The following is a 119,951-nucleotide window of genomic DNA, read 5'->3' on the forward strand; positions in this document are numbered from 1 at the left end:
TAGAGTAATGCTACAGTAACCATCCTCTAATCGCGCGGTCAAAAGCCTTATTAGATTCTTCAGGGTCACTAGTGCGGAGGTTCTGAAGTTAGTCTTGTAAACTGGTTTTATTTGACACTGTAATTAACAGTCAAAGTATCGCTATTAACACGCTACAAAACTAGCGCCAACAAATAGCCCTCGCTCTTCCAAACCCTAGCGCTAGCGACCGGCGGCAGTTTCGGGGCTGTGGTGTAGTGGCAACGGAGTCCGGTCAAGCGTCAAGCGATCCGGCCGCGCCGACCCGTGGCCAAACCGCCTTCGCCACGGCCGCCTCCTCCTCCCCCTCCGCTGCAGCAGATGCCGAGGCCGTCCTCGTCGTCTTCTGCCTCCTCCTCCCGCCGTCCTTCTCCGACGCCGACACCATGCGACACCACGCTGGAGGCTCTCTTCGCCGTGATTGATGCCGAGGAGAAGGAGGGGCACCGCGGCGGGAAGGGCGGCCCGTCTGGGTTCGGTGCGTGCCTGCTCCTCGTCGACACCGAGCGGCTCGAGGCGGCGACCGCCGGCGAGGGCATCCTATGGAGGATCGCCCTGGAGGCCGGCGCCTACGTGCGCATCATGCTGTGCGAGGAGGCCGCGCCACAGCCGCAGGGGCAGGGGCCCGAGGAGGTCGTTGTCACACCCGGTTTTTGGGACAAAACCGAATGCATAGCTATATGTATGCCAGGATCAAGTTTCATACATATAGAGACATTATAAGTGCATAATCAACAATAGTATCACAAAAAAAAGAACTAAAACAAATAAAAGACTATCAGAGTTCACAGCTTATCCTGGAAACGAAGGCTCCAAACATCACAGGCAATCGACTGGAGGTTGCGTACACCTAGAACTCAGCAACATCTTCAAAAGACTTCACAGGAACTTTCCTTCTGAGCAGCAGTAAGCAAGGGTGAGTACACTTATGGTTGGTACTCAGCAAGGCCACAAGAAATAACCAGAAAGTGATTTAAATCCATCTTTAAGTTTATTAATCATGTGAGGGTCCAAGCCGCTCTTGACCGTGAGCACGGCTAACCGGTTAGTTTTAACTCTGCAGAGGTTGTACACTTTCACCACAATTCGCGTAAAAGTTCCGAAGAACTTTGAACCCAACCACGCATATGTGCTGATCAGGCACAAATACCACACTTCCGAGGTGTGATTGCATAGGGACGCTACGAGGCCTTTACAAAGAATCCCTATATGTATGTGTTGGTCCCTGCCGTGCGGTCCCTCAGAAGACACAGCTTCCTTCACCCGCTCCACAACACAAACTCATAACCACCAAGCGGAACAACCCCAACACAACATATAGTTCATCTAATTACTCAGCCAAGACCAGAGCCCATTAGTATTGTGGTTGTACGGTTTTCTTGGGTGGTTCTCTATGTTCCAATTAAATCATAGTACTCTTGTAAATAAAGCATAGATAGAAGTATGGTTAGGGTCACTTGCCTTTCTCCAACGAAAAGCTACTCTTACTGCTCTTCAGCTTTTGCTCACTTGGAATTCTTGATCTTCAATCTTCAAACAGCGATCCTTCTACTCGGAGCAAACATCGAGCAAACATACAAAGCAAACAACAAGTACATCTAAGAACAGTACACCAGAACAAAAGAAAGGCTTTAAAAGAACATACTAAAGGATAGAGCTCGCTGCTACGGTTACGAGAGCGCAAGAAACACAGAAAACGGAACTAAAACGGTGATTCTATGGGATAAACGATGCTTCAGGGATCTAGTCGTGATTAACTAAAAGGTTAAGGACTAAAAGAAAAGATTTGCAAGACACAGAAAATTGTGCTCACAGAGGATAACAAGGTCATAAACTATCGCACACGTTGCAAGGATCACATGAGCGTGAGAATCGATGAAAACGGAGTTAAAACGTGGAAGATATGGCTAAAACAAGGCACCAGGGACTTGTTTGTGAGAGTTTTGAACTTCCAGGGGCTAGATCTAAAGAAACCAGGGGCTAAAACCTAATTAACCATAGACTTCAAGGGCTAGCATGTAAAAACACCTAAGCAGGACTGCGGATTCTATTTTGGAAAAGCAGAAGGGTTAAACCATAAAATAAAGGGCTACCGCGGGTTGATTTTTGAAGAACCGAGGGTTTCTTTTGCAAGAATGCCATGGTTGACCGGTATTGGTTGGGTTGACCTCGGGTCAGATCCGATCTGGATCGTCGAATTCAGATCCGACGGCTCTGAGCGGATCGGGGGGGGGTGCGGCGGCGGCGCTGGCGACGGCTGGCGGCGGCGCACGGTGGTGAGCGGCGGCGGGGTCGCTGGCGGAGGCCAAAAACGGCCGTCCGGGCAGGGTTTCGGCTCGAGCTAATGTTGGGGAGCACGCGCGCGATACGGCGAAGCCATCTAGGGCACCTGCGCAGGACCTAGGCGAGCGGAGCAAGGCGCGCGGCGACGAGCAGACGCGGCGGAGCTCCGACGAGCGGTTCCGGGCGGAAAAGAGCGAGAGAGAGGGAGAGAACGGGTCGAAGAGAATCCCCACCTCAACGCGAAACTACGGGGCGGTGAACTTGTCGAGGAGGAGCGGCGGAGTGGCGGCGCAGCGTGAACCCGAGCTCCGAGCTCATCAATGGCGGCGGCTAGGGTTTGCGCAAACTGGGTGGCGGCTGCGGCTCGGGTTGCACGAGAAAAGACGGCGGCACGAGTAGGGGGTTCAAGGGGGAGCGGGCGGCTTCTATTTATAGGGCGCTAGGTCCCCTCGGCGTGCGCGCCACGGCGCGGGCGAGACGGGGCGCAGCCGGACTCTACGAGAGTCCGAGCTCGGGAAGGAGAAGACTCCTGACGGTGGGGCCCGCGTGGCAGTGAGAGGGAGAGAGGGGGAGCGCGGGCTGGGCTGGCACACGAAACGGGCGGGCGGGGGGGGGGAGTTTGGGCCGCGGGAGAAGAAAAAAAAAGAAAGGGAGAGAGAGGTGGGCTGGGCCGGCTGGGCTGAAAACAAGGGGAGGAAAAAGAAAAGACTTTGCATTTTTGAAACTAAATCAAACAATTCAATTCAAACTCAAATTCAGAGAATTCAAATTTGAACCGAACAACAAACAATAAAGCAATGCTTTGCAGCATGAATGCAACACAAAAAAAACAACCTTATTTAATTTGGAAAACAACCAATGTTTATTTTCTTTTACACTAAATTCTCTGTAAAGAAAATAAATGTTGAATTTTTTTAAAATTATGAGAAAAACATTGTTTTATTTTTAATTTTAATCACATCCTGAAATTTTTAAATTTTAGGGTGTGACAGAACTACCCCCCTTAAAAGGAATCTCGTCCCGAGATTCACAAGGCTAGCAAGAGACAAAGGTTTAGGTGGTTAGCATCCATCACATATTATCTTCCTTCTCGATCATTTCCTCTTACAATGTATACTTCTTAATTTCTGATAACTCATACAAAATGCTTCACGGGTATTCAGTCTAATTCCTCCTTTAACTTCCATTCTTTCCACAGCTTCGTTGGCACATCTTTCGAAGAACATCCTTCGTACCTTGATAAAGTGATTTGAATAGAGCTTGATTGTTTCTTTCTGGCTTGGAGTCTTGTATCACCTCTCAAGTCTTCATGTACTTCCGTCATTAATTATCATTTTCTTTTTCACATCAACTAGCAAGATGTCCATCTTCTCCACACTTGAGACAGTATAATCTCGCATCACGGGATCTTGTTCTCTTCTGCTTTGTTGGACAGCTATCGGCATAATGCCCTTCTTTACCACATCCAAAATACACTCTTTTAGCATACCCATTTCGACTTTCTCATTTTGTGGGACATCTATTGGCATAGTGGCCTTTTTCACCACACTTATAGCACATTACTCTTTTAATACGTCCATCCCGACTACTTTTTTGCTCCTCCACAACTCTTGGTGGAATGGCTTGTACATCAGGATCCTTTTTGGCAGAGGGGTCACATGGAGGTTGAACAACTTTTAGCTATGGTTGATTGAAACAAAGTTGAGTACCTTTATCTGCCAATGGTTGTGGTAACTTCATCTTCTCTTGGCTTGCTTTACCAATTTGTTTCTTGGACTGCTTACTTCTTTTAGGCTGAAACTCTTTGAAAGTGATAGTCCAATCCTCAAGGTTTATAGTCAGATTTCTATCTTCAGCTTGAGTAACTCCTTCTAGGTTTGGAACGTACATAGATAATTTTCTATTGATATCTGAATGATAACGTTGCCTTGAACTTCCTTCTTGACATCCTCGAAAGGATTAGGTAGAAAGACGGAGGATAACAAGGAGGTGGGTGGTATTTGTTTTATTTGTTTTATTTATGCACAACCAAAATTAGATATTTGTTTTATTTATGCAAAGTTCCAGAAAGAAATTCTTAGATTTAGTTGACAGTATAAGAGCACATGGAGAAAGAAAGAGGATGATTATGTGCCTGGCAACGGAGGACTACTCTTAAAACGCTCCACATCCTCCTTCAAAAAAAAACAAAAATTGTATCAGAATCATACTAAGGTAAAGTATTCGATTACCACAAATTGACAACTCTTATCAGTACCTGCTTCGGAGGATCCGCAGCAGAAAAGGTATCAGGGATAACAGGTACTTTCTTCACATCTCTTAGTAGTTGTTGAGCTCGATTAAACACTTCTTCATCCGAGATCTCTTCCTCCGAGTATCTTGATGAATCAGCTGTTCCCGGATACTGGAAACCAAATGTATCCCAAGCCTGCAGCGGCTAGATTCTCCTTTTCATCCAGTCAAACATAATAGCCTCCCCAGTCAAATTCTTTTGCCTAAGTTCGGCAATCCTTGTGAGTAGCTTGGGGACTTGGCTGTTGTCGACTAGTTTTTTGTTCCACTCAGGCCGTTGAGTTGGAGGGCCTAGGGTAATCGTTGGTACACTCTCCCACTGGTTCTCTATGTAGAACCATTTGGGTTTCCAGTCGATTACTTTATTACTAAGCCTATGGGGGATATACACTTTCTCCTTTCTCTGCCTAAGCTGAAGACCCTCACCACCTACTACATCTAAATCGTAGGAATCCGGTTGTGGTTTGAGGTGGAAAAGAAATTGAAAGAGCTCAAAATGGGGCTCGATGCCCAGAAAAGCTTCGCACATGCACAAAGATAGAAATATGAACAAAGGAATTGGGGGTCCAGTGGTGAAGCTGGATCCTGTAATAATGCAGGAGCCCAGAGAAGAAAGCCGAACAAGGGAGTCCCAATCCTCATTCAAAATAAGGGGCAAAAGCTATGATTTCGACCGTATTTTCATACGGACGATCTTCACCCAAGGCAGGACGCCATTGGATGATGGATTTCTCAGGCAAAAGACCATCCGAAACTAGGGTTTCCAAATCAGAGTTGGAACACTTACTTGGCACCCATCCCTCCTCGCGGGTTGGCTCCGCAGCCGTGCCCTTACCCTTGCTCGACTTCTTCGGGGCCATGCTGAAATCTACAGAGCGCTTCACACGCATACAATGGATAAACCCTAATGGATTTGGGAGCAAGGGAGAACAAGGAGATTTAGATCTGGAAGCTTGAGGTGAAGAGCAAAAACAGATCTAAACAGTAGGACAAGGAGAATTGCGGCCGGTGGGGTAAAAACCTAGTTTACCGTTTCTATTTTCTAGTGGCGGTGGCAACATGGTAAATACCTAGAAGGGTAACAGTCATTTACCAATTATAGAAATAACGGGATTTTCGGAGACATTTTTTTCTAAAGATTACATTCTGGAAAAAGAAAACACTCACATCCCTTGACAACTACTCGACTTATCTTCCTTTTACTGGGATTACATTCCAGAATAAAGGAAAAGTACTCGACACAGTACAACTACTCGATATTACAACTCGAGTACTTTCTTCTAAAAAGCTTTACAATGACTCGGACCTGCATGCACACCTCCTGGGCGAGGTCTGCTGCAGCTAGATTGGCCCAAGGCCGTGACAAAGTACAAACTTGTTATTCTCACTAAGGGAATAATGATACTCATATTCTGGGAGAAAAGTTTCAAGAGTAAGGAAGCAGATTACAGTAATCGCCTCGCAAGATCTCTTGTAGCATCTTGCAAAGGAATTTCTCCTTCTTCCTGATTATTTGTGACAAGATTAAGTCTCCCCACCAGAGATGGCTGTTCTTGGGCAACCAGAAATAGGGAATCCCAAGAGTATGACATAATTAAATACCACTCATCCCCTGAAACCCTACCTCATTGGAATATGCAAGGATATGATGTCCAGCATGGATCTGCAGAGAGAAGCAGGGTTGTAGGATGAGGTAGCAGAGACTTCTATTGTCACTCGTAAGTTCTCTTCTAGCATCTTTTGCTGGAAAGCACTACACAAATTTCAGGAGGACGAGAGCAAGAACACCAAAGGAAGGCCATGACCACAGACTGTCGGTGCTTCTGGCAAATGCCTCTCACCCACCTTTTATAGCCACATGGGGTCTTGCTAGAGGACAACCCGTGAAGCTACAGTGGCATCTCTCACGGGTGCAATAATATAGATTCTCCGCACAGTGAAGTCCCATGTGAGCACACAATAAAGAGATATACATCCCGAGTTTTATTTCTGAGGATATTTCGGGTGCAATCAGTATGGGGTGTCCAATCGAATCATTTTTCTGGGATTTTACCCGAAAAAGGGGTCTTTTCGGATACCGGATCTGATTAAACCTGCAGATATTCTGAAGAATAAAATCTGATGCCACGTCTTAGATCCTTAATTCTAAATCTTTGCTCGGGGGCTACCCGCAGAATAAGGGATTTTGATTTAAGGCTCGGGGGCTGCAGAATATATGTGCATCAGAGATTTATTTTTCAATTTTTTTGGAAAATAAAGCAAGAAAAAGACTGAAGTGGCCCTCAGCCTGATTCTACGATTCAACCTAAGGCTCGGGGGCTACTCCATATGGAGCGCGAGTACTTCGCGCACCATATATGATCAAGATTTCGGGGCTTGAGCACCTCACAGCCTCGGAACAATCGGAAGTACTTGGATGACTACTCGACATATGCGAAGGAAGGCCCAGAAGCAACCAGAAGGACACTCTGATTACTTGAAGTACTCGAAGACACTGCGCCAAGTACTCGACGCCTGCAGGACTCGGCTACGAAGAGCTCGGGGGCTTGTCAGACCCAGGGCAGCGGGACTACTTATAGGCATAGAATGTTCTAGAGTAAGGGATAGCTCATGGATGTACCTTACCTCTCTTGTAACTACCCGAATAGGTGTAGAACTAGCTGCAGTACAAAAGAAACTATCCGATTGTGTTGTAGTAGGACTCCAACTGTACTCGGCTAGGACTTTCCATGTAACCCTATCCCCCCGGATATATAAGGGCGGGCAGGGACTCCCTCGAAACACATCAACATCTAAGGCAATACAAACAACCACACAGGACGTAGGGTATTACGCAACTCGCGGCCCGAACCTGTCTAAATCTTTGTGTTCCTTGTACCATCGAGTTCCAGAGCAGTCGATCCCTACCTACAAACCTTACTGCTAAGGGTATCCCTGAGCAGACTTGGCGGTAAACACCGACAGTGTGCACCCCAAAGATCTCCTAGGCTAGGTGTCTGATCCAACAACCTCCCAACCATCCGCGTCACGGCGGATGAACTTGGCGCAGCATGAACAGAAGTCTATATAGGAGGATCCTGCAATAAAAATTGCAACAAAGCCCTGAGCAACTAATACTCAGCAAGACTTACCCAACTATTGGAATATACTTATTCGACTCCTAATATGCAAGGTTTTTGGCTGATAGGTTTGTTTTGCTGAAAAACAACTAAAAGTAGATCCTTATTTTCAATATTTTAGCTCCAGATTATCTCTATAGATTAGCTATTATCTATGGTTTGCATATCTACAACAATCAGTGTGGAAAAACAACTGATTAGATAACATCAACAACCATTTCATCTCGCTCATTTCATTTCATTTCATTTCATTTCTTTACTGCGATGTGACTATGAGATTAAGGCTCTCATATCCGCGAGACACGGCGAATCGATCCAATTTAACCTTGCAAGGTGGACCTAACAAACATGGCACGTAATTGCCCCGTCGGGCTATACATGGCAACCATTCCCCTCCCCGCCTTGAATTACAGAGCCGTCCCACCAGCGTATAGTCAGCCGAGCCCTACGAGAGACCACCAAAAGTAAATACATGCATCACTAATTCTCCACGGCCACTCGACTACCCTAAGGGGTGGGAAGGAGTTATGTACTTTCGAAGTGAGGCAGTACTAGGCTTACTGGTTTCGACTACCTCCTACTCCCGGCATGTGATTGGTACTGTTCAATCTCCGATCAGCACAGCCAACAACGGTATGGTCCTTAATCGATGTAGACGGGGCTACACATCCCCCGTCCGGTCTCCCATTCCATTCCTTTCACCTTGAATTCAATACTCATGTACTGAAATATAAATACTTCCTATATCTCGTGAGTAACAGAAAATTGCTCGATTTCTACCGAGTCCTATTTAGCATGGCAGTGCTATCGATCTACACATATTAGTATAAGACCCAAGGGAATCTAGGGATCATGCAACTAAGGTTCCAAACAATTCCTGAAAACGTAATGCACAAGTAATAGATATATAATATTTCATAATTTAAATTATTGGGTTATGCACCGGGGCTTGCCTTCGGGCTGTTGTTTTGTGCTAGGCTCAATTGGGCCTTGGGTCGGGTTCTCGCGAATCTCCGGCTCGGCTTGGACTGCTCCTGCGGCTCCGCGATCACCTCGTACACGACCTCCTCAGCTGCGGTTTCTACACGCATGCATATGATATAGGTCAATGCAGATATGATTTGCAACTTTAAAATAGTCATTGACCGAGTATAACTACTGATGATCTACACAAATTGCTCTCATTTACCAAAAATACCCAAAACCCGGAGTATCTGGACAGATACCCGGAGTATCCGAACCACAACAAACCCGGAGTATCCGGACGTATGGCCGGAGTCTCCTACCGGTCAGATCGGTCCATAAAACTGGTCAGACGGTAATAACCGATCTCTAGCCATACTACCGGTCAGACCGGTTTATCCAACTAGTCAGACCGGTCCAAACCGAGGGCCGTGGCCGGCGCGCAGCGCGCCGGAAAGAAAGGAGGAAGGGGTTGGGGAGGTCGAGAAGGGTGCGGTGAAACGTACAACGTGCTCAGTTTGTGCGGAGGAAGGTCAGAGGATGGAGCTCGACGCGTGAGGAGGAGCTTCAAGCGGCCAACATTGGTAGCGGCCGTGGGGGAGCCGATTTTGGCCGGAGAACGGCACAAGCGGGCTCGCGGAGGGGTGGAGGACGAGGTTTGGCAGGTGCTCTTGGGAGGAATCGACGAACGGCGGCCGGAGATGGCCGGGCACGGCGCCGACGGCGGCTCTGCTCGAGCTCGGGCACGAGCAGGAGGAAGAAGAAGAAGGAAGCAGGAAAATCGTGGATGGCACCGAGAGGAGATAAGGAAGGCGGGAATAGGACACACATGGCATATCCCGGCGCAACTCGCCGGCGCCGACACGGGGCACGCCGTGATGTGTGCTCCACTTGCCGGAGCAGAGACACCGGTCTGACCGGTCATTGAAACTGGTCGGATTAGTCTGGCTGAGTTGACCCGTTTTAACTTTCAAATTCGAATTTTTGAACCCCGGGGTGTTACACTAGTCCTCCTATATATCTTGCAGTTACTGCAGGGAACACTCGCCCACTGAGAAGGTAGCACGCTCAAATGGAGAAGGAGAAAAGGCAAAGGCGGGGGAAGCGAAAGCAAAAGCAAAGAACTGACACCCACACACCCAGAGCACAGCAGATATGGAGCGGATCGAGGCAACGTTAACATGCAAGCAAGCAAGGAACCCTTTCTTTCTTTTCTTTTGAAAGGAGCAAGCAAGGAATCCTATTCCTAGCTAGCTAGCTATCAAGTGCCTGCCTGCTGCTGCTTTAACTTTTTTTGGAGAAGAAATTAAAGACGGCAAAACAGATACATATACGTGTTGGCGCCAATCTAGCGCCAACACACGAACGCGTTTGATCACGCAGTGAGCGACGGCACAATTTGCAGCGCCGATGCTCAGACCGGTCGGGGTAACCGGTCAAACCGGTTCGCCGGTGCAGAACGGCGAGATCCGACGAACGCTCGCCCGGGAGGGACCCCGTCAAGGCAAACGCGCGTATGGTTGTTCTAGGATCGGCAGGCCACCTAGAACGCCTTCAGACGTCGCGGAGACGAAGGAAGAACAACAGAAAAGGGTTGGAAAGAGCTAGGGTTTAGAGACAAAAGCAAAGGCAATAAACATAAAGAAAAGTAATGTATTGATGTATTTTGATCGATTGGATGTCTCAATCGGCCGTGGCCCTTTATATTTATAGGGTGGGTAGACTTGTCCCGCAAGAAATCCTATTACAAGATCTAGATCTATGAAAAAACCCTAGTTGTACTCGGACTCTACCTGGACCGGTCAGACCGGTCGGACCTACCGGTTAGACCGGTCGGTCCCTGCCGGACAGGCCACAGTGCCTCGACCGGTCAGACCGCTCGGTCAGACCGGTTGGTGCCAATTTTGACTGTCAACAATACGTCGCCATCTAGCTAAGCTAGCTGCCCTGTGATACCAATATGCATGCATGTAGTTGATCATTACCACACCATCATCCACTCCATCCCATGCATCCCCCGTCTCGCCTCGCTCGGATTCGTTTGCGATTGAATTGATCAGCTCTGGATTGAAGCAATCTCATCAGAGCAGTAGATATATCGGACGGACTCGATCTGCCTCCGATCCCGGCCTTCCTTTCGTTGGTCTAGCTTGGACCCATCGAAGAATATAATTAATTGTTACCAGTAGCTCATCTCTCGCCGAGGAAATTGGACTTCTCGTTGCAAAGGTGTGTACATGTGGCTCCTCCGATCCGATCCTCTTCTGCGTCGATCTGCTTCCATTTCTTGACGATAACGACGATCCTGCAGCAAATAAATACTCAGCACTGATGCTAGCGGTAGGTTAATTGCTTGTATGTATGTACTAACAATCTTGTGCACGCATGGGTGACAGGGAGTTCATGATGACGAGAGATATATCCCTGATTAATTAGAGGATTGATCGACCGATCATGGGTTAGCTTGACAGCCAGTTGCGCGCCTTACTTCTCTGTTAACTGTTGTCAGTGTTCTACAGCGTTGGAATTATTTCATCATGCTGATTGAAGGAGTGGTATGGCTGCTCTACTTCATCATTCCACTCTCCATTTAAAATTAGTAGGTGTATTTTGTTTGGTTAGGCAAGTTTTGGATCAACAATTTCTTATTCATATACGATATTTTAATATAAAATTGATGTCATTGGATTCCTGTTAGTTGAAAAATACTCCTGCTTATGATCATCATTTTGCATAAATGGCATATTGATAGAGTAATCTCGGTCAAAGTCTTGTCCTACCGAAACGAATTTTGGCTAGTAATTTATAATGGAGGGAGTATATTTGCTGTATTTTTTTTTTCCTTCGCCGAGCATATACACTCTAGTTAGTCTGTTTTCTTTTAGTCTTTTTTTTAATAAACCGAGAGAGCTGAGGGTCCTACCTAGATCACATCCACAAATCTCCTGCATTTTCAGGCTTTGCATGCTAGAGACATTGATGGCGTCATAGAGGAGGTACTTAATGCTGTTCAAAGGAAGACCAACGAGTACATCTTCTATTTTATTGGTTGAGTAGGTTACGGCACGACTGCATTCCTTGGCTACATGGCACGAGTGCTTCCATCCATGAAAGATCCTCCTCCAGGACGTCGCTTTGGCAGAATAATTTATCTAGATTGCTCAATGTGGGAAAGTAAAAGGGCGATGCAGAGAAAACTTGCTGAGGAGCTAAAACTGGACCGTAAGACCATGGCCATGTTTGAGGAGCAGGACGAGGAGGATGACTTTTATGGAGCGGACCGTGCCTCTAGGGGTGTGATACGAAATGTGGCAGCAGTGATTGACCAAACCCTGAGAGGGAGTAGATTTATGGTCATCTTTATTAACGGGAGTGATGATGAGATCGTCCTAGGTCCATTTGGGGTTTCAGACTATCATGACCACGTAGTAATATGGACTTTCACATCTAGAACTTATGCAGAGAAGATAAGACACACGAAAATTAGGCTTGATTCCTGGTGGAGTTTATCACATTTAACAAGTCCAGAGCTTAGTGCTCTGTTGCATGAAGAGGCTGCTACCTTAGCATGTTTGCGGGGCATCGATCCAACAATGGCCTTAGATTGTTTATTCTACAGGTCATTCCTGAAGGAGAGTCGTGATATCACCTATCAATTTATTGTGAGAGAACATGATCCCTCAAGCATCTGGATATGTGACGGGTTCATTCAGGGGGACAGAGCAAGGGAGATTAGTAAGGCATTAGAAATTGATGATGATAGGTATCTGCAGGCTGAGTATATTATTAATGATTTGTCTGAAAACATAAGGACCCCTTACCTAATTGTCCAAGATGCTGATGAGTTACTTGATGCATATGAAAAGAGACCTTACCGTTGGATTGCTATCAAATTGAAGAATAATATCACCTCAAAGAATAAGAAGGTACAAGAAGATCTGCAGACGACACTGGCAGGGGCATCATCAATCATCCTAGGATCTGGATGCTCTGATGAAAGCCCACATGTTTTATTACCAAATGACTTGTTTAAACAGTGCAATAACCTTTGCATGTTGATCCTATCCCGTTGCTCCTTGAGCTTTGTATCACCCCCTTTCTCCCAATGCCACACATTGAGATACCTTGGGTTGGACCACTGCACAGACGATGGTACTAGTAGTCAACTTGAAGGAGAAGAGGACCATATCACCAAATGGGCATGTTTGTATAGCCTGTTGGTGCTTGACCTATATTACACAGAATGGGGTGAGATCTTATCCGAGGAGAAGATAGAGCTTATGGCTAACCTCGCAGAGCTAAATATAGAGGGAGTTTGGTGCTGGCAGTGGATATGTCAACTAGAGAAGAGATTACCTTACCTTCAAAGGCTCCGAATAATCAAGCCACCGGTGCGTCTGGCACAGACATCACCAACAGACATCATCAGCAACTCACTGATAGACAAGACAGAGCTGGAAGTACTTGACTTGTCTAGTAACATTGACATGGAAAATCTACCGACAAGCCTATCAAAAGCAAGCAAGCTACAGGAGCTTATTCTTGATGGTTGTGTTGGGCTAGAAAAAGTTGTGCTTGCTAACCCCTCTCTCAAGTCATTCAGTTTTGACTGCTCCAAACATCATGTAGATGATGCGGATAAGAAATATGTGAAAATCTCCAAGATATCCCTAGAAGGTTGCACACAGTTGGAGAAATTGATCTTGTGTGGGCTGCCCAATCTCGTGGAGCTATACCTTTCGAGGTGTCCAATCAAGATACTTGATTTGAAACCATGGTGAAGGATGTCCCAAGGCTCAAGCGGCTTTTTCTCCTAGGTTGCGAGCACCCTCGTGCAATAAGGAACTGCTCCTGGTTTCGGGGGTTGCTTTGTATAGACACACGACCTACGAGGATGCTTGGATGCACTCGTCCGTCATCCTCATCCATTGCCCAACTTGAAGGCTTCGGATTACAGGTGCATGCCATTGTTACGGATGCTAGGCTCGTTCGGGTCTCGCTAATTTACGGTTGACCGTAGGGAGCCCCTCCCTACGGTCGATCTCCCGACCGTTTTTTTTCATTTTTAGTAATTTTTTTGTCGTTTTCCGATTTTGAAAGTTTTTTTGTAAGAGAAATTTTGGAGAGAGAAAATTTTTTAATGAAAAAATTTGGAGACCAAAAAAAATTTCAAGCAAAAAAAGGAGAGCAGAAAAAAAATTCAAGAAAAAAATTTGGAGAGCAGAAAAAATTCAAGAATTTTTTTTGTATCATTAAAAAAATATTCATCCGAAAAAATCAAAGGAATTCAAAAAAAATTGTTGAAATTTTTTTGCAAAAAAAACTAGATCTGGCGCGGCGGCGGGCGGCGGCGCCTCCTCCCCACCCGCCGCCTCGCCTCCACGCCACTGGCCCGGCACCGCGCCTCCCGTCCCTGCCGCCACCACGCCACGCCACCCCTCCCCTCCTTGCTGCCGGACCGCCGCGCCTCCCCTCCCCGCCGCCGGCCATGGAGCAAAGAGAGGCCCGCTTTGCCTCCCCCTCCCCGCCGTTGCCATGGAGCAGAGGGGGCCCGCCGCGCCTCCCCTCCCCCGCCGCCGGCCATGGAGCAGAGAGAGACCCGCCGCGCCTCCCCTCCCCTGTCGCCGGCCACGGAGCAGAGGGGCCCCGCCCGCCTCTCCTCCCCCGCTGCCGGCCATGGAGCAGAGAAAAAGGGGAGGGGGAGGAGGACGGCTGGCCATGGAGCAGAGGAAGGGAGGGAGAGAGAGGAAGGGGGAGGAAGAGGGAAGGGATGGGGAGGAGGACGGCCGGCCATGGAGGAGAGGAAGGGATGGGGAGGAGGACGGACGGCCAGCGCCGGGCGGCTAGATCTGGGAAGAGAGGGAAGAGAGAGGAAAAAGAGAAGAGGAAGGAAGAAAGGAACAGGAAAGGGAGAGCGTGAGTGAAAATCGACCGTGAATTCGCCAAGTTACGGTCAACCGCAAATTCATCATTGCGGGCTCGTTCGGTCCTTGAGCAGACAGATACATGCCATTGTTGATGATCGGAGATGGGTGTTGAAATTTGTCTATTTTAACATCAACATCACCTCTTCGACTGCATGTAGTGGGGCTGTTAGACTAGAAGCAACGACAAGCAAAGAGATGATTGAATCCAGTGATGAACAGCACCATGGTGTGCCAGCAGCTGGCCTCTATGGTGATGTCTTGAGCAAGGTCGGTGACTCCCCAATCCCCGCCGCCTCCGACTCAACAGTCGGATCGCCATATCGAGATCGGTGATGGGAGCCAGAACGTGCAAAGTGAAGTTGAGGCATATAATATTAATAATCTTGATGGCAAGAATTTAGGTGCAATCCTAGTGGTATGCACCGAATCCCTGCATGTACATGATGCCTTGGCCAGAACTATCATGCCTGCATCGTTATTGCATCGCCTCAGGTGGTGCCGGGTGGAGAGGTGCCCCAACTTGGAAGCTGTCTTTCCTTCAGATGCAGTGGAAAATTGTACGTTGAAGACCATCTGGGCATCAGATCTCTTGAAGGCCCACTGCATCTGGAGCAAGGGTCTTGATCTTTCTTTACTCCCAGCTTGGGGAGGATCTGGTCGTTACTTCGAAAGCCTACAACACCAGCACCTGCGCTCCTGCCCAAGCCTCCAGTACGCGCTTCCGATGTGGGTTGCCTCCCTCCCCAGCTTGGAGACCCTGCACATCATCCACTGCGGCAGCCTCAGGCACGTATTCGAGCAAGACGAAGGAATGGAGCACCGGCCGAGCAGCGTTGAGTTCCCGAAGCTGGCCACCATCCACCTGCACCGCTAAGATGCCGGCGCCGCAGCAGATATGCGAGGCCGCTAAGATGCCGGCGCCGGCGCTCGAGACCATCAGGATCAGGGGATGCTGGAGCCTGCGCCGGCTGCCGGCCTTGAAGGGCCGCAGAAAGCCCGGCATGAGGAGGCCGGCCGTGGAGGTGGAGAAGGACTGAAGGAGGGGTGGGACGGGGTGGACGCCGGCCACCACCCTTCCCTCTACGCAACCCCCGTGCACGCGCGCTACTACAAGAAGAGGGGCCTGCTCAGGGGCACCGTCCTCAGGTATACTACTTAATTGTTACCTACTGATATGCCGATATGCTGATCACTGCTTCTTCTGTTAATCCAAATACTACAAATTTGTTAATCCAACTCAAGTCATTATGGCATGCAGCTTACTCACGATCCGTGCATGTCTGCTTCTCACTCATCCCTGCACAGGTGAAATAATTCCGGGCTCTGCATCTGCTGACTCAGCGGCTTGTTCGTGTGTGCATCATGGCTAGTCGGCAACTGGATCGCCGGCTACGGCATTACCTTGTTTGTTTGGTTTGATGATCAATTTGACGTACAATTTGTTTGATGTCAGCGAGCCAAGGCCATTATTGGCTCTTTCTTCATCAGGTTGCCTAGCTCCTGCCTGCCCTGACGTGCTGGATCTAGCTGTGTGTTTGTTTGGTCAATAATAAGAAAGGCGGCCGCCTGGTTCTGCCTGCATGGTGCCGCAAACAGGCCAACGTCTGTGTGTGTGCTTGCTTCGATTTGTTTAATTTGGCTTGATCGAGATTGGTGGTGAGTGTGCTTGTGTTTGTTTAATAAGCAGCGTCGCTGCTCGTGTCGTGTGCTTGCTGATACCCATGTATGTGATGACCAACCAACCATTGTGCTACATACTGATTATGATAAAAGTTTGTGTGGTGTGCAATTGTTTTATTATGTACGTGTATGATGCACTCTACTTCTGGCTGTTCTTGTTTTTGCTCAAATCATGCATGTTGCTGGCTGTTGTACTGGTTTGTTGTTATGGTATTACACTCAAGACTCCATTGCCTCTGGCTAAAATGGACCGATGACAACAGGCCATGGTCAGGTTTTCCAGTCAAGGCTTCACAGATATATTGACATGACCTATTACTATTCGGAACCTGCATGCACCTCCATCAAGGTTATTAACAGCATGCTGCACAACATTTGGATAAGAGGGGGCTTAAGCGCACGCATCACTACTAGTGAAGAACTTCACCAATCTGTTGATCTCTGGCATCAGCTGCAGTCTGTACACCTCCCAGCCTGATCAGACCAAGTGGCGTTTCACAGCAGGCTACTCCTCCAATAGGCCTATTTAATTTGTGACTATGAGGCATAGTTCAGAGAGGTTCCCACCCGGATTATATATTACCAGTGGGACAAGATCTGAAAGCTGAAGGTGGACAGGACAAGAACTGAATCCATGCCACACCATCATCACGTCGTCGTGGATGTCCATGTCTCCCATCCTGTGCCTCACACGGCCATGTCTCTCTCTTAGCTTGCAGGAAAAAAAAAAGGAAACATCTAATTCTCAAGCTCCGTGACACTATCACACTATTAGCTGCTGTTGCAAGATCGGGACCATATCCTATGGAAATCAAATCTCTTGTGCAAACTTTGGAAACCCCAATCAAGACCACAGGATCCTCATCCAGGATACTGTGGTCTTGATTAGAGTTTCCAAAGTTTGCACAAAAAACTTGGTTTCCATAGGATATGATGCCGTATATCTAATTCGAATATGTAATTATATATCGCTGAACCAAGAGGGACCCATGGCCCCACGTGTCTCTTTTTTTTAGAAACTCCCCACATGTCTCTTGCCTGCCCGGCTTGCATGTCCCCCATCGTGAGGTCGCGTGCTCATCGCCGCATTCTTGATTTTAATTCTTCTCTTTGGGCCTTTTCTTTTCCCGTGGGCCGGTCCGTGCGTCGGCCGTGCCTGTGCATTGTTTTGCTCCATCCCCGTTGCTGCTGCTGGGCCAACACCTGCACACCTGCTCCATCACCACGCGTCGGCAGTCGGTCGGATGCGTCGGCTCTACGCGGTGCGGAGCGGAGCGGAGATCTACATGTCGTCCTTGACTGCGGAAAGAATCCATCCGCCCCGCCTGGTCTGCCTCCCCTCGCAGTCGTCGCCCCTCACGCTCGCCTTCTGCGTCATCGTCAGCGAGTCCTCGAGCCGACGCTGCCGCCAAGCCTCACGGCCGTCCTCCTTCGCCATGTACTGAACGAGACCACGCCGAGCAGCCCGAGCTCCTGGTGCGTCCTTCAAGCCCATCTGGCTATCCTGCTTCATCTTCTTCCAGCACCTGACGTGAGAGAAAGGGGCCTCACGATGAGAGCTCCGCTGCAGCACCGCCGTCTCCGGTTATCACACGTTATGTTCCGGCCGACGTTCACTGCCTTCTTGGTCTCTCGGCTCGGAGAGCTCCGCCTACAGTTCCACAAGCGCCAGCTCCAAATCCGGCTGCCCCCATCATTTCTGTTGCTTTGGTTATTCTGTGACTGGTGGCTGCCTGCGTCAACCATGCAGAGCCCTGTCGTGGTTGTATTTGCCATCATCACCACAGAGTGGGGCGAAGCTAGAGCTGAATGGAGGGGGGTGCACTGTCCATGGATTTGCTGCTTGTCCTATTATTTCTATGGTGAAAATTTGTTGATTAACACTGAACTTGTATTTTGGTGTGGGTGCATGGGCACCCACGGAGCTCAACATAGCTCCGCCCCTTGCCACAGACGATGTCAGCTCGCTTTCTCCTTTTGCAGATCTGCTCAGCTTTCATTCTCCACGGCGTTTGCATCCTGCTAGCAAAGGTAGGAGAGGTAAGGACTGTCCTTGATTCATTTGTTTCTTTCTTTTGTTTATTTTCTCATCATGGAATGCTACCAAAGTTAATTGGTAAAGATTGCTGCACACCAGAATTGTTACGTATGTTGAGTTTTTTTTTTCATCCCATACCATCTCCTTAACAACTACCTTTACTTTATGTTATTATGATATAATATAATGTGATACATGATTAAGCCATTCACAATATAGTTTCACTTCTAAAGATTATCTTCTCAAGTGTCCTGTTATACATTGTCTTATAAAAATAAAGTACTTTCTGATTATAATTATCACACACCTTCCAAAGGTTAGTGGCATGGTGGGCTCATGAACTTTTTCCTTTTATCCTCGGGTATCCAAGAAGAGGCGGAGTAGTGTGTTTTGACTTTTGAGCCTGGATGTTAATAAGGTTCAGCGCTAGATAATGGACAAATATTTGGTGCACAATCCATCCATATACGATTCAGAAGGTTCAGACGTTTTATGTGTTTAGACCAAATCACTCATGACGTCTCCATGCTGATATTTGGTACCTACGTATTATGGCTGTTCCTAAGCCCTCAGCCACTGTATATATATTCAAAATTATATATGCACGCATAATGTGTACTTAAGCTACATGCTTCTACAGGCTTAGGACACATTAGCCTTTGACAATCTGAATAACTGACTATTCACTCTGTTTTTATTGAAATATCGTATTAGGTTTGTCCTAAATTAAACATGGAAAGCTTTGATCAAACTTAGAATAAAAATAATAACATTTTTAATGCCAAATTTGTTTTATTTGATCTATCATGAAGTATAGTTGTTGCTATATTTTTCTATAGACCTGTGTCTCCTGCCTACCCAGTCTTTCTTCGTTTTTTCAAGCAAAGCCCGCTATCGCTTCGTTGCTCCTGCTATCATGCTCATTGCCGACCAGCGCGGTGTTTTTGTGGTTCTCTTTATCCCTTTTGGCCCTCTTCTCTTTCGTGGGCCGCTCGTTGGGTCGTTCGCGCCTATTCATTATTTCAGCCCGTTTTTGTTGCAGCTGCTGGGACTGTAGAGAACCGATGTGGCGTAGAAGGTATGCAGTCCCGAATCAGGGTATTGTTGTTGAGCAGTGACCTTTTTTTATTTTCATTCTACTTTGCCTTTAAATTATTCCTACTTTTAACCTCACCTCACCAATAGTCCTGGCTTGCTAAATTGCTTGAGTGTTATTTCTTCAGCTGTGATATGATAGAGCATATAACGGACAGTCGTGATATGATGAGCATATAACACCAAGGCTTCAACGTGTCGTTACCAGTACAAAATCTTCTCATTGCCATGCTCCACTGCTCACGATCAACATCATCTTTGCCATGCCCAGTTCCTTCTCTGCTGCAAAAACCGAACCCCTGCAGGCCATGCGACCGTATACGTGCATCACCTACAGGTGCGGCGTTAGAGCGCCAATATACCTAGTCCTATACATACCACACAGAAAGCTGAAGATGCGTGGCGAACAAATGCAAATTCTCCCTTTGGCTACTCCTGGACAGGACAAGAACTGAATCCATGCCACATCATCACGACACGAGCAGTGCCACGACGTCGTCGTGGATGTCCATGTCTCTCTCTTAGCTTGCAGGAAAAAAGGAAACATCTAATTATCAAGCTCCGTGACACTATCACACTACTAGCTGCTGTTGCAAGATAGGAGCTATCTAATCCGAATCCTATACATACCACACAGAGGGAGCTTCTGCCTTGCTCACCACTCGCTATGCGTCCATCGGATCACCCATCCTCCGGCAGCAAAAGATTTTTTTTTTCAACACTGCATCCACACGGCGGTACACGTGGCGCTCCGCGCAGCCGGCAACCGCGGCCATCACGCGGCGGCGCCGGCACTCACGGCCTCCATGAACTCCTCGTCGGCGACGAGCCTGGCCAGCGCCCTGGCCGACAGGCACACCTCCAGCGCCAAGCTTCCCGCGCCGCCGCGCCCCTCGAACACCGTCACCTTCCCGTCCATCTTGTTCCCGGCGCCGCTGCGGACGGCCACCGGCCGGCCCCACCCGAAGTCGTTACCGTACACGTCGAACCGCGGCGAGCTCCCCGTCACGACGCCCGCGGCGCCGTCCTCCCTGGGCAGCTCCATGTACACCAACCTGGGGTCCTGGGGCCACCGCTCGAGCTCACCCCTCACCGTCCCCTCGTCGAACGACGCCACGGCGCGGTTAAGGAGCCAGGCCGCCCAGCCCAGCCCCCTGCCCGCGACGTCGCCGGCCGTGGACTTGGCGACGGCGAGCGTCACGGCGTTGCCCATGTAGCCCTGCGGTACACCGCGCACGCGCCCCCGGCAACCGACGAGGAGGGAGTACGTCGTCTCCCGCTCCGGCACGAGCTCCCTGGCCCGGCACGCCGCTCGCCACACGTGCGCGAGAAGGGACTGCAGCGACGAGATGGTGGCCGTCGCCGTGCCGGCCATCTCGGCGTTCGCCTTCGCCTTCAGCGCCTTCACGCTCTCCGACGAGAAAACGAAGAAGCGCTCCCGCACCGGCAGGTACACGGGCCGCCGGATGATGTCCTCCAGCTTGCCGAAGGGTAGACGGATGGGCACGGGGCACCTGTCCGGGAACCACCTGTCGAGTACCGGCGGTGGCGTGGAAAGCTCGCAGCCGGCGTCGCCGCCGCTCCGGCTCATCTCCGACCAGGTGTTGAACAAGTGCCAGAACGTGGTCCCGTCGGCGACGCCATGGTTCAGCGACATGGCGACGAAGACGCCGTCGGCGAGCTCCGTAACCTGCGCCGCCAGAACCGGGCGGGACACTTCGGCGCCAAGCACCCCGCTCAGCGGGAAGAGCGCCCACACCACCGGCGGGATGTACACCGGTGTCGTGATGTCGCTGACGGTGACCTCAGGCGCCACCGCGTGGACGAACTCGGCGCCCTCGCCGTTGCAGCACAGCGAGACGACGATGCCCGGAGCGGGCTCGCCGTCGGTGGCCTCGTCGGCGACGGCGAGACGGCCGGCCAGCGGGTAGAAGCGGCCGAGGGCGCGCTCGAACGACGAAGCGAGGCCGTCCACGAGCTGCGCTGCTTCCGCTCCTGTCTGGGGCTTGGGAAGGAGGACTCCCTTCTGGATGTAGTCCACCGTCATCAAGCGGAGATCCCACGGCGTCAGGTGTATGGTCTCCGGCTCCGACGGCACGCCGTCTGGCGAGGTCGCCGCATCTGGCCGGACGACACGCGTGGACACGATCTGGACATGCCCGGCGGTGGAGCCTTCCATGGCTCGGCCCGTGCTTGAAGCACTGAATGAATGGTGCCTGCCTCTGGTCTGGTAGGCAAATATATCTGACGCTGCTGCTTCAATTGTCCAAGCAAATTTGGACTGATATGATAGAATGGCTAGAAGCATTTGTGTGAATTGTGATCATTCAGATTTTTTCCTTTCATTCTTTGTTTCCTAAGCTGCTACTGTAATAACTGTAAACTGTATTTTTTTCTTTTTAATATATATAACCAGTATGGGGGATCCCTCTCCTGTTTCATCAAAAAAATTGTGTGGCCCTTAGAGACAGAACACTACTCCCGGGAGCAACAATTTTAATGCACGCATATAAAAGTAAGTGTCTATTATCATAGTACAAGAGAACACTAAGTGTCTATTATCATAGTACAAGAGAACACTACTACTTTTCCTTTTAGATTCAGGAAAATATCCGGCCTCCCTCGCATAAAAGAGAGGAAAATATCCGGCCTCAGCACTCACTGGGTGAGAGCTCATGACAGCCAATAGTTTACACACACGGCAGCTAAGCTGCCAAACGGACTTAAACAAGTACACAGTTCAGAAATTCAAAACCAAGATCCTTACTCAATTCTGCTTCTGAACTTCGAGCCAAACTTATTGAAGATCTCAACCTCTTACAATTTTGTGGATGCATTCTTACAAGTTACATTGACCACACATAAAAGGAAGTGTAGTACACTTTCAGATTGTGCAACAGGGAGGGAGACCACAAGGCTCAGTAGTGACACGCAATGTCTGAAGAATACTGCTATATAACTGTTTCCAGGAAGAAAAGATGACTTAATATGAACTGTAGGCGTCAAGTAATTGCACAAGTCACGGTTGAGATGGGATCCTACAATACCTAATCACTGTTTTCTGCACTGAATGCAACCAAAAGAATTTGTTCGATTTGCAGGGGAAGAAGCACTAGGGACGGATATTTCAGTAGATTTATCGGTTTCATAGGAAAAAGTAGATTTATCGGCAGGGTAAGCATTCAGTGCAGGTGCAGCACCGGTACCTTGAGTTTGAAGAACATGAATGCATTGCCGCAGTAGGGCCTAAAAAGAGTTTGTAGTCACCTACTTATAAGTTGAAAAGTGAAAAAAGTGACTTATTTTGCCAAACAGCAAGAACTTATTTAAGTCATGGCACTTATAAGCTATGAGTTGGTACACCCCTGCTTAAAGTTTATAAGTTACCCCTTTTCCCCTTTAATGAGTTTATAAGTCATCTACGACCAAACAACCTGATTTATTGAAACCAAACATAGCCTTAAGAGGAAGCATGGGGATCTAGTGCCGATTTGGTGTGCAGGGAGGAGATTGACATTGATTGAGCACCTAGCTAGTCTAGATTAGTGGTGGATCGGAGGCACCCAGATCTCAGGTCTGCGCCCAGTACCGCTTGCCGGCACTATGGTGGATTGGTGGTACACCGTTGCTTCGTTGGATGAGGTTTAGATGGCCTCGGGTGAGAAAGCCATGCTCCATCTTGTGCTTTTTGCTGATGATGACTGTGGGACACTCACCTCCTTGGAGGCATCGTTGCAAAAGCCTGTCCTCCTCTCTCTCTCTCTCTCTCTCTCTCTCTCTCTCTCTCTCTGTGTGTGTGGGTTCGAGGTCACCATGTAATTATGCTTCACACTGTGTTCATGAGTGAATTGTTGGAGTTATGGTTAGTGTTTATTTGTACTAGCCAATCAACCGTGCGGGAGCACGGGCTAATGAGAATTAATACAAAAATAAAACTTATAGCTAATAATTATAATTATTTATCTCATGCCCTCTTTCATCTATTAATATTTTAACACCTACTCTAAAACATATATTTATAATTATTTAGTTTCAAATATTTTATTTTTGCATCAACGTCTCCATATGTATTTGATATATATTTAAGTGAATAATTTATTTGTGAATTGGTATTATGCATCATACATGAACATATGGTAACACATACCGTGGGTAGTATCTTTATATAAGCAATAACATAAATAATATATTAATAATAATAGGAATAGTAATTTATTTTTTTTATATTATTACACTTTAATATATTTTCATAATTATATAGTTTAGATTTATATATAGAGGTTACTTTAACTTTTAATAATGGCATGATTAGATAATTTATATGTAAATTTAGGGGTTATTAATATTATTTTTATAATGGCATATGTCGGTAATGTACACAAAGATAGGTTACATTAGATTTCTTTTATAATGGCAGATGTGGATAATTTAGATACATATTTTGGGGTTACTTTAGTCTATTTTTATAATGACATAGGTGGGTAATTTATTAGGAAAGATAATAGATCCAATGAGTATTATAATTAGAGTAGTCCAATTGATGGCCGGATATTTATAATTTTTGTGAGAATTTTTAGGATTTCTCTTATTTTTTAGATTATCTATCTAGGATCCTAGGTGACTTCACGTAAAGGCTTGAAAGAAGTCTTCAGTTAGTAATAGTAAGATATGATGGTTTTTGAACTCGGTTTTTATTTTAAGCTTGGTTACTGGTTAGGCTCACCAGCGGGGCATACCGTAATGGAAGGAATAGCAGTTTTGCAAGGTTATATTATTTATAAGTGTATATATAACTTCTTAATCTGGCCATGTGAGCAATTGGACCATGGGATAGATTATGGGTTTTTGAGCACACACCCAAAATCTAGTGCAGCAAATTGCAGTGAATCCCACGCATGGCCCATACAGGTTCGTTTTTGTAATCTCTTGTACATACCTTGCTTCCTACTACAATGCAAAAGCAGAGCACTTGCTATATTTCTCAAAAAATGTAATATGATGACACTTAGGCTCCGTTTGCTCTGGCTAAAATGGACTAGCTTCACAGATTGATTGAGCATGACATATGCAGAACCTGCACATCCATCACCATGGGATATGAAGCTGACGAGTAGAGCCCATCTAGCAGTGAGAGGAGCAGCAGGACTCAGCTATCGGAGAGGGAGAGTGAGGAGCATATCAGAGGTAGGGAGGACATTTCGCACCCCCAAGCTAACTGGGCGCAAGTGTGCTATGCCTGCGTGGCTTGCCACATGCGCAAATATGGTAAAAATGTAAGTTAAATTTTTCTAAGTTAGTATAGTTGTAGGTGTCATTCTAAAAATGGTAATTTGACAAGTGATATTCGTAATAATAGTAAAAATATAAAATACCTGCGACGATGCAGTTGATGGGTTTCTATGCCGTGTCGTGCCGTGCGATATCAAACGTTTGCAATGCCCATCTATGCCCTGTGTCCTTTCAGCCTGCTCCCCAATTGCAAAGCTGCAAAACACCTGTAAGTAGGTTTGGTAGGTGATCGCTACCTACAGCGCCAAGCGCCCAAGCAGCTTCTCAAATCTTTTCCTCTCTCGCCCCTCTTCCATATCTGTTTGGCCACTGGCGAGACGCCCATTATTGTCGCGCACCCGGTCCCACTCCTTGTGGTCCACGAAATAAATATGGGCATGTTTGGCAGGACTCCAAAACCTGCTCTAGCTCCTGTCAAATGGTTCTGTCGGTGTCCTGACCCGGCGGTCGGGACCCCAACTAATAATGCTGTGTGTTTCCTCGTCCTAGATGTTGATGCAAGAGGCAACACAGTAACGCACGAGTTTATCCTGGTTCCGGCCGCGGGGCCGCACGTCCAGCAAGGGGGTGTGCGAGGGCACTGTATTATCTTGCACCGGAGGTGCCTGTAGTAGGGGGTACAGGCGTGACGAGAGAGGGAGGGAAACTCCCAAGTCTCTGCTAGAGGAGAAGTTGATTGAGCCGAGTGCCAATATCGGGTGCTCAGTGGTGCTGAGTGTTGCGTTCTATCGAGTGGGCTGATTGCGCAATGTTGCCGACGTCCCCCTTAAAGGAAGCCCGCCTCCTCCTTTTATAGTCACAAGGAGGGACGGTGTACATGCGCAGGGGATCGTGGAAGTCGTCGGCTTCCCCCGAATCGCGGGTGTACAGTGGCCGAACACTGTAGGAAGTACACTGTGGGGCATGGCGTCGAGCGTGGCAGTCATCCTGGGTATCGTCCTTGACCTTGCGGAGATCGCGCCGGCATCCTGCCAGCCCCAGCAGGCGGCGTGGTCGTCGCTGTAGGGTGTACAGTCTTCCAAACGTGGCGTGGTGGCGTTCCGTGGGCCCTGTAGGCCAGGGTCTTGCAGATACACGTGCGCCAGCGGTAGCGGGGCACGCGGCGGTCCTGGACCCCTCTGGGCGGAGTGATAGCGCGTGCACAAAGGAGGTCCAGGGGTCACGTGGAGGTCCCGGACCCCTCGAGGGGGGAGGTCCGGGCCTCCGGCTGCTGTATCCGAACATCCCTCCTTGGGGACACGCGGCGACACCGGACCCCTTCTCGAGCAGGGGACGGGTCCGGGGCCGTAGGTGTGGTGAGGTGGAGTCCGGACAGCAGGAGTTGGCAGAATAGTAACGGGAGCTGTGCCTGGGCACATCTCGTCCCGTGTCGTAGGTTCCCACAGTGCTGTAACAGTGTCCGGGATGGCGTAGCAGTGACCGGAGTTGGCGGACGGGACTCCGGTCACAGCCACTGTGGGGGATGGCGGTCTGACGCCGTCTGTCCTGGGCGCTGTGAGGAGTAGTTGGCATTTAATGCCTCCGTAGACGGGCGGGTGAGCGGCAGGACCGTTTGTCTTCTTCGTCGAGGGGTGGCCTTGAGCGAGACGGAGACGATTCGCCCTACTCGAGGGTAGGTTCGCTACCCTCGAGCGAGGCGGAGATCATTTGCCTCCTCGAGGGTAGGTTCGCTACCCTCAAGCGAGGCGGAGACGCGGGGCACGGTCAAGGGTCTCGATGGGAGCCCTCGAGCGAGGCGGAGATCACCCCGCGAGTCCGAGGGGGGTGCGGATGGGCCGCATGCTGGGCTTCTTTGAGTCCTTTCCTTTCTTCCAGATTGGAAGGAGGCTGTAGGCCTTCGTGGGCTCAGTTGCCTGAAATGTGTTAGCGTGCCGAGCAGGCCAGGGCCACGATAGCGCCTGCTGCTCTGCAGCCGGTGTGTTTTGTCATGCTGTCCCGCGCTCAGGGTCTCGGCCCCACTTCCCCTGGTCGCCTTGCGGCGCGCCATTCGAGGGCAGTCGGCCAGCGCCGATGCTGCGCCGCTCAGCGTCCATGGGCTTAGCTTTGCTTTGTCCTGTCATGTCTCAGCATGGTAACCGAGGGTATCTCTCGTTCGTGGAGAGCCGTGCCGTCACGGGCGATCCAAGCTTTCACCCTTCGACAGGCTTAAAGCTTGGCGCCCGACGCAGCTATAAATAGGGGTCGTGGGACTCTCTTTCCTCTCCAACTTCCCTGCTTTTTCTTCTAGCATTGCCTAAGTCTCGTAATGTTTTTCTTTGCCTTTCACGACCGGCCCCCAGATGGGGTGGCCTGGCTTTTTTAGGCTTTGATGCTAGAAGAATGCTTGCGAGCGGCGGGGGAAAGCCGGAGAGGGCGTGCGCACCATCCCTTAGCTTCAGTGGGATCAGCAGAAGGGCATTGGGCCCGTGGGGTTCTGCTTCTGCGATGTCCCTCAGCCTGAAGGGGGATGGAGACGCCTGACCATGTCGTTGGTGCCAGGTTTGGTGGCTGTTCTTCGCATCGCCCCCCTGGGCGACAACGTCGCTCTCGGGGAGATGGTGTGGAGAGTGTTGTCCGCCAGCTTGACCCCCTGCATGGTCTTCGGTGGAGGAGATGCTAGAAGAAGGCTTGCGAGGAGGTCATTTCGCTGGACCCGTGCGGTCTGGGGGCCGTTCATCGCAATCCCTAGCAGCCTGGCCGTCGCGCCGGCCAAGGGCTCGGTGCTCTTCATCGTCGCACACTCCTCCCCAAGACAGGGAAAATTTCCACGCAAGTGGCAATGCATATGTACTTTTTGACGGCTTTAAGCTGGTTGCCCTTTGTAATCTTTGTTTGTAAAGAGCAATGAAGTCTCCTTCTCCTTCGCGGAGAGGACGTCCGAAAGTGTATGGGTGGGTGCCACCCCTGCAGGAGATTTTGGTCCTCGAATGTGTGAAGTTTCCTCCGTGGGGAGCGTCAGCGCACCCGCGGGTGTAGCCCCCGAGACCTTGGAGGAGTGTTTATACTCGTCCAAGGGCTATAAACGTCGCCCTGCTTGGTTGCTTTACTGAGGTGGCCATCCAGCGTTTTCTTTCAGCCGGCATTGGCACTCCTTTTCAGCTGGCCTCGGCATTTTTCGTGCTGGAACAGCGACCCAGTGTCCAGCTTAACCATATGGCAGGCGTGCATCAAGAGTGGGAGTTTGGTTAGACACACGGAACTTCATAATCGACGGTAGTCCATCCATTCGAGGGTGTGGTCTGAGCCGCGGTGTGCGAGGAGCCCCCCGAGCCCCGGCCTACGTAAAGGCATTCAGGGAACCCTCGACTTTGGTTACGACCCTCGTCGCCCTTCCGCAGGGAGGAGGGGTGAAGCGCACCATGCTACCCATGCTCGGGCCGCGAGCTATGGCTGCTTCGGTGAGCTGTTATCGGGTAGTTCAAGTGGACGTCCGTGCCCCGTTCGATAAGGGTCGGCTCGTGGTCCATGGACACGTCACATAAAGCACTCGGAAAGGTTCGCTAAGCGGGGCTCAGACCCATTCGATAGGGTCCGAGGGCTCAATGCTCTCCCTCGATGGGATCCCCCTGCTAGGCACCCTCGACTGGCCTTGAACACTGCGTAGGATATCTCGAACTCCGCGTTCGAGGGTAGCTTGTATGGCACGTCCATGCAGTCCCTGACTCTGGCGATCTGGGGCACCTGTCGAACCCTCGACGGCCAGGCTTCAAACCCCTGATCAGTAAGGCCTCGGAATAAGTTTCCCTCGAGGGTGAAGAGCCCCCAAAAGGAATATTCTGTCATGGTTCGTAAACGACGCGGAGTCGCTGGTCGTGTGCGCGGGTCTTCCGCTTGTCGTGGGCGACGTGGCCCGGTTCGTGCGGTGCAGCGCGGGCGCACCTTTTTAGGTGACTACCTCAGGTAGACGAAGCGGCGTGGGCGGCGGCTGACGGATGGAATAGCGCAACAGTCGCGCCGCGCCCGTCGGTTACCGCGCCGTAGTTATTGTCGAGTCGCGCGTGGGAGACTCCACAGTCATGGGACCCAACCGTCAGCGATGGCCAAATCTACCGCATTGAATGTGGCGGATTCGGGCTGTGGCGGCGTATCTGCGCGTCGTGGTGAAATAAAAGCGAGAGAGGGGGGACTGTTTGGGCTCACCTGGCCATTTGCCTTCATCTCCCTTGCCTTCTCCGCCTCCCCTGCATCCTGAGCCCACATCCTAGAGCGAGAGGAGGAAGAAGTTGAGAGCGAGAGCGTACCTTAGGCACCATAGAGCTTGCCCTCCCACATCTTGCCGTAGCTCGAAGAAATGTCGGATGTCCGGGAGCCGCTGCCATGGGGGAAATCCACTGCCACAGAGTTAGTTCTAGAGCAGCTGGTCGCCGACCGGCTGCTTCCGATGAACATCAGCTCGGAGCAGCCGGCGTGGATCCCCCCGCGGCCGGAGGAGACCGAGCCGAATCCCCCTAAGGGCTACGTCGTGAGCCTCGTGCGTCTCCATGAGCGGGGATTCGGCGTCCCCGTCAGCAGGTTCATGCGGGCTTTGTGCGAGCACTACGGAGCAGAGCTGCACAACTTTGGCCCCAATTCCATCTCGCAGGCGGCGGTCTTCGTCACTGTCTGCGAGGGGTACCTGGGGATCGAAGCTCACTGGGACCTGTGGGTCCACCTATTCCGCGGCGAGCTCTTCGTCGAGAACGTGCGGGGCCAGCCGAAGAGGTTCGCGCGCGCCGGGGGCCTGATGCTCCATTTGCGCCCGAGCCGGAAGAACCTCTACATCCCCAACAAGATGACCACGAACAACGCCGGGTGGACTCGATGGTGGTTCTACCTGTGCAACTTCGGCAACAAGCGCCCGGCGTTCAGCAATAAGGTGCTTCGGGAGAGGCCCGCGAAGTGGGATTGGGGGGTGTCGCCCCCCGCGCACCAAGCCAGGCTCGAGGTTCTCACCGAGGCGCTGGTGCACCTGGCGAGGACGGGGTTGACGGCGGCTGCCGTCATCACAAATTTTCACTGGCAGAGGGTGATCCCTCTCACGGAGAGGAGCCTGCCGATTTTCGGCCTCACCCCCCATGGTTCCAGCCTCGAGGTCGAGGACGTCGACGGTGCTGCTCCGCCGAGGCATCGCTGCTCGGAGGGCAAGGAACGCGGTGGCGGAGTTCCCCGACGACGCAAACGATATCTGGGAGATCAAGATGTGCCCCAAGCCGGGGTTCCTTTCAGTGGTGAGCCCCGATTTCGATCCATTGTCAATTTGTGCTATCTCCTTCCCCGCTCCCTAACTCTGATTTGATTGCGTTTTGCAGGGGGTGAGCCACAAGTGCCACCCCTCGAGGCCTCCGATCCTGGAGGAACGCGAGGTCAACTGCCTCCACGCAGAGGCGGTGAAGAAACGGAAGGAAGCGGCGGAGGCGGAGGCGGCCGCCGACAGGAAAAGGAAGAGGAAAGAGAAGCACGACAAGGCGTGCAAGATCGCACGCGCGGAGGGGAAGCCGCAGCCAGCTACGCCCGAGTCCACGAGTGAGGAGGAGGATGATGCCTCGGATACCGAGGTCAATCTTTTGGGTGATGGCGAGGCAGCAACAGGTGCAGATTCCCCGCCGGTCTATCAAGAGGCTGGCGACGAGGACGCGCCAGTGGCGCCGCGTGAGGCGAGGCCCGCGCCGGGGCTGTTGGCGGACCCGCCCCTCGCGGGGACGGAGCGAAGGTCACCCACGCCATCGGCGGGACGAAGGTCGCCCATGCCGGCTGCGGGCGGGAGGTCATCTACGCCCGCGACAGAGCGGAGGTCGCCCCTGCCAGCGATGGGCGAGGGGGTCCCCGCGCCCGCGATGTCGACGGGCGGCGATAGGTCCGCGGCGAGTGCGGGGACGCCCGCGCAGACGGCCTCGAGGCCTCAGGCGGGTCCGAGGACGACACCCTCGGATCAGTCGTCGAGGGGCGTCCGCGTGCCGCGGGCCCGAAGAAGTGGCACGGGCAAACGCAGCATGAGTGCCCAGTCCGGGTAATTGTTTCTGGTTTTATTCGCTGCATTCATTTGATCGATCCCCCAATCCTACTAACCTCTGCCTTTCTTCCCCGATTTCCAGCTCCGGGGCCATTGCCAAGGATGCAGCCCCGCTCGCGCCGGCTAAAGCCCTCAAGACCGGGGCGCGCGCCACTCCACACTCGGCGCCACAGCCCCCGTCCGTCGTAGACATCGTGGCGAAGGCCGCGAAGCTGCGGGAGGCCATGGCTCGAGAGGCCCAAGTGGCCCAACAGGCTCGAGCACCGGGGAATGGGGGCGATGCCGGCCAGAGTGGCGTTGAAGCAGCCGCTCAGGCCGACACCGTGGGGGAGGCCGGCCGGGGCGGCGCAGATAACGCCGCCCGGCCGGACACTGAGGTCGGGGCCGGTCGGAGCGACGCGGATAGCGCCGCCCGGCCGGTCGCAGAGGAAGGAGCTGGTGGGGGTGCGCAGGAGCGCCCCACCAGCCAAACGGAGGTGGAGACCCTCGTCCCCGAGCCCCCGAGGGCTGGGGTCGAGGGCATCGCGGAAGAGGAGTCGGCGCCGAGGGCGCCGGTGGCGGAGGAAGCCCACGTCTCGGTGCCCGCAGAGGCCCGGGACGAGGGTGTCGTTGCGACGGTGACGGCGCAGGCGGCAACAGAAGGCGTGGTGCTGGTGGTGCAGCTGCCAGACAGCAGCGAGGAGTTCAGGGATTCGAGGGACATCGACCCCGCTGCTTTGGCAAGCGCCGTCGACAAGATCGCCGAGTTTACGTCGGCCTGCGAGGAGGTGCTCGACGAGGGAACATCCGAGGGGCCCCATCACGGGGCAATCATTCAGTCCGGGGTCCCCCCAGAGTTTCTCCACGACGAGCGGGAGGAGGAGGTCGTTTGGCAGGCGCAGATCGAGGCAGGCTCTCAGATTCTGAACCACCTCGATCGCGCCCTAGAGCTCCATCGGACGACAGATTACCAGATCAGCCAGGTAAGCGGCTCCTTCCCGAGAATTGTTCATATTTTGGCCTTGATTTCATTTGTTTTACCCACGCCCTTCCTCTTGCAGCGGCTGAGGGACATCTCGCGCAAGAAGAGCGCCGAGATGACCCGACTGTATTCTCAGCTGCGCTGGCTTGGTCAGCACAATGCTGGCTTGGTGCTCCAGAACATCGACGCCAACACCAAGATGGCGGATCTAGGGGCACGTCAGCAGGCACTAGAGGAGGAGCTGGCGCAGGCCGCTGGTGAGCGTGACGTCCAGAGGGCTGCAGCGGAGCAGAAGGCTCGGGAAGCCGAGGCACAAACTGCTGAGCTGCAGCACACTAGGACGGTGCTCGAGCAGAAGTAAGCCGAGTGTAAGGATCACCGGGGTGGCCGACCCTAGAGGGGGAGGGGGTGAATAGGGTCGCTAATCGCTTTTTAACCTAGGGCTCAAACTACTTGCATAAGATAAACCTAACACGTCCTATACATGCTAGTTATGACTAAGGTTTATCTTTGCTACTCTCTACTTACCCCAAAATACTTGCAACCTATAGCCAATTCTAAACAAACTAACTAGGAAAGTAAAAGCACGCAAGATAAAGTAAATACGGAAACGTAATATGGTAAGTAAAGAGGTAAGTGCAAGAGGGATGCAAACTCCCGAGTAGACACGGTCATGTAACGTGGTTCGGCACAAACGCCTACGTCCACGGGACACCGAGGCTCTTCCAATCACCGTCTTGCACTACGCCACCAAGGCGATGCCGGCAAGTAAAGGCAAGTGCCCACAAGACACCGAGTCTCGTGCACCGCCACCGTCTCTCTCGGTCACTCAGCCGAAATCCACTACGGAGCTTCTTCACCAAGGAGGGGGTCTCCTCTTACCCCGCACAAAGTGTCGTTGCCACTCCACACCAAGTCGGAGGGTCACATGACGGATCACAAGGATTGCTTGCCACAGCAAGACTTCTCTCAAGGGAGCTCTCGCAAGAACTAATCCCTATTACAAGCACTAAGCACTCTCACAAGTGTGCTTATGCCTATATGATGTACAATGAAGTTCTAAGGTGGTTGAAGATGATCTTTGGCTCTTGTATACTTCCTTGGTCTCCAGCACTCTCAAATGAGCCGTGGGGTGGCATATATATAGCCCACACACCCAAAACTAGCCGTTGGAAAAAGGCTGACAAAAAGCGCTATCACCGGTTAAACCGATGCTCCCGTTTTTGTCATCACCAGTTTAACCGGTGAGTGCATTTTCCAACTAGCCGTTATACTTCAACGGCTACCTCAATCGACCGACGTAATCAACCGATGCAGCGTTGGTTTAACCGGTGAGTGTAGTTGTTGAAAAACTAACTCTCTGGACAACTACACCGACGTTCACCAATATCTAGCGTCGGTTCATCCGGTGTATAGATTTTGCCTCAGCTGCAGAGTTCATTGCACCGACGTATTCAACTTTCCTGGCGTCGGTTCAACCGGTGTTACCAAAACTCTCAGACGTGCTCCAAGTCAATGCACCAACGTATGTAATTTTCTTAGCGTCGGTTCAACCGGTGATACTAAAATATCTCTGTCTCCCCCTCGACCCCCGTCCGTTAATCGGTTAACGGAACCACCGTAGGGGCGGCCCTTCGGGCCTAGCTACGCCTATCTTTTCTTTGTCATCACTTGAACCTAAAAGCCTGAGAATGGTCATCTTAACAATCATATTAGTCCAAGTGTTGTGTGTGTCATCAATCACCAAAACAATATATTAAAATATGGCATGAGAGGCCATTTTCGCTACACCGAGCTCCAGCGCAAGGAGACCGAGCTCCATGGCAAGGACGCCGAACTCCAGCGCGAGAAGGCAACCGTCGCCACGCTCACCGGGACCCTCGAGGAGAAGGGCAAAGCCATCGAGGAAAAGGAGGTGGCCCTCCGGAATGCGGAGGCCACCCTCAAGGAGAAGGAGAACTCCTTGTCTTTACTCGAGGAGGCCGCCCGAGTCCAGCGAGAAGAGGCGCAGAAGAACATCGCAGGTGGGTGCTCGAAATTTTGATGTTGTTGGATTCTAGTTTTTTTCGTAGCTTATCTTCATTTCTTTGATCAGAGCTGAGGCAGAGGGTGGCAGACGAGACTACGGTGAAGGAGGCGGTCAACACCGTGCTCATAGCGGCGCAGGCGGAGTACGCTGACCTGGAGCGAACCGCCGTGAGCGTGTGCCAGGAGCTCGAGTGGGAGGGCACCGTGTCTGGTAGCTCGGTGATCAGCCATCTGCGAGCTCTAGGTGGCCGGATCGCTGAGCATGCCAAGAGCACCTTCCGCCTCGGTGTCCTGCGAGCCCTCGCTGTAGCCTCGACGCATTATATCATGGATCTCCAGAGGGTGTCGTCGGGGTACGTCGTTCCCAACGACGCCGATGCGGACGCCGCGTCAGCTGTCATGGACGACGCCGACGCAGCCGCCGAGGAGTTCGCCACAGCCTTAGCCGAGAAGCTCGAAGCTGACATCCCCCCGATAGCCGAGTTCGATGCTGTTGCAGATCCACAAAGGGGGGATGATAACCTGTAGGGAAACTGGGCCTCGGAGCCTATGTAATGAATTAGTACTTATTGTAATTGTACTTATGAATATAAGAAATTTGTTATTGTTAAATCGACAGTGTGGCCCATCGAGGCCTTGTGCATTCGAGCCCGCGTTTTCTTTACTCTACTTCCGTGTTCTAGTACGCGACTTAGGTAAACTTCTGCGAGAAATTTTGCGTTCATAAGTGACGTAGGCATGGGGTGGTGAGGGGGGTGCCGTATCCCGGAGGTTTAGGCGGCCCCACGACTCGGCCGGCCCCGTACCGTAGTTGCTTATGCCACGCGTCTGTTTTTTCCAAGTGTACGAGAAGCTTAGAGACGGAAGTTTTTCGAAAAAATGTTGGTGATTTTTGGGGACGTTCGGGGGTTCCCCCTGTAGTAGCCCCCGAGAGAGGCTTGGCTTTGCCGAGGGTAAAGCCAGGCATACCTCAGTGTTCGTGCTCATCCGAGCCCCCGAGGGTCCGGAAGGTTCCCAAAAATAAACAAGTAAAGCGTACTTCTTTATTATTTCGGGAAATCAAAAATGCGAGTACAAACGATTTACAAATAGCTCAGAACTCTAAGGATAGAAGCGACGTAGCTGCTATATGTTCCAAGCATTGGTGAAGACTTCACCATTTTCGTTCGCCAGCTTGTACGTGCTAGGCTTGAGCACCACGGCGATGATGTATGGGCCTTCCCACGGTGGTGAGAGCTTGTGGCGCCGGACTCTCTGCGCTTGATATCTTCACAAAGACTACTGGTAGCGCGCAGAGTGTAGGAGTGCCACGTCTCGAGCCTCATCCACTTGATCCAGCGAGTCTTCGCGGGCTCGTAGGTTCGGCTGCTCTTGATAGGCCATGAGCCTTGGCGACCTGTACTCCAAGTCTGTGGGGAGTATGGCCTCGGCGCCATAGACGAGGAAGAACGGGGTAAAACCCGTTGCTCTGCTTGCGGTCGTCCTCAGGCTCCAAACAACCGAGGGTAACTCTGTGAGCCACCTCCGGCCAAACTTGTTCAGCTTGTTGAAGATTCTTGATTTCAGTCCTTGGAGGATCATGCCATTAGCACGCTCCACTTGCCCGTTCGTCTGTGGGTGCACCACAGCCGACCAGTCCACACGTATGTGGAAGCTGTCGCAGAACGCCAAGAACTTCTTGCCTGTGAACTGGGTGCCGTTGTCGGTGATGATCGAGTTCGGGACCCCGAATCTGAAGACGATGTCAGTAAAGAACAAAACGGCTTGCTCGGATTTAATCTTGCCGATGGGTCGAGCCTCGATCCACTTGGAGAATTTGTCAACTGCCACCAGCAAGTGGGTGAAGCCCCCGGGGGCCTTCTGCAGCGGGCCAACGAGGTCCAGTCCCCACATGGCAAACGGCCATGTGATGGGGATGCTCTGCAGAGCATGGGCCAGGAGGTGTGTCTTTCGAGCGTAGAACTGGCAGCCCTCGCTGGTTCGCACGACGTCGGTGGCGTCGGCGACCGCGGTGGGCCAGTAAAAACCTTGTCGAAATGCGTTACCCACAAGGGTTCGTGGCGCGGCGTGATGACCGCAGGTGCCAGCGTGGATGTCACGGATCAGCTCCTTGCCCTCGGGAATGGGGATGCATCGCTGCAAGATGCCCAAGGGACTGCGCTTGTATAGATCGTGGTCGATTAGGATGAAGGACTTGGCCCGCCTAGCGAGGCACCGCGCCTGAGCGCGGTTCGAGGGTAGGACCCCTCGAATCATCCAGTCAAGGTACTGGGCGCGCCAATCTTGCAACGTGGGGGCCTCGTCGATCTCCAATGCTTCGGCCTCGTCCGTGGGGGAGGTCCCGAAGCCAATGTCCATGGGCTCGGCCTCGTCCGCCGGGGAGTTCCCGCCGGAGGGCCCGGCGGTCGAGGGGCCTGGATCCGCCGGATCCTTGAATTCGACGGAGGGCTTGGTGATGTCACGATCGAAGGTGTTCGGGGGGACGGTGGTCCGCCCCGACGCGATCTTGGCTAGTTCGTCAGCATCCTCGTTGTACTTGCGCGGGACGTGATTGAGTTCTAGGCCGTCGAACTTGTCCTCGAGGCGGCGTACTGCTTTGCAGTATGCCTCCATCTTCGGGTCGTGGCAGCTAGACTCCTTCATTACTTGGTCGATGATGAGTTGAGAGTCACCGCGCACGTCGAGGCATTTGACGCCAAGCTCAATGGCGATGCGGAGACCACTGAGGAGGGCCTCGTACTCCGCCATATTGTTAGACGCAGGGAAGTGCAAGCGTATTACGTATCGCATGTGATCTCCAAGGGGTGAGATGAAGAGGAGGCCAGCACCGGCGCCGGTTTTCATCACTGACCCGTCGAAGTACATGGTCCAGCATTCAGCCTGGATTTGTTGTGGGGGTGGCTGAGTGTCCGTCCACTCAGCTACGAAGTCAGCCAAGACTTGGGACTTGATCGCTTTGCAGGTGGTGTAGGTGAGAGTTTCTCCCATCAGCTCCACAGACCATTTGGCAATTCTACACTCGGCTTCCCTGTTGCAAACTATCTCTCCCAAAGGGAAGGACGAGACCACGGTGACGGGATGGGCCTCGAAGCAGTGGCGCAGCTTGCGCTGTGCCAAAACCACTGCGTATAGCAACTTCTGAATCTGTGGATAGCGTGTCTTGGTTTCAGACAATACTTCGCTGATGTAGTACACCGGCCGTTGGATAGGTAGAGCATGGCCCTCCTCTTGTCTTTCAACAACGACCACCGCGCTGACCACTTGAGTCATCGCGGCTACGTACAGATAGAGGGGCTCGCCATCCGCGGGTGGCGTGAGAATGGGGGCGTGAGTGAGTGATGCCTTCAGCCTGTCGAGGGCTTCTTGAGCTTCGGGGGTGCACGTGAAGCGCTCGGTTTTCCTCAGGAGTCGATACAGGGGTAAGCCTTTCTCGCCGAGATGTGAGATAAATCGGCTGAGGGACGCTAGGCATCCCATGACCCTCTGTACCCCCTTTAGGTCTCGGATCGGTCCCATCCGAGTGATGGCCGAGACTTTGTCAAGGTTGGGTTCAATGCCCCGCTGGGAGACAATGAAGCCCAAGAGCATGCCTCGAGGGACTCTGAACACGCACTTCTCGGGGTTGAGTTTTACCCCTTTAGCCCTTAGGCAATCGAATGCGATCCTGCGATCGGCAACCAGGTCGTCCGCCCTCCTGGATTTTACAACGATGTCATCGACATATGCCTCTACGTTCCGCCCTAGGTAGTCCCCAAAAATGTAGAGCATACACCGCTGATATGTAGCTCCGGTGTTTCTGAGGGCAAAGGGCATCGTGACGTAGCAGTATATGCCGAAAGGTGTGATAAAAGAAGTCGCGAGCTGGTCGGACTCTCTCATCTTAATTTGGTGGTAACCGGAGTAAGCATCAAGAAAGGATAAAAGTTCACATCCCGCAGTTGAATCTATGATTTGATCATTGCGCGGCAAAGGAAAGGGAACCTTCGGACATGCTTTATTTAAACTAGTGTAGTCTACGCACATCCGCCAACTCCCATTCTTTTTCTTCACTAATACAGGATTAGCTAGCCACTCGGGATGGAATACTTCCTTGATGAATCCGGCCGCCAGAAGTTTCTGCAGCTCCTCGCCGATCGCCCGGCGCTTGAGCTCGTCGAAGCGTCACAGGCGCTGCTTCACCGGCTTGGAGTTGGGTCGGATATCAAGGGAGTGCTCGGTGACCTCCCTCGGTATGACAGGCATATCCGAGGGGCTCCACGCGAAGATGTCTGCGTTGGCACCGAGAAAGTCGACGAGCACCACTTCCTATTTGCTGTCGAGGGTGGCGCTGACCTGCAACGCCTTGTCGTCGGAGCGATTCGGGTCGGGGGGCACCTTCTTGATACCCTCGGCGGGTTCGAAGCTTCCTGCATGTCGGTGCGTGGAGTCCAAGGCCTCGCTTGCCATTTTGTCGAGGGTGGCTGCGAGGGCCTCATCCTCCGCTTGAGCCTCCGCGTGCTCAACGCACTCGGCGTCGCACTCATAGGCGTGCTCGAACGAAGAGCCGACGGTGATGACACCCTTCGGACCCGACATCTTCAGCTTGAGGTAGGTGTAGTTGGGGATGGCCATGAACTTGGCATAGCAGGGACGACCAAGAATGGCATGATAGGATCCCCAAAACCCCACCACCTCAAAGGTGAGTACTTCCTTGCGGAAGTTGGCTGCCGTGCCGCAGCAGACAGATAGATCGATCTGGCCGAGGGGTTGGACTCGCCTCCCCGGCGCAACGCCATGAAATGGCGACTTGGTGGGGCGAAGCTTGTTCAATCCAATCCCCATGAGCTCCAAGGTGTGGGCGTACATGATGTTGAGGCTGCTGCCTCCGTCCATGAGCACCTTGGAGAAACGAGTGTTGCCGATGATGGGATCGACAACGAGCGGGTACCGTCCCGGGTGCGGGACGTAGTCGGGGTGATCCTCGCGGCCAAAGGAAATGGTGTCCTTCGACGTCGAGGTAGGATGGCGTGGCCTTGGTGACGGAGAAGACTTCCCGGCACTCACGCTTGCGCTGCCGAGAGGTCATGCTCGTCGTTGGTCCTCCAAAGATGAAGAAGGAGTTCTTCACCGGGGGAACTCGTCATCTCCACCTTTGTCGCCAGCATCCTTCTTCTTGTCCTCGTCGCGATGCGCGACGCGGTTGTAGTACTTCTTGAGCATTTCGCACTGCTCGAGGGTGTGGTTGACTGAGCCCTTATGGTAAGGGCACGATTTCTTCAGCATGTCATCAAATAGGCTGCCTCCACCTCGAGGGGGGCCTCGATGTCCTTTGCGGTCCGGGGCGGCGACGAAGGCCTCGTCGGATTCTTCTGCCTGCCCTGGTCCACGCTGGATTGGAGTGGCCTGCTTCTCGTCGGAATCTTCTGCCGGCCCAGGTCCACGCTGGATTGGAGTGGCCTGCTTCCTCCCTTTCCTCCCCCGCTTTTGTTTCTTGGCGGGGGCGTTAATCTTGGGGTTGCTGCCCTCTGCGGGCGCATCTTCCTTGCATTTGTTTGGCTTGTCATCGAAAATGGCACCAACCACCTCCTCGCCGGCGGCGTAGTTGGTGACAGCGTCGAATAATTCGTTGGTGTTGGCGGGACGGCTTCGCGCAAGCTCGTGCACCAGGTTCCTGCACGTCGTGCCCTCGAGGAAAGCGTTGATGACCTCGACGTGGGTGATGCTGGGGAGCTCGGTGCATTGCTTGGAGAAGCATCGCACGTAGTCGCGCAGGGACTCATTGGGCTTCTGGCGACACCCTTTGAGGTCCCAGGAGTTCCCAGGACGCACGTACGTGCCCTGAAAGTTGCCCACGAAGATCTGGACCAAGTCGGCCCAGTTGTGGATCTGGTCCGCGGGCAAGTGCTCGAGCCACGTTTGTGTGGCGGCAGCGAGGTGAAGGGGAAGGTTACGGATGATAACCGTGTCTTCCATCGCACCGCCCAGCTGGCAAGCTTGGCGGTAGTCGTTGAGCCAGACTGCGGGATCGGTCTCACCCGAGTACTTGATGAGGGTGGTGGGCTGTCGAAAGTGCGGGGGAAAAGGAGGGGTTCAGATCTCCTGGCTGAACACCCGGGTGCCCGGAGGCTCCGGTGACTCACCCCTGTCGTGCTCGGGGTCGAAGCGTCCACCCCGTCGAGGGGTGTACTTCCTGCCGTTGATGATGTAGCGGGCGTCGCCGTCGCCGGCATGCCCTCGTGTGTCATGGAGTCGCTCCCTTGCGGGAGCCTTTCCGATGCGGTCGTGCACCGAGGGTGCCTTCGCGTCATGCGCTACGGCTGCCTTTCCTTTCCCCCCTAGTGGAGTGTGCACCGAAGCCTCGTGGTCCTGACGTGCAGTCCCACCGGGCTACTTCGGGGCTATCGAGCGCATGAGAGATGCAGAGCTCTTGGCCTGCTGCACAGCAGCTTGCTCGATGAGTGCCTGTGCCTCGCGGTGCAGGTTACGACCCGAAGTAGTCGATGGCTCGGGCATCGCTTGGAGTAGGTAGGCCGCAGCGACGAGTTTTTCGCCGGCCGTTTTCAGTTCCGGAAGTTGGTCGACGTTGTCGTCGGCTAGGATCCGCTCCAGTGCAACGCGACCCGCCGCCTGGGCATGTGCACCACACGCGGTGCGCTGTTGCTCGAGTGCAGTGTGCAGCTCCTGAGTCTGCCGACGCTGCTCGTCGAGGTTGGCTTGAAGCTCCTTGAGCTGCGCCAGCTGTGCCTGCCGCGCCGACGAGCTTGACGAAGAAGAAGGGGCCGCAGCCGGCGCCACCGATTGGTTCGCCTGCGCGTCTGCCCCTCCGTTCCCGTCCTCACCTGGAGCGTTGTCCTCTTGCCCGTCCGCGAGCTGGACCATGAAGCACTCCCGGGCGGGATCGTAATCCTCCTCGCTGGAGTCCTCGGAGCAGGTGAGGCAGTAAGCCGCCGCTAGCTGGTCTAAAAAATAACTGCTGAATTGAAAGAAATTGCTCTATGTCTCTCCATTTCCACGCGTGAAAGTTATGTTCCTGTGATTCCATTTGGGTTTACTTCATTACTCATAAATAGTTAGAAGTAAGAAAGTGAGGTAGCTCAAGGAAGAGATTGGGGATGGTCGGAGGGGAGCTCAAGGAGATGTACCTTTGTGTGGGAGAGGCGCTGCCAGGAGTGGAGGGCCGGCGGGACTGCCGGCGAGAAGGGGGGCTGGCAGTGAAGGCGGCCTGCAAGGACAACGTATACGCGCCCGTGCCACTGGATTTGGAATCACAGCGACCGGATCTGGCGCCTGGCAGGCTCCATGGCCAGGAGTCGGAGGAGCACCGCGGTGACGGCGATGATGAGGGCGTCGCAGAGGAGGAGGCGCCGCGCCCCTTAGTCGTCCGGAGCGGAGGCGGCGTTCCGCGGGGCCAGCCTGGCTGGCCGCTGTCCGCTCGCTGCACGACCGCGAGGGAGAGAGAAGGATGAGGAGAGTGGGCACTGGGCAGCCGCCGCCACTGGGGTCCTCTGCCTACCGCGCTGGCTGGAGCCGCGGCCGATCTCCGCCAGGGAGGAGCCTGTCGAGCCCTAGCTCGGCGTGGCGCGGCGTCGAGAGACGTGGCCGCACTCCGTCCACTGCGCCAGGAGCCGCGACCGAGATCTGCCTCGCCGCGAAGGTGCGGGACGCGGTGGCGGCAGCGGTGCGGTGTGGAGGGGGCGGGGCAGCGGCGGCGGTGTGGGACGGTGGTGGGGGGCGGCGCGGGGTGGAGGGGGCGGGGCGGCGGCAGTGCGGGCGAGAGGTGGGGAGGGCAGGGACGCGGGGGGAGAGGAGGAGGCCATGAAAAGAAGACGCGCGCTGGCATGGCTGCTCACGGGCCATGCAGGCGGTGTGAACGGAACAACCGCCGCGCCCGCAATGGGAAAGCAAGGACCAGCGCATTGACGGGGATAGCAAATCGCGCGAACTGCACGTGGGCAATGAGAGCTGTCCGATGGAGGATCCGACAACCCGCAGAAAAAAGGCGACTTGGACACCCTAGCCGGCCGCGTAACTCTTGTGCTTTCATATATAGAAATGACTATGAATCACATGAGCCCAGGACAGCAAAAGAACAGTGTCAATTGATAGTAGTATGCGGATTTTGATATTACCATTCCAAATTGTTTGTGGGAAGTAATGGAAGTGCCATCCTTCATTTGTATGTAATAACGCAAGATTCTCTGTTAAATGAACATTCAAACAAAGGGGTATCAGTGCATCAGAGACCAATAATATCTTCAAGTTAGCAAGAACTTGATACATACATTTCTAACATTGATTCCTTTTCGAAGGAAGAGCAAGCACACTGGTTCTGTAATGGTGATGGATATTTTGGGGTAACTAGGCCTTATGCTTTGCCAAGAGCTTGAGAGATTGAGGGAGACTAGAATTGTTTCTTCATTGTTCATTTCTTAATTAGATTGATGCATCTCCTCTCATTATATAGAGAGGGTTACTTGACCTGTAAGCAAGGCTTACTTGACCCCTAAGTAATATCCTAATCTAATCAATCTATCTTATTCCTTTCCTAACAAACCAAATCCATCTAATCTAATCTGACGGGTACTGTTCACGCAGTACTGTTCCGCGTGGGCCCTTGGGCTGGCTCTGCCTGCCATCTCGGTGGCAGCCTGCTGGCTGCCCATGACATCTCCCCCGCCCTTGGAGACCCAGCTCGCCCTCGAGCTGGATAGTTACTGGTCGAGGAAGGAGCCGACAGCGTCCTAGATCCCATGGGAAGAGACGAGCAGCCAGCTGGTCGCCCTGGTGGTTGCTGTGGCCTGAGCCCCTTGAACCAGGGAAGGATGCCCACGCTGAAAGCTCTTGCGGCAAGGCAGCGACCTGTCCTTGCGAGTCACTGGTGGGTGCGGTGAGGGAGTTGATGAGGTTGGCCAAATCAGTCATGGTGGGTGCTGTCCGTGGCAACGAATTGGAGACAGCAGAAGGGGTAGTCGGCGCGGCGGTGGCTGGAGTGGTCGGCGCGACGAAGAGGGTTGCCGGCGGCGGCGGTAGGTGGAGATGGTGAGCGGGAGCGAGTAGGGTAGGTTGGATTGCTGCACGCAGCTTCCTTGTGGCGTGCCTCGCCAAGAATCCTCGCACTGCCGCCTGTAGCCGCACCGCAGCAAAGCGTTCACAGCCGGACTTCTCCAGAGATTGCATCCGCCGGCGTGATAGGAATCCCCGTGTTGCTGCCTGAAGGCATACTGCCACGAGGCGTTCACGGTCCTCCTTATCCTTCGCCTGGAAACGCGCACTGAGGCGATCCAGCTGTGTGAACACATCAGCAAAGAGACGTGAAGTGTCGTTGGCAGCATGGGACACATGATGGAGCAGGTTGGAGCGTGGGGGTGATCCGAAGCGTAGGTGCAGTAGCTTGGTGAAGCGGCGCCATGCCGGGGTGCCCTCATCCCGCTGGACTTGGAGGAACCACATCCGGACATCCTCCGCCAAATTACGGGAAGCCATCCACACTTTTTCTTCCTCCATGATGCGCTCCCGGTTGAAGTAGGTCTCGCATTGGTTGATGAAGGCGAGCGGATCAGATTTCCCATCAAATGGAGGAAAATCCATCTGGAACTATGGCATAGGTTGTGGTGGTGGTAGATGGCGGCGCAGATCGATGGCCGGCCGGGGAGGATAGATTGGGCGGCGTGGAAGAGGATCGCCGGCTAGCTGATACCAGATGTAATGGTGATGGATATTTTGGGGTAACTAGGCCTTATGCTTTGCCAAGAGCTTGAGAGATTGAGGGAGACTAGAATTGTTTCTTCATTGTTCATTTCTTAATTAGATTGATACATCTCCTCCCATTATATAGAGAGGGTTACTTGACCTGTAAGCAAGGCTTACTTGACCCCTAAGTAATATCCTAACCTAATCAATCTATCTTATTCCTTTCCTAACAAACCAAATCCATCTAATCTAATCTGACAGGTACTGTTCACGTGGTACTGTTCCGCGTGGGCCCTTGGGCTGGCTCTGCCTGCCATCTCGGTGGCAGCCTGCTAGCTGCCCATGACATCTCCCCCGCCCTTGGAGACCCAGCTCGCCCTCGAGCTGGATAGTTACTGGTCGAGGAAGGAGCCGACAGCGTCCTAGATCCCATGGGAAGAGACGAGCAGCCAGCTGGTCGCCCTGGTGGTTGCTGTGGCCTGAGCCCCTTGAACCAGGGAAGGATGCCCACGCTGAAAGCTCTTGCGGCAAGGCAGCGACCTGTCCTTGCGAGTCACTGGTGGGTGCGGTGAGGGAGTTGATGAGCTTGGCCAAATCAGTCCTGGTGGGTGCTGTCCGTGGCAACGAATTGGAGACAGCAGAAGGGGTGGTCGGCGCGGCGGCGGCTGGAGTGGTCGGCGCGATGTAAGGGGTGGTCGGCGCGACGAAGAGGGTTGCCGGCGGCGGCGGTAGGTGGAGATGGTGAGCGGGAGCGAGTAGGGTAGGTTGGATTGCTGCACGCAGCTTCCTTGTGGCGTGCCTCGCCAAGAATCCTCACGCTGCCGCCTGTAGCCGCACCGCAGCAAAGCGTTCACAGCCGGACTTCTCCAGAGATTGCATCCGCCGGCGTGATAGGAATCCCCGTGTTGCTGCCTGAAGGCATACTGCCACGAGGCGTTCACGGTCCTCCTTATCCTTCGCCTGGAAACGCGCACTGAGGCGATCCAGCTGTGTGAACACATCAGCAAAGAGGCGTGAAGTGTCGTTGGCAGCAGGGGACACATGATGGAGCAGGTTGGAGCGTGGGGGTGATCCGAAGCGTAGGTGCAGTAGCTTGGTGAAGCGGCGCCATGCCGGGGTGCCCTCATCCCGCTAGACTTGGAGGAACCACATCCGGACGTCCTCCGCCAAATTACGGGAAGCCATCCACACTTTTTCTTCCTCCATGATGCGCTCCCGGTTGAAGTAGGTCTCGCATTGGTTGATGAAGGCGAGCGGATTAGATTTCCCATCAAATGGAGGAAAATCCATCTGGAACTATGGCATAGGTTGTGGTGGTGGTAGATGGCGGCGCAGATCGATGGCCGGCCGGGGAGGATAGATTGGGCGGCGTGGAAGAGGATCGCCGGCTAGCTGATACCAGATGTAATGGTGATGGATATTTTGGGGTAACTAGGCATTATGCTTTTCCAAGAGCTTGAGAGATTGAGGGAGACTAGAATTGTTTCTTCATTGTTCATTTCTTAATTAGATTGATACATCTCCTCTCATTATATAGAGAGGGTTACTTGACCTGTAAGCAAGGCTTACTTGACCCCTAAGTAATATCCTAACCTAATCAATCTATCTTATTCCTTTCCTAACAAACCAAATCCATCTAATCTAATTTGACGGGTACTGTTCATGTGGTACTGTTCCGCGTGGGCCCTTGGGCTGGCTCCGCCTGCCATCTCGGTGGCAGCCTGCTAGCTGCCCATGACAGGTTCAGTCCAATTGCCTCTACCACTTGGCATCAGAGGTAAAAGGACCTCTATCTTCTTTCAAATTTTCCTAGCTTAGCCAATGAAATCAAGAAGGGAAATTTTGCTCGGGACATTGTAAAAACTTCTAATATGCTGTTGGACACCGCCAACTCCAAAATATGCCCAGTACCATTATGAAATCTTGATTCTTTGCCGCTGGACACCGTTGTCATTAAAATATTCATTTTCGTGGTTCAGGAAAGAGAATGGATGGTGAATAGACCAAATTGCCCCCCTCGGAGTCATCTTCCACCTCTGTCCATGGCTGAGAGCCGTGCCCTCTATCCATGGCTGGAGCTGTGCGCGTGGGTGTGGGAGGGGGCGAGAGGGGTTTGGGACAGCTCCAGCCGGCAGCACGACAGCGCCCGCCCCAGGCCATGGCCGCGCCCCCGACAAGGCCGCACCGCCCCTGGCGAGGTCGCGAGCCCCGGTAAGGCCGCACCCTCCCCAGGTCATGGTTGCCTGTGACTGTGAGGCTGCGCGCCCCATGACGTCGCCGCCCGATACGTACCAGGCCTTCTCCCCGCGCCACTGCAAGGACCCAGCCTCCCCCCTCTCCATCCTGTGCGTGCGCATCCCAACCGCCATAGCCGGCATGGAAGCGAGCTCCGCGGCCCAGCCCTCCTCCCCATCTCCTCCTATAAAAGCAAGGCCTTGACTCCGCAGGAGCACACTGCATCCACCTATCCCCTCCCTCTGTCCTCTCCCTCGCCGCAGAGCCCTCAATCGTCACCGCCTCCGCCATTAATGGAGCTTCACCCGAGCTCATGATTCCCTATCCTGACCACCTCCCGTCCCCGGCGAAGGCCGCGCCCGCCCTAGGCCGTGGTCGCCGTCTGCCGTAGCGCGGACCGAAGGACCCCCCACCAAATCGGCAGCCATGGTGCGCTGACGGTCTGTCACAGCAAATAACTGGTGAACAACCAAAGCTTGAAGACAAGGGCAGCTTAGACATTTCTCCCACCTTCTCTCTCTTCAAAACTGAAAAATGAATAAAATAATCGGTCCGGTGTCATTGAGTAAAGAACCAAAAATGTGTAATGTCCACCAGCAAATTTCGACGTTGGCGGTGTCCAGCAGCATATTTGACCTTTTTGCAATGTCCATGAGCAAAATTACCCAATCAAGAACAGATGTAAAAGAACATGACAAGAAATCCAATGCACTAATTCAGAAAACTATTGCTCAAATTTTTTTCATCTAGGAAATTTTATAGCATATCAAATTGTTGTATAGAAGTACTTCCCACGTATAGGTAGTTCAAACCTCAAAAACAGGACGCATATAAACAAATATCTGTAATTTATAAACTGGAATGATGAGGTACCATCAATGTGTAGACAAAGTACCAGTAAGTAATGTGATAACATTTAACAAAAGGTGTCAACAACATATCACCTCTTCTGCGATGTGAAGAACACAGGTTGCTAAGATGCTTGCCTAACATAAAAGCCATGGTCCCAAAGTAGCCTATCGGATTCCAGCTTTATTGTTACCCACCAAAACCTTCATTGAATTTCACTTCCTCACTACTAGAGAAATCAATATCTGTCATGTCATCAGACAAGCCTCCATGTGTACTGTGGTTTAAGCAACAAACTTGTTTGACTAGACATATGTCATATTCTGACTCCAGTAAGGAATGGGTTCGAATCATATTTAGCTCCATTGCGCTCATTGATGATCTAACCTTAGCTAGTTCTGGCCAGCGTTTGGCTGAAATATACATGTTTGCAATCAATTTGTAGTGGCCAGGGTTGTCCGTCCTCATTGCCAGCAGCCTCTTTGCAGCTCGATCCCCAATTTCCATTTTGCCATGGATCCTGCAAGCCTCAATTAGAGTTGCCAACATTGCAGCAGTTGGCTGAAATGACATCTTGTTAATTATCTCCTCAGCCATCCTCAGCAAACCTTCACGGCAGTACAAATCGACCATGCAAGAAAAATGCTCCACCCTTGGTGCAATGCAAAATACATCAAACATCTCAGCAAATCGTAGTTGCCCTTGAGTTACCAGCCCAGAGTGGCTGCATGCTGAGAGAACTGCAACCATAGTCACATGGTCCACCTTGATATTGTTGGCAATCATCTCATCAAAGAGCTTCAGTGATACAAGACCCTCTCTTTGCATTCCATACCCCAAAATCAACGAAGTGTAGGCATGCCTGTCTCGACACTGCATCTGTTCAAACACTCTGCGGGCAGCTGCCATCTGTCTAGACTTTGAGTACATGTCAACAAGTGAGTTCTGCAGTAAGTTAGAGCCACTGAGTCCATGCTTGATGATGTAGCAGTGCATCTCCCTTCCGTGACACAGGTGTCCAAAACGTGCACTAAGTGAAAGCATAGTTAACACAGTAACATCATTTGGAAAGACAGCGGAACCAGTCATCTCTCGGAAAAGACACATAGCTTCCTCGACCTGCTCCATGAATGCAAATCCTGCTAGCAATGAATTCCATGTTGCCATGCTCCGAACTGAACATGTTCTAAACAGACGGTAGGCAGACCTCATCATCTGGCATCTTGAGTACATTGTGATCAATGAACATTCCACGCGCTCAAGCCTATCAAAGCATAGACGAACAGCCACACCGTGCAACTCACGGCCAATTCTCAGATAACCATTCCGACCACATGCCTTGAGGCCAACCACAACAGTCACAAAATCCAGCCCTGGACCGTGGGAACTCCTCATCTGCGACACCAGCCTCATCACCTCGCCGTTGTTCCCCGCCTTCAAATTTCCTGCTGCAACAATGTTCCAGGTGACAATGTTTGCCCCAGGAACCTGCTGCAGCAGCTCAAACGCCTCACCCCACATACCCGTGGACGCATACCCAGACACCATCGCGTTCCAGCTGACAACATCCCTCGCAGGCATTCCGTCAAACACCCTGCGTGCGTCCTCCAGCTCCCCGCACTTGGCATACATCCCCACCAGCGCATTCCAGACGTACATGTCCAGGCCGTATCCCCACCTCTGAATCCTCTGCTCAATCCCCCGGCCAATGGTGGCATCCCGGAGCTCGCCGCAGGCACGCAGGACCGACGGGTACGTGAACCTGTCGGCGCCCACGCCCAGCGCCAGCATCCTCTCGTAGGCGAGGACCACTTCGCCCCACAGCCCCCGGTCCGCGTAGCCCCATATGAGCAGGTTCCAGGGGAACGCCCGCGCCTTCCCTGCCGCGCGCTCGACGGCAGCTCGCGCCGCAGAGAGGTCGCCGAGCGCGATGTAGAAGGAGGCGAGCCTGGGGAGCACCGAGGGGTGCGCGCCCAGGCCGAGCGCGACGGCGCGCGCGTGCACCTGCTCGCCGGTTAAGCGGGCGTGACCCGCAGTGCAGGAGAAGAGAAGGGCAGAGAGGGAGGAGGGGGAGAAAAAAGAGGTGGGCGGCGGCGGCGGTGGTGGTGGTGGCGGGGACGGGTCCCGGGCGTGGGCGGCATTAAGCCAAACGGGTGGGAGGCAGCGGCGGATGCGGAGGAGGTGGTGCTTGGAGAACGCGGCGGGAGGAGGAGGTGGCGGGCGCATCAAACGGCCGGCGCCACCGCCGTTTTCGTGGCATCACCACCTCGCCGCCGGCCGGACTTGCCGGAGAGGGAGGCGGCGGCCGGCGGGCAAATTGGGTGGGAGGCTTTCCAGGTCTGGGAGCTCTCTTCGGCGCGGCAACGACAGTCTCCCTTCCTTCGGTCCATGACTTGTTGGGCCCACCAAGTCGGTGGCTCTACTCACGACAACCCAACAATCCTACAGGCTGAGCCGGGCCGGGCAGGAGTAATAAAGGATCATGGGCTGGCCCATCGAGAATTTGCTTCTAATCTATGTAATGTTCACATCGGGTTTCTTAAAGATAGATTGGTCCTGCGTAGTGGCCACCGATACCCGCACCCGCCAGAGCTAAATTCTACCCGTCGGGTTACCCGTATCCGCTCACGGGTAGGAAAATGCTTCCATACCCGTACACAACGGGTAATTTGTACCCGACAGGTAACCCGCACCCGAAAGCATACCCGAGAATGCGCGGCGACGGGAGCTTCAGATTCGACATTCGAGGTTGATTCCGTGAGGAATGAGGCCGCGAGGGCGTGCAGCGCTGTGCTTACACGATACTGCAGTGCGCCGGCTGGGACAGGCGGGTGCAAGTGGAGGTCGACGCGCGGCCGGCCACGGAACGGCGAAAGGCGAGGGATGAGTGGCTGACCGGCGTGAAAAGCGAGGCCGCACGCCTGCACTGCGAGCCCTGCCCGCTCGAGCGCGTGTCGCGCCCCGCGAGGCTTTGCGGCGGCCGGCGGCTGGCTGGGTCTGGGAGGGGAGGGGAGTGGCCGCGCGAGGGAGCGAGCGAGATGAGGCGAGGGGCGAGGCCACGCCTGGCGCTCGTGGGTCCGCGCCCCGCGCCGCGAGTCCGCGAGGCCGCGACTCCACGGGATGGCGTGAGCCCGTGCGGCGGCCGTCGGCTGGGTTTGGGTGGCTTTGGGTGGGGGTGCTGGGAGGGGAGGGGTGGGAATTAGGGTTAGGATTTGAGGGGACATATAATACCAGGAGCATTTGGGCCAAATTTATGGGCTGTATGGGCTGAAATGAGATAGGTATTTGGGCTGGTTTGTTTTGTTCTACGGGTATTTTTTACCCGCGGGTAAGCGGGTATGGGTAGTAGCCACCCACACCCGTACCCGTCATACCCAATGGGTACAAAATTTTACCCAATAACGTAGCCACGGGTACAAAAATCATTCCATACCCGTCTTCTTATCGGGTAAAACCCATCGGGTATTCGGGTTTCGGGTACCCATTGCCATCTTGAGTCCTGCTCGCGCGTCTGCGTTTTTGGCTCTGCTGGCTTCCGCATGCTGCCAAGTGTCATCAGACATTTTTGCAAAAAAGTCCTCCAATTTTATCAGAATTAACTGTAATCCAACTCGTCTTCACCGGAAAATCCCTCGCAAACCGAACCCTACCTTCTCCTCCTCTCTCTCCCCTTCCTGCCGCCGCGCGCCGCCCTCTCCCTTCTCGCCCGCGCACGCACGCCTCCTGGCTCGCCGCTGGATACTCTACTGTCGCTCGAGCAACCGAATCCGCACAGCCTCGGCGGCACAGGGGAGCGTCTCCCCAGCCGCGTGCAGATTGGACGGACCTTGTCGGCCAATGCGGCGGCCATGGTCCGCGGAGGAGGAAGCGCCCACCCAATCGCCATCCTCTTCGTCCGTGCTTCCCTCAGAAGCTGCCCAAGGTGAGAGCTCTCCCGACGGAATGAATAGTCCAGTGTCACCTCCTCCTAATTGGTCTTTTCTCACCCGCCGGCTAACGGATCTGAACCATGGCTTTGACCAGGCTGAGGCTCAGACATCGCCGATGCCGTCGCTCTCCAGGAGGCTTGCCGCGGCGGAGGTGGTGTGGATGTGCTGTCACCTCCAGACTCTCTCGATCTCCTGCTAAAAGCCCTCAAGAGCAAGAAGTTCACCAGTCTTGATGTCTTCCGCACCAAGGTGAGCGCTGCAGGTTTCATGATTTCTTCGTTTATGCTTGGGCCAAGGAATGAAAGCTTATCTTTGTTTTCTCCTAATTTTCTTGATTTCAAGGCATGAAGTTTCCAACGCGCATGTTTGGATGTCCTCCTTTGATCCATGCCTTGCATTGTAGTATGAAGGTTTGCTCAGCAGGGATGTCTCCTTCCCCTATTCTTTTTTTTCTGTCTCTTTGAATCCTACTTACTCAATACATTGAGTCTCGATTCATATGTTTTACATACTGGGCCGAAATTAGTTGGAAGCTCCACATGGTGATTGGTAATGTTCTTCTCTATTGCTTTGGTGCCTTCCAAGTGTTCGATGAAATGTTTAGCTAGCATATACAACATTTTTTATTATGTTTAGGTTATCACTGATGTAACTTTTCCCCTAAATTTAAGCAACCATTCTTGCTACCATGTTAGCATCTTAACAAGCTGATAGCTTATTTTATTATTCCTGTTCTTTATCAGAGTTCCTACATCCAATTGGTGCCTCATTGTTGATGAACCACGTGGAAGCATACAGTTCGTGTTTTGGTGAATTACATAAAGGTCACCCAAGCACTTGGAATGATGCATGACCTAAGTAATTTGATGCCTACATGGTTTGTTTGTTCGTTTACTTGTTCCCTAGCCTCTGTCCTTATTTTTGCTTGTCTTTACAATCCTGTACACGTTCAACTTTAAAGTAGTCGGGCATTTTAATTTCAGTTGAGGATTTGGACATCTATAGAGTTTAATCATCCGTGTTTTATCATTGTATTTGAACCCTATCACCATTCTCATGCATATTCGGTTGCTTGGAATTTGTGATTTGGCATTCCTTTGGTTTGTAAATAATTATTGTTAATTTTTCAATAATCTTTCATGTCTGCCAGTTTTTCTGAACCATTCTAAAATTACAACTGTATTGACTACTAAGTTTACCTATTTATGTGTACCAATTCATCAGCATACAATAGACTGATAACTAAACTAAGGATAACCAAACACTACTTCCGATTGGAGTAAAATAATACTATTCCATCAGCAGATTAAATTGATACATGACTTCTTCAAGTTAGGGGATTCCAAGGGTGCGTTGTTGGATGAGGATTTTGCAATGCGTGAGTGGGATTTGAAGGGTGCTTTTTTTCCCCAGAGGGGACAGGTTGCTAACTTTTGTCATAGAATTTTGTTTACAAATGCCTGCATGTTGTTTTTAACATGCTTGCTTAGTCTAAAGATGTAAAGTTTTGATACATGTTACCTCCAATATTTTCACCTTTCATACCTATGGTCGAATTGGAATTGGTTCCAGACATATGTATTTTCATATTGTTGCCTTTAGCTCATCCCACATTTTATCAGGAGCATGTGTTGGAAGACAGTGAGGTTTTAATATGCTCTATTGCTTAAGTTGAAACATACCAGGGCTGTTTCATGGCATTCATGATTGTGAAACAGTTGGCTCTTCATATATCTACATATGCCATGACTCTAATAAAATACTCACTCTCCTTGTGTGGCTATATATAGATACAAATATATGATTGCTAGGCTTCTCCATATAAATGACTTTTGATGGTTGGGTTCAAATAATTTATCTTCCTAATTTCGTAGTATTTGGTTTCTACTGCAATCATCTCTATGCGTTTGGTAATCTAAAAAATACATATATAGTTGACCACTAGCTAGGCCTCTACAAGTAGAAACTTGATATAACTCTTCCATCATTAAAAATCACATGAACTTATGAGATAACCATTGTTATCAACTCCACTCCTGATGCACACACTGCCACTTCATTGGTACGCATGATTCTTCTTATTGCGGAGTTTGTGGTATTCCCATCTTGCTGTTGTTTCAATACCTAACTCGATGTCATTACTTTCTATTTAAGAAACAAATATGCCCTTATTCAGAAGGGAGACCAACAATCTACAAAGGGCACTAATGAACCTGCACACTCATTTCTTTTGCAGATGCCTTTATGCTTGATCCAAGAAACTGCACATGGCATGGTCATCCTAGATGGAATTATAGTTCTGCTGACTATCATAACAAACATATTTGCATAGAGGAAGCTACACGGCATGTAAAATTCTTCTGTTTACTTTTAGCTTTGTATATCCTAGATAGAGCTACACATCTTGGTTGTACACTTCCATCCATTTATGTGTCTGCATAGATGAACTTTACTTGATGCAAACACCAATTGTACCATAGAGCAAAGTGGTGTATATTTTTCTTAAATAACAATTATCATGTTGAGCACATTCACGTGTAAGGCAGAGATTGTAATGCATGTTATATCTACAAAGATAGCTTGTCGCTAATTGTTTCCTTCTGCATTTGTAAATCTGTTTAGTGTAGGCTTGACTTTACAACCAAAGGTGGATTCACAGCCTATCAATGTTCCAGCCAGGCTTGCTCCAAGCACTTGAGTTATGATTTGCGAGGCTGAGTTAGATAATGATCTGGGAAGATTGAAATTGACTTCATGATAGAGCGCGCAACGCGCGCCTCATGTTCTAGTTTGTGAACAACAAGATTCTATGTCCATATATATGATGTATGTAATGATCAAGCTCTTATGTGTCACAATTAATTCAGCTGAAAAGTGGAGGTGTTGGATTTTATGAATGCTACTGATTTAATTTGAGCTACTTTTTGAATTTTAAATTATAATTCCAATGAATTATTGCCCTTTTGGAATGCTGCATCGACAACGTAAGCTAACCATGTCAGCTGTGGCAGTAGGGTAATGTATTTCCCCGGAAAGGATATATATCGCGCACGTTACAATTCGGGAATCCATCGTCTGAAAGAGTGATTGGGCCTTTCTTAATCCTATTTGGCCCAATGGTGCTTGCATGTAACTATTTAATCTCCTTTCGTACTATATTGCGCGCACTTTACTTCTCTTTTCCCGTGCACATGCATACGAATCGGTTGGCTGGGCATGCAGCATGCACATGCATGCATGTATGTACATTATCTTCTCTTTTCCCTTACACATGCATGTGAATCAGTTAATCTTAGCATGAAGCAGAAACATGCATGTATGTAATGAGTATCTTATCTTCTCTTATTTTATTCCTTTTTATTCTCTTCCATTTTTCTTTTTCTTTCTAATATCCTTGTAAATATTTCTTTACTACTATATAATATGTTTTCCTTTCTTTTTTGTTTATTTTTATTTTATTCCTTATTTTCTTTCTACTATAAACCAAGTACAATAGCTCAAAATACACTAATATTTGATGCATTTTTTGTTTCTAATTTCCTCCTTATTCCTTATCTAATGTTTTTTCTTTTATTCTCTAAGTTTATATCCCACTCTTTTTATCTATTCTTTCTCTACCAATCCTCTTTTTTATATTTTTACCTTATATTCTTCTCTTACTCCTTATTGTTGTATTTATCTATTTACTTTTTTTAGATAGTAATATTTGTCTACTATCCATAATATAATTGTTCGAGTTGTATAATTTATTTGTTCGTTTTGTAGATTAAATTGTTCAACCACGTTGGTTCGTTTGTTTGTGATATTCATTTTTCATTATTTATCCTGCATAATCAAATGTTCGAGATGTTTAATATTTTATTCGTTGCACATTATTATTTGTTCATTATGTTTAATTTTTTGTTTGTATTGTTAAAATATTTGTTCCCAGTAATTGAAACTAATTGTTTAGTATTTAAAAAATATTTTTTAAAAATATTGTGCAAACATAGGCAAGTGTGATCTTGATTTGAAGATCTCATTGTAAGTGGTGAAATCAAAATATAATTTAGATACTTGGTTTGAAATTTATTAATTTTTTAATGTTGAAAGTCTCTTGCTTATGGAGTCACAATTTTATATTTCTTACTTGCTACATGTCTCTTTTCGCTGGACTGTGCACACGTTACTTATGCTAATAATTACCGTATAGTTGATAGACTTTTCTACTGTGGAATGTGTTGCATATGATAATGATTACTGTGCAGTTAATAGACTTTTTCTACCGTAAAATGTGTTGCATGCGTAAACATCCCATATAGATTGTTGGGCTGACGACCCATTAAATATTATTGATCGAGGATTCTTCAAGCTTTCAGGGGCGGAGGAAATAATCACGCTTCAGGTGATGGTTGGTGCAAACATCACCTGAAGCGATGCCTAATCGTGCCTGTATTTCCATGTCGGTATAAAGAAATGATAGAAAATTTGAATTATTCTGGTGGTTGATTGATAGAATTTAATTTTAGTATAAAGAAATGAATTATTTCCCCGCCAGTTTTCTTCCTAGGGTCGAAAACTGATAGGAAAAGGGAAAACCGACACGAAATGCAGTTATTGTCTAACTTTTTCCCTGTTATGCTAGACCTACCGGTAATACCGTCAGGGAAATTAATTTTCTATTTCCCTGCTGGTTTTACACCCTCACGGAAAATCTTGTTTCCAATCATGTTGGACTGAGCGAGTATAACTTATAATGATGATGATAGCTAATGAAAAAGGTATCAAGGATGATAAGTTTATCAAAAAATAGTAATGATTATTTTAATGACAAACCTTATCTATCTTCCCGAAAGAAACACATACAATATTCAATGTAGTTTATTATAAATTTGAGTCCTTCGGCTTTCAATTTTCTAGTTTACCACGGTGGCCTGCGGCGCGTCTGTTCATCTGCTTTGTCACCACAGCTGCGGCGGCGGCGGCTGGTGCCTGTGATGGCGATGGCCCATTGCTCCGACGACACGAGGCAGCGAGGGCCCTCACGGAACCGACCTCTGCTGGGCTAAGCTCCAGGTGGAGGATATCTTTCATTTCTGGTGGCCGCTGCCTTGAGGCTTGCCTCCGATTGCTGCCATCCCGTTTGGGTCTATTGGGCGCCCTATGGGCATGCTGGTAGAGCTTCCAAGGGTCGGTACTTTGCTTCTTGGTGTGCAAGTTCTCAAGCAAAAGCTTAGCTTGGTCCTCGATCACCAGTGATGATGTTGTCATTGGCATGATGGCATCGTTTTCCTTCTTGAAAGCATTATTATGAGAACCTCAACTTACAGGACATATCCGGTGAAAACCATGGAACTGACGCACTGGTTCGAGCGACAACAGAATCTTGATGTTGCTCTCCTCTTGAAGGCATCGTCTTGGAGTCCTTAATGGTGATGCCTTGGTCAGTTTGGAGCAATGGCAGGACTGATCTATTTGCGCAGTAGAGATTGACGTGCAATTTCAAGATCGCAGGGTGATCGGAAGGCAACCATCGATGATCCTTACATTAGGAGTTTCTTAAAAGATAGTTGATGTGAGATTCTTATTTCTAAATGAGGACCAAAATAAGGTTGAAGGAAGGAAGTAAAAGACATTCAAAGCTTAGTCTTTTGCTTTCTTTCTTATTTCTTCCTTTCTTATCTTTTGTGTTCCTCAGTTGGAGATTTGGAATCTAAATACTCATGTAATCTCCTCGCTTTGTGCCGAGATGTGTTCCTTAAGAATGGAGTTTTTCTTAATCTAAAAAAATGTGCACCAGGTAGACCTGGGCAAACGTCGGGTCGGGTCGGGTTCGGGTCGGGTCAAGGTCGGGTCACGGGTCGCATAGGACGGCCCGCGCCCGACCCGTACCTATCACCGGGTCGGGTCGGGTTGGCCCGTGCACCCTGCGCAGGCGTGTCGGGTCGGGTTTTTTTTCGGGTTGGGTCGGGTTTTTTGGCCTTTGGGTCGGGTTTTTTCGGGTTGGGTCGGGTTTTGGGTCAAAAATCACGGCTCGTGCCCGGCCCGTTGATTGTTGCGGGTCAAAAAATACGGCCCGCGCCCACCCGCCACGTAGCTCGGGTCGGGTTTTTTTTCGGGCGGGTTGGGTCGGGTTGTTCGGGTCGGGTGACCCATGCCCAGGTCTAGCACCAGGTAACTCAACGTAGCCTCGCCGCTGGAGGCTGCCACCCATGAACCACCTTCGGCTCCGGAGACTGCCACCCATGAACCACCTCTTCCGCCATCGCCGTGAGCAATGTCCGCCACCCTGCCACCACAAGCTCCCCCTGGACTCCATTTGGCATATCCACCATTGACTTGTACATGTGCCGGAGCTTGCCTCCAATCGCTGATTTCTGCATCAACCACACCAATCGCAAGTGCATGTTTGTGGCATATCAACAAAACCAGGGTGAATATAATTCCAAGAAAAGCATCCAGCTTTTGCTTTCCATTGAAATCATGTTTTCTCTTATATTACCATATGCCAAAACAGGTGTGTGTGTGTGTGTGTGTGTGTGTGTGTGTGTGTGTGTGTGTGTGTGTGTGTGTGTGTAAATGAGTTTTTAGGCCGGGAGACTCTCACCATTGTGCTTTCACTTTGCTTTGTCAAGATGGACTCTTCATACTGCTTCTTAGATCTGTTGTCCGCTTGTTGGATTTGTCTCTCACGCGCTCCAAGAATCTCATGGGTGCTCACTACATGAGGCGGCGTTGGTGATATGTAGTAGTGGATTCCGTTCTTGTTTGTGCCATTCACCTGAGCGAGGGAGAAAAGTTGCAATTATGGCACCAACAAACTGGTTTCTACAGTTTGGCAGCATGTGAGAAAAATGTCTACTTGCAGTGGCTAAAGGAGTACACATAATTATTGCTTAAACAACATGGAAAGCTCTGCTATTTGTGAACTTTAAGGCCAATAGAAGTAGTAAATTGGGATGAGGTTAGACTCACCATCGTAGGCTGTTTGTTGGCCGCCACACCATCCTTCTGATGGGAGTCCTTCTCCAAGCCATTAACTGAAAGGGCATCTGTAAGATCACAAGAGGTTCAATCAGTACAATGCTCCCTGACACTTTAGGCCTTCAGCACGCTAGAGCATCCCGAGAAATCACGTCCCCAAATGATCCCCAAATGAAGTAATTTTATTTAGTCTCTGCTAACCCACCTTCACTGAATTCATAACTGTTTTCTAGCTCCTTTAGCTTATCCATTATATACTGCGTGGCAGGTCTTTTCTCTGGGTCAGCGTCGATGCACATTATTCCTATCTCAACACATGATCGTACTTGATGTAAAGATGTCTCTCGCTGTGGTATCTCCAACCTATTCCTCCAACTCTCAAGTACCTAAAATAGTTGCAGTTGTTGGTTAGAATTGTTAATAATCAGAGGTGCGGAAGTTGTAGATGGGAACGCCGTGCCTCACGCTGGCCGGCGGCTTCGTGTTATATAGAGTGAGGAAGATCCCCTCACGTGGATTTACATCACAAGATCTGTTGGTCAGCCGTTGGTTGTTGTTACAACAAATCCTACCAAATCTAAACAACTCTACAGCTGACCAATGATCTATACTCAAGTACAACTTAAGTAACAAGTTACAAACGACCTTATCTAACACCCCTCCTCAATCACACCTAAGGTTGAGATTGTGCTTGAAATTTTCCAACTGCCGAACAGTGATGGGTTTAGTAAAACCATCTGCTACTTGATCACCTGTAGGTACAAAATCTATGTGCAATAAATTCCTCGTGACTCGTTCTCTGACAAAATGATAGTCAACCTCAATGTGTTTAGTTCTAGCATGAAACACTGGATTGGAAGATAAATACTTGGCTCCCAAATTATCACACCACAATTTAGCAGCCTTAGGTACTCGTATACCAATCTCTTTCAACAGGATCTGAACCCACATTATTTCTGCCGTTGCATTTGCAACAGCCTTGTATTCTGCCTCTGTACTCGACCTGGATACAGTGGCCTGTTTTCGTGCACTCCAGGAAATCAGATTTGACCCAAGGAAAATCGCAAACCCTCCTGTAGACCTCCTGTCATCAAGAGAGCCTGCCCAATCGGCATCTGAAAAACCACTGACTAGTAAAGAGTTACACCGGCTTATCTCTAATCCTATCCTTGTATTTGCCCTCACGTACCTTAGTATCCTTTTGACTGCAGACCAATGCACTTCAGTTGGGGCATGAAGGAACTGACACACTTTATTAACAGCAAATGATATATCAGGTCTTGTGAGAGTCAAATATTGGAGAGCACCAACAACACTTCTATAGTTTGTAGCATCATTTGGACCCAAAGGAGTTCCCATAAAAGCAGATAACTTCTCACTGGTTGAAATAGGCGTGGAAACAGGTTTGCAGCTTGACATGTTTACTCTCTTAAGTAAATCAGATGCATATTTATCTTGTGACAAAACTATACCATCACGTACCTTGGTTACTTCCATGCCAAGAAAATAATGCAGCTCACCTAAGTCCTTGAGGGCAAAATCTTTCTTTAGGTCATGCAGCAAACCTGTAGTAGCTTCAGGAGTCGAACTGACAACTATAATATCATCAACATAAACCAACACAAATACTGTAACTGACCCCTTGTTAAAATAGAAGAGAGAAGTATCTGCTTTAGATGTATGAAAACCAAGTGCAATTAATTTGGTGCTAAGTCTGGCATACCACGCTCTTGGCGCCTGTTTTAACCCATACAGAGCTTTGTCAAGTTTGCACACAAAATTTGGTCTTGTCTTGTCTACATATCCCGGAGGTTGTCTCATGTACACCTCCTCATCCAAAACCCCATGAAGAAAGGCATTTTGCACATCAAGTTGTCTCATACTCCATCCCTTTGAGACAGCAACGGACAAAATAATTCGGATTGTAGACATTTTCACAACCGGACTAAAGGTATCCTCATAATCTATTCCGTACCTTTGCTTGTAGCCCTTTGCTACCAACCGACCCTTGTATTTATCCAGGGACCCATCTGCCTTGAGCTTAGTTTTAAAAACCCATTTACAATCTATAATGTTGATACCCTTCCTCGGTGGAACCAAGTGCCATGTCTTATTTTTCATTAAGGCATCATACTCTATATCCATAGCTTCTTTCCAATGTTTGCTAGCTAACGCCTCTTCTACATTACGTGGTTCTCCAGTAGATGCAAAAAATCCATAACGAACATGGCCATCAGTGTATACCTTTGGCTTCCGGATGCCACCCAGAAGTCTTGTGCGAGGGCGTGCAGGCGATGGTGCAGGCTGCAATGTAGAGGATCCAGGGGCAGGAGATCCTGCCGACGCAGGTGTCGTCGGTGTCGTCGCGGCGTCAGTCGCTACCCCCCCTGGCGCCGACACTTGCATGGTAGTCGCGGGTTGGCGAGGCGGAGAATCTGGTGAGGCGACGACGGGAGGCTGCCACGCGCTGTCCGCTGAGTGGTGCGGAGGAGATGCCGCGGTTGCAGAGGTAGATGCGCCTGCAGCGCCAGCTGCTGCACTTGGAGGCAGCGATCCCGGGGCAGATTGTCGAGGAATAAAGGGCAGATCAGCTCCGGATTCCGTCCCTGTGCTGTTATTTGATGCTTCAGCCTGTAAATCTCCTGTTTCTTCACAGAAAGTATTAGTGCTTGCACCATTAGACCTATGGTCATCTACCAATTCGTCCCCGGATGAAGGATTGCGCAAAGAGGAAGGTAAAAGAAGGATTTCAGCTCTAAGACGAGCCCCTGCATTCTCGTGCAGTTTGGAGAACGGAAAGACGTTCTCATCAAACGTGACATCACGTGAGATATATACCCGGCCGGTAGGAATATCTAGGCACTTAAATCCCTTGTGGAGATTACTATAACCAAGAAAGTCACACTCTTTGGATCGAAAAGCAAGTTTGTGCTTGTTGTAGGGGCGTAGGTTCGGCCAACACGCACAACCAAAGACTCTTAGGGATGCATAATCTGGCTTGGTATGATATAGGCGCTCAAGGGGTGTTTCAAAATTAATAACTTTACTAGGAGTTCTATTTATGAGAAAGGTGGCAGCAAGGAAAGCTTCATCCCAAAATTTTAGAGGCATATGTGCGTGTGCCAACAAAGATAGGCCTACTTCCACGATGTGTCTATGCTTCCTTTCAGCAGATCCATTCTGTTGATGTGCATGGGGACAGGAGACTAGATGAGAGATCCCAATCTTTGTAAAAAAAAGGGTTTAGCTTTTCATATTCACCTCCCCAATCCGTCTGAACAGCAATAATCTTACGGTTAAAAGATCTCTCAACTAGATTTTGGAAATCTCGAAATTTCTCAAAGACCTCAGATTTATATTTTAAAAGATATATCCATGTGAACTTACTATAATCATCTATGAAGCTCACATAGTATTTGTATCTACCAGCCGATTCAGGTGCAGCCCCCCAAACATCAGAAAAAATAAGCTCAAGAGGATGAGAGGAGACACTTATTGATGTGGGGTAAGGAAGTTGATGACTCTTGGCTCTTTGGCACGCATCACACACAGCATCTTTATTCAAATCAAAAGAACATGGAAGTTTATGATCTCTAAGAACTCTCTCAACAATGTGAAAAGAAGGATGTCCTAAACGATGATGCCATCTATCAAGTGGCACTTTATTGACACTACAAGCTTGCTTGGATGCTGGTGCAGAAGGGAGAGGGTACATCCCTCTTCGACATGGCCCCCTAAGAAGAGTGCTCCTCGTGTCCCGATCCTTAATGAGAAAGAAATCAGGGTGAAACTCAAGATACACATTGTTATCAGATGCAAGGCGATGAACTGAAATTAGATTCTTTGTAGTGGATGGCACATGCAAGATATCTCGAAGTTCAAGGGTTTTATCTGGGGTACGAATAGTAGATTGACCAATATGTCTAATGTTCATACCTGCACCATTAGCGGCGTGGATCTGATCAGTACCATTGTACTTCTCACGGACGGCCAGCTTGTCAAGTTCTCCTGTGATGTGATCGGTCGCACCAGTGTCGGTGTACCAACTGTTGTCGACGGTGTAGGAGTTCATGGCTGCACCGGCGTGCCTTTCTTCAGGGACATAGTCCTCCTCAAACCTGTGCCAACACCTGTCCGCAGTGTGACCGGCTTTGAGGCAGACTTGGCACACCGGCTTGGAGTTGCTTGAGTTGCCACGACCCTGGTTGCCACGACCAGCACCTCCTCCATTGTTGTTCTGGCGCTGGTTGGAGTTGTTGGTGTAGCCGAGGTTGCGCCCCCGTCCTCGTCCTTGACCACGGCCGCGGCTAGAATTGCCATGACCACGACCAAAGCCTCCACGACCTCCTCGATTGGCCATGTTGGCCGAAGATCCCGAGTGGCCACTGCCCATAATCTCCATACGAGTTTCAAAAGCAAGAAGCTGAGAATACGCTTCACTTACAGTTACCGGTTCCTTCCTTGCTAGGAGGGAGGTGACGACCGGATTGAACTCCACGTCGAGGCCGGTGAGGATGTACGTCAGGAGATCATCATCTTCAACTGGCCTTCCTGCAGCTGCCATCTCATCACCTAGAGTACGCATCTTGCCAACGTACTCGGTGATGGTTTGATTCCCCTTCTGTGCGGTGGCGAGCGCGAGCCGTGTGTTCACGACTCTCGCCCTATTCTGCGATGCATACATCGCTTCAATCGCAGCCCACAGATTCGCTGCGGTGTCTTGTGCAGCAACTTGAGCGAGCACTTCACGCCCTAGGGACCCCAGGACGAAACTCAGCACTTGCTGGTCCCTGGAGTACCATTCTTCAAATGCCGGATTGGGAACAAGGGTATCCTTGCCGGCGCTGTCCTTGCCGTTGACCTCTTCGGCAGGAGCTGGTGAGGTTCCGGTGAGATGCCCCACCAGGCGCGACCCGCGGACGGCGGCGAGGATCTGCGCCTTCCACATTGCGTGGTTGGACTTGCCTAGCTTCTCCGTAATGGCGATCCCCACCAGAGGGTTGATGATGGCGGTGGAGGAGGAAGCCATGGCAGGAGATGGTTGGTGTTTAGTTTGTGGCTCTGATTACCATGTTAATAATCAGAGGTGCGGAAGTTGTAGATGGGAACGCCGTGCCTCACGCTGGCCGGCGGCTTCGTGTTATATAGAGTGAGGAAGATCCCCTCACGTGGATTTACATCACAAGATCTGTTGGTCAGCCGTTGGTTGTTGTTACAACAAATCCTACCAAATCTAAACAACTCTACAGCTGACCAATGATCTATACTCAAGTACAACTTAAGTAACAAGTTACAAACGACCTTATCTAACAAGAATATGTTTGAAAAGGAGGGATAGATATAGAAATGGGAAATTATAGTGTATCGAAAATTTCATACTTGTTGATATTAACACACAAACCACCCGATTTCAGTTCTAACAATAAAATGTTCTCCCAAAAAAATTAGGGTGTGCCTAGAGCATGTAGGTAGGGCTAGCACCATCAAAATTGTCTTTCCATATTTGTCAAGAAGCAAGGTGAAATAATAGGTACTATATATAATTATCTCCCTGTCAATAATAATTTATTTACATGCCATTTTAATTTATATTATCATCGATCTCATATAACTTATTTGGCAGTCTCTCTTTAAAGATTATTCATTTCTTTCCCTCCGCATGTTTAATTGTTTAACCATAAAACATTTTGTTGTTGCATTGATACTAAGAAAGAAATGTTTCCGTTATCTCGTTATTTGAAACCAAAACTGTCATTTCACTCCTAGATGCAATGTGCTTACTACACCACTTGTCACTTGACTCTATCAACGAAAGCCCAACTACGGGTTCCTAATAGAAAGGTCACACCATTTAGTTATATAGTACAACATTTCGCAGAATATGATATCAAATTTTACCAATAGGCCGACAAAAATATTGGATAGGTCATCCTGGCATGCGTAAACATATTGTACAATGTCTAAGAAAGGAAGTATATTGTGCACAGTAAAAGTATGACTAGCTATTTGAAAATCTAACTTTTATTTGTAAATCCAATTCATAGTTTTTCTTACTTTAAGGACCGTGGAATACCCCTTCTGTCCTGTCAATATTTCCATAACTATAACACCAAGACTATACATGTCTAGCTTGAATGTGATTTGCCCATTGTAGAATTCTGGTGCTATATATCCCCTGGATGAAAATACATATAATAAACTGTTGGGTGAATGGAAAAAGGAATACCGTATATTTCATACCTAACCAAAAAGCTGATCTTTCAAGAGGGTTTCAAGATCTTACATTGATCCAATCACTTTTGAAGTAATATCCCTGCTTTGGTTTTCATCAAAGCACCTTGAGAGACCAAAATCAGCAATTTTTGGCACCATGTTATTATCTAGCAATATATTACCAGGCTTGAGATCTAAGTGGACAATATGATTCTCATGAAGATAGTGTAAACCTTCGCATATTCCCTTGATCAATTGATAGCGCACTCTCCATTCGAGTCCACAAGATGCATCTGTGAAAGGGAGAGTGGGAAGGTTTCATGTTTCAGATAATAAATATCCTTGGATGCCATATAAAGTGTAGCACGCAGTATGCCGTTTCTATATTTCTATTGTAGATAACAATTCCACAAAAGCAAATATGATGTGAATATACATATATAGCATGCCACTTGATCAGTTGATCCTACCAGTTATATGCTCACAGAGACTCTCATTAGGTACAAACTCAAAGCAGAGCAACCTGTTTCGTACTTCTGCCAAGACAGACTTCCCCTCATAGTCTGTCATTTCTCCTTGTGTGTCAGCACAATATCCCAGAAATCGCACTATGTTCTTATGCCTCACCTTCATGAGACATTGCACCTCTTGGATGAATTTCTTCTCATGCATATCAAGTGTGTTATACAACTTCTTCACAGCAATCATACCATTTACTATCGTTCCCTGGATTTATGGTTGCATTTGTCAGCATGAAGACGAGTTTCTAGAACAGCTGCAGCTAAGCAAAAGCATAACTGAGTTGCAAGACTGAGGGTTATGCATACCTTGTGAACCACTGCAAACCCACCTCTGCCTATCTCGTGGTCATCAGAGAAATTATTTGTGATGGCTTCCAGTAGCGATAATGGCAGCTTTGTTGGCTTTACACTTCCATCAAATAGCATGTGTTCCAGGTAATTATGTGCAGCACTAGCTTTACCATCCATTTGCATGTATGTATGGTAGCCTTCACATCAGAGCATGAGCATTACTGCCACACGTTACCTGCAAAATTTATTTCCTCCTGAATCTTTTACATTTATGTAGTTGAGGCTGAGAGATTTTGAAGGTTCGATTTTGAGAAATTCAAAAGTCAGACGAATCCCAGAATCTAGAATCCAGATGCCAGTTTCCTTTTTTCTCTAGCCTAGTTCAGACCTCTCTGTAAATCCCTGTAAGTTTTTCTTTTCTTCTCTTTGATTAATAAAAAAATCACGGTGGGGGCCTCCCTCATTGTTTTCGGTTCAAAAAAAAAAGAATCCAGAATCGAGAATTCATAATCAGCTGGATTCTTAATTCTAGGAGTCATCTAACTTTTGGATTTCCCAAAATTGAGTCTTCAAAATCGCCGGAAGTTAAAACAAGTGGGCCTGGAGTTTAGCAAAAAGGAGCAGGGGCATAATCCTCCTTTCACATGGCTGGACAAATGAAAGGTTTGGAGAGAGATGGGACTGTAACGAACATGGCCCCATTTAGGCCATTTCGAGTGATTTTGGTGATCGAGTGACAACACAATCAATGGGACTAACGAGCTTGCGAGATCATATTTGTAGGATTTCTTAGGTCCCTTGGATGACATCCAAGTCATATCCGAGATGTCAAATGCACCGTCGAGACGAGATGTCCAATGCACCATCGAGACAAGACGTCCAATGCACCATCGAGATGAGATGTCCAACCCAATGTAGAGACATCAAGTCGTAGTGAAAAAGCAGAGATAGAATATATTTGGAGTGTCCAAATGACCGCTGCGACGAGTTGGACAAGTGCAACAAAGAAACAGGAAAATCACAGTGGGGTCGGATAATCCGAATACCCTAGGGTCGGACTATCCGACCAAAGCACTCGGTTAATCCGACGCGGCCGATCTCCGCCGGGGAGGAGCCTGTCGAGCCCTAGCTCGGCGTGGCGCGGCGTCGAGAGACGTGGCCGCACTCCGTCCACTGCGCCAGGAGCCGCAACCGAGATCTGCCTCGCCGCGTCGGTGCGGGACGCGGTGGCGGCAGCGGTGCGGTGTGGAGGGGGCGGGGCAGCGGCGGCGGTGTGGGACGGTGGTGGTGGTGGGAGGGGGGGCGGCGCGGGGTGGAGGGGGCGGGGCGGCGGCAGTGCGGGCGAGAGGTGGGGAGGGCAGGGACGCGGGGGGAGAGGAGGCCATGAAAAGAAGATGCGTGCTGGCAGGGCTGCTCACGGGCCATGCAGGCAGTGTGAACGGAACAACCGCCGCGCCCGCAATGGGAAAGCAAGGACCAGCACATTGACGGGGATAGCAAATCGCGCGAACTGCACGTGGGCGATGAGAGCCGTCCGATGGAGGATCCGACAACCCGCAGAAAAAAGGCGACTTGGACACCCTAGCCGGCCGCGTAACTCTTGTGCTTTCATATATAGAAATGACTATGAATCACATGAGCCCAGGACAGCAAAAGAACAGTGTCAATTGATAGTAGTATGCGGATTTTGATATTACCATGCCAAATTGTTTGTGGGAAGTAATGGAAGTGCCATCCTTCATTTGTATGTAATAACGCAAGATTCTCTGTTAAATGAACATTCAAACAAAGGGGTATCAGTGCATCAGAGACCAATAATATCCTCAAGTTAGCAAGAACTTGATACATACATTTCTAACATTGATTCCTTTTCGAAGGAAGAGCAAGCACACTGGTTCTGTAATGGTGACAGATATTTTGGGGTAACTAGGCCTTATGCTTTGCCAAGAGCTTGAGAGATTGAGGGAGACTAGAATTGTTTCTTCATTGTTCATTTCTTAATTAGATTGATACATCTCCTCTCATTATATAGAGAGGGTTACTTGACCTGTAAGCAAGGCTTACTTGACCCCTAAGTAATATCCTAACCTAATCAATCTATCCTATTCCTTTCCTAACAAACCAAATCCATCTAATCTAATTTGACGGGTACTGTTCACGCGGTACTGTTCCGCGTGGGCCCTTGGGCTGGCTCCGCCTACCATCTCGGTGGCAGCCTGCTGGCTGCCCATGACATCTCCCCCGCCCTTGGAGACCCAGCTCGCCCTCGAGCTGGATAGTTACTGGTCGAGGAAGGAGCCGACAACGTCCTGGATCCCATGGGAAGAGACTAGCAGCCAGCTGGTCGCCCTGGTGGTTGCTGTGGCCTGAGCCCCTTGAACCAGGGAAGGATGCCCGCGCTGAAAGCTCTTGCGGCAAGGCAGCGACCTGTCCTTGCGAGTCACTGGTGGGTGCGGTGAGGGAGTTGATGAGCTTGGCCAAATTAGTCATGGTGGGTGCTGTCCGTGGCGACGAATTGGGGACAGCAGAAGGGGTGGTCGGCGCGGCGGCGGCTGGAGTGGTCGGCGCGATGTAAGGGGTGGTCGGCGCGACGAAGAGGGTGGTCGGCGCGATGAAGAGGGTTGCCGGCGGCGGAGGTAGGTGGAGATGGTGAGCGGGAGCGAGTAGGGTAGGTTGGATTGCTGCACGCAGCTTCCTTGTGGCGTGCCTCGCCAAGAATCCTCGCGCTGCCGCCTGTAGCCGCACCGCAGCAAAGCGTTCACGGCCGGACTTCTCCAGAGATTGCATCCGCCGGCGTGACAGGAATCCCCGTGCTGCTGCCTGAAGGTGTACTGCCACGAGGCGTTCACGGTCCTCCTTATCCTTCGCCTGGAAACGCGCACTGAGGCGATCCAGCTGTGTGAACACATCAGCAAAGAGGCGTGAAGTGTCGTTGGTAGCAGGGGACACATGATGGAGCAGGGTGGAGCGTGGGGGTGATCCGAAGCGTAGGTGTAGTAGCTTGGTGAAGCGGCGCCACGCCGGGGTGCCCTCATCCCGCTGGACTTGGAGGAACCACATCCGGGCGTCCTCCGCCAAATTACGGGAAGCCATCCACACTTTTTCTTCCTCCATGATGCGCTCCCGGTTGAAGTAGGTCTCGCATTGGTTGATGAAGGCGAGCGGATAAGATTTCCCATCAAATGGAGGAAAATCCATCTGGAACTATGGCATAGGTTGTGGTGGTGGTAGATGGCGGCGCAGATCGATGGCCGGCCGGGGAGGATAGATCGGGCGGCGTGGAAGAGGATCGCCGGCTAGCTGATACCAGATGTAATGGTGATGGATATTTTGGGGTAACTAGGCCTTATGCTTTGCCAAGAGCTTGAGAGATTGAGGGAGACTAGAATTATTTCTTCATTGTTCATTTCTTAATTAGATTGATACATCTCCTCTCATTATATAGAGAGGGTTACTTGACCTGTAAGCAAGGCTTACTTGACCCCTAAGTAATATCCTAACCTAATCAATCTATCTTATTCCTTTCCTAACAAACCAAATCCATCTAATCTAATTTGATGGGTACTGTTCGCGCGGTACTGTTCTGCATGGGCCTTTGGGCTGGCTCCGCCTGCCATCTCGGTGGCAGCCTGCTGGCTGCCCATGACAGGTTCAGTCCAATTGCCTCTACCACTTGGCATCAGAGGTAAAAGGACCTCTCACTATCTTCTTTCAAATTTTCCTAGCTGAGCCAATGAAATCAAGAACAGATGTAAAAGAACATGACAAGAAATCCAAAGTACTAATTCAGAAAACTATTGCTCAAATTTTTTTCATCTAGGAAATTTTATAGCATATCAAATTGTTGTATAGAAGTACTTCCCACGTATAGGTAGTTCAAACCTCAAAAACAGGACGCATATAAACAAATATCTGTAATTTATAAACTGGAATGATGAGGTACCATCAATGTGTAGACAAAGTACCAGTAAGTAATGTGATAACATTTAACAAAAGGTGTCAACAACATATCACCTCTTCTGCGATGTGAAGAACACAGGTTGCTAAGATGCTTGCCTAACATAAAAGCCCTGGTCCCAAAGTAGCCTATCGGATTCCAGCTTTATTGTTACCCACCAAAAGCTTCATTGAATTTCACTTCCTCACTACTAGAGAAATCAATATCTGTCATGTCATCAGACAAGCCTCCATGTGTACTGTGGTTTAAGCAATAATCTTGTTTGACTGGACATATGTCATATTCTGACTCCAGTAAGGAATGGGTTCGAATCATATTTAGCTCCATTGCGCTCATTGATGATCTAACCTTAGCTAGTTCTGGCCAGCGTTTGGCTGAAATATACATGTTTGCAATCAATTTGTAGTGACCAGGGTTGTCCGTCCTCATTGCCAGCAGCCTCTTTGCAGCTCGATCCCCAATTTCCATTTTGCCATGGATCCTGCAAGCCTCAATTAGAGTTGCCAACATTGCAGCAGTTGGCTGAAATGGCATCTTGTTAATTATCTCCTCAGCCATCCTCAGCAAACCTTCACGGCAGTACAAATCGACCATGCAAGAAAAATGCTCCACCCTTGGTGCAATGCAAAATACATCAAACATCTCAGCAAATCGTAGTTGCCCTTGAGTTACCAGCCCAGAGTGGCTGCATGCTGAGAGAACTGCAACCATAGTCACATGGTCCACCTTGATATTGTTGGCAATCATCTCATCAAAGAGCTTCAGTGATACAAGACCCACTCTTTGCATTCCATACCCCAAAATCAACGAAGTGTAGGCATGCCTGTCTCGACACTGCATCTGTTCAAACACTCTGCGGGCAGCTGCCATCTGTCTAGACTTTGAGTACATGTCAACAAGTGAGTTCTGCAGTAAGTTAGAGCCACTGAGTCCATGCTTGATGATGTAGCAGTGCATCTCCCTTCCGTGACACAGGTGTCCAAAACGTGCACTAAGTGAAAGCATAGTTAACACAGTAACATCATTTGGAAAGACAGCAGAACCAGTCATCTCTCGGAAAAGACACATAGCTTCCTCGACCTGCTCCATGAATGCAAATCCTGCTAGCAATGAATTCCATGTTGCCATGCTCCGAACTGAACATGTTCTAAACAGACGGTAGGCAGACCTCATCATCTGGCATCTTGAGTACATTGTGATCAATGAACATTCCACGCGCTCAAGCCTATCGAAGCATAGACGAACAGCCACACCGTGCAACTCACGGCCAATTCTCAGATAACCATTCCGACCACATGCCTTGAGGCCAACCACAACAGTCACAAAATCCAGCCCTGGACCGTGGGAACTCCTCATCTGCGATACCAGCCTCATCACCTCGCCGTTGTTCCCCGCCTTCAAATTTCCTGCTGCAACAATGTTCCAGGTGACAATGTTTGCCCCAGGAACCTGCTGCAGCAGCTCAAACGCCTCACCCCACATACCCGTGGACGCATACCCAGACACCATCGCGTTCCAGCTAACAACATCCCTCGCAGGCATTCCGTCAAACACCCTGCGTGCGTCCTCCAGCTCCCCGCACTTGGCATACATCCCCACCAGCGCATTCCAGACGTACATGTCCAGGCCGTATCCCCACCTCTGAATCCTCTGCTCAATCCCCCGGCCAATGGTGGCATCCCGGAGCTCGCCGCAGGCACGCAGGACCGACGGGTACGTGAACCTGTCGGCGCCCACGCCCAGCGCCAGCATCCTCTCGTAGGCGAGGACCACTTCGGCCCACAGCCCCCGGTCCGCGTAGCCCCATATGAGTAGGTTCCAGGGGAACGCCCGCGCCTTCCCTGCCGCGCGCTCGACGGCAGCTCGCGCCGCAGAGAGGTCGCCGAGCGCGATGTAGAAGGAGGCGAGCCTGGGGAGCACCGAGGGGTGTGCGCCCAGGCCGAGCGCGACGGCGCGCGCGTGCACCTGCTCGCCGGTTAAGCGGGCGTGACCCGCAGTGCAGGAGAAGAGAAGGACAGAGAGGGAGGAGGGGGAGAAAAAAGAGGTGGGCGGCGGCGGCGGTGGTGGTGGTGGCGGGGACGGGTCCCGGGCGTGGGCGGCATTAAGCCAAACGGGTGGGAGGCAGCGGCGGATGCGGAGGAGGTGGTGCTTGGAGAGCGCGGCGGGAGGAGGAGGTGGCGGGCGCATCAAACGGCCGGCGCCACCGCCGTCTTCGTGGCATCACCACCTCGCCGCCGGCCGGACTTGCCGGAGAGGGAGGCGGCGGCCGGCGGGCAAATTGGGTGGGAGGCTTTCCAGGTCTGGGAGCTCTCTTCGGCGCGGCAACGACAGTCTCCCTTCCTTCGGTCCATGACTTGTTGGGCCCACCAAGTCGGTGGCTCCACTCACGACAACCCAACAATCCTACAGGCTGAGCCGGGCCGGGCAGGAGTACTAAAGGATCATGGGCTGGCCCATCGAGAATTTGCTTCTAATCAATGTAATGTTCACATCGGGTTTCTTAAAGATAGATTGGTCCTGCTTAGGGATGGCAACGGATACATATCCGATGGGTAGTGGCCACCCATACCCGCACCTGCCATAGCTAAATTCTACCTGTCGGGTTACCCGTATCCGCTCACGGGTAGGAAAATGCTTCCATACTCGTACACGACGGGTAACCCGCACCCGAAAGCATACCCGAGAATGGGCGGCGACGGGAGCTTCAGATTCGACATTCGAGGTTGATTCCGTGAGGAATGAGGTCGCGAGGGCGTGTGGCGCTGCGCTTACACGATGCTGCAGTGCGGCGGCTGGGATAGGCGGGTGCAGGTGGAGGTCGACGCGCGGCCGGCCACGGAACGACGAAAGGTGAGGGCTGAGTGGCTGACCGGCGTGAAAAGCGAGGCCGCACGCCTTGTGCGCTCGAGCGTGAGTCGCGCCCCGCGCAGCGAGTCCGCGCCCCGCGAGGCTTTGCGGCGGCCGGCGGCTGGCTGGGTCTGGGAGGGGAGGGGAGTGGCCGCGCGAGGGAGCGAGTGAGATGAGGCGAGGGGTGAGGCCGCGCCCGACGCTCGTGGGTCCGCACCCCGCGCCGCGAGTCCGCGAGGCCACGACTCCACGTGACGGCGCGAGCACGTGCGGCGGCCGTCGGCTGGGTTTGGGTGGGGTGCTGGGAGGGGTGGGGTGGGAATTAGGGTTAGGATTTGAGGGGACATATATATACCACGAGCATTTGGGCCAAATTTATGGGCAGTATGGGCTAAAATGAGATATGTATTTGGGCTGGTTTGTTTTGGTCTACGGGTATTTTTTACCTGCGGGTATGGGTAGTAGCCACCCACACCCGTACCTGTCATACCCGATGGGTACAAAATTTTACCCAATAACGTACCCACGGGTACAAAAATCATTCCATACCCCGTCTTCTTATCGGGTAAAATCCGTAGGGTATTCGGGTTTCGGGTACCCATTGCCATCTTGAGTCCTGCTGGCGTGTCCACGTTTTCGGCTCTGCTGGCTTCCACATGCTGCCAAGTGTCATCAGACATTTTTGCAAAAAAGTCCTCCAATTTTATCAGAATTAACTCGTAATCCAACTCGTCTTCACCGGAAAATCCCTCGCAAACCGAACCCTACCTTCTCCTCCTCTCTCTCCCCTTCCTGCCGCCGCGCGCCGCCCTCTCCCTTCTCGCCCGCGCACGCACGCACGCCTCCTGGATCGCCGCTGGATACTCTACTGTCGCTCGAGCAACCGAATCCGCACAGCCTCGGCGGCACAGGGGAGCGTCTCCCCAGCCGCGTGCAGATTGGACGGACCTTGTCGGCCAACGCGGCGGCCATGGTCCGCTGTGGAGGAAGCGCCCGCCCAATCGCCATCCTCTTCGTCCGTGCTTCCCTCAGAAGCTGCCCAAGGTGAGAGCTCTCCCGACGGAATGAATAGTCCAGTGTCACCTCCTCCTAATTGGTCTTTTCTCACCCGCCGGCTAATGGATCTAAACCATGGCTTTGGCCAGGCTGAGGCTCAGACATCACCGATGCCGTCGCTCACCGGGAGGCTTGCCGCGGCGGAGGTGGCGTGGATGTGCTGTCACCTCCAGACTCTCTCGATCTCCTGTTGAAAGCCCTCAAGAGCAAGAAGTTCACCAGTCTTGATGTCTCCTGCACCAAGGTGAGCGCTGCAGGTTTCATGATTTCTTCGTTTCTGCTTGGGCCAAGGAATGAAAGCTTATCTTTGTTTCCTCCTAATTTTCTTGATTTCAAGGCATGAAGTTTCCAACGCGCATGTTTGGATGTCCTCCTTTGATCCGTGCCTTGCATTGTAGTATGAAGGTTTGCTCAGCAGGGATGTCTCCTTCCCCTATTCTTTTTTTTCTGTCTCTTTGAATCCTACTTACTCAATACATTGAGTCTCGATTCATATGTTTTACATACTGGTCCGAAATTAGTTGGAAGCTCCACATGGTGATTGTTAATGTTCTTCTCTATTGCTTTGGTGCCTTCCAAGTGTTCGATGAAATGTTTAGCTAGCATATACAACATTTTTTATTAGGTTTAGGTTATCACTGATGTAACTTTTCCCCTAAATTTAAGCAACCATTCTTGCTACCATGTTAGCATCTTAACAAGCTGATAGCTTATTTTATTATTCCTGTTCTTTATCAGAGTTCCTACATCCAATTGGTGCCTCATTGTTGATGAACCACGTGGAAGCATACAGTTCGTGTTTTGGTGAATTACATAAAGGTCACCCAAGCACTTGGAATGATGCATGACCTAAGTAATTTGATGCCTACATGGTTTGTTTGTTCGCTTACTTGTTCCCTAGCCTCGGTCCTTATTTTTGCTTGTCTTTACAATCCTGTACACGTTCAACTTTAAAGTAGTCGGGCATTTTAATTTCAGTTGAGGATTTGGACATCTATAGAGTTTAATCATCAGTGTTTTATCATTGTATTTGAACCCTGTCACCATTCTCATGCATATTCAGTTGCTTGGAATTTGTGATTTGGCATTCCTTTGGTTTGTAAATAATTATTGTTAATTTTGCAATAATCTTTCATGTCTGCCAGTTTTTCTGAACCATTCTAAAATTACAACTGTATTGAATACTAAGTTTACCTATTTATGTGTACCAATTCATCAGCATACAATAGACTGATAACTAAACTAAGGATAACCAAACACTACTTCCGATTGGAGTAAAATAATACTATTCCATCAGCAGATTAAATTGATACATGACTTCTTCAAGTTAGGGGATTCCAAGGGTGCTTTGTTGGATGAGGATTTTGCAATAAGTGAGTGAGATTTGAAGGGTGCTTTTTTTCCCCAGAGGGGACAGGTTGCTAACTTTTGTCATAGAATTTTGTTTACAAATGTTTTTAACATGCTTGCTTAGTCTAAAGATGTAAAGTTTTGATACATGTTACCTCCAATATTTTCGCCTTTCATACCTATGGTCGAATTGGAATTGGTTCCAGACATATGTATTTTCATATTGTTGCCTTTAGCTCATCCCACATTTTATCAGGAGCATGTGTTGGAAGACAGTGAGGTTTTAATATGCTCTATTGCTTAAGTTGAAACATACCAGGGCTGTTTCATGGCATTCATGATTGTGAAACAGTTGGCTCTTCATATATCTATATATGCCATGACTCTAATAAAATACTCACTCTCCTTGTGTGGCTATATATAGATACAAATATATGATTGCCAGGCTTCTCCGTATAAATGACTTTTGATGGTTGGGTTCAAATAATTTATCTTCCTAATTTCGTAGTATTTGGTTTCTACTGCAATCATCTCTATGCGTTTGATAATCTAAAAAATACATATATAGTTGACCACTAGCTAGGCCTCTACAAGTAGAAACTTGATACAACTCTTCCATCATTAAAAATCACATGAACTTATGAGATAACCATTGTTATCAACTCCACTCCTGATGCACACACTGCCACTTCATTGGTACGCATGATTCTTCTTATTGCGGAGTTTGTGGTATTCTCATCTTGTTATTGTTTCAATACCTCACTCGATGTCATTACTTTCTATTTAAGAAACAAATATGCCCTTATTCAGAAGGGAGACCAACAATCTACAAAGGGCACTAATGAACCTGCACACTCATTTATTTTGCAGATGCCTTTATGCTTGATCCAAGAAACTGCACATGGCATGGTCATCCTAGATGGAATTATAGTTCTGCTGACTATCATAACAAACATATTTGCATAGAGGAAGCTACGCGGCATGTAAAATTCTTCTGTTTACTTTTAGCTTTGTATATCCTAGATAGAGCTACACATCTTGGTTGTACACTTCCATCCATTTATGTGTCTGTATAGATGAACTTTACCTGATGCAAACACCAATTGTACCATAGAGCAAAGTGGTGTATATTTTTCTTAAATAAAAATTATCATGTTGAGCACATCCACGTGTAAGGCAGAGATTGTAATGCATGTTCTATCTACAAAGATAGCTTGTCGCTAATTGTTTCCTTCTGCATTTGTAAATCTGTGTAGTGTAGGCTTGACTTTACAACCAAAGGTGGATTCACAGCCTATCAATGTTCCAGCCAGGCTTGCTCCAAGCACTTGAGTTATGATTTGCGAGGCTGAGTTAGATAATGATCTGGGAAGATTGAAATTGACTTCATGATAGAGCGCGCAACGCGCGCCTCATGTTCTAGTTTGTGAACAACAAGATTCAATGTCCATATATATGATGTATGTAATGATCAAGCTCTTATGTGTCACAATTAATTCAGCTGAAAAGTGGAGGTGTTGGATTTTATGAATGCTACTGATTTAATTTGAGCTACTTTTTGAATTTTAAATTATAATTCCAATGAATTATTGCCCTTTTGGAATGCTGCATCGACAACGTAAGCTAACCATGTCAGCTGTGGCAGTAGGGTAATGTATTTCCCCGGAAAGGATATATATCGCGCACGTTACAATTCGGGAATCCATCGTCTGAAAGAGTGATTGGGCCTTTCTTAATCCTATTTGGCCCAATGGTGCTTGCATGTAACTATTTAATCTCCTTTCGTACTATATTGCGCGCACTTTACTTCTCTTTTCCCGTGCACATGCATACGAATCGGTTGGCTGGGCATGCAGCATGCACATGCATGCATGTATGTACATTATCTTCTCTTTTCCCTTACACATGCATGTGAATCAGTTAGTCTTAGCATGAAGCAGAAACATGCATGTATGTAATGAGTATCTTATCTTCTCTTATTTTATTCCTTTTTATTCTCTTCCATTTTTCTTTTTCTTTCTAATATCCTTGTAAATATTTCTTTACTACTATATAATATGTTTTCCTTTCTTTTTGTTTATTTTTATTTTATTCCTTATTTTCTTTCTACTATAAACCAAGTACAATAGCTCAAAATACACTAATATTTGATGCATTTTTTGTTTCTAATTTCCTCCTTATTCCTTATCTAATGTTTTTCCTTTTATTCTCTAAGTTTATATCCCACTCTTTTTATCTATTCTTTCTCTACCAATCCTCTTTTTTATATTTTTACCTTATATTCTTCTCTTACTCCTTATTGTTGTATTTATCTATTTACTTTTTTTAGATAGTAATATTTGTCTACTATCCATAATATAATTGTTCGAGTTGTATAATTTATTTGTTCGTTTTGTAGATTAAATTGTTCAACCACGTTGGTTCGTTTGTTCGTGATATTCATTTTTCATTATTTATCCTGCATAATCAAATGTTCGAGATGTTTAATATTTTATTCGTTGCACATTATTATTTGTTCATTATGTTTAATTTTTTGTTTGTATTGTTAAAATATTTGTTCCCAGTAATTGAAACTAATTGTTTAGTATTTAAAAAATATTTTTTAAAAATATTGTGCAAACATAGGCAAGTGTGATCTTGATTTGAAGATCTCATTGTAAGTGGTGAAATCAAAATATAATTTAGATACTTGGTTTGAAATTTATTAATTTTTTAATGTTGAAAGTCTCTTGCTTATGGAGTCACAATTTTATATTTCTTACTTGCTACATGTCTCTTTTCGCTGGACTGTGCACACGTTACTTATGCTAATAATTACCGTATAGTTGATAGACTTTTCTACTGTGGAATGTGTTGCATATGATAATGATTACTGTGCAGTTAATAGACTTTTTCTACCGTAAAATGTGTTGCATGCGTAAACATCCCATATAGATTGTTGGGCTGACGACCCATTAAATATTATTGATCGAGGATTCTTCAAGCTTTCAGGGGCGGAGGAAATAATCACGCTTCAGGTGATGGTTGGTGCAAACATCACCTGAAGCGATGCCTAATCGTGCCTGTATTTCCATGTCGGTATAAAGAAATGATAGAAAATTTGAATTATTCTGGTGGTTGATTGATAGAATTTAATTTTAGTATAAAGAAATGAATTATTTCCCCGCCAGTTTTCTTCCTAGGGTCGAAAACTGATAGGAAAAGGGAAAACCGACACGAAATGCAGTTATCGTCTAACTTTTTCCCTGTTATGCTAGACCTACCGGTAATACCGTCAGGGAAATTAATTTTCTATTTCCCTGCTGGTTGTACACCCTCACGGAAAATCTTGTTTCCAATCATGTTGGACTGAGCGAGTATAACTTATAATGATGATGATAGCTAATGAAAAAGGTATCAAGGATGATAAGTTTATCAAAAAATAGTAATGATTATTTTAATGACAAACCTTATCTATCTTCCCGAAAGAAACACATACAATATTCAATGTAGTTTATTATAAATTTGAGTCCTTCGGCTTTCAATTTTCTAGTTTACCACGGTGGCCTGCGGCGCGTCTGTTCATCTGCTTTGTCACCACAGCTGCGGCGGCGGCGGCTGGTGCCTGTGATGGCGATGGCGATCGCCCATTGCTCCGACGACACGAGGCAGCGAGGGCCCTCACGGAACCGACCTCTGCTGGGCTAAGCTCCAGGTGGAGGATATCTTTCATTTCTGGTGGCCGCTGCCTTGAGGCTTGCCTCCGATTGCTGCCATCCCGTTTGGGTCTATTGGGCGCCCTATGGGCATGCTGGTAGAGCTTCCAAGGGTCGGTACTTTGCTTCTTGGTGTGCAAGTTCTCAAGCAAAAGCTTAGCTTGGTCCTCGACCACCAGTGATGATGTTGTCATTGGCATGATGGCATCGTTTTCCTTCTTGAAAGCATTATTGTGAGAACCTCAACTTACCGGACATATCCAGTGAAAACCATGGAACTGACGCACTGGTTCGAGCGACAACAAAATCTTGATGTTACTCTCCTCTTGAGGGCATCGTCTTGGAGTCCTTAATGGTGATGCCTTGGTCAGTTTGGAGCAATGGCAGGACTGATCTATTTGCGCAGTAGAGATTGACGTGCAATTTCTAGATCGCAGGGTGATCGGAAGGCAACCATCGATGATCCTTACATCAGGAGTTTCTTAGAAGATAGTTGATGTGAGATTCTTATTTCTAAATGAGGACCAAAATAAGGTTGAAGGAAGGAAGTAAAAGACATTCAAAGCTTAGTCTTTTGCTTTCTTTCTTATTTCTTCCTTGCTTATCTTTTATGTTCCTCAGTTGGAGATTTGGAGTCTAAATACTCATGTAATCTCCTCGCTTTGTGCCGAGATGTGTTCCTTAAGAATGGAGTTTTTCTTAATCTAAAAAAATGTGCACCAGGTAACTCAACGTAGCCTCGCCGCTGGAGGCTGCCACCCATGAACCACCTTCGGCTCCGGAGACTGCCACCCATGAACCACCTCTTCCGCCATCGCCGTGAGCAATGTCCGCCACCCTGCCGCCACAAGCTCCCCCTGGACTCCATTTGGCATATCCACCATTGACTTGTACATGTGCCGGAGCTTGCCTCCAATCGCTGATTTCTGCATCAACCACACCAATCGCAAGTGCATGTTTGTGGCATATCAACAAAACCAGGGTGAATATAATTCCAAGAAAAGCATCCAGCTTTTGCTTTCCATTGAAATCATGTTTTCTCTTATATTACCATATGCCAAAACAGGTACGTGCGTGCGTGCGTGCGTGTGTGTAAATGAGTTTTTAGTCCGGGAGACTCTCACCATTGTGCTCAGGGGCGGGCCCCATTAAATTCAATGGTATTCAGTTGAATACCAATTATTTTTGACAAAAAAATTTGTATATATAGTGTATGTTAGGTATATGATACAAAAAAACGAAAATAACATAACAAATCTGACTACTAAAGTCCCAAATTCCTCTTTTAGCCCAAAACAACATCAACAGCCCAATTCCCTCCACCCCCGCCGGCCCAGATACACCCCATGGCCCAAAATTTCTCATTACCCCAGCCCAATCCCTCTCCTATCCTGTCCCGACGCCCCCTCCCGCGATTCCCCACCCGGCGCCGCCCTAGCCCTAGACCGCCGCCGCCCGCCAGGCGCCAGCCCGCCACACGCCGGCCGCTGCCGTCCGGCCGCCCGGGCTCGTTGCCCCAGAGGCTCGGGCCCCACGCTCGCAAGCCGCAGGGCGGGGCGGGGCGGCGACCGCGGCCCAGGCGGGCAGGCGGCAGCACCGCAGGTCGCAGGCTCGCAGCAGCAGGCCAGCAGCGTCAGCGTGGACGCCAGCAGGGAGCAGGCGCGGTCGGCGCCCAGGTTCCCAGCGGCCAGCGGCCAGGACGCCGGGCGGCCAGGGGACAGGCCGACAGGGGCTCAGGGCCGGCGTCGCTCTCAAATACTCCGTACAGGTGCATACATGTTCTGTATATCGCGCACACTCCGTTCCCAACGATTTGGTGTGTTGAGATGATATCTGTCATTTGATGCCTTGAGACCAGTAAAGCTTATCACTTGTGTAGAGTACATTATTTCTCATGCTGAAATGATTAAAGATTTGGTGCTCCAATTGGGAATTGTTGATGCGACAGTGAGTTTGGTGTGGCAGATAAAACTTACGCACATAACCAGGGGGCACAGCTCGGCGCCTAGGTTCCCAGGGCGCTGGGGGCAGGCCGCAGGCTGGCAGGCAGGGACGGGCGGCCGGGCGCAAGGAGAAGAAGACAGCCAGAGCTAGATCCAGTGAACTAAGGTGAATTAGTTATGGTTGTGGATTTGTGAAAAAATTAGCAGCAATCTATACTTATAGACATGAAGTCAGAATTTTTCTGAATCTTGAATACTTTTAATTTATAGGTTTGAACTATGAAAAGGAAGAGGGGTGGCAGTGCCGCTACTGATTTGAGATCGTTCTTGCAAAGAGCTGCTGCAAAAAAGAAACCTCCTGAGGCAGAGGTTGTTAGTCCACCTACTAATGAAAATCAAATGCAGATAGTGGTATTTCAAGGACAGAGTACCAGTGGGAGTGGGAGAAACACCATACCTCTTGAAGCAGAGAGAGATGAGCAGCAGCAGCAGCCACCAGCTAATCCCTCAATAATTAAAGATGATGAATCCATGCCTATAGATGAATCTGACTCCGGCGATGTAGATGATAGTAATTATAATATAGAGCATGATTGGGGATTGAGGCCTCCTATCTCAAGCTATCCTGTCAATGACAAAGATTCGGTTAGAAGGTCATACATTGCATTGGGACTATGTCAACCAAGAATGAAGAGAGAATTATTTCCCCAACATGAATGTGGAGGTATGCGCCGATTCCAACCTAAATGGTTTGATGAATTCAAGTGGCTAGAGTATAGTATGCATACAGGTGCTGCATATTGCTTTGTTTGCTACTTGTTCAAGGATAGTAGCAAATATCCTGGTGGAGATGCTTTTATTAATGAAGGTTTTCGAAATTGGAATATGAAGTGCAGAATTCGTAGGCATGTTGGTGCTATCAATAGTGCTCACAATGAAGCTGAGGAGAAATATAATTTGTTCATGAAACCTAGGACTTCAATTCGTGAGTCTATAGGCTCAAACAGTGCAGATTTCAAGGCTCAGTATCTAGCTCGTTTGACATGGTCACTAAAGTGCATAAGGTATCTTTTGCGTCAAGGGTTAGCTTTTCGTGGTCATAATGAGGGAAAGGATTCAAACAATCAAGGGAACTTCAGGGAACTTTTGGCTTGGCTGGCAGGGAATTTTGAAGAAGTTAATATGGTGGTTCTTGAAAATGCCCCACACAATTGCCAGATGATTGACCACAAGATTCAGAAACAACTTATTGCTGCTTGTGCTCATGAAACAACCAAATTTATTATAGAGGAACTTGGTGATGAATGCTTTGCCATTCTTGCTGATGAGTCTAGTGATGCCTACCAACAGGAACAATTGGCTCTTTGCTTGCGTTATGTCAATAAAAATGGAGAACCTGTTGAGCGGTTTCTTGGTCTTGTGCATGTTGAAGATACTACTTCATTGACTCTTAAACAAGCAATTCAGTCGTTACTTATCAAATATCAGTTGCCTTTATCCAAGATACGTGGTCAAGGGTATGATGGAGCTAGTAATATGAAAGGTCATGTCAATGGTTTGAAGAAATTAATTATGGAAGAGTCCTCTTCTGCATATTATGTTCATTGCTTCGCCCATCAACTTCAGCTAACCCTTGTAGCTGTAGCTAAAGAGAATATTGATTGTCAATGGTTTTTTGGGCAACTTGCATATTTGTTGAATGTTCTAGACATGTCTTGCAAGAAAATCCGCATGCTTCGCATAGCTCAAGCTGAATACATGATTGAAGCACTGAAATTGGGTGAAATTGAAACTGGCCAAGGATTGAATCAAGAGATGGGCTTAGCAAGACCAGGTGATACACGTTGGGGATCTCATTATAGAACTGTTATGCATGTGATTCATTTGTATCCTTCAATCAAGAAAGTGCTTTTTAGAGTTGGGAAAGAAGGTAAAGGGGTTGAGGCATTAGGAGCTCAAACTATGCTCAGAGTATTTACCTCATTTGAGTTTGTTTTTCTGCTCCACATGATGAATGAAATATTTGGATACACAAATGACTTATGCAATGCTTTGCAAAAGAGGGAGCAAGATATTGTAAATGCAATGGATCTTCTTGAGCTCACAAAGTTGGAATTGGATGTTTTGAGAAGAGATGCTGGATGGGAAGAATTTATTAAGAATGTCACTTCTTTCTGTCAGAAGCACAAAGTTAAAGTTGTTGATATGGATGGAAAGTATATTCCTATTCAAAGATCAGCTAAGTTCTATAGAGGTGTCACAAATTACCACAGGTTTCATGCTGATATGTTTTTGGGTGTCATTGATAGGCAACTTCAGGAGCTGAATAGCAGGTTTGATGAGGTAAACACAGAGCTACTAGATGTATGGCAGCATTCAATCCAGCTAATTCTTTTTCTGCCTTTGATAATGAGAAGTTGGTTAAGCTTGCCGGGTTTTATCCTCATGACTTTGATTTTCAAGAGAGGAACCAACTTCGTTTTCAACTACACAACTATATTAATGATGTGAGGAATGATGAGAACTTCAAAAATTTGAGAAGTCTAGCAGACTTGTCTATGATGCTAGTTAAAAGAGATATGGTTTCTCGGTATGACATTGTGTATAAACTTCTCAAATTGGTTCTAGTTCTTCCTGTTGCAACTGCTGGTGTTGAGAGGATTTTTTTCTGCAATGAACACTATCAAAAACAAGTTAAGAAGCAAGATGGGACAGGATTTTTTGAATAATTGTTTGACCACATTCATTGAAAGAGAATTCTTCTTGCAAGCGAAGGATGAGGACATCATCAATTATTTTCAAGCTATGAAGGACCAAAAAGTTAACTTGTAATTTGTAAGCATCATTATCAATGCCATTTATTGTTTTAGTACATCTATTTTCTATATGTTGAACAATTTCAGAATTCAGATTATGAATAATTTATGTTGTTAGTACTAAATCATGTGCTACTAATATGTATGTTGGGCTGTTAAAATTTTTTTCCACTACTTACAATTTTGAATACCAAGGTCCCAAATCCTGAGCCCGCCCCTGATTGTGCTTTCACTTTGCTTTGTCAAGATGGACTCTTCATACTGCTTCTTAGATCTGTTGTCCGCTTGTTGGATTTGTCTCTCACGCGCTCCAAGAATCTCATGGGTGCTCACTACATGAGGCGGCGTTGGTGATATGTAGTAGTGGATTCCGTTCTTGTTTGTGCCATTCACCTGAGCGAGGGAGAAAAGTTGCAATTATGGCACCAACAAACTGGTTTCTACAGTTTGGCAGCATGTGAGAAAAATGTCTACTTGCAGTGGCTAAAGGAGTACACATAATTATTGCTTAAACAACATGGAAAGCTCTGCTATTTGTGAACTTTAAGGCCAATAGAAGTAGTAAATTGGGATGAGGTTAGACTCACCATCGTAGGCTGTTTGTTTGCCGCCACACCATCCTTCTGATGGGAGTCCTTCTCCAAGCCATTAACTGAAAGGGCATCTGTAAGATCACAAGAGGTTCAATCAGTACAATGCTCCCTGACACTTTAGGCCTTCAGCACGCTAGAGCATCCCGAGAAATCACGTCCCCAAATGAAGTAATTTTATTTAGTCTCTGCTAACCCACCTTCACTGAATTCATAACTGTTTTCTAGCTCCTTTAGCTTATCCATTATATACTGCGTGGCAGGTCTTTTCTCTGGGTCAGCGTCGATGCACATTATTCCTATCTCAACACATGATCGTACTTGATGTAAAGATGTCTCGCTGTGGTATCTCCAACCTATTCCTCCAACTCTCAAGTACCTAAAATAGTTGCAGTTGTTGGTTAGAATATGTTTGAAAAGGAGGGATAGATATAGAAATGGGAAATTATAGTGTATCGAAAATTTCATACTTGTTGATATTAACACACAAACCACCCGATTTCAGTTCTAACAATAAAATGTTCTCCCAAAAAAAATTAGGGTGTGCCTAGAGCATGTAGGTAGGGCTAGCACCATCAAAATTGTCTTTCCATATTTGTCAAGAAGCAAGGTGAAATAATAGGTACTATATATAATTATCTCCCTGTCAATAATAATTTATTTACATGCCATTTTAATTTATATTATCATCGATCTCATATAACTTATTTGGCAGTCTCTCTTTAAAGATTATTCATTTCTTTCCCTTCGCATGTTTAATTGTTTAACCATAAAACATTTTGTTGTTGCATTGATACTAAGAAAGAAATGTTTCCGTTATCTCGTTATTTGAAACCAAAACTGTCATTTCACTCCTAGATGCAATGTGCTTACTACACCACTTGTCACTTGACTCTATCAACGAAAGCCCAACTACGGGTTCCGAATAGAAAGGTCACACCATTTAGTTATATAGTACAACATTTCGCAGAATATGATATCAAATTTTACCAATAGACCGACAAAAATATGGGATAGGTCATCCTGGCATGCGTAAACATATTGTGCAATGTCTAAGAAAGGAAGTATATTGTGCACAGTAAAAGTATGACTAGCTATTTGAAAATCTAACTTTTATTTGTAAATCCAATTCATAATTTTTCTTACTTTATCGACCATGGAATACCCCTTCTGTCCTGTCAATATTTCCATAACTATAACACCAAGACTATACATGTCTAGCTTGAATGTGATTTGCCCATTGTAGAATTCTGGTGCTATATATCCCCTGGAAGAAAATACATATAATAAACTGTTGGGTGAATGGAAAAAGGAATACGGTATATTTCATACCTAACCAAAAAGCTGATCTTTCAAGAGGGTTTCAAGATCTTACATTGATCCAATCAGTTTTGAAGTAATATCCCTGCTTTGGTTTTCATCAAAGCACCTTGAGAGACCAAAATCAGCAATTTTTGGCACCATGTTATTATCTAGCAATATATTACCAGGCTTGAGATCTAAGTGGACAATATGATTCTCATGAAGATAGTGTAAACCTTCGCATATTCCCTTGATCAATTGATAGCGCACTCTCCATTCGAGTCCACAAGATGCATCTGTGAAAGGGAGAGTGGGAAGGTTTCATGTTTCAGATAATAAATATCCTTGGATGCCATATAAAGTGTAGCACGCAGTATGCCGTTTCTATATTTCTATTGTAGATAACAATTCCACAAAAGCAAATATGATGTGAATATACATATATAGCATGCCACTTGATCAGTTGATCCTACCAGTTATATGCTCACAGAGACTCTCATTAGGTACAAACTCAAAGCAGAGCAACCTGTTTCGTACTTCTGCCAAGACAGACTTCCCCTCATAGTCTGTCATTTCTCCTTGTGTGTCAGCACAATATCCCAGAAATCGCACTATGTTCTTATGCCTCACCTTCATGAGACATTGCACCTCTTGGATGAATTTCTTCTCATGCATATCAAGTGTGTTATACAACTTCTTCACAGCAATCATACCATTTACTATCGTTCCCTGGATTTATGGTTGCATTTGTCAGCATGAAGACGAGTTTCTAGAACAGCTGCAGCTAAGCAAAAGCATAACTGAGTTGCAAGACTGAGGGTTATGCATACCTTGTGAACCACTGCAAACCCACCTCTGCCTATCTCGTGGTCATCAGAGAAATTATTTGTGATGGCTTCCAGTAGCGATAATGGCAGCTTTGTTGGCTTTACACTTCCATCAAATAGCATGTGTTCCAGGTAATTATGTGCAGCACTAGCTTTACCATCCATTTGCATGTATGTATGGTAGCCTTCACATCAGAGCATGAGCATTACTGCCACACGTTACCTGCAAAATTTATTTCCTCCTGAATCTTTTACATTTATGTAGTTGAGGCTGAGAGATTTTGAAGGTTCGATTTTGAGAAATTCAAAAGTCAGACGAATCCCAGAATCTAGAATCCAGATGCCAGTTTCCTTTTTTCTCTAGCCTAGTTCAGACCTCTCTGTAAATCCCTGTAAGTTTTTCTTTTCTTCTCTTTGATTAATAAAAAAATCACGGTGGGGGCCTCCCTCATTGTTTTCGGTTCAAAAAAAAAAGAATCCAGAATCGAGAATTCATAATCAGCTGGATTCTTAATTCTAGGAGTCATCTAACTTTTGGATTTCCCAAAATTGAGTCTTCAAAATCGCCGGAAGTTAAAACAAGTGGGCCTGGAGTTTAGCAAAAAGGAGCAGGGGCATAATCCTCCTTTCACATGGCTGGACAAATGAAAGGTTTGGAGAGAGATGGGACTGTAACGAACATGGCCCCATTTAGGCCATTTCGAGTGATTTTGGTGATCGAGTGACAACACAATCAATGGGACTAACGAGCTTGCGAGATCATATTTGTAGGATTTCTTAGGTCCCTTGGATGACATCCAAGTCATATCCGAGATGTCAAATGCACCGTCGAGACGAGATGTCCAATGCACCATCGAGACAAGACGTCCAATGCACCATCGAGATGAGATGTCCAACCCAATGTAGAGACATCAAGTCGTAGTGAAAAAGCAGAGATAGAATATATTTGGAGTGTCCAAATGACCGCTGCGACGAGTTGGACAAGTGCAACAAAGAAACAGGAAAATCACAGTGGGGTCGGATAATCCGAATACCCTAGGGTCGGACTATCCGACCAAAGCACTCGGTTAATCCGACGCGGCCGATCTCCGCCGGGGAGGAGCCTGTCGAGCCCTAGCTCGGCGTGGCGCGGCGTCGAGAGACGTGGCCGCACTCCGTCCACTGCGCCAGGAGCCGCAACCGAGATCTGCCTCGCCGCGTCGGTGCGGGACGCGGTGGCGGCAGCGGTGCGGTGTGGAGGGGGCGGGGCAGCGGCGGCGGTGTGGGACGGTGGTGGTGGTGGGAGGGGGGGCGGCGCGGGGTGGAGGGGGCGGGGCGGCGGCAGTGCGGGCGAGAGGTGGGGAGGGCAGGGACGCGGGGGGAGAGGAGGCCATGAAAAGAAGATGCGTGCTGGCAGGGCTGCTCACGGGCCATGCAGGCAGTGTGAACGGAACAACCGCCGCGCCCGCAATGGGAAAGCAAGGACCAGCACATTGACGGGGATAGCAAATCGCGCGAACTGCACGTGGGCGATGAGAGCCGTCCGATGGAGGATCCGACAACCCGCAGAAAAAAGGCGACTTGGACACCCTAGCCGGCCGCGTAACTCTTGTGCTTTCATATATAGAAATGACTATGAATCACATGAGCCCAGGACAGCAAAAGAACAGTGTCAATTGATAGTAGTATGCGGATTTTGATATTACCATGCCAAATTGTTTGTGGGAAGTAATGGAAGTGCCATCCTTCATTTGTATGTAATAACGCAAGATTCTCTGTTAAATGAACATTCAAACAAAGGGGTATCAGTGCATCAGAGACCAATAATATCCTCAAGTTAGCAAGAACTTGATACATACATTTCTAACATTGATTCCTTTTCGAAGGAAGAGCAAGCACACTGGTTCTGTAATGGTGACAGATATTTTGGGGTAACTAGGCCTTATGCTTTGCCAAGAGCTTGAGAGATTGAGGGAGACTAGAATTGTTTCTTCATTGTTCATTTCTTAATTAGATTGATACATCTCCTCTCATTATATAGAGAGGGTTACTTGACCTGTAAGCAAGGCTTACTTGACCCCTAAGTAATATCCTAACCTAATCAATCTATCCTATTCCTTTCCTAACAAACCAAATCCATCTAATCTAATTTGACGGGTACTGTTCACGCGGTACTGTTCCGCGTGGGCCCTTGGGCTGGCTCCGCCTACCATCTCGGTGGCAGCCTGCTGGCTGCCCATGACATCTCCCCCGCCCTTGGAGACCCAGCTCGCCCTCGAGCTGGATAGTTACTGGTCGAGGAAGGAGCCGACAACGTCCTGGATCCCATGGGAAGAGACTAGCAGCCAGCTGGTCGCCCTGGTGGTTGCTGTGGCCTGAGCCCCTTGAACCAGGGAAGGATGCCCGCGCTGAAAGCTCTTGCGGCAAGGCAGCGACCTGTCCTTGCGAGTCACTGGTGGGTGCGGTGAGGGAGTTGATGAGCTTGGCCAAATTAGTCATGGTGGGTGCTGTCCGTGGCGACGAATTGGGGACAGCAGAAGGGGTGGTCGGCGCGGCGGCGGCTGGAGTGGTCGGCGCGATGTAAGGGGTGGTCGGCGCGACGAAGAGGGTGGTCGGCGCGATGAAGAGGGTTGCCGGCGGCGGAGGTAGGTGGAGATGGTGAGCGGGAGCGAGTAGGGTAGGTTGGATTGCTGCACGCAGCTTCCTTGTGGCGTGCCTCGCCAAGAATCCTCGCGCTGCCGCCTGTAGCCGCACCGCAGCAAAGCGTTCACGGCCGGACTTCTCCAGAGATTGCATCCGCCGGCGTGACAGGAATCCCCGTGCTGCTGCCTGAAGGTGTACTGCCACGAGGCGTTCACGGTCCTCCTTATCCTTCGCCTGGAAACGCGCACTGAGGCGATCCAGCTGTGTGAACACATCAGCAAAGAGGCGTGAAGTGTCGTTGGTAGCAGGGGACACATGATGGAGCAGGGTGGAGCGTGGGGGTGATCCGAAGCGTAGGTGTAGTAGCTTGGTGAAGCGGCGCCACGCCGGGGTGCCCTCATCCCGCTGGACTTGGAGGAACCACATCCGGGCGTCCTCCGCCAAATTACGGGAAGCCATCCACACTTTTTCTTCCTCCATGATGCGCTCCCGGTTGAAGTAGGTCTCGCATTGGTTGATGAAGGCGAGCGGATAAGATTTCCCATCAAATGGAGGAAAATCCATCTGGAACTATGGCATAGGTTGTGGTGGTGGTAGATGGCGGCGCAGATCGATGGCCGGCCGGGGAGGATAGATCGGGCGGCGTGGAAGAGGATCGCCGGCTAGCTGATACCAGATGTAATGGTGATGGATATTTTGGGGTAACTAGGCCTTATGCTTTGCCAAGAGCTTGAGAGATTGAGGGAGACTAGAATTATTTCTTCATTGTTCATTTCTTAATTAGATTGATACATCTCCTCTCATTATATAGAGAGGGTTACTTGACCTGTAAGCAAGGCTTACTTGACCCCTAAGTAATATCCTAACCTAATCAATCTATCTTATTCCTTTCCTAACAAACCAAATCCATCTAATCTAATTTGATGGGTACTGTTCGCGCGGTACTGTTCTGCATGGGCCTTTGGGCTGGCTCCGCCTGCCATCTCGGTGGCAGCCTGCTGGCTGCCCATGACAGGTTCAGTCCAATTGCCTCTACCACTTGGCATCAGAGGTAAAAGGACCTCTCACTATCTTCTTTCAAATTTTCCTAGCTGAGCCAATGAAATCAAGAACAGATGTAAAAGAACATGACAAGAAATCCAAAGTACTAATTCAGAAAACTATTGCTCAAATTTTTTTCATCTAGGAAATTTTATAGCATATCAAATTGTTGTATAGAAGTACTTCCCACGTATAGGTAGTTCAAACCTCAAAAACAGGACGCATATAAACAAATATCTGTAATTTATAAACTGGAATGATGAGGTACCATCAATGTGTAGACAAAGTACCAGTAAGTAATGTGATAACATTTAACAAAAGGTGTCAACAACATATCACCTCTTCTGCGATGTGAAGAACACAGGTTGCTAAGATGCTTGCCTAACATAAAAGCCCTGGTCCCAAAGTAGCCTATCGGATTCCAGCTTTATTGTTACCCACCAAAAGCTTCATTGAATTTCACTTCCTCACTACTAGAGAAATCAATATCTGTCATGTCATCAGACAAGCCTCCATGTGTACTGTGGTTTAAGCAATAATCTTGTTTGACTGGACATATGTCATATTCTGACTCCAGTAAGGAATGGGTTCGAATCATATTTAGCTCCATTGCGCTCATTGATGATCTAACCTTAGCTAGTTCTGGCCAGCGTTTGGCTGAAATATACATGTTTGCAATCAATTTGTAGTGACCAGGGTTGTCCGTCCTCATTGCCAGCAGCCTCTTTGCAGCTCGATCCCCAATTTCCATTTTGCCATGGATCCTGCAAGCCTCAATTAGAGTTGCCAACATTGCAGCAGTTGGCTGAAATGGCATCTTGTTAATTATCTCCTCAGCCATCCTCAGCAAACCTTCACGGCAGTACAAATCGACCATGCAAGAAAAATGCTCCACCCTTGGTGCAATGCAAAATACATCAAACATCTCAGCAAATCGTAGTTGCCCTTGAGTTACCAGCCCAGAGTGGCTGCATGCTGAGAGAACTGCAACCATAGTCACATGGTCCACCTTGATATTGTTGGCAATCATCTCATCAAAGAGCTTCAGTGATACAAGACCCACTCTTTGCATTCCATACCCCAAAATCAACGAAGTGTAGGCATGCCTGTCTCGACACTGCATCTGTTCAAACACTCTGCGGGCAGCTGCCATCTGTCTAGACTTTGAGTACATGTCAACAAGTGAGTTCTGCAGTAAGTTAGAGCCACTGAGTCCATGCTTGATGATGTAGCAGTGCATCTCCCTTCCGTGACACAGGTGTCCAAAACGTGCACTAAGTGAAAGCATAGTTAACACAGTAACATCATTTGGAAAGACAGCAGAACCAGTCATCTCTCGGAAAAGACACATAGCTTCCTCGACCTGCTCCATGAATGCAAATCCTGCTAGCAATGAATTCCATGTTGCCATGCTCCGAACTGAACATGTTCTAAACAGACGGTAGGCAGACCTCATCATCTGGCATCTTGAGTACATTGTGATCAATGAACATTCCACGCGCTCAAGCCTATCGAAGCATAGACGAACAGCCACACCGTGCAACTCACGGCCAATTCTCAGATAACCATTCCGACCACATGCCTTGAGGCCAACCACAACAGTCACAAAATCCAGCCCTGGACCGTGGGAACTCCTCATCTGCGATACCAGCCTCATCACCTCGCCGTTGTTCCCCGCCTTCAAATTTCCTGCTGCAACAATGTTCCAGGTGACAATGTTTGCCCCAGGAACCTGCTGCAGCAGCTCAAACGCCTCACCCCACATACCCGTGGACGCATACCCAGACACCATCGCGTTCCAGCTAACAACATCCCTCGCAGGCATTCCGTCAAACACCCTGCGTGCGTCCTCCAGCTCCCCGCACTTGGCATACATCCCCACCAGCGCATTCCAGACGTACATGTCCAGGCCGTATCCCCACCTCTGAATCCTCTGCTCAATCCCCCGGCCAATGGTGGCATCCCGGAGCTCGCCGCAGGCACGCAGGACCGACGGGTACGTGAACCTGTCGGCGCCCACGCCCAGCGCCAGCATCCTCTCGTAGGCGAGGACCACTTCGGCCCACAGCCCCCGGTCCGCGTAGCCCCATATGAGTAGGTTCCAGGGGAACGCCCGCGCCTTCCCTGCCGCGCGCTCGACGGCAGCTCGCGCCGCAGAGAGGTCGCCGAGCGCGATGTAGAAGGAGGCGAGCCTGGGGAGCACCGAGGGGTGTGCGCCCAGGCCGAGCGCGACGGCGCGCGCGTGCACCTGCTCGCCGGTTAAGCGGGCGTGACCCGCAGTGCAGGAGAAGAGAAGGACAGAGAGGGAGGAGGGGGAGAAAAAAGAGGTGGGCGGCGGCGGCGGTGGTGGTGGTGGCGGGGACGGGTCCCGGGCGTGGGCGGCATTAAGCCAAACGGGTGGGAGGCAGCGGCGGATGCGGAGGAGGTGGTGCTTGGAGAGCGCGGCGGGAGGAGGAGGTGGCGGGCGCATCAAACGGCCGGCGCCACCGCCGTCTTCGTGGCATCACCACCTCGCCGCCGGCCGGACTTGCCGGAGAGGGAGGCGGCGGCCGGCGGGCAAATTGGGTGGGAGGCTTTCCAGGTCTGGGAGCTCTCTTCGGCGCGGCAACGACAGTCTCCCTTCCTTCGGTCCATGACTTGTTGGGCCCACCAAGTCGGTGGCTCCACTCACGACAACCCAACAATCCTACAGGCTGAGCCGGGCCGGGCAGGAGTACTAAAGGATCATGGGCTGGCCCATCGAGAATTTGCTTCTAATCAATGTAATGTTCACATCGGGTTTCTTAAAGATAGATTGGTCCTGCTTAGGGATGGCAACGGATACATATCCGATGGGTAGTGGCCACCCATACCCGCACCTGCCATAGCTAAATTCTACCTGTCGGGTTACCCGTATCCGCTCACGGGTAGGAAAATGCTTCCATACTCGTACACGACGGGTAACCCGCACCCGAAAGCATACCCGAGAATGGGCGGCGACGGGAGCTTCAGATTCGACATTCGAGGTTGATTCCGTGAGGAATGAGGTCGCGAGGGCGTGTGGCGCTGCGCTTACACGATGCTGCAGTGCGGCGGCTGGGATAGGCGGGTGCAGGTGGAGGTCGACGCGCGGCCGGCCACGGAACGACGAAAGGTGAGGGCTGAGTGGCTGACCGGCGTGAAAAGCGAGGCCGCACGCCTTGTGCGCTCGAGCGTGAGTCGCGCCCCGCGCAGCGAGTCCGCGCCCCGCGAGGCTTTGCGGCGGCCGGCGGCTGGCTGGGTCTGGGAGGGGAGGGGAGTGGCCGCGCGAGGGAGCGAGTGAGATGAGGCGAGGGGTGAGGCCGCGCCCGACGCTCGTGGGTCCGCACCCCGCGCCGCGAGTCCGCGAGGCCACGACTCCACGTGACGGCGCGAGCACGTGCGGCGGCCGTCGGCTGGGTTTGGGTGGGGTGCTGGGAGGGGTGGGGTGGGAATTAGGGTTAGGATTTGAGGGGACATATATATACCACGAGCATTTGGGCCAAATTTATGGGCAGTATGGGCTAAAATGAGATATGTATTTGGGCTGGTTTGTTTTGGTCTACGGGTATTTTTTACCTGCGGGTATGGGTAGTAGCCACCCACACCCGTACCTGTCATACCCGATGGGTACAAAATTTTACCCAATAACGTACCCACGGGTACAAAAATCATTCCATACCCCGTCTTCTTATCGGGTAAAATCCGTAGGGTATTCGGGTTTCGGGTACCCATTGCCATCTTGAGTCCTGCTGGCGTGTCCACGTTTTCGGCTCTGCTGGCTTCCACATGCTGCCAAGTGTCATCAGACATTTTTGCAAAAAAGTCCTCCAATTTTATCAGAATTAACTCGTAATCCAACTCGTCTTCACCGGAAAATCCCTCGCAAACCGAACCCTACCTTCTCCTCCTCTCTCTCCCCTTCCTGCCGCCGCGCGCCGCCCTCTCCCTTCTCGCCCGCGCACGCACGCACGCCTCCTGGATCGCCGCTGGATACTCTACTGTCGCTCGAGCAACCGAATCCGCACAGCCTCGGCGGCACAGGGGAGCGTCTCCCCAGCCGCGTGCAGATTGGACGGACCTTGTCGGCCAACGCGGCGGCCATGGTCCGCTGTGGAGGAAGCGCCCGCCCAATCGCCATCCTCTTCGTCCGTGCTTCCCTCAGAAGCTGCCCAAGGTGAGAGCTCTCCCGACGGAATGAATAGTCCAGTGTCACCTCCTCCTAATTGGTCTTTTCTCACCCGCCGGCTAATGGATCTAAACCATGGCTTTGGCCAGGCTGAGGCTCAGACATCACCGATGCCGTCGCTCACCGGGAGGCTTGCCGCGGCGGAGGTGGCGTGGATGTGCTGTCACCTCCAGACTCTCTCGATCTCCTGTTGAAAGCCCTCAAGAGCAAGAAGTTCACCAGTCTTGATGTCTCCTGCACCAAGGTGAGCGCTGCAGGTTTCATGATTTCTTCGTTTCTGCTTGGGCCAAGGAATGAAAGCTTATCTTTGTTTCCTCCTAATTTTCTTGATTTCAAGGCATGAAGTTTCCAACGCGCATGTTTGGATGTCCTCCTTTGATCCGTGCCTTGCATTGTAGTATGAAGGTTTGCTCAGCAGGGATGTCTCCTTCCCCTATTCTTTTTTTTCTGTCTCTTTGAATCCTACTTACTCAATACATTGAGTCTCGATTCATATGTTTTACATACTGGTCCGAAATTAGTTGGAAGCTCCACATGGTGATTGTTAATGTTCTTCTCTATTGCTTTGGTGCCTTCCAAGTGTTCGATGAAATGTTTAGCTAGCATATACAACATTTTTTATTAGGTTTAGGTTATCACTGATGTAACTTTTCCCCTAAATTTAAGCAACCATTCTTGCTACCATGTTAGCATCTTAACAAGCTGATAGCTTATTTTATTATTCCTGTTCTTTATCAGAGTTCCTACATCCAATTGGTGCCTCATTGTTGATGAACCACGTGGAAGCATACAGTTCGTGTTTTGGTGAATTACATAAAGGTCACCCAAGCACTTGGAATGATGCATGACCTAAGTAATTTGATGCCTACATGGTTTGTTTGTTCGCTTACTTGTTCCCTAGCCTCGGTCCTTATTTTTGCTTGTCTTTACAATCCTGTACACGTTCAACTTTAAAGTAGTCGGGCATTTTAATTTCAGTTGAGGATTTGGACATCTATAGAGTTTAATCATCAGTGTTTTATCATTGTATTTGAACCCTGTCACCATTCTCATGCATATTCAGTTGCTTGGAATTTGTGATTTGGCATTCCTTTGGTTTGTAAATAATTATTGTTAATTTTGCAATAATCTTTCATGTCTGCCAGTTTTTCTGAACCATTCTAAAATTACAACTGTATTGAATACTAAGTTTACCTATTTATGTGTACCAATTCATCAGCATACAATAGACTGATAACTAAACTAAGGATAACCAAACACTACTTCCGATTGGAGTAAAATAATACTATTCCATCAGCAGATTAAATTGATACATGACTTCTTCAAGTTAGGGGATTCCAAGGGTGCTTTGTTGGATGAGGATTTTGCAATAAGTGAGTGAGATTTGAAGGGTGCTTTTTTTCCCCAGAGGGGACAGGTTGCTAACTTTTGTCATAGAATTTTGTTTACAAATGTTTTTAACATGCTTGCTTAGTCTAAAGATGTAAAGTTTTGATACATGTTACCTCCAATATTTTCGCCTTTCATACCTATGGTCGAATTGGAATTGGTTCCAGACATATGTATTTTCATATTGTTGCCTTTAGCTCATCCCACATTTTATCAGGAGCATGTGTTGGAAGACAGTGAGGTTTTAATATGCTCTATTGCTTAAGTTGAAACATACCAGGGCTGTTTCATGGCATTCATGATTGTGAAACAGTTGGCTCTTCATATATCTATATATGCCATGACTCTAATAAAATACTCACTCTCCTTGTGTGGCTATATATAGATACAAATATATGATTGCCAGGCTTCTCCGTATAAATGACTTTTGATGGTTGGGTTCAAATAATTTATCTTCCTAATTTCGTAGTATTTGGTTTCTACTGCAATCATCTCTATGCGTTTGATAATCTAAAAAATACATATATAGTTGACCACTAGCTAGGCCTCTACAAGTAGAAACTTGATACAACTCTTCCATCATTAAAAATCACATGAACTTATGAGATAACCATTGTTATCAACTCCACTCCTGATGCACACACTGCCACTTCATTGGTACGCATGATTCTTCTTATTGCGGAGTTTGTGGTATTCTCATCTTGTTATTGTTTCAATACCTCACTCGATGTCATTACTTTCTATTTAAGAAACAAATATGCCCTTATTCAGAAGGGAGACCAACAATCTACAAAGGGCACTAATGAACCTGCACACTCATTTATTTTGCAGATGCCTTTATGCTTGATCCAAGAAACTGCACATGGCATGGTCATCCTAGATGGAATTATAGTTCTGCTGACTATCATAACAAACATATTTGCATAGAGGAAGCTACGCGGCATGTAAAATTCTTCTGTTTACTTTTAGCTTTGTATATCCTAGATAGAGCTACACATCTTGGTTGTACACTTCCATCCATTTATGTGTCTGTATAGATGAACTTTACCTGATGCAAACACCAATTGTACCATAGAGCAAAGTGGTGTATATTTTTCTTAAATAAAAATTATCATGTTGAGCACATCCACGTGTAAGGCAGAGATTGTAATGCATGTTCTATCTACAAAGATAGCTTGTCGCTAATTGTTTCCTTCTGCATTTGTAAATCTGTGTAGTGTAGGCTTGACTTTACAACCAAAGGTGGATTCACAGCCTATCAATGTTCCAGCCAGGCTTGCTCCAAGCACTTGAGTTATGATTTGCGAGGCTGAGTTAGATAATGATCTGGGAAGATTGAAATTGACTTCATGATAGAGCGCGCAACGCGCGCCTCATGTTCTAGTTTGTGAACAACAAGATTCAATGTCCATATATATGATGTATGTAATGATCAAGCTCTTATGTGTCACAATTAATTCAGCTGAAAAGTGGAGGTGTTGGATTTTATGAATGCTACTGATTTAATTTGAGCTACTTTTTGAATTTTAAATTATAATTCCAATGAATTATTGCCCTTTTGGAATGCTGCATCGACAACGTAAGCTAACCATGTCAGCTGTGGCAGTAGGGTAATGTATTTCCCCGGAAAGGATATATATCGCGCACGTTACAATTCGGGAATCCATCGTCTGAAAGAGTGATTGGGCCTTTCTTAATCCTATTTGGCCCAATGGTGCTTGCATGTAACTATTTAATCTCCTTTCGTACTATATTGCGCGCACTTTACTTCTCTTTTCCCGTGCACATGCATACGAATCGGTTGGCTGGGCATGCAGCATGCACATGCATGCATGTATGTACATTATCTTCTCTTTTCCCTTACACATGCATGTGAATCAGTTAGTCTTAGCATGAAGCAGAAACATGCATGTATGTAATGAGTATCTTATCTTCTCTTATTTTATTCCTTTTTATTCTCTTCCATTTTTCTTTTTCTTTCTAATATCCTTGTAAATATTTCTTTACTACTATATAATATGTTTTCCTTTCTTTTTGTTTATTTTTATTTTATTCCTTATTTTCTTTCTACTATAAACCAAGTACAATAGCTCAAAATACACTAATATTTGATGCATTTTTTGTTTCTAATTTCCTCCTTATTCCTTATCTAATGTTTTTCCTTTTATTCTCTAAGTTTATATCCCACTCTTTTTATCTATTCTTTCTCTACCAATCCTCTTTTTTATATTTTTACCTTATATTCTTCTCTTACTCCTTATTGTTGTATTTATCTATTTACTTTTTTTAGATAGTAATATTTGTCTACTATCCATAATATAATTGTTCGAGTTGTATAATTTATTTGTTCGTTTTGTAGATTAAATTGTTCAACCACGTTGGTTCGTTTGTTCGTGATATTCATTTTTCATTATTTATCCTGCATAATCAAATGTTCGAGATGTTTAATATTTTATTCGTTGCACATTATTATTTGTTCATTATGTTTAATTTTTTGTTTGTATTGTTAAAATATTTGTTCCCAGTAATTGAAACTAATTGTTTAGTATTTAAAAAATATTTTTTAAAAATATTGTGCAAACATAGGCAAGTGTGATCTTGATTTGAAGATCTCATTGTAAGTGGTGAAATCAAAATATAATTTAGATACTTGGTTTGAAATTTATTAATTTTTTAATGTTGAAAGTCTCTTGCTTATGGAGTCACAATTTTATATTTCTTACTTGCTACATGTCTCTTTTCGCTGGACTGTGCACACGTTACTTATGCTAATAATTACCGTATAGTTGATAGACTTTTCTACTGTGGAATGTGTTGCATATGATAATGATTACTGTGCAGTTAATAGACTTTTTCTACCGTAAAATGTGTTGCATGCGTAAACATCCCATATAGATTGTTGGGCTGACGACCCATTAAATATTATTGATCGAGGATTCTTCAAGCTTTCAGGGGCGGAGGAAATAATCACGCTTCAGGTGATGGTTGGTGCAAACATCACCTGAAGCGATGCCTAATCGTGCCTGTATTTCCATGTCGGTATAAAGAAATGATAGAAAATTTGAATTATTCTGGTGGTTGATTGATAGAATTTAATTTTAGTATAAAGAAATGAATTATTTCCCCGCCAGTTTTCTTCCTAGGGTCGAAAACTGATAGGAAAAGGGAAAACCGACACGAAATGCAGTTATCGTCTAACTTTTTCCCTGTTATGCTAGACCTACCGGTAATACCGTCAGGGAAATTAATTTTCTATTTCCCTGCTGGTTGTACACCCTCACGGAAAATCTTGTTTCCAATCATGTTGGACTGAGCGAGTATAACTTATAATGATGATGATAGCTAATGAAAAAGGTATCAAGGATGATAAGTTTATCAAAAAATAGTAATGATTATTTTAATGACAAACCTTATCTATCTTCCCGAAAGAAACACATACAATATTCAATGTAGTTTATTATAAATTTGAGTCCTTCGGCTTTCAATTTTCTAGTTTACCACGGTGGCCTGCGGCGCGTCTGTTCATCTGCTTTGTCACCACAGCTGCGGCGGCGGCGGCTGGTGCCTGTGATGGCGATGGCGATCGCCCATTGCTCCGACGACACGAGGCAGCGAGGGCCCTCACGGAACCGACCTCTGCTGGGCTAAGCTCCAGGTGGAGGATATCTTTCATTTCTGGTGGCCGCTGCCTTGAGGCTTGCCTCCGATTGCTGCCATCCCGTTTGGGTCTATTGGGCGCCCTATGGGCATGCTGGTAGAGCTTCCAAGGGTCGGTACTTTGCTTCTTGGTGTGCAAGTTCTCAAGCAAAAGCTTAGCTTGGTCCTCGACCACCAGTGATGATGTTGTCATTGGCATGATGGCATCGTTTTCCTTCTTGAAAGCATTATTGTGAGAACCTCAACTTACCGGACATATCCAGTGAAAACCATGGAACTGACGCACTGGTTCGAGCGACAACAAAATCTTGATGTTACTCTCCTCTTGAGGGCATCGTCTTGGAGTCCTTAATGGTGATGCCTTGGTCAGTTTGGAGCAATGGCAGGACTGATCTATTTGCGCAGTAGAGATTGACGTGCAATTTCTAGATCGCAGGGTGATCGGAAGGCAACCATCGATGATCCTTACATCAGGAGTTTCTTAGAAGATAGTTGATGTGAGATTCTTATTTCTAAATGAGGACCAAAATAAGGTTGAAGGAAGGAAGTAAAAGACATTCAAAGCTTAGTCTTTTGCTTTCTTTCTTATTTCTTCCTTGCTTATCTTTTATGTTCCTCAGTTGGAGATTTGGAGTCTAAATACTCATGTAATCTCCTCGCTTTGTGCCGAGATGTGTTCCTTAAGAATGGAGTTTTTCTTAATCTAAAAAAATGTGCACCAGGTAACTCAACGTAGCCTCGCCGCTGGAGGCTGCCACCCATGAACCACCTTCGGCTCCGGAGACTGCCACCCATGAACCACCTCTTCCGCCATCGCCGTGAGCAATGTCCGCCACCCTGCCGCCACAAGCTCCCCCTGGACTCCATTTGGCATATCCACCATTGACTTGTACATGTGCCGGAGCTTGCCTCCAATCGCTGATTTCTGCATCAACCACACCAATCGCAAGTGCATGTTTGTGGCATATCAACAAAACCAGGGTGAATATAATTCCAAGAAAAGCATCCAGCTTTTGCTTTCCATTGAAATCATGTTTTCTCTTATATTACCATATGCCAAAACAGGTACGTGCGTGCGTGCGTGCGTGTGTGTAAATGAGTTTTTAGTCCGGGAGACTCTCACCATTGTGCTCAGGGGCGGGCCCCATTAAATTCAATGGTATTCAGTTGAATACCAATTATTTTTGACAAAAAAATTTGTATATATAGTGTATGTTAGGTATATGATACAAAAAAACGAAAATAACATAACAAATCTGACTACTAAAGTCCCAAATTCCTCTTTTAGCCCAAAACAACATCAACAGCCCAATTCCCTCCACCCCCGCCGGCCCAGATACACCCCATGGCCCAAAATTTCTCATTACCCCAGCCCAATCCCTCTCCTATCCTGTCCCGACGCCCCCTCCCGCGATTCCCCACCCGGCGCCGCCCTAGCCCTAGACCGCCGCCGCCCGCCAGGCGCCAGCCCGCCACACGCCGGCCGCTGCCGTCCGGCCGCCCGGGCTCGTTGCCCCAGAGGCTCGGGCCCCACGCTCGCAAGCCGCAGGGCGGGGCGGGGCGGCGACCGCGGCCCAGGCGGGCAGGCGGCAGCACCGCAGGTCGCAGGCTCGCAGCAGCAGGCCAGCAGCGTCAGCGTGGACGCCAGCAGGGAGCAGGCGCGGTCGGCGCCCAGGTTCCCAGCGGCCAGCGGCCAGGACGCCGGGCGGCCAGGGGACAGGCCGACAGGGGCTCAGGGCCGGCGTCGCTCTCAAATACTCCGTACAGGTGCATACATGTTCTGTATATCGCGCACACTCCGTTCCCAACGATTTGGTGTGTTGAGATGATATCTGTCATTTGATGCCTTGAGACCAGTAAAGCTTATCACTTGTGTAGAGTACATTATTTCTCATGCTGAAATGATTAAAGATTTGGTGCTCCAATTGGGAATTGTTGATGCGACAGTGAGTTTGGTGTGGCAGATAAAACTTACGCACATAACCAGGGGGCACAGCTCGGCGCCTAGGTTCCCAGGGCGCTGGGGGCAGGCCGCAGGCTGGCAGGCAGGGACGGGCGGCCGGGCGCAAGGAGAAGAAGACAGCCAGAGCTAGATCCAGTGAACTAAGGTGAATTAGTTATGGTTGTGGATTTGTGAAAAAATTAGCAGCAATCTATACTTATAGACATGAAGTCAGAATTTTTCTGAATCTTGAATACTTTTAATTTATAGGTTTGAACTATGAAAAGGAAGAGGGGTGGCAGTGCCGCTACTGATTTGAGATCGTTCTTGCAAAGAGCTGCTGCAAAAAAGAAACCTCCTGAGGCAGAGGTTGTTAGTCCACCTACTAATGAAAATCAAATGCAGATAGTGGTATTTCAAGGACAGAGTACCAGTGGGAGTGGGAGAAACACCATACCTCTTGAAGCAGAGAGAGATGAGCAGCAGCAGCAGCCACCAGCTAATCCCTCAATAATTAAAGATGATGAATCCATGCCTATAGATGAATCTGACTCCGGCGATGTAGATGATAGTAATTATAATATAGAGCATGATTGGGGATTGAGGCCTCCTATCTCAAGCTATCCTGTCAATGACAAAGATTCGGTTAGAAGGTCATACATTGCATTGGGACTATGTCAACCAAGAATGAAGAGAGAATTATTTCCCCAACATGAATGTGGAGGTATGCGCCGATTCCAACCTAAATGGTTTGATGAATTCAAGTGGCTAGAGTATAGTATGCATACAGGTGCTGCATATTGCTTTGTTTGCTACTTGTTCAAGGATAGTAGCAAATATCCTGGTGGAGATGCTTTTATTAATGAAGGTTTTCGAAATTGGAATATGAAGTGCAGAATTCGTAGGCATGTTGGTGCTATCAATAGTGCTCACAATGAAGCTGAGGAGAAATATAATTTGTTCATGAAACCTAGGACTTCAATTCGTGAGTCTATAGGCTCAAACAGTGCAGATTTCAAGGCTCAGTATCTAGCTCGTTTGACATGGTCACTAAAGTGCATAAGGTATCTTTTGCGTCAAGGGTTAGCTTTTCGTGGTCATAATGAGGGAAAGGATTCAAACAATCAAGGGAACTTCAGGGAACTTTTGGCTTGGCTGGCAGGGAATTTTGAAGAAGTTAATATGGTGGTTCTTGAAAATGCCCCACACAATTGCCAGATGATTGACCACAAGATTCAGAAACAACTTATTGCTGCTTGTGCTCATGAAACAACCAAATTTATTATAGAGGAACTTGGTGATGAATGCTTTGCCATTCTTGCTGATGAGTCTAGTGATGCCTACCAACAGGAACAATTGGCTCTTTGCTTGCGTTATGTCAATAAAAATGGAGAACCTGTTGAGCGGTTTCTTGGTCTTGTGCATGTTGAAGATACTACTTCATTGACTCTTAAACAAGCAATTCAGTCGTTACTTATCAAATATCAGTTGCCTTTATCCAAGATACGTGGTCAAGGGTATGATGGAGCTAGTAATATGAAAGGTCATGTCAATGGTTTGAAGAAATTAATTATGGAAGAGTCCTCTTCTGCATATTATGTTCATTGCTTCGCCCATCAACTTCAGCTAACCCTTGTAGCTGTAGCTAAAGAGAATATTGATTGTCAATGGTTTTTTGGGCAACTTGCATATTTGTTGAATGTTCTAGACATGTCTTGCAAGAAAATCCGCATGCTTCGCATAGCTCAAGCTGAATACATGATTGAAGCACTGAAATTGGGTGAAATTGAAACTGGCCAAGGATTGAATCAAGAGATGGGCTTAGCAAGACCAGGTGATACACGTTGGGGATCTCATTATAGAACTGTTATGCATGTGATTCATTTGTATCCTTCAATCAAGAAAGTGCTTTTTAGAGTTGGGAAAGAAGGTAAAGGGGTTGAGGCATTAGGAGCTCAAACTATGCTCAGAGTATTTACCTCATTTGAGTTTGTTTTTCTGCTCCACATGATGAATGAAATATTTGGATACACAAATGACTTATGCAATGCTTTGCAAAAGAGGGAGCAAGATATTGTAAATGCAATGGATCTTCTTGAGCTCACAAAGTTGGAATTGGATGTTTTGAGAAGAGATGCTGGATGGGAAGAATTTATTAAGAATGTCACTTCTTTCTGTCAGAAGCACAAAGTTAAAGTTGTTGATATGGATGGAAAGTATATTCCTATTCAAAGATCAGCTAAGTTCTATAGAGGTGTCACAAATTACCACAGGTTTCATGCTGATATGTTTTTGGGTGTCATTGATAGGCAACTTCAGGAGCTGAATAGCAGGTTTGATGAGGTAAACACAGAGCTACTAGATGTATGGCAGCATTCAATCCAGCTAATTCTTTTTCTGCCTTTGATAATGAGAAGTTGGTTAAGCTTGCCGGGTTTTATCCTCATGACTTTGATTTTCAAGAGAGGAACCAACTTCGTTTTCAACTACACAACTATATTAATGATGTGAGGAATGATGAGAACTTCAAAAATTTGAGAAGTCTAGCAGACTTGTCTATGATGCTAGTTAAAAGAGATATGGTTTCTCGGTATGACATTGTGTATAAACTTCTCAAATTGGTTCTAGTTCTTCCTGTTGCAACTGCTGGTGTTGAGAGGATTTTTTTCTGCAATGAACACTATCAAAAACAAGTTAAGAAGCAAGATGGGACAGGATTTTTTGAATAATTGTTTGACCACATTCATTGAAAGAGAATTCTTCTTGCAAGCGAAGGATGAGGACATCATCAATTATTTTCAAGCTATGAAGGACCAAAAAGTTAACTTGTAATTTGTAAGCATCATTATCAATGCCATTTATTGTTTTAGTACATCTATTTTCTATATGTTGAACAATTTCAGAATTCAGATTATGAATAATTTATGTTGTTAGTACTAAATCATGTGCTACTAATATGTATGTTGGGCTGTTAAAATTTTTTTCCACTACTTACAATTTTGAATACCAAGGTCCCAAATCCTGAGCCCGCCCCTGATTGTGCTTTCACTTTGCTTTGTCAAGATGGACTCTTCATACTGCTTCTTAGATCTGTTGTCCGCTTGTTGGATTTGTCTCTCACGCGCTCCAAGAATCTCATGGGTGCTCACTACATGAGGCGGCGTTGGTGATATGTAGTAGTGGATTCCGTTCTTGTTTGTGCCATTCACCTGAGCGAGGGAGAAAAGTTGCAATTATGGCACCAACAAACTGGTTTCTACAGTTTGGCAGCATGTGAGAAAAATGTCTACTTGCAGTGGCTAAAGGAGTACACATAATTATTGCTTAAACAACATGGAAAGCTCTGCTATTTGTGAACTTTAAGGCCAATAGAAGTAGTAAATTGGGATGAGGTTAGACTCACCATCGTAGGCTGTTTGTTTGCCGCCACACCATCCTTCTGATGGGAGTCCTTCTCCAAGCCATTAACTGAAAGGGCATCTGTAAGATCACAAGAGGTTCAATCAGTACAATGCTCCCTGACACTTTAGGCCTTCAGCACGCTAGAGCATCCCGAGAAATCACGTCCCCAAATGAAGTAATTTTATTTAGTCTCTGCTAACCCACCTTCACTGAATTCATAACTGTTTTCTAGCTCCTTTAGCTTATCCATTATATACTGCGTGGCAGGTCTTTTCTCTGGGTCAGCGTCGATGCACATTATTCCTATCTCAACACATGATCGTACTTGATGTAAAGATGTCTCGCTGTGGTATCTCCAACCTATTCCTCCAACTCTCAAGTACCTAAAATAGTTGCAGTTGTTGGTTAGAATATGTTTGAAAAGGAGGGATAGATATAGAAATGGGAAATTATAGTGTATCGAAAATTTCATACTTGTTGATATTAACACACAAACCACCCGATTTCAGTTCTAACAATAAAATGTTCTCCCAAAAAAAATTAGGGTGTGCCTAGAGCATGTAGGTAGGGCTAGCACCATCAAAATTGTCTTTCCATATTTGTCAAGAAGCAAGGTGAAATAATAGGTACTATATATAATTATCTCCCTGTCAATAATAATTTATTTACATGCCATTTTAATTTATATTATCATCGATCTCATATAACTTATTTGGCAGTCTCTCTTTAAAGATTATTCATTTCTTTCCCTTCGCATGTTTAATTGTTTAACCATAAAACATTTTGTTGTTGCATTGATACTAAGAAAGAAATGTTTCCGTTATCTCGTTATTTGAAACCAAAACTGTCATTTCACTCCTAGATGCAATGTGCTTACTACACCACTTGTCACTTGACTCTATCAACGAAAGCCCAACTACGGGTTCCGAATAGAAAGGTCACACCATTTAGTTATATAGTACAACATTTCGCAGAATATGATATCAAATTTTACCAATAGACCGACAAAAATATGGGATAGGTCATCCTGGCATGCGTAAACATATTGTGCAATGTCTAAGAAAGGAAGTATATTGTGCACAGTAAAAGTATGACTAGCTATTTGAAAATCTAACTTTTATTTGTAAATCCAATTCATAATTTTTCTTACTTTATCGACCATGGAATACCCCTTCTGTCCTGTCAATATTTCCATAACTATAACACCAAGACTATACATGTCTAGCTTGAATGTGATTTGCCCATTGTAGAATTCTGGTGCTATATATCCCCTGGAAGAAAATACATATAATAAACTGTTGGGTGAATGGAAAAAGGAATACGGTATATTTCATACCTAACCAAAAAGCTGATCTTTCAAGAGGGTTTCAAGATCTTACATTGATCCAATCAGTTTTGAAGTAATATCCCTGCTTTGGTTTTCATCAAAGCACCTTGAGAGACCAAAATCAGCAATTTTTGGCACCATGTTATTATCTAGCAATATATTACCAGGCTTGAGATCTAAGTGGACAATATGATTCTCATGAAGATAGTGTAAACCTTCGCATATTCCCTTGATCAATTGATAGCGCACTCTCCATTCGAGTCCACAAGATGCATCTGTGAAAGGGAGAGTGGGAAGGTTTCATGTTTCAGATAATAAATATCCTTGGATGCCATATAAAGTGTAGCACGCAGTATGCCGTTTCTATATTTCTATTGTAGATAACAATTCCACAAAAGCAAATATGATGTGAATATACATATATAGCATGCCACTTGATCAGTTGATCCTACCAGTTATATGCTCACAGAGACTCTCATTAGGTACAAACTCAAAGCAGAGCAACCTGTTTCGTACTTCTGCCAAGACAGACTTCCCCTCATAGTCTGTCATTTCTCCTTGTGTGTCAGCACAATATCCCAGAAATCGCACTATGTTCTTATGCCTCACCTTCATGAGACATTGCACCTCTTGGATGAATTTCTTCTCATGCATATCAAGTGTGTTATACAACTTCTTCACAGCAATCATACCATTTACTATCGTTCCCTGGATTTATGGTTGCATTTGTCAGCATGAAGACGAGTTTCTAGAACAGCTGCAGCTAAGCAAAAGCATAACTGAGTTGCAAGACTGAGGGTTATGCATACCTTGTGAACCACTGCAAACCCACCTCTGCCTATCTCGTGGTCATCAGAGAAATTATTTGTGATGGCTTCCAGTAGCGATAATGGCAGCTTTGTTGGCTTTACACTTCCATCAAATAGCATGTGTTCCAGGTAATTATGTGCAGCACTAGCTTTACCATCCATTTGCATGTATGTATGGTAGCCTTCACATCAGAGCATGAGCATTACTGCCACACGTTACCTGCAAAATTTATTTCCTCCTGAATCTTTTACATTTATGTAGTTGAGGCTGAGAGATTTTGAAGGTTCGATTTTGAGAAATTCAAAAGTCAGACGAATCCCAGAATCTAGAATCCAGATGCCAGTTTCCTTTTTTCTCTAGCCTAGTTCAGACCTCTCTGTAAATCCCTGTAAGTTTTTCTTTTCTTCTCTTTGATTAATAAAAAAATCACGGTGGGGGCCTCCCTCATTGTTTTCGGTTCAAAAAAAAAAGAATCCAGAATCGAGAATTCATAATCAGCTGGATTCTTAATTCTAGGAGTCATCTAACTTTTGGATTTCCCAAAATTGAGTCTTCAAAATCGCCGGAAGTTAAAACAAGTGGGCCTGGAGTTTAGCAAAAAGGAGCAGGGGCATAATCCTCCTTTCACATGGCTGGACAAATGAAAGGTTTGGAGAGAGATGGGACTGTAACGAACATGGCCCCATTTAGGCCATTTCGAGTGATTTTGGTGATCGAGTGACAACACAATCAATGGGACTAACGAGCTTGCGAGATCATATTTGTAGGATTTCTTAGGTCCCTTGGATGACATCCAAGTCATATCCGAGATGTCAAATGCACCGTCGAGACGAGATGTCCAATGCACCATCGAGACAAGACGTCCAATGCACCATCGAGATGAGATGTCCAACCCAATGTAGAGACATCAAGTCGTAGTGAAAAAGCAGAGATAGAATATATTTGGAGTGTCCAAATGACCGCTGCGACGAGTTGGACAAGTGCAACAAAGAAACAGGAAAATCACATTGGGGTCGGATAATCCGAATACCCTAGGGTCGGACTATCCGACCAAAGCACTCGGTTAATCCGACGCGTTGAAGACCAGGTCCAAATATGACTCGTAGCATTCTGCACAGAGCTTGTTACGCGGCTTGGAAAATATCCTTTAGGGTCGGATGATCCGACGTGGTAACTTTGGAGCGTCGGAGTAATGGTCGGAGCAATGATCAGAGAAGGTGTTTGGAATTCAGGGTTTATCCTACTGCACTGGATGATCCGACGTATGGTCAAAAGAGGGTCGGACAAATGATCTCAGCAAATGGTTTAAAACTTAACGGCTATCGTGGAGATCGCAGTGGGGTCGGATGATCCGACAACCTGGTCAATGGACAGATCGGATTATCCGACGCCTACGCAGAAAAAGACATAACGGCTACTCAACGGTTAATCTGAGTTGGTGGCCTATATAAGCGCATCTCCCCAGCCATTTCGCAGTTGCTGGAGTTCAGAGATGTCCCAAACACATCCTCAACACCTCCAAGCCAACCAAAGTGCTTATTGATCACATCCTTAGATTTAGCACATGCTTTGTGAGTGTTAGTGCTAGATTAGCTCTTGAGTGAGTGAGCGAGCAAGGTTGTGTGCCTTGTGCCTTGGTTCTAGGAGAGAATCACATCTTGTACTCGGTGAGCTGGCCATCCTTGGAGTCTTGGTGACTCACCGGCAACGTCAACGACCCTCCGGCTTGGTGTGGAGCGGCGTCGACAAGCTTTGTGCAGGAGACGTGGTGACCTCCTTCCTTGGTGGAGAAGCTCCTTAGTGGAACCCGGGACCAAGGTGACCGTGGGTGTTCACGGAAGAGACTTGGTGGCCGAGAAGCAATACTCTTTGTGAGTGCTTCAACAACGTGGATGTAGGTGTGCATTTGTGGCTAACCGAATCACGGGATAAATCCTCGTGTCACAAGAGTTTGCTTTCTCTCATCCTTATTTAAGCTTCCGCATTTACTTATTGTAATCTTTGTGTGCCTTTACTTTCTAGAGTAGAATCTTGATAGGATTGGCTATAGGTTGCATAACTCTTTTGAGATGAGGGTTTTCACACTAGTTGAACACTAGTTGCACATCTAGATAGCATGTCTTAGTTTATTTTATGTGTAAATAGTTGGAGTTTGATGTTAAGATTTTTAGTTTGCCTAATTCACCCCATCCTCCTCTTAGTCTACGAGCACCCGATTCCTTTTAGTGACCAGATATAAGGATGGGTAGAATCCATATCAGACAGAACAGCATGCAGGCGCGCGCACACGCGCACCATGAACTTTCTCAATCATCCAAAACATGCAGCAGTTCAACAAATCCAAGCTCCGAACTCACACACATGCCGAATTTAAATTCATCAAAGAAATGAAAACGTGATTTACCTTGAGAGGCTAAAGGCGCGATGATGCTTGCACCGATCGGTGCAGTCTCCCGACGATCCAAACGAAGTCCGAACCTACATCTCTCTGTTTGGTTCAAGTGGCTGCCCAGGCTGCTAATGTGGTGTTATCCAACTGCTACACACTATTAAGCGCTAGTAATGCCAAGGATGCTTGATGGCTCACGCGCTGCAAACATACTAAGATAACACATGGATGGGTCTAAATTGCTGGTAGCATTAGTTTAACTTAGGACGTGAACATTTGGTACTTACTATGTGCAATCTTTGGTTCCTGTGTTTGTGCCTGCTATTTGGAAGCTGGTAATTCTACCTAGTTCAATAGAATAATCTTATAAAAAGAAAGAAGCTAGGTGGCGGATTTAGCTTGTTTGCTTAACTTCTATGAGGGGGAATTAATGAGTGTATACTCGATCTATACATCATCTTTTTTTATTTGTGTGTGCCTATGGTGAATATTTCTGAAGTGATGAAGATAAATGTAGGCGCTGAATCAGTGGCACAGTGGTGGTTGAGTAATGAGAAAAATGTAGTTTTAAATTGTGTAAGCATGCTTTATGGTGTATTTGGAAACATCGTAACCCTATGTGTTTTCAGGGACAACCGTGGATGAATAACCCTATGTGTTTTCAGGGACAACCATGGATGAGTAACCCTATGTGTTTTCAGGGACAACCATGGATGAAGACGAGGCTATGAATACTGGAAGGCACATCGAAGATGTTCTCAATGCATGGAAGCTGTTGCCTAGCCTGGCAAAGACAATATAGAATTGCAAAGATACAATCCTTTTCCTAGATATTCTGGAAGAATCTAGGGATCTTTCCCTAACTTTATATAGGGACATGCCGAGGGAACGGCTTCAGAACTACCTTTCCCAGCAAAGGATCTACCAGAAATAAAGAGGAACAACTAAATAGGTAAAATTTAGGGATGAATATACTGAATTCTTCCATGCCAAATTGATCCTGTATCGTAAACTTGTTCATCTATCCAAGGGATCAGCAGCTGTCGCTCTGGGTGCTTTATCTCAACTTCCCTCTTCTGTGAACTCTCCTACTTTTGGATTGTTCGTTCCTCACAAATTGGAGGATCAGTATCTTAGACATGCATGTCACGACAAGTGCATCAAGATGCCATGTCAACAAAAACAGGGCATACAGCTTTTGTTTCAGCAATCACTAACCAGTGGCTGAACATTTATTTTAAAAAAACAGTGGTTGAACCACTCAGACCCAATTTTCTATGCCTTTGGTCCTTGGAAGTCGAGAGGAACCCAAATAGGAGGAAATACATCACTCAAGCATCATAAATCAGAGTTCAGAGGATAGCAATGGCCTGTAATTTGATTTGTATTCCTCTTGTCATATGCCAAAACAGGTGTATGAATCAATTTTCAGGGAGTGTGCTCTTGAGATATACAATTGAAGACTATGGATAACCAACAAATCTTCAGAAAATATTTCAGACAGCCTATGCTAAACTCGGGCGGTAAATCTCTACATGAACAGGTTTTCTTTCGCAGCTTCCTCATGGGTACCAAACCACATCAGGAGTGAAGTTTCTGGCAAAACAAAAACCTCTCTGCTTGAGGGACAGAAAAATAAAAGGGATCCAACACCATTTTCAATGCTTTTGATGATTGCTCAAACTGGGATCCACACCAAACCCAACCAAACTATTCAGCGATCAGCCCTGATATTCCCAGTTGTATACAGCAGTGCCTCTGACTGGTCTCTCTCGCCGTTGTGCTTCCCCTTTCCCTTGTCAAGACGGGCTCTTCGTACCGCTTGTTGGATCTGTCGCTCATGCTCTCTAAGGATCTCATCCATGTTCACTCCAGGAGGCATCAATGGCCCAGAATAGTGGATTCTGTTCTTCTTTGTACCATTAACCTGCAGAAGGAGAAAAATTCTCATCATATGCCAGCGGGAATACAACTCCATGTGCAACCATTTCCAATTTCATTCTAAAGATTAACGCAGAAGCATTTATATTGATCACAAAGTATCAACAGAATATGGGAATGGAGGAAGAAAACTGTTTACTAATATATGTGATGACCAAAGACTATTTTGTCATTTAAACAAAACATGTATTTAACAACCATGGAAGTTTAAAACTCACCACTGTGGGCTCTTTATTTGCCACCACATCATCCTTCCTATGGGAAGAAGACGGTCTTTCTTGGAATTGATGAGTCCATTCAGGCCTGTCAGAAGGGTCAGCAGCAGTGAGCTGACTGTATCTTGAGCTGGACCGATGCTCTCTCAAATATTGTCTCCTGGCACTTTCCCCAAGGTTAGACATCTTAGGAGCATTGCCACGCTGCCCAGGTGCAGTAGATTGGTTGGACATATCAGCAGCAACAATTTGAGAGGTGTGAAATCTTTGGGCCTTTGGATCCACTCCGCTTGATCTGCCCAGAGTGGAGGATGAACGGCCAGCATGCATCAAAGGAACACGCTGAGGGTAACCATTGTCTGCAGCTCCTGCTGGTGGATCAATTGGAAAACCAGAAACAGCATCCTCCTTTGGAGTGAACTTGTAACTGCTACTTTTGGGATTCACCTGAACTCGGCGTTGCTGCAGATCATGGAACAAAAAATAGTCAGTAACAAGAAACAGAAGAATACAACAGCATTAGATGTTATATATGGTACATTTCGCTCTGGAATTGAATTTGTAGAACCTATAACTTCCAAAAGAACACTGAAATGGTTAAATGCTACTGACTGTAATGGACCAAGTGTTCGGTAAAATTCATTGAACTCTTAACATGTGGTACAGTACTTGATGGTTCAATAATTTCCCAGCAATATTTCGAAACCTCAATACTAATATCATTTTGCCACCAGCAAAAAGAACAAGAATATAGTTCTTGTGCGATGGTTATCAACTTTCATTCAAAAGACCTCGATAGTTCAAGAGTGAATTCCCAGTACCTGCAATCCACTGTTGCCATCAGGTGCAGGAAGTTGCTTCCTCCGTCCAGCTTCAGCTTCCTGTCCTTTAGCAGCGGCTCTTTGCCTGTAAACGAAACCATGATATTGGATTAAATAAGAAATGTAAAAACAGAAGATCAGTAGTGCAGATTATTAGCATGTCATAGTTGCTGAGAGGGATCACCTCCTAGCTTCTTCATCTCGAAGCTTAGCATCATATTCCTTGCTTGGAGGATATTTGGGTAGACTTGATGGATCGCAGGCATAAGGCTTTGTTGTGAAGAACTACAAAAGGAAAAGAACATATTGACAGCAATGTCACTAAACTCGTCTTTCTGGATTGGAAAACCTGATCCATGCCAATGATGTTTGGATGTAAACACATAAATCTAAGAGCAGTTTCAGCATCGCATATGCATGCCAACATGTTTAAGAGTAAAATTCATTCCTGGCAAGGAAAACAAGAAAAGGAACACCTAGGGCCAAGGCTGCAACTTAGAGAAACATAAGAAAGAAAAATCACAGATAAAGGTGAAACAAACTTTAAAAATGTCAAAGTTCACACATGCCAAACAATGCAAAAGTATGATATACATCATAGTTTGGTAATTTAGTGCAGGCAATATTCTAGACATGCAGATTGAGAAATCGACAAGCCAATATAGTGCACATGTGAGCTAGACATGCAGATCAACAAATGTAAGGGGCAATACTTACTTCACTGTCAAGGGCCGATGCAGCAGTACCCCTATTACCAGGTTCTACAGCAAGTAGACGGTCCAGTAGAGCTAAAGCTGTAGTAGGGAAGTCCTTATATACATCATTCACACATCGGCGATATGGATGCTGAGGCTTGAATATGGTAGCTCGGGACAACTTCAGATTAGCCCAAAACTCCTCCGACGGTGAACCACAAAGCTTAAATATCTTGTGCAACTGTTCCACCTGAATGAGTTTCACACTGATGTTTAAAAATCTAAAACTACAAAGATGTAGAACAAATAAACCGACCATTTATCATGAATATTAAAATTTACAGATAATATTATTCACTTTAAGCTGCTATTGGTCCATCTGAAATTAAAATAGGCCTATTACCACTCAAACTGTATGTATGTCAGTAATATAAGAACATGCTGTGGGATATAAAATTAAAACATGATGATAAGGGTGGTAAAGGGTCTTGAAATATGACTTAGATAATTCAAGGACCAAGCCCTAAAAGGGCCGGGCTCTAATCCTATACAATTTTGAGCTAAAAATGTATAAGGGCCAAGTAGGATTGTGAAGAGACCACTTGGGCCCTGGCCCATTACCAGCCCTACATGACGATATCTTAATGCATAAACTACAGCATCTTGAGCTAAACACCATATCATTTTCCTTGACATGTTTAAATTCTCAACTAAAAATACCCTTCACCGTGCCAAGTACTCAAGGAACTAACACGTGTTCATCTTCTTCGTTAATCTTTTACCCAAATTCGTTTTTAACAAAGACTCCCTCCGGTCGATGCTAAATGACGTTCCAACTGGCCAGATTACCTTGCTTCAGGTTCAAATATCTGGCCGAATCATGTATTTCCAACCAGAGGTAGTAATGTGATAAAACAAATGACTGATTCACAGAAATATTATAGAGTTATTAGGATTATTGCGGGTAGAAAATATAGCATTATTCTTAGAATGCAACCATCTGCGAGTTCGATCACAACAAGAAAAGCCAAACAGTACCTCAGTTCGTCCTGGCATGATAGGCTTGCCTGACAGCAACTCAGCAAGAATGCAACCGGCACTCCAGAGATCAACAGCAGCGCCATAGTTAGTGGCACCCAACAAAAGCTCAGGAGGCCGGTACCACAATGTTACCACACGACTTGTCAAATGTTGCTTTTGGTTGGGATTAAAGAACGTAGCTAGACCAAAATCTGCTATTTTAAGAATGCCATTATTGTCAAGTAGGAGATTTGCACCCTTTATATCCCGGTGCAAAACACCACGGTTATGACAATGGTCAAGTCCAGAAAGTAGTTGTCGCATGTAACACTTGACCTGAAATGACCATTTTTCGAAGTGAGAACAACTTAAACCTCAATAAGATGGAAAAAGTTTCAAAATGGAAAGCCAATGGACACATCTAGAGGGTAAACACCTGAGGTTCTGTAAATTTTAAGCCAGGTGTAGCTGCAAGTCCTGCAAGGTCGTGCTCCATGTATTCAAATACAAGATACAAGCTGCTTGACATGCGCGACGCCACCAAACCTTCAAGCTTCACAACATTTGGATGATCAAGCCTTCTTAAGATGTGAATTTCCCTTGCCATAAATCGGACACTCTCAGGGTCCATATTGGCAAACCGAACTTTCTTCAGAGCCACAATTTTTCCATTCTCAAGATCACGTGCCTTGTAAACGCTGCTGTATGTACCTTGACCTATCTGAAATATTTAAAGATGGCATGAGAAAAGTGAAGTCACTTAGGATCAGTGGTTCGATAATAGTGTCAACTGTAAGAAGGAACTTCTTCTGTAACATTGCATTCTATTACAAAAAGTAGAAAACGGTTACATTATATGTTCTAAAGAAGTTGTCATCTAGCAGGACAGCACAAGATGGCGGATGTCTTGTTTGTCTAGATACGAAATAAATTCCATTTTGCCATACAAATGGTGTTGGCGGTGAGTAGTGTGTTCCTAGTGTTGCAATATTTTTTTCCTTGTTTACTATTCCAAGCCCTCAAGAATAACATTCCAAAAATCTTGTGCGCCCTAGAAATATGTCTAGTTCAACCCCTATCAAAACATACTATGAGCAATCAGCCACCTAAAACAGTGATGCCCAATAAGCAATAATACATAATGATGATCCAGAAGATAGCTAATGAAGGTCCTGGAAAAGGAAACAAGAATAATAAATTTGTCGCAAAAGTAACAGTCATCATAATGACAAACCTTGTCCAACTTCTCGAAAGATTCCGATCTCCGAGGCTGCCACCCGCGAACCGCCTCTGCCGCCACCTCCGTTAGCCATCTCGGCCACCCTGCTGCCACATGCTCCCCCTGGACTCTATTGGGCACACCCCTGATCCTTGGTTTTGCCTCCCCCTCAGTCCTAGGACCTGCACTCCTGGGCTCTTGCTCTGCCGCGCCATTAACTTGGACATCCGCTGGAGTCCGCTCCCAATTGCCAGCTGCAGCAGCAACTGCCCTCTCCGCATCAACGACACCTATCGCCAAAGTGGCGGCCTCCTCCGGCAATGCCGCCACAGCCTCAACCACCGGTGCTGGAGCCTTCCGGATCAGCCTCGCAGTGCTGGCGTCGTTCCCAGTGCGGCGGCTGGCGCTAGAGGACGTGGCTGCCACAACCGTCCTTTCCTCATCCTCCTCTTCCAGGTCCTCATGCCTCTTGCTGGAACTGTAACTAACCAGGCGCTTCAGCGAGTTGCTCGAGGGCCGCCGGCGCGGCTTGCCGTCCCCATGCTCGTCCCCGCCATGGAATTGCTTGGAACTGACACAGCCCATAGGACGACCGGGCGATCCCGGAGAGGGACCTCACTCCACGAAGCCCAGACGAAGATTTCAAGAAACCTTCTCCCAATATGCCTCCCGCATCTGGCCGCGCGTCAACAAGATTCAGGGGCCCTCATTGCTGGCCGAATTGGAGCAAGAGACCTGCCCCCTCCGCAGATCCGAACCCGAATCCCACAGCACCAACTCGCCTCAGTCCAGCAACTGCCGAATCGGAGACACGCAACGCGGGAGCGGCAGCGGCGCCACGAACTGCAACTGGAGAAAAGGAAAAACGGGATCTTTTTCTCCAGTGCTCCACCGGAAGCAGCGGCTGGGATGGGGGCGAACCGGGGTGGGGAACCTGGGGGTGGGATCAAAATCGAACCTTATCGCCGGAAATCGCGAGGCGCCGGCTCTCGGAGATCTCCTCTTCGCTCTTGCAGTCAGTGATGGCCTTTTGCTTTGGTCCTTCTCTGTTTGGTTTTTGGCAAGCACTTGGTCGTTTTCCCTTTTGTTCGTTTTTTTTCGCTTATTACTACCCTCTTATTTAGTCAGAAATTACGTTGGTTGGTGAAAAAAAAGGAGAGAGAAACAGAAGTTGAGAGAGAGAGAGAGCGCGCGCGCAATAGATAAAACTCTAGTCAGCAGCATCAACGATTTTGAATTCAATTGTAAGGTTTGGAACTTTGAATCGATTTGAAAAAAAAATGATCATTTGTAGGACTGGAAAATGCATACATCATTCAATTGCTTAGCTGTGTCAACTTGGATAGCTTATGAGTTTGTCAAATGCTTAGGCTAGCTCCAACGGTGCCCCCCAATCCCTCCCCCACCCCATATCGGGGGAGCTAGGGGGAAATCCGATCCAACGGTTCCCCCTATAGCTCCCCCTATATACGGGGGGAGTTGAAACTCCCCCCACATATAGGGTGAGTTCCAACTCCCCCTATATATCTAATCACACCGTTTATTCGCGATATTAATCCCGTTTGAGCCCTGTAACATGATGATAATGTGTATTATAACAGTACAAATACTGTATGATTTTTTTAAATTCAAAAATGTTAAATAAATAGTTAGTTAATGAGTGATAGTATATAGGGGGAATAGATATGGGGGAAATGGTTGGAGAGGAGTTATAGGGGAGGAATCTTTTAGAGTGAGGTAGTAAAATATAGTAAATAGTACGTTTTGGGGGAGTTGGATGGGGGGAATGGTTGGAGATAGCCTTAGCACCTAAGACTTTTTTTTCGAGGTGACTTTTCTTGGAGAGAATAAGGTCAAAGGTCTACTACTCCTCTGCAAAAGGGGTACGCGTATTGAACTATGGTCTATGGATAGCATTGGACAAGGAATGGTGGTAGGAAATTGGAGGAAAAGAGTTGAAAGGCATGAGCAAGAAAAACAGAAGCTGGTCTCATGCAAATACAAAAGAAATTAAAAAATCAATGCATACTTGATTCTTAATCATCTCTCATTGATGATGATTAAGTTCAAATTGATCTTTTAATTGCTCCATATTTTTATTTAGCCCTTTTTTTAGTGACTACACATGCACAACAAGGAGACAATGAGATGGACCGGACATGATCAATAATCTCAGGCACACGTTTTCCCATGAGAAAATATGCAAAGAACGAATAATAATGCATGTGGCCACACACGCACTGTCCTCATTTTGCTCTCCTGAGGTGCTGTCGTTTAGGTTGATAGATACCGATAGCAACATCCTCTCTCAAGGTGTCGGCCTCTAGTAGATTTCCACTGAAAAAGAGGTTGAAAAGGTCGTGCGACCACTGGTAAAAAAAAAAGAGGATAGTCAAAAGGGTCTCCATGCACCATGAAGATGTATACACGCATTATTCGTGGAATCCAAATAAATTTGGCTGCAGTAAGTCAGGTGCCGTGGAGAAAGAAGTATGAACCTTTTTTTATTATTGTACTAGATGAAAGAATAATTTTTCGGCGTTTATTTATCACATAGATCCCCGATTTAAAAAAAATGTAAAATAGCTGTGCACATCTTTTTAGTTTAGAGACCGGATGTTAATTACATCCTTATTTTTTTAAAAAAAATCTAACAGGTTTCATGACTTGGTCACGTCCTATCTTCGGAACTAATTATACCTTGCAAGCAAGCATCAGCTATTTCAGATAATACATGCATGCACCGACTGAAGAAAGAGATATTTTCCCGCTTTTTGTTTTTTTTTTTGCAATGAATTTATGTGTCTTTGCTTGTGCTTGGAAACAACTCCTTGTGATTGCCTGAAAGGAACCACCACACAGGCACAGCCCCATGAGAATGGATTAAAAATGGATTAAGAAAAGCTACGGTAGGATGCCTAATTTCCTCACCAGCAATGCAACAAGATCCAGTAACGTGGGAAGCAGACACGGCCAGGTCAGTTAACGGGTTGCTTTCGGAAGGAGAGTTGGTGCCAGTTACACTGCAGCCATCGTGTTTGGGAGACTCATTCCAAGCAAGCAGAGCTTGATGACAAGGAAGCAACGCCAGGAGAGCCGCTCCAGGCCTGCAACTTCACCAATGTGCTTGAAATATATTACACTTCATGAAAAAATGGGGAAAGAATATTGCACAACGGTGGGCGATTTCATTTGTTTATCCATATAGATTATTGCTAAAAAAAATTAGTAAATATGACCGGTGTCCCTATTTCAAAATTTTGCCACCGTACATATTGCAACAAAATTTTCAGCACCCCAAAACTTAGCAAACCCACATTTTACAGTTATATCTTATTTAAACTGCTATTCGTGTAAAAACCCCTATGGAGTTTTTTATTTTGAAAAAAAAACAAGTCCTATGGAGTTACTCTTGTTTTCCGGCATTGCGCTATCACCGATGTTTCTCTAGGCTGGTAACATGTAACAAGATAGGGTACAAAGTGGGTGGGGCAAACGATGATACAAAGAGGAGTGTTGCACCAACTATTACCATAGCCACTCACAATATGGGGGAGGATGAGGGTAGGAAGAAAAGGACAAGGAAGAGGGAGGGGACAGGGTGGCAGTTTTTTTTGAAAAAAAGAAAAATAAATGGGTAAAGAGTAAAGTCTTGAGTTTTTTTTACGCTTATGTACACAATTCCTAAAATCTCTAGCATTTTGCGTGACTCAAAACTTAACATTCTAGAGCCCGTTCGGATGGCTGGGAGCAGCCGGCTGGGCTGATCAGCCGCCGTTCGGGCTCGTCTTTTGGCCGCCGTTCGGGCTCGTCTTTTGGCCCATGTAACGTCTCGGATTTTTTTTCGGAATGTTAAATAGTAAAAAATATGAATTTCAAAAAAATTTGTGTTAGTGCGTAATAATTCACTTAAGTAGGAATTCTTCCTCTCTAAAATTCCTAGTAAATTAAAATTTCGAAGTTATGATTAAGAATATTAATTGCTAGTGTGAAAATATTTGGAGTTATTGGGATTTTATTGCATCTAACATGTTTATTCGAATTCGAATTGAATTTATTTTCTCGTATGAGAAATTGTGCTGAAATTAAATTGTGGTGTGCCCCTCAATTTAATTTCAAATGCTAACACTTGAGTGTGGTTTAATTTGAATCAAGCCATTCAAATTAATTCCAAGACCTAACTCACTATGGAAGCAACCCAGCCCTTTCGGCCATAGACCTTCAGAACCGCACCGGCCCGTTTTCTCCTTGGCCCGCCAGGCGCCTCGCCCTCACGCACCGAGCCGGCCCAACCCGCCAGCTTTCTCGCCGGCCCGATCCCGCGCGCCCCGGTCCGTTCACGCTCATGCGGCCCAGTTCGCCCGCGCAGACGCGCTGATCAGCCGCGACACCCCTCCTTTCCCTGCCGTCCCGGGCCCACCTATCGGGAGGAAACTGTTCCCCTTTCTCCTCTCTCGTGGACGCAGCCGCCCCTGCTCTGCTTTTTCCTTTACGACCGTCCGCGCCCCTCTCCGCCTCTCACGCCGGCGCCGCTTGTGCCGCTCGCGTCAGCCTGCTCTGCCCCGCGCTGCTCCCTTGACCGTCCTTGCGGTGCCCTTCCCGGCTCCACGCCAAGGCAGGGACACCACCTGCCCGCACCATGCCCCGCGGATGCCGCCGCGTGTCCACGCCGCAGCGCGCGCCCCATTTGAGCCTTCGGCGTCCGGGCCGCGCCGAGCACCCAAAACCCTAGTAGCCGCCTATAAAACCTGGTGGCCGCCGTCCTCAAACCCTCAACCCCCCCTATCCGCCGCCGAGAAGAAGAAGAAGAGGAGGAGGGGAGGCCGAAGAGCCACCACCGGGGGAACACCGACGCCGACGTCGACTCCGAGCCTGCGCCGGTCCGACTACACCGCCGTAGCACCAAGGAGCAGAAGCCGCCAAGGTGGAGGACGCCGCCACCAGACTTCTTCAAGCCAGCGCCCGATCGTCTACCCCGCCGTTGCAGTTCTCCCTGCACGGCTTCGCCTCGTCCCTGCGCCACCTCACCACGGCCCCGCCTTTGTCTTCTTCAACCCTGCTGGTAGACCACCGTCACCCCGCTGCTTCCCACCTCCTCCTTGATGCCGCCGTAGCCAAGCTCGTCGATGCCGCCGGCCGTGCCGCAGCCCTGGCATCCCAGGTGCCCGCTCACGCTCGCGACATGCCCACACGCTGCACTGGCCGAAAAGCCGCACCTTGGGCCCTCATAGCACCTGGAACGCCCGCACACACACCGCCACGACCGCGCAGTCGCGTATCCTCGCCGGCTGAGCTTTTGCTCGTGCCCGCCGTTGCCGCGGCCTCGCCATGGCCTTGCCATGCGCGGGTCAGCGTGCGCACCCACACCCGTCAAGTGGGCCACACCTTTCCTTGGCCATGTCGCCGCCATTGTCGCGCCGTGGTCATGCCACGCCACGCGGGGCGATGCGGCCGCCGTGGCGTCTCGTTCGCGACGAGCACTGGCCATGCCCACGCTGGCGCGCCACGTGTTCCCGAGCCGCTCGTGCTCATTTTGGCCGCCCACACACCGCACCACCGCACGCGCGACGTCGCACGCCGCGGCTACATCGAGAGCCCGCACACACGCGTGCACCTTTGGACCCAAGGGTCTCGCCTTTGCACACCTGGCCCAGCTGCCTCTCACCACCACCGGCACGTCGTGCTCGTGCTCGTGCTCATGCCGTCGCGTCCACGCCATGACCGTGCCTGACGCACCTCACGCGTCGCCCCGTGGCCCTGGTGTCCTGCCCTCACCGCTGCGTTGTGCCCTCGACTGTGCCGAACGTCACACGCGCGTGAACCAAGCGCTAGCCATGCCTTTTGGCCTCGCTGCCGTTGAACCCCGCGGAACCCTGGGGAACACCAAGCTTCGTCGTCGACCCGCCTTGACCCGCTTTGGCCCTGCACCACCGCCGCGAGCCGAGAACGCCCGGACTCCGCGTGCACGACCCTCCTCACCACTGGCAACCCACCACCGCGTTGGCCAAAGGCCACGCCCGCGGTCACACCACCGCCATGCCGCCGCCGTGCGTTGGCCATGTCATGGCAGGGTCACCACGTGACCAAGCCATGACGCCGACCGAGCTTGCTTCACCTCGCCTTGGCTCTGCGTCGCCGCCGCAGCGCGCGCGCACTAGGGCCAAGACCTTGCCCTGAGCCACCACCTGGCATCCGTCCACCAGGGAGTCCTCGCCACTTCACCAGGGAGGAGGTGCGGGGAGAGAAATAGAGGAGAGGGGAAGACTGACACGCGCGGCCCGCCTGCCCTCCAGCACACTGACGCCCAAATCCAGAGAGAGAGTAAAGGAGAAAGAGGGAGAAGGGAGCCGGGCCGTTTTTGGCCCAGGAAGCTGAAGCCCGAGCCGACCTCCCTTCAGCCCAAGCCGGCCTGCAAGCCGCTGTCCGAGCCAGCCCGCCATCCCAAGCCAAGCCAGTTTGAGCCGCCAAGCCGGCCCGACTCTGCTTTGGGCCCAGTAACCCAGCCACCCTCTCTTTTTCTTTTTCCTTTGTTTTGTTATTAAACCTGACGCGCGGGTCCC

At 48.2% G+C, this 119,951-nt stretch overlaps 9 protein-coding genes, 4 long non-coding RNA genes, 1 other non-coding gene and 3 pseudogenes across 21 annotated transcripts; 8 read left to right on the forward strand and 9 right to left on the reverse strand.

Moving 5' to 3' along the window:
- The first annotated feature begins 10,598 nt into the window (after positions 1-10,598).
- Positions 10,599-13,734, forward strand: LOC120677243. The gene is made up of 3 exons (XM_039958390.1): positions 10,599-10,904; positions 11,072-11,230; positions 11,633-13,734. The coding sequence occupies exon 3, from the start codon at positions 11,762-11,764 to the stop codon at positions 13,454-13,456; it is 1,695 nt and encodes a 564-aa protein (XP_039814324.1). The 5' UTR covers positions 10,599-10,904; positions 11,072-11,230; positions 11,633-11,761; the 3' UTR covers positions 13,457-13,734.
- A 657-nt stretch (positions 13,735-14,391) lies between these two features.
- LOC120679922 lies at positions 14,392-16,399 on the forward strand (annotated as a pseudogene).
- A 1,009-nt stretch (positions 16,400-17,408) lies between these two features.
- On the forward strand, positions 17,409-18,162 carry LOC120679570. Its single transcript, XR_005677237.1, has 2 exons — positions 17,409-17,758; positions 17,853-18,162. It is a non-coding gene; the product is annotated as an uncharacterized LOC120679570 (long non-coding RNA).
- Positions 18,163-19,811: 1,649 nt separating this feature from the next.
- Positions 19,812-21,853, reverse strand: LOC120679569 (uncharacterized acetyltransferase At3g50280-like). The gene has a single exon (XM_039961178.1). The coding sequence runs from the start codon at positions 21,721-21,723 to the stop codon at positions 20,191-20,193; it is 1,533 nt and encodes a 510-aa protein (XP_039817112.1). The 5' UTR covers positions 21,724-21,853; the 3' UTR covers positions 19,812-20,190.
- A 19,572-nt stretch (positions 21,854-41,425) lies between these two features.
- On the reverse strand, positions 41,426-48,797 carry LOC120677699 (pentatricopeptide repeat-containing protein At1g71490-like). 2 transcript variants are annotated; one of them, XM_039958869.1, is made up of 2 exons: positions 46,510-48,797; positions 41,426-41,838 (listed from the first exon to the last, which is right to left on the reverse strand). In XM_039958869.1, exon 1 carries the CDS (start codon positions 48,638-48,640, stop codon positions 46,604-46,606), a length of 2,037 nt encoding a protein of 678 aa, XP_039814803.1. In that variant the 5' UTR covers positions 48,641-48,797; the 3' UTR covers positions 41,426-41,838; positions 46,510-46,603. The 2 variants fall into 2 exon arrangements, with proteins under 2 accessions (XP_039814803.1, XP_039814802.1); XM_039958868.1 differs by lacking the exon at positions 41,426-41,838 and adding an exon at positions 45,120-45,143.
- A 1,241-nt stretch (positions 48,798-50,038) lies between these two features.
- LOC120677702 lies at positions 50,039-52,940 on the forward strand. The gene is made up of 4 exons (XR_005676423.1): positions 50,039-50,336; positions 50,438-50,592; positions 50,686-51,220; positions 52,580-52,940. It is a non-coding gene; the product is annotated as an uncharacterized LOC120677702 (long non-coding RNA).
- A 3,561-nt stretch (positions 52,941-56,501) lies between these two features.
- Positions 56,502-64,520, reverse strand: LOC120679714 (cysteine-rich receptor-like protein kinase 7). The gene is made up of 8 exons (XM_039961366.1): positions 64,347-64,520; positions 63,990-64,245; positions 63,590-63,812; positions 63,361-63,481; positions 57,512-57,692; positions 57,298-57,374; positions 56,930-57,103; positions 56,502-56,699 (listed from the first exon to the last, which is right to left on the reverse strand). The coding sequence occupies exons 1-8, from the start codon at positions 64,512-64,514 to the stop codon at positions 56,502-56,504; spliced, it is 1,398 nt and encodes a 465-aa protein (XP_039817300.1). The 5' UTR covers positions 64,515-64,520.
- Positions 61,714-61,852, reverse strand: LOC120680343. The gene has a single exon (XR_005677613.1). It is a non-coding gene; the product is annotated as a small nucleolar RNA Z247 (small nucleolar RNA).
- Positions 64,521-65,701: 1,181 nt separating the features above from the next.
- On the reverse strand, positions 65,702-70,632 carry LOC120677697 (pentatricopeptide repeat-containing protein At1g71490-like). 2 transcript variants are annotated; one of them, XM_039958865.1, is made up of 2 exons: positions 68,346-70,632; positions 65,702-66,097 (listed from the first exon to the last, which is right to left on the reverse strand). In XM_039958865.1, the coding sequence occupies exon 1, from the start codon at positions 70,474-70,476 to the stop codon at positions 68,440-68,442; it is 2,037 nt and encodes a 678-aa protein (XP_039814799.1). In that variant the 5' UTR covers positions 70,477-70,632; the 3' UTR covers positions 65,702-66,097; positions 68,346-68,439. The 2 variants fall into 2 exon arrangements, with proteins under 2 accessions (XP_039814799.1, XP_039814798.1); XM_039958864.1 differs by lacking the exon at positions 65,702-66,097 and adding an exon at positions 66,333-68,056 and having other exon boundaries at positions 68,346-70,631.
- A 1,245-nt stretch (positions 70,633-71,877) lies between these two features.
- Positions 71,878-75,031, forward strand: LOC120677700. 3 transcript variants are annotated; one of them, XR_005676417.1, is made up of 5 exons: positions 71,878-72,180; positions 72,282-72,436; positions 72,530-73,064; positions 74,413-74,525; positions 74,799-75,031. It is a non-coding gene; the product is annotated as an uncharacterized LOC120677700 (long non-coding RNA). The 3 variants fall into 3 exon arrangements; XR_005676418.1 differs by having other exon boundaries at positions 74,804-75,031; XR_005676416.1 differs by lacking the exon at positions 74,799-75,031 and having other exon boundaries at positions 71,880-72,180; positions 74,413-74,704.
- Positions 75,032-79,892: 4,861 nt separating this feature from the next.
- On the forward strand, positions 79,893-82,101 carry LOC120679716 (zinc finger MYM-type protein 1-like). Its single transcript, XM_039961374.1, has 3 exons — positions 79,893-79,904; positions 80,006-81,523; positions 82,084-82,101. The coding sequence occupies exons 1-3, from the start codon at positions 79,893-79,895 to the stop codon at positions 82,099-82,101; spliced, it is 1,548 nt and encodes a 515-aa protein (XP_039817308.1).
- A 66-nt stretch (positions 82,102-82,167) lies between these two features.
- Positions 82,168-84,892, reverse strand: LOC120679717 (annotated as a pseudogene).
- A 1,181-nt stretch (positions 84,893-86,073) lies between these two features.
- LOC120677698 (pentatricopeptide repeat-containing protein At1g71490-like) lies at positions 86,074-91,004 on the reverse strand. Of its 2 annotated transcripts, none has more exons than XM_039958867.1 (2): positions 88,718-91,004; positions 86,074-86,469 (listed from the first exon to the last, which is right to left on the reverse strand). In XM_039958867.1, exon 1 carries the CDS (start codon positions 90,846-90,848, stop codon positions 88,812-88,814), a length of 2,037 nt encoding a protein of 678 aa, XP_039814801.1. In that variant the 5' UTR covers positions 90,849-91,004; the 3' UTR covers positions 86,074-86,469; positions 88,718-88,811. The 2 variants fall into 2 exon arrangements, with proteins under 2 accessions (XP_039814801.1, XP_039814800.1); XM_039958866.1 differs by lacking the exon at positions 86,074-86,469 and adding an exon at positions 88,118-88,428 and having other exon boundaries at positions 88,718-91,003.
- A 1,245-nt stretch (positions 91,005-92,249) lies between these two features.
- Positions 92,250-95,403, forward strand: LOC120677701. Of its 3 annotated transcripts, none has more exons than XR_005676420.1 (5): positions 92,250-92,552; positions 92,654-92,808; positions 92,902-93,436; positions 94,785-94,897; positions 95,171-95,403. It is a non-coding gene; the product is annotated as an uncharacterized LOC120677701 (long non-coding RNA). The 3 variants fall into 3 exon arrangements; XR_005676421.1 differs by having other exon boundaries at positions 95,176-95,403; XR_005676419.1 differs by lacking the exon at positions 95,171-95,403 and having other exon boundaries at positions 92,252-92,552; positions 94,785-95,076.
- A 4,861-nt stretch (positions 95,404-100,264) lies between these two features.
- On the forward strand, positions 100,265-102,473 carry LOC120679719 (zinc finger MYM-type protein 1-like). The gene is made up of 3 exons (XM_039961378.1): positions 100,265-100,276; positions 100,378-101,895; positions 102,456-102,473. Exons 1-3 carry the CDS (start codon positions 100,265-100,267, stop codon positions 102,471-102,473), a joined length of 1,548 nt encoding a protein of 515 aa, XP_039817312.1.
- A 66-nt stretch (positions 102,474-102,539) lies between these two features.
- Positions 102,540-105,264, reverse strand: LOC120679720 (annotated as a pseudogene).
- Positions 105,265-108,837: 3,573 nt separating this feature from the next.
- On the reverse strand, positions 108,838-114,475 carry LOC120677696 (probable serine/threonine-protein kinase At1g54610). The gene is made up of 8 exons (XM_039958863.1): positions 113,407-114,475; positions 112,609-112,893; positions 112,191-112,508; positions 111,175-111,402; positions 110,642-110,742; positions 110,458-110,542; positions 109,640-110,098; positions 108,838-109,407 (listed from the first exon to the last, which is right to left on the reverse strand). The coding sequence occupies exons 1-8, from the start codon at positions 113,974-113,976 to the stop codon at positions 109,195-109,197; spliced, it is 2,259 nt and encodes a 752-aa protein (XP_039814797.1). The 5' UTR covers positions 113,977-114,475; the 3' UTR covers positions 108,838-109,194.
- Between the last annotated feature and the right edge of the window lie 5,476 nt (positions 114,476-119,951).

Source organism: Panicum virgatum, chromosome 6N, assembly GCF_016808335.1.
Source record: "Panicum virgatum strain AP13 chromosome 6N, P.virgatum_v5, whole genome shotgun sequence".
Taxonomy (NCBI): Eukaryota; Viridiplantae; Streptophyta; class Magnoliopsida; order Poales; family Poaceae; genus Panicum; species Panicum virgatum.

Bases quoted from the DNA above. Each gene is read 5' to 3' on its own strand.
- LOC120677243 (XM_039958390.1), top strand. From the start codon at position 11,762: ATGGCACGAGTGCTTCCATCCATGAAAGATCCTCCTCCAGGACGTCGC.
- LOC120679569 (XM_039961178.1), bottom strand. From the start codon at position 21,723: ATGCTTCTAGCCATTCTATCATATCAGTCCAAATTTGCTTGGACAATT.
- LOC120677699 (XM_039958869.1), bottom strand. From the start codon at position 48,640: ATGCGCCCGCCACCTCCTCCTCCCGCCGCGTTCTCCAAGCACCACCTC.
- LOC120679714 (XM_039961366.1), bottom strand. From the start codon at position 64,514: ATGCAAATGGATGGTAAAGCTAGTGCTGCACATAATTACCTGGAACAC. The intron at 64,246-64,346 runs GTATGCATAACC...CCATAAATCCAG, and splicing joins GGTTTGCAGTGGTTCACAAG to GGAACGATAGTAAATGGTAT. The intron at 63,813-63,989 runs GTAGGATCAACT...TCCCTTTCACAG, and splicing joins TCTCTGTGAGCATATAACTG to ATGCATCTTGTGGACTCGAA.
- LOC120677697 (XM_039958865.1), bottom strand. From the start codon at position 70,476: ATGCGCCCGCCACCTCCTCCTCCCGCCGCGCTCTCCAAGCACCACCTC.
- LOC120677698 (XM_039958867.1), bottom strand. From the start codon at position 90,848: ATGCGCCCGCCACCTCCTCCTCCCGCCGCGCTCTCCAAGCACCACCTC.
- LOC120677696 (XM_039958863.1), bottom strand. From the start codon at position 113,976: ATGGGCTGTGTCAGTTCCAAGCAATTCCATGGCGGGGACGAGCATGGG. The intron at 110,743-111,174 runs GTAAGTATTGCC...TTCCTTTTGTAG, and splicing joins CATCGGCCCTTGACAGTGAA to TTCTTCACAACAAAGCCTTA. The intron at 110,543-110,641 runs GTGATCCCTCTC...TTTCGTTTACAG, and splicing joins CGAGATGAAGAAGCTAGGAG to GCAAAGAGCCGCTGCTAAAG.